Source organism: Oryctolagus cuniculus, chromosome 3 (assembly GCF_964237555.1).
Source record: "Oryctolagus cuniculus chromosome 3, mOryCun1.1, whole genome shotgun sequence".
In the NCBI taxonomy this organism is placed as follows: Eukaryota; Metazoa; Chordata; class Mammalia; order Lagomorpha; family Leporidae; genus Oryctolagus; species Oryctolagus cuniculus.
Genome location: NC_091434.1, coordinates 123,124,461 through 123,268,639, shown reverse-complemented (window position 1 = coordinate 123,268,639; position 144,179 = coordinate 123,124,461).

Below are 144,179 nucleotides of genomic sequence, written 5' to 3'. Positions count from 1 at the left end.
GAAGGCAATAGTCAGGAAGTCAATTTTGGTCTCCCACATTGGTGGCTAGGGGACTAGTACTTGAGTCATCTCTGCTTTCCAAGGTATGTTATCATGGAGCCAGATCAGAAGCAGAGAAGCTGGGACTTAAACAGTGCAACCCAGCAGATTAATCCCTGCACCATGACAGCCCAGTCATCAGTAGTTTTTAAGGAAGAGCAGAGAATAGGGTAAATCTAGATTCTGATGCAAAGCTGGCCTTGTACTCAGGGACTCTGGTCTGATAATCCTTCTGTTCTCAGGGATCCTAGCTCTGTGAACATGCCACAGTTTGCTGGAATAGTGTGCAATATGTGAACACCAGGGAGGGGAATGATTCCTGCTGCTTTACCTTGAACTCAAGTTCTCTGTTCAAGACACCACTGGGACCTGTGTGGCCTCTCACATCCTTAGACATCTTTGTCTGCAGCATGCAAGTTAGAAGGAATGCTTTAGATGAGTACTGAAAGGAAATAGTGCCATGTGTGCCAAATGCCTTGCCTCCTGTCTGGTTCCTATAAAATATGCTATGAAGGCCATAGGAGGAGCTCAGTTTTAAGGACCCTGAGAGGAAGCTGGGTGAGCAGGATTGCACCACAGGGGAGGCAAAATTGGAGAAAGTACCTAAGGAATGCAGCCAATTTTGAGTGCTTCTGAATAACCTAGTTGAAAAGAAAGCAGTAACTCAGGGATGTAGAGGCAGAAAAAAGTGTGGCTGTTAACAACCCAGTTATGACTCAGAAGTTCTGCTCCTCAGTGTTTCTGGCTGGCAGCTCCACATCCATCTCAGGCAGTGAAAGCTGAGTATGTGCTCCAGGGAAGAACACTGGCCCTGCTACTTCCATGATGAGCAGAGGAGAGAGGAGTGCCTCAGAGCCACATTCCAGGGGCAGGCCAGGGCTAGGGGCCAGGGGATAGTCATTCTTGGGAGTGGACGTGTAACAACAGCATCCAACACTAACTATGGAGAAAGCAAAGGGGAAGAGGCCAGGTCCAGGAGAGATGGGTCAGAGACGGAGGCTGCTGGTGAGAAAACCAGGGCTGGGCAAAGGTGTGTAGGGGGTGCTTTTATCCACCATTGGAGTTCATGATCCCAGATACAAGTGGGACTCCTATAAAAAGATTTCTGAATCAGATCCTCAGAGTCCAACATATCAGTGCCTGAGTCTAGAATGAAAGCCATTGGTGAAACAAAACTCATGATCAGGGACCCCCCCGGCTACTGGCATTGATAATTGGTGATTCCAGGGGTAAATGGGTGGCTCATGAGAATCTAGTGGCCCATGGCCTCTGGAAGCTGGGAAGCTCAAACCACGTGACCCGGACAGAAGCTCAGGGATCTCCTCCAGCGGACAGCAGGGTTTATAAGATAAGCTTGAAAAAATATCTTTAAATTGTATCTATGGGGATATCAGATCCTTAACAAGTCATTGTAATAGAATCTTAAGGCACAAATTTGTAGGTCTAACACCTTTGATTACTTGCTTCTTGTTGCCTGAATAGGCTAATATTTAGCTTCCTGAACCCACTTTTCATATTTTTAAGATGCATGTGAGAACAAACGTATCTCAGAGTTGTTGTAAGGATTAAATATGATGGGTATAACAAGAGGCAGAATGTTGGTCAACAGATAAGTGCTCAAAGCATTACAAATATTCAGTAGGTTTAGTATAAATATTAATATAATATCACTTGACAATACTCATCATTTTTTGTTGCTCACATTTTTCATTCATCTATGGATTTAGGAAAACTTTCTTAGAACAGTTATTTATTTTTCTCTTGGAGAGAAAAGGCACAAGAATTGAAAACTGTCATCTTACATCAGCTTCCATTTCATTTATACTAAAGACCCCTAGGGTGATTCAGCTTTGCCTCTCTCTTCCTTTCTCTTTCTCTCTCTCTCTCCACCTCCATCTACCGCTACCTCTCCTTCTATCTCTTTCATCTCTATCTCAATCTCTATCTCCATCTCTATCTCCATCCCCATCCCAGTCTCCATCTCTATCTCCATCTCCACCTCCATGTCTATTATCTCTATTCAGTGGTGAGAAATTTAAGAGCCAGGCAGAGGAGTCAGGAAACCTAGTTAAAGAAACCTAGATCAGGACCAGAAAATAAAACACCTTCCAAGCAAGTTTTTGTTAAACTAGAAAACTCTTGAAATCATTCTGCTGGAGAAAACTTTTTATGAATTTATTCCTTGTTCTTGTCCCCAGATCCGAGGCTTCCATCATATCCCCTCGCCATTTTATTGTAAAATTCTGACACCAAGATAGGGGATCATTTATGAGACTGCAGAAACATAGCACAAAATGGCTGGAAAAATTAATCGCTCATTTTGATTTAGTCTTCTCCTCTGCCCAGTAATGACTTTGGATGCCATCCTATTGACCTTCCCTGCTCTTGTTCCTATCAGAATCGATACAGTATGCAATGTCATAAATTTGCTTTGGCTGTCTTTCAGTTCATTACTGGCCTGACTGCTCGCACTGTGAAGTGGGTGATAATGAAGTTATGGGAGACACAGGCTTCTCTAATCAGCAATCATTGAGGTGGGGCCTAGCTTCTAACTGCACAACAAATACGTAGCCTCAGACCCAATGGGGTCCGGGGAGTTATTGATCAAGCAGCAGTGCTAGAAATTTAAAACTATTACCTGGAGCTGTAGAGGTAATGAGTATTAGCTGCCAGGTACCAGCTAATATTCAAATAATTTTCTTAGTAGATATCAGATACCAATAATTTGTGTGATTTGAATGCGTTTTCTCTTGAGAGTGGCCCCTATTTAGAGGAAACGTCTATTATACACAGAAAGTACCCCCACAGAGTTCATATATAAGTTGTAGGCAATAAGAAATCTGACCATCTACTTACTCTCCACCAACTTGAACAGTAGGGTATTTAAGCATCTTGATGCATCCCCAATTCAAATTCTGGCCTTCACCTTCAGACACAATCACACATTTTACTTCACTTTATTTATATTTTTAAGATCCCCCATCCACTGGTTTATTCCCCCAATAGCCAAGGCTGGGACAAGCTGAAACTGGGAGCCAGGAACTCCATCTTCCCACATGGGTGGAGGAACCTAAGCATTTCTGCTGCTTTCCCAGTCATATTAGCAGGGAAGCCAAGCAGCCAGGACTTGAACACGCAGTCCATTATGGGTTGCTGGCATCACAAACAGCAGCTTAATCCACTGGGCCATGCTGGACCCTAGGTTTGTGATAATAATATTTGATCACTCAAAAAAGTATCCATGAATAATATAACAAGGGCAGTTTCACTCACCTTTTTTATTTATTTAATTTTTTGACAGGCAGAGTTAGACAGTGAGAGAGAGAGAGACAGAGAGAGAGTTATAGACACTGAGAGAGAGAGAGACAGAGAGAAAGGTCTTCCTTCCGTTGGTTCACTCCCCTAATGGCCTCTAAGGCTGGCGCTGCGCCAAACCGAAGCCAGGAGCCGGGTGCTTTCTCCTGGTTTCCCATGCGGGTGCAGGGGCCCAAGCACTTGGGCCATTCTCCACTGCCCTCCCGGGCCACAGCAGAGAGCTGGACTGGAAGAGGAGCAACCAGGACTAGTACCCATTGCCCCAACCAGCACTAGAACCCGCGGTGCCGGCACCACAGGTGGAGGATTAGCCAAGTGAGCCACCACACTGGCCAACTCATTTTTTTAAAAGGTTTTATTTATTTATTTGAAATGTAGAGTTACATAAAGGCATAGGGTGGCTCACTCTTCAAATGGCTGCAATGACTGGAGCTAGGCCAATCCAAGCCAAGAGCCAGAAGCTTCTTCCAGATCTCCTATGTGGGTGCAGGGGCCCAAGAACTTATACCATCTCTACTGCTTTCCCAGGCCTTTGCGGGGAGCTGGATCGGAAGTAGAGCAGCCGGGACTCAAACCAGCACCTACATGGGATGCAAGCACTGCAGAGAGCGGCTTTACCCACTATGCCACAGCACCAGCCCTTTATATACCCCTTTCTATTTGGGGTTTTAAGATTATATAAGCAGAATCAATATTACTTGTCTTTTATGACTTCCTGCTTCAATTTGAAAGATTTTTTTTCTAATTCAGTAGAACTATGCAAGTGAATGAGGCTTACTCACGTTTAGTGTTCTTCCATATCTAAATAAACCTCAATTCATGTATTCTTTACTGTTGTCGTTTTCAAGTTTTGTTTTTATTTTAATTTAAAATCTGCCATAAACCCATTCTGCACACCTCTTAATTCACATACGCCAGGATGTGCATGAAGGCAACCAGGACAGGAATTTCTGAGTCTTGAGATATGTTGAGCTTTAGTACGTGATGTCAAGCTGGTTTATATTCACTCACAGTCTTGTGAACAGAGATGGGGTATTTCATTGCTACCTGATGTCTAAAATACTTGATATCTTTTGACATTTTAGAAATTTGATAAATTTGGCAGATGTGAAATTGCATTTTATTTTGATTTTAGTTGATTTTAACTGGAATTTTCTGAAAACCAGGGAGAAGAAACATCTCTTCATTCATTAAGGCCTTTTCTATTTCACCTGTGCAATATTTGAATGTTTCAATTCACCAATTTTTCTATGAAGTTGTTTATTTCTTATTGGTTTTTATAAAATTTCAAATAAAGTTTGGATTTTAATCACATCTCAGTTTTTTATATATATATATATGTATGCAAACACTTTTCCTAGTTTGTGATTTAGCTTTTCATTTTCGCTTTTCAGAGCATTTTATATGCACAAAAATAATTTTAATGCGCTTAAAAACTCATAACATTAAATTTATCATCTTAACTGTTTTTCAGAGTACAATTTAGAAATATTAAGAATATCCACTGAGTTATGGCACAGAGTGTTAAGCCACTACCTATTTTGGCCAGTATCCCAAATGAGTGCAGATTTAAACCCTGGCTGTCCCGCTTTTGATCTAGTTTCCTGCTAATGTGCCTGGGAAAGCAGTGGAAGACGGTCCAAGTGCTTATCCCCATGCCAACCACACAGGAGACCTGGATGGAGTTCTAGGCTCCTGGCTTTAGCCTGGCCTATTCCTGATCATTATGGCCATTTGGAAAGTGAATCTGCAGATGGAAGATTTCTCTCTCTCTCTTCCTCTGCCACTCTGCCTTTTAAATCAATAAGCATTTTATTAAAAAATAGAATATCCACATTGTTGTGCAACAGATCCCTAGAATTTTTTTTTTTTTTTGACAGGCAGAGTGGACAATGAGAGAGAGAGAGACAGAGAGAAAGGTCTTCCTTTGCCATTGATTCACCCTCCAATGGCCGCCGCGGCCAGCGCGCTGCGGCTGGCGCACCACGCTGATCCGATGGCAGGAGCCAGGTACTTATCCTGGTCTCCCGTGGGGTGCAGGGCCCAAGTACTTGGGCCATCCTCCACTGCACTCCCTGGCCACAGCAGAGAGCTGGCCTGGAAGAGGGGCAACCGGGACAGAATCCGGTGCCCTGACCGGGACTAGAACCTGGTGTGCCGGCACCGCAAGGCGGAGGATTAGCCTAGTGAGCTGTGGCACTGGCCCCTAGAATTCTTTAATCTTGCAAAATTGGATCATTATACCCATAAACACAAAGTTCACTCCCCAATACCACCAATCCTTGAAGTCATCTACTTCAGGTCTCAATAATTATTGGCTAATTAAGATATTTCATATGCATGGAATCAAACAAGGTTTATACTTTCAGAACCGGCTTATTTTACTTAGCATGATGTCCTTGAAGTTCATCCATGCTGTACTATGTGATAGCAGAATCATCTGGGAGTTTTTTTAAGTATTTGAAAAATTTCCTTTTTTTTTTTTTTTTGGACAGGCAGAGTGGATAGTGAGAGGGAGAGACAGAGAGAAAGGTCTTCCTTTTGCGGTTGGTTCACCCTCCAATGGCCGCCATGGCTGGCGTGCATCCATATGTTTTTTCATTACAGATACATCATTTTGTATGCCACTCACCAATATACAAGTGTTCCAACTCCTCCCTCCCACCCTAGCCAACATTTATTATTTTCTGTTATATAATAATAGCCATCCTGAAGTGTGTGTTGTGACAGCTCAGTCATTTTTATCTGGATTTCCCTAATGATTATTGATGTTGGAACCCTTTCCATATGCCTAATGGCCATTTGTGTATCCTTGGAGAAATGTATGTTTTAAGGCTTTTTCCTATTTTTAAATCAGGTCACTTGCTTTTCTTGTTGGTGATTTACAGAAATTTCTGGTACATTCTGAATATCAACCCTTGATCTAAACCAGATACTGATTTCCCATGATTTCCCTCACTTCATGGGATGATTTTTCATTCTTTCAATTGTTCTCTTCTTTTAAAAAAATGACTTAAGGTATACAAATTCAATGTATCTCAAATGCACAGATTTAGAAACATAATTATTCAGGCTGGTGCTGTGACTCAATAGGCTAATCCTCTGCCTGCGGCGCAGGCACACTGGGTTCTAGTTCTGGTCGGGGTGCCAGATTCTGTCCCATCGCTCCTCTTCCTGTCCAGCTCTCTGCTATGGCCCAGGAGTGCTTGGGCCCTGCACCCGCATGGTAGACCAGGAGAAGCACCAGGCTCCTGACTTCAGATCAGTGCAGCGCGCCGGCCACAGTGGCCATTGGGGGGTGAACCAAGGGAAAAAGGAAGACCTTTCTCTCTGTCTCTCTCTCTCACTGTCCACTCTGCCTGTCAAAAAAAAAAAAAAAGACACATAATTATTCTTCTCACACTACCCTCCCTCCTGCATACAATCCTATCCTTCTTCCTCCTCCCTCTCCTAGTTCCATTTTTAATTTTTAGAAACATCTATTTTCAGTTTACTTTATACTCATAGATTAACCCTACACTAGAGTTTGAGAAAAAGTATGAAGGGAAAAGGGGCTTTTTTATTTATTTACAAGGGCGGTAAATAATAAGTGAATCTCAAAATGTTAGCTTGACTCCTATACATGACATTTTAGATATTCTATTAATTCACACAGATCAGGGAAAACATTTGTCTTGCTAGACTGGCTAATTTCACTAAGTATAATGGTTTCCAGTTGCATTCATTTTGTTGCAAAAGACAAGATTTCATTTTTTTTAGACACTGAGTAGCATTCTATATTATATATAGGCCATAATTTCTTTACCCAGTATGACACTATGTTAATTATCATTCCTTGGTAATGGATTTTGAAAGCAGAAGACTGTGAGGCCTCCAGATTTGTTCTTTTTCCAGTTTATTTCGGCTATACACTCTGTGTTTCTGTGTGGGAGCAAAATGTGGAAATCTTTACTTAACATACACTAAATTGATCTTCTGTATATAAAGATAATTGAAAATTAATCGTGATGTGAAGGGGAAGGGGAGAGGGAGTGGGAGAGGGGAGCGTTGTGGGTGGGAGGGAAGTTACGGGGGGGAGGAAGCTATTGTAATCCAGAAACTGTACTTTGGAAATTTATGCTCATTAAATAAAAAAATAATAAAAAAAGAGTCCATATAAATTTTAGGCTCATTTTTTTACAAGTACTTATGCAAAAAGTTTTGTTTGAATTTTGATCAATCATATTGAATCTATAGATCCCTTTGGCTAGTAAGGAGATTTTGACAATATTAAGTCTATAAATCCATGAGTAAGAGATACATTTCAATTTACTTGGATCTCTTCGAATTTCTTTTAGTGGTGTTTTATAGTAGTTGGTGTACAATGTTTCTCTTCCTTGGCTAACTTTATTCTTACATATTCTCCCTTTTGATGATAAAGTCAGTGGGATGGTTTACTTAATTTGTTTTTCAGATTGTTCACTATTTATATATAGAAATGCAAATGACATTTTGAGTATTGCTTTTGTATTGTGCAAGTTTGCTTAATTTGTTTACTAGTTCATTCTTTATAGAGTTCTGGAGTTTATACAAATACATCATGTCATCTGAAAACAGGGAAAGATGCTTCTTTTACAATTTCAGTGGTTTTTTTGTGTGTCTTTCTTTCACAATTACTCTGGCTAGAAATTCTGACACTATGTTGAATAGTATTACACTCTTCTTGATCTTACAAGAAAAACTTTCAGTCCCTTCCTAATGAGTATGATGTAGCTATGTGCTTTTCAAATAGCTTTTAATATGTTGAGGTACTTTCCTTCTATTCCTAGTTTGTTGAGTGTTTTTTTATCATGAAAGTATATTGAATGTTGTCAAATATTTCTTACAAGTTGATTTAGAAGATAATGTTATATTGTGTTCTTTTTTCCTCATTTTGTATTTCATTGATTTTACTGTTTGTGTGTTGAAATATTCTTGTATTCCAGGGATAAAGCCCACTTGTTCCTGGCACATACTCCATGTAATGTGTTATTGAATCCAATTGGAAGTATTTTGTTTAGGATTTTGTTTGGCAGCAATTATCATCAGAGATATTGCCTGCAGTGTTTTTTCCTTGTTATATTTTTCCTAGTTTTAATATTTGATGGGTTCTCTCACTTTCAATTCCTTAACATTTGAAGGACAACTGGTGCTGATACTTCTTAAATATTTGTAAAGTTCTGCAGTGAAGTCACCTTATCTTGAGTACTTTTTAATAGAAATGATTTTTTAAAAATTACTGCTGTTTTAGTCTTTTAATTAGTGATCAGTTTGTTCTGGGACCGGTGCTGTGGCATAGCAGGTAAACCTGCTGCCTGCAGTGCCTGCATCCCACATGGGAGCTGTTTCAAGACCTGGTTGCTCCTCTTCCAATCCAGCTCTCTACTGTGGCCTGGGAAAGCAGCAGGAGATGGTCCCAGTCCTTGGACCTCTGCACCCACATGGGAGACCTGGAAGAAGCTCCTGGCTCCTGGATTGGTACAGCTCCAGCTGTTGTGGCCATAGGCAGTGAAACACTGAATGGAAGACTTCTTTCTTTCTCTCTCTCTCTCTCTCTCTCTCTCTGCCTCTGCCTCTGCCTCTCTGTAACTCTGCCTTTCAAATAAATAAATAAATAAATATTTAAAAAGAAATAAAAGTTTGTTCAAATATTTTATTTCTTCTTGATTGAGTTATGGTAGGTTATACGCTTCTATCTATCTATTCTTTAGGTTAATCAGTTTTTTTGATATGTATTTGCTCATTGTAATCTTTTGTAAGATTCTATTTTTATGAAATCACTTGTAGTGTCTTCATATTCATTTATAATCTTAGCTATTTGAGTCATCTAGTTAAGCGTTTATCAGTTTTGTTGATCTCAAAAATTGAATTTTTAGTGTGGTTGATTCTTTGTTAAGATTAATTTTTTACTTTTTTTTTTTTCACTTTGAGAGTCAGAGTTACATACAGAGAGAGGGAGAGACAGAGAGAGAGGTCTTCCATCTGCTGATTCACCCCCCAAATGGCAGCAACAGCCAGAGCTCAACTGATTCGAAGCCAGGAACCAGGAACTTCTTCTGATTCTCTCAGGTGGGTGCAGGGACCCAAACACTTGGGCCATCTTCTACTGCTTTCCTAGGCCATAGCAGAGAGCTATGCAGCAGCAGAGCAGCCAGCACTTAACTGGCACCCATTTGGAATGCCAGCATCTTAGGCGGATGTTTAACCCACTATGCTACACCACCAGCTCTGCTGTGGTTGATTTTTTTAAAAGATTTATTTTATTTATTTGAAAGAAAGAGTTACAGAGAGAGGAAGAGACAGAGAGAGAGGTCTCCCATCCACTGGTTCACTTCCCAAATGACCGCAATGGCCAGAGCTGTGCCGATCCGAAGCTAGGAACCAGGAGCTTCTTCTGGGTCTCCCACGCAGGTTCCTGGGCCCAAGGACTTTAGCCTTCTTGTACTGCTATCCCAAGCCATAGCAGAGAACTGGATTGGAAGAGGAGCAGCTACGACTAGAACCAGTGCCTATATGGGATGCCTGTGCTTCAGGCCAGGGCTTTAACCTGCTGCACCACAGCTCCAGCCCCTGCGGTTGATTTTTAAAATTACTTTTTCTATTCTGTTTTATTCATCTCTGCTTTTATGTTTATTATTTCTTTACATCTACTGACTGAATTTATTTTGTTATTCCTTCTCTAATTTCTTAAGATATAATATTTGGTTGTGTTTAAAAATATTTTTGTTTTCTTCAAAAATTCATTTATTTTCTTTATGTGGCATGGAGGCATAGAGAAAGACAAAGAGAGAGAGAAAAAAAATAGAGATCATCATTCCACTGGTTCACTCTCCAAATGCCCACAACAACCAAGGCTAGATCAGGCCAAAGCCAAGAATCAGAAACTCCATCTGTGTCTTCATGTATGTAGCCCAATTATTTGAGTCATTACCTGCTATTTCCCAGGATATACATTAGCAAGGAACTATCCAAAGCAGAGGCAGGATCCAAAAACTCCAGAAAGTGACTTGGGTGTCCCAAGCAGTGTCTCAATCACTGTGCTACATCAAAGTTATCATTGAGATAGGATTATGTGTTAAAGCAATCATACAATTAAGATTAAGTGTTTGATACTAATAATAGATATAATTTAAAAGCATGAAAGCTCAAACATGGGAAGCAGTTCATACAGCAGACTCATGAAAGACAATCACCTAAAGTAACACTGACCTCAGAATCAGCCCTTAATTCATTCTGGTCTGGCTGAAAGACCACAAGAGCATTTCAGGCATGGAAAGCCAAAACACTGTGGCAAAAAGTGTCCTACAAGAAGGACCTCCGTGAGTGAGACCACAGTGGAAAGAAATGGTCATCAAAGAATGATGTACTTTTCTCTGAAGGTAGGAGAGATCTTCCACTTTGCTTATGGTTTTGTCTAAATGCTGAATGAGTTTGTGGATCCAAAAGTCTTCCATAGCCTAGGCAGTTCACATCAAGAACTGATGATCACTGATGTCAAACAAAATAGTGTTAATTATTAAATTAACAACAGAAGTCACTGTGCATTATCTTCCCATGCAGGATCTCTGTCCTTAAAGAGTTGTATTATGAGTTAATAGTAAAAATGTATTCTAAAGATACACTTCATTTTAGTATATTAAGTAGAGTATATTCTTATGTCTTGTAAGTTTTAGTAAGCCTAAGTGTCCAACTCCATTACTTATTTTCTTAGGTGTTTCTTCAATTAATAATAAAACTTGTTTTCATAGAAAAAAGTATATTACCCCAGAAAGTAAAATAAAATTAAGAACAGAAGTAGGAGGAAGGGTGGGAGTGAAGGAGGGAGAGAGGATAGGATGGCAAGTATCGTATGTTCTTAAAACCGTATGTATGAGATTCTTAAAATTTGTTCCATTTATATAAATTTAAAAATTTAATAATAAAATTTGGTGTGCTAAAATACCCACCTACTCCCTTTAAAAAAATCTATATAACTTTTTTCTCTCATTTTATATTTTTTGAGTTAGATGTAGGCTTTTCTTTTTCTAAGATTTATTTATTTGAAAGTCAGAGTTGACACAGAGAGAGAAGGAGAGGCAGAGAAAGAGAAAGAGAGAGGTCTTCCACCTACTGGTTCACTCCCTAATTGGCCGCAATCATTGGAGCTGTGCCAATCCGAAGCCAGGAGCCAGGAGCTTCCTCCAGGTCTTCCAATGCGGCTGCAGGGGCCCAAGGACTTGGGCCATCTTCTATTGCTTTCCCAGGCCATAGCAGAGAGCTGGATCAGAAGTGGAACAGCCAGGTCTCAAACCGGTGCCCATATGGGATGCCAGTACTATAGGTGGCAGCTTTACCTGCTATGCCAAAGCACCGGTCCCTCATTTTATATTTTTATTAATATAAGGAGAACAGATTTCATATATTTCATGGGTACAGTTCTAAGAAGATAACCATAATTCCCCCCATCTCAATTCTCCATCTTCCATCATTCTTTTCTTTTTCTTCTTTAATTTTTGAAAAAGACATAATTTCAATCCACTCAATAATCATAGGCTTAACTCACCACTATCCATAATATTCAACAATTAAGAGTAGAAAGATCACAGTTCCACAGGAGTATAAAAGAGTTAAAGGCAATAATCATATCATAAGATATCATAAGATGTTATTTTCATTCCTATACATTTTTTTATTCTATATTAACTACTACATATCAGAAAAAACATGATATTTGTCTTGAGGGGGATGACTTATTTCACTAAGCATGATGGTTTCCAGTTGCATCCAGTTTGTTGCAAAAGTCAGAATTTCATTCTTTTTATGGTTGAGTAGTATTCTGTAGTATCATTCCACATTTTCTTTACCCAGTTATCATCTGATGGATATCTGGATTAATTCTGTATCTTTACAGCAGACTCACAGAATGGCAGATGTCCTAAACAGCACTCTGGCCTCAGAGTCAGCCCTTAAGGCATTCGGATCTGGCTAAAAAGCCCATAAGAGTATTTCAGGCATGGAAAGTCAGACACTCTGGCAAAAAAAATAATGACCTAAATGAAAAACCTCTGTGAGTGAGATTCCAGTGAAAATAACAAGCCATCAAAGAAGGAGGTACCTTTCTCTGAAGGGAGGAGAGAACTTCCACTTTGACGATGGCCTTGTCTAAATAAGATCAGAGTTGGTGAACTCAAGAGGCTTCCATAGCCTTGGCAACTCATGACAAGAGCCTTGGGTGATTACTGATGTCATAAATAAGAGGGTTGATTGTTAAATCTACAACAGGAGTCACTGTGCAGACGCAAGAAGAAGGCAGACCCAAGTATACATATTGTGCAATTCCCCTAACATGAGGTAAATTTATGGAAGCAGAAAGTGGGTTAGAGGTTTCCAGGTGCTATAAGAAGGGAGTCAGTGAGAAGTTATTCCTTAATGGAGAAAGGATTTCTGTTTGGGGTGACACACAAGTTTTAGAAACTGCAAGTGGTATTGGTTGTTTGATATTGCAAGTGTAGTTAATGCTATTGAGTTGTACACTTTAAAATGAAACTAAAATAGTGTATATATGCTATGTTTTTTGTGACAAACAGATATAATCACAAATACACACACCCTCAACACTACTAACTGTAAGAAGACTTTAAAAATTTGTGTGTAGGACTGGTGTTGTGGCACAGGAGGTTAAGTCACCATCTGCAATGCTGGCATCACATATAAGCACCTGTTCAAGTCCTGGATGCTCTGCTTCCAATCCAGGTCCCTGCTAAAGCACCTGTGAAAGCAGCTGGAGGTGCTCCAAGTATTTGGACCCCTGCACCCATGCGGGAGACCTGACTGAGTTCCTGGTTTCTGCCTGGCCCAGCCCTGGCCAATGGAGCCATTTGGGGAGTGAATCAATAGATGAAAGATTTGTTGCTTTCTTTCTCTATCACTCACTCTGCCTTCAAATAAATAAATCTTTTTTAAAAAAAGCTTGTAACATGAATGGAATTAAACCCAGGCATATTATTTTCATGATATGCGTATTTCATGAACTTTTTGAAGGCTTCAAAATTATTTCGCACCAAAATAAATTTATCTTTTACCTGCTACATCACAATGCCAGTCCCCAGGGGAAAGGGTCATTACTGTGGTGGTGGACAAATTAATCTACACAGGTGAAAAAATTATATAGAAATTACGACATACATAAAGGAATATAAATAAAAACTCAGGAAATATGAATAAGCTATATGGATTGTGTTAGGATCAGTATCTTGCTTCTGACAATTTAGTTTTGCAAAACATTACTATTGGAGAAATCTGGGCCAAATGTACAAAAAATCTTTTTATTCTTGCATACCTATAATTATTGGAAAATAAAATCAGTAAATAAATAATAAAATGTCATTTTTGAAAAAATATTTCTTTGAAAGTCTAATACAGAGAAAGAGGGAGAGATAAGAGACAAAGAAAGAGCTGTTCCATTTGCTAGTTCATTCTCAGTATGGTTGCAATGGTGAGAACTGAGCCAGGCCAGAGCCAGGAGCCTGGATCCTCCAAGGGGCCGACAGAGACCCAAGCATCTGGGCCATGATCTGCTGCCTTCTCAGGCACATTAGCAGGGAGCTGGATCAGGCAAGGAGCAGCCAGGTATCACACTGGCAGTTATAAGGGATGCTGGTATTGAAGGTAGTGTTCTAACCTGCTGCACCACAATGCTGGCCCCACATCTGTCTTCCTAAGATACAACTGAGGAAACAGTAAAGAAAAGAATAGAATTATAGACTATTCTCAATGCAAAAGATGGCCAAAGATTTTTATCCATCGTATATAAAGCTCTTTTTTACAATTCAATAACCAGGAGATATCTACTCTATTCAAAAATCATGGGCCGGCGCCGTGGCTCAATAGGCTAATCCTCCACCTTGCGGCGCCGGCACACCGGGTTCTAGTCCCGGTTGGGGCGCCGGATTCTGTCCCGGTTGCCCCTCTTCCAGGCCAGCTCTCTGCTATGGCCAGGGAGTGCAGTGGAGGATGGCCCAGGTGCTTGGGCCCTGCACCCCATGGGAGACCAGGAAAAGCACCTGGCTCTTGGCTCCTGCCAGGATCAGCGCGGTGCGCCGGCTGCAGCGGCGGCCATTGGAGGGTGAACCAACGGCAAAGGAAGACCTTTCTCTCTGTCTCTCTCTCTCTCACTGTCCACTCTGCCTGTCAAAAAAAAAAAAAAAAATCATCAAAAAATCTTGAATGGATATGTGAATTTCAAATATCCACAAGAAAATTTTATCAATAGGCTTAGTCATCAAGAAATGCAAATGAAAACCACAACAGAACACCACTGTCTCAATGGCTACCACAAAATGATAGCCAATAGCAAACACTGGCAATGCTACAGTGACTGGAACAATCATGCATCCCCAGTGGCCGGTAAAATTGTACAACCACTTGGGGACCCTAACATTTCTGCAGATTCTGTAATGCTAAATATACAGTTACCTTACTTACTGATTACAGCCTCACAAGACAGATGACATGTGTGCCCAGGCAAAAACTTGTACTTTAAAGTTTTTAACAACTTGATTTTTAGTAGACAATAATGAAACAGTGTGATTACCCATTAGCCAATGAATATTTCACTGATTATGATATATCTGTGTAGTAGAAGACTACCTAGCAATAATAAGGAATGAGCTACCTGAAACACACAGGGCAGGTTAATCTCACAGACACGTGCTGGGTGAAAGAAGCCTGATAGAAAGGAGTGAGTTCATTTATGTGAATCCCTAAAAAAGGCTAAGTGTAAATGGCAATGAGAGAATAGAGTTCCAAGGCTACTTGAAGCTAGAAGAAGTGAAATGGGCTGGAAGGAACACAAAGGGAATTTTTAGGTGCAATGAAGATGGTTTATATCTGGATTATGATGCTGGTTACATGAATGTCTCCAAATATGTTGAACTAAATTCTTATAATATATGCATTATATTTGATATAAATGATGCCTTCATACAGCCAGCCCTCCACATCTTTATGATCCGCACTTGAAGATTCAACCAGGTATAGATGAAAACTACTCCTACAGTCAAGCTTGTAATCATGGGCAAATGTTTCTGTTCCTTTCATTAGTCCCTAAACAACACAGCGTGCTAACAACTGACAGAGTAGTTGCATTGCATGAAGTATTATAAATGGCCTAGAGATGTTCTAAATATCCAGTAGGACACACTTAGGTTATAAGCAAATGTTAAGTTTCTATAAAGGATCCCAGCATTCCCAAATTTTGGGATTTCTGTGAGTCCTAGAACTAATGTCCCATGAATACTGAAGGACAAGGATAATTTCAATGAATATAAAGGTAAAAATTTCAGAATAAGAATAAAATGTGTCATTCACCATATTAACAGAGAGGGAGAAGGAAAAGTAAAACTTGGTCATTTCAATACAGGGCAGACAGAAGAGGAAAAGCAGTAATTATAAGAATACAGCCTGAATACTAACTGATACCATTAAAAAAGAGAGAACCATCCAACATGGGAAGCAGGATACACAGCAGACTCATAGAATGGCAGATGTCCTAAACAGAACTCTGGCCTCAGAATCAGCACTTAAGGCATTTGGATCTGGCTCAAGAGCCCATGAGAGTATTTCAGGCATAGAAAGCCAAGGCACTCTAGAAAAAAAAAATCTGAATGAAAGATCTCTATGAGTGAGATCCCAGTGGAAAGAACGGGCCATCAAAGAAGGAGGTACCTTTCTCTGAAGGGAGGAGAGAACTTCCACTTTGACTATGACCTTGTCTAAATAAGATCAGAGTTGGCGAACTCAAGAGGCTTCCATAGCCTTGGCAGCTCATGACAAGAGCCTAACGCGATTACTGAAGCCATAAACAAGAGTGTCAATTGTTAAATCAACAATGGGAGTCACTGTGCACCTACTCCCCATGTAGGATCTCTGTCCTTAATGTGTTGTCCAATGTGAATTAATGCTATAACTAGTACTCAGAGAGTACTTTACACTTTGTGTTTCTGTGTGGGTGCAAACTGTTGAAATATTTACTTAATATATACTAAATTGATCTTCTGTCTATAAAGATAATTGAAAATGAATCTGATGTGAATGGGATGGGCAAGGGAGTGGGAGATGGGAGGGTTGCAAGTGGGAGGGAGGTTATGAGGGGAAAAAGCTGCTATAATCCAAAAGTTGTACTTTGGAAATGTATATTTATTAAATAAAAGTTCAAAAAAATTCTGTATCTTATCTACAGGCTTTATTTTTACTTTCTACTAATTTTGAAAGGGGAGGGAGGGAGGGAGGGAGATAGAGAGGGAGAGAGAGAGAGATATCTTCCATTCACTGGTTCTCTCGCCAAATGTCCCCAACAGTAAGATTGGGTCAACCCAAAGCCAGGAGCCCAATATTCAAGCTCACTCTCCTGCTTGGGCAACAGAGATTCAAGTACTTGAGCAATCACTTGCTGCTGCTGCCAAGGGTTACCATAACTATGAAGCTGGATAAAGAAGCAGAGAAGCCAGGACTTGAACCAGACACCTCAATATGGGATGCTGATGTCTCAAGCAGGGATTTAACCATGGTGCCTATCACCTCTTCTATTGTTTTCCTTAATGTAAGCATTTCCCATTAACTTTTATAGAAGACCATTAATTACATGGATTTCAAGTGTTTTGCACCAAAATAAACTTGTCTTTTGATCTTCTGTAATGCATCTAATTATTTAATGATAAGGGATTTATAAATATACTCTGAGATAAGGAATATTTTATATTTTGCCAGTTTGATAACAGATTATCAAATAATTTGTTACATACTCCATCATTACCTGTTGTCAGAAATGCTACTCTGTAATACACTGATGGATCAGTTTCCAGTATCTTCATTCTGTTCTGTTGGTCTATTTGTTCTTCCATCAGACAAGTCTACACTCCTGAATTATATTCTTTCTGGATAAGGTTTCATATCTGGCTGAACCAACTCATTGACCTACTTCTTCAGGGATATTCTCAATATTTTTGTCCCTTTTCTTACCCTAATAAATTTTATAATTAGTTTATCAAGTTCAAAGGGAAACTATGTTTATATTTTGATTGCGATTTTCTTGAATCTGAATCAGTGATTCTTCATGTACAAGGGTTCTTTAAAAAGTTTGTGAAAAAAAAATGGAATTAAAAGATGAGGGTATTTTGTGACAAAATATTTTCAAATTCATGAGCATGGGCAATCTTGGAAAAGTTCACAGAAAATGTGTTTTATTAAAAATTATTAATGGAGTTCAAATTTTTTGCTTAAATTTATCTTTTCACTCCATTTTCCACCATTTTTGTGAGGATAGGATCCTTCATATTTATACTTCTTTTCATATCTTCCAGTATTGTATTCTTTTTGCACAGAGATTCTGTGTAACATGTGCCAAATTTATTTAAGCAATGTACCATTCTGTTAGTTTTATCATAAATAGTACATGTATTAGTTTCTTAGAGACACTGTAGCAAGGTGCTTAAAGTGATGAAACTTTATTTTCTCATAGATGGGAAGCTAAAAGCAAAACCTGAAGCTAGCATGAGGGCCATGCTTCCTCTATAATTCTGGGTAGAATCTTTTCTTGTGTATTCTATGGTGGTGATTATGGATCCTCCACACCTTCTGACTTCAGCTGCATTCCATGATGAGGACTGCACTTGTCATAATGTGACATCCTCCCTCTGTGTCTGTCTCGATCTCTTCTTCTTATCAGAACAACCATTCGTATTACATTAAAGCCAATCTTAAAAACTTCTTTTTAACTTGATTACGTCTGCAAAAGCTTTGTTTCCAAGTAAGGTCATGTTCATAGGCACCAGAGCTTATGAGTTCAGCATATTCTGAGGGAAATAGATCAACTGGCAGGAGTACTGATGTCTTGTAATTACACTATTTCTAATAGTTGTAGTGGTTTCTTTTTATGGCATTTAGAAGTACAAGTGACTTCTGCATATTGATTTCAGATTTAGTAAAACTGTTAAATTACTTTATAAATTATAATAATTTATTGCACATTCTTTAGGATTTTCTACATAGAAAATCTTATCACATACACGTGAAAAAAATTGCTTTTCCTTGATTTGCTGTGCTGGGAATTTTATTTTGAAACAGGAATCAAAATGATTTTATTGGAAACGTTGACTTTACTACAGATCATTAAGTAAATGTACCAAACATTTCAACATTAAGTATATTACTTGCTATAAGCTTTTGTTTGTTTAGATTTATTTATTAGTATGTACTTAAGAGAGGTTTTTTCCTCCTATTCCTCATTTATTAAAAGGATTATTGTTGGAAAGCCTTGAGTAGCTATTATTTTTTCTGCAGCTGTTGAAATGAACAGTTATCTTCTTCAATCAGTTATTATGGTAAATTATTATAATCATTTTTCTGCTGATAGTACTTGTTTTTCTAGATTGATATAGCCTGTCCCACCTATCTCCTAACAGTCTGAATAATCTTTTTGTTTATGTATTCCAGAGTGAATTGGTTTTAATTTTCTTCCTGGCTTGGTAATCAACATAATGCAATCTTCATAAAGTAATTTCTAAGTATTTTCTCTTTTCCGGTATCCTAGAGGAATTAATGAATGATTGACATCATTTTTTCTTAAATGTTTCATAGAATTTATTAGTAGATCCATCTAGACCTAGAATTTGTGTGTCTGTGCTTTAAATCTACAAATTCAATTTCTAAATTGTTTTTACAACAGATTTTGTGTGAGTTTCGTGTTACTCCTGGTAAGTTCTATTTCTTCAGGCTTATTACATAAACTTTACAGATTTATTACAACATCCTTTCATGCTCTTTGTAATATCTAGTCTATACTAATGCCACTTGTCTTATTCTTCATATTGGCTCTTTGTTCCCTAATCTTGTTTTTTTCATTGTTCAGTCTTCCAATCGATTCATATATTTTGCTAGACTTTCCAAAGGACCAACTTTGGGCTTGGTACATCGTGTCCTCATAACTTTTCCCATGTTAATTTCATTCTCAACTTTAATATTTGCTTCCTTCTATCTTGCTAGAATCTATTTGTCTTAGTTTTAATTTTCAACTTTTCTTTTATAATGAAAGTTATTAATTCCTTGTAAGCAGAGCTTCTCCCTGTTGTTACAAGCTTTGATCTTCTGAGCTTTCATTTTCATTTAGTTCAGGATAGTTTCTAATTATCTTTTTGACCCATGAGTTTTTTGAAGTTTACTTTTAAAGTTCCAAATATATAGATTATCATTTATCTGTTTTCCCTTTAATCATGTATTTCTAACTTAATTGCATGTGAGTCCTATGATACAAATCTTTGACACATATTAAGAATTCAGTAAGGGAGAATCTTCAAAATTGATCAATATGTGTTTATAAAGAATTTAGTACATTTTGAGGGCCAGTGTTGTGGCGTAGTAGGTTAAGCTTCTGTTTGCAGCGCCAGCATCCAATATAGGCACCGGTTCTAGTCCCAGCTGCTCCACTTCTAATCCAGCTCACTGCTAATGGCCTGGGAAAGCAGTGCTTAGACTCGTACATTCAGATGGAAGACTAGGGGGATGCTCTTGGTTACTGGTTTAGGATTGTCCCAGCTCAGGCCATTGTGGCCATTTGGGGAGTGAACTAGCGGATGGAAGACCTCTCTCTCTGTCTCTCCCTCTTTCTGTCTGCAACTCTGCCTCTCAAATAAATGGATTGTTAAAAAATGAAGTACATTTCCAGTTATTTTGGGTAACATATTGTATATGTTTGGTCAACATTATTTTCACACTCACAACCTCAAAATTGTTCCACTTCTATTTCAATTTTCCTTTGGTTTACTTGAAGAATAACTTACTGAAGGATATGTGTTGATAACTGAATATGTGGGGTGGGTGTTAGACATATCTGTTACAATACTGCTTGGGATATCTGCAGCCCATATCAGAGCACCTGAGTTCTAGTCCTGGCTCTGCTCCCCATTCCATCTTCCTGCTAATGTGCATCCTGGAAAACTATAGGTAATTGTTCAAGTGGTTGGGTCCCTTTCAAATACCTGAGAGATTTGGACTGATTTCCCAGCTCCTGGATATTTGGAAAGTGAATCAGCAGGTAGGAGATCTCTGTCTCTTTCTCATCCTCTAAAATAATGTTACATGTATTTAACTTTATTTATTATATATTTATATTTTTACTTTATATTACTTTATTGATTATAAGTATGCATATACATATAAAACAATATTAAAAACATTTTTAAAAGATTTATGTATTTAGACCATCAGAGAGATAGAGGGATCTTCCATCCAGTAGTCCACTCCCCTAATGGCCAAAATAGCCAGGGTTTGGGCAGCCCAAAACCAGGAGCCAGGAATTCCATCTGGGGCTTTTTGGTGATCCTGTGAGACTGCCTGCCTAACCCATGCAGTTAGTCTGACTGCTGGCAGATGGTGGGAGCCCCAGGCACATTTCCCCTCACCCCCACCTTCTGCCAATCAGGTTAACTGCTCCCAGGTGTGGCCCAGGCACACCTGGAAAGCTACTAGCCTATGTGGCCTACAAGCTGATTGGAGAAGCATAGCTGTGCCAATATTAGCTCTATCCTACAGAATTAGTGTTGCCCTGAATTAGATATGCCTCCTCTGCCTGACCTTTATTTTTTAATTTTTTAGAAAACTTTTATTTAATAAATATAAATTTTGAAAGTACTTTTGGATTATAGTGGTTTTCCCCCCATAACCACCCTCCCACCCTCAAACCATCCCATCTCTTACTCCCTCTCCCATCCCATTCTTCATTAAGATTCATTTTTAATTATCTTTATATAAGATGTACTTGGTCATTAATAAAGTGGACATGTTCACTGAAACTTGTCTTGTCAAAGAATGCCATCGCCACACCCATGCTGACAGTGTGCAGGCCTCGTGGGATGAGCCTGAAGGGTCTCCCACAAGAATGGCAGGAGCCCAAGCACTTGGCCCATCCTGCACTGCCTTTCTTTCTTTTTTTTTTTTTAAGATTTATTTTATTTACTTGAAAGAGTTACAGAGAGAGGTAGAGATAGAGAGAGAGGTCTTCCATCCACTGGTTCATTCCCCAACTGGCCGCAACTGCCGGAGCTGCGCTGAACCAAAGCCAGGAGCCAGGAGCCAGGAGCTTCCTCTGGGTCTCCCACACAGGTGCAGAGTCCTTGGGCCATCTTCCACTGCTTTCCCAGGTCATAGCAGAGAGCTGGATCAGAAAAGGAGCAGCCGGGACTAGAACCAGCGCCCATATGGGATGCCGGTGCTTCAGGGCAGGGCGTTAACCTGCTGCGCCACAGCACTGGCCCCCATCCTGCACTGTCTTTCAAGATGTGTTATCAGGGAGCTGAATGGGAAGTAGAGCAGCTGGGAGTCAAACTGGTGCCTCAGTATGGGATACCCGCATTACAAGCCACGGTTGAGCCCACTGTACAAAAAATGCTGGCTCCAACAGGTGAATTTTTGAATTTTTTCAGTTCAACCAATTTATACTTTTTATATCTCAAGTCTCAGTTTCAGAAATATGAAGGTTAGATTTATTAGATCTTCCTGCTAAATTGAATATATATGTCACTATTGAGTTATTCTCTTTAATGTCATTGATTTTTTTTTCCAAGTCTATCTTACCTAGCTACATCAATTTTCTTCTGGTTTATTTTTCCAGATATGTTTTCCTGTCTTTTAACTCTTTCTATCATGTTTTTGTCTTGTCTCAAAAACAACATATATCTTGTTCTGTTTTATTTTTACTCATCCTGGAATCTGTATTTTTTAATTGAAAGTTTAACTTTTTGTTCTCTAAATGGAGAATGTGGGCCTCAGTAATGCCAGTTAGAGTCCTTCCTAGAACAAATGTATGAGTGTCCCTTTCTACTGGAGCCTTTAAATGGGAAGATAAAGATCCAAGTCACTCTTGGCCATACTCGGTGGTCCAGGAGAAAACCTCGCAAGAGAGCACAGCTGAAAAAATCAACCAGAGATGTGAGAAGCAAAGAGATGCTTCCTGGAGGTGATGTGAGCTTGATCCTAAGCCACACAGTTCTGCTCCAGGCACTCCTTCCTTTTATCCTTCCCACTCCTAGAACCTGTAATTTCCTCTGTCACTTGACTGGTAGGCTTGGTCATTCACCTTCATGTCTCTCAGAGTGTGCTCGCCAGACCAGCAGAACCAGCATCAGGTGAGGACTTTTTGGAAATCCAATCCCAGGTCTAACTACAGACGCGAAATATCTGTGTGAGGCCATAGATTCTGCATTTTGCTGTGTCCTTTGAGGGTTCTTTTGCGTGATAAAGTTTCAGAACAACTCCAGTAGATCACGAACTATACCAGAACAGACTTTGTGCCTCTCATTCAGAACCATACACTCACTACCTAGACATTTCTAAGGAATAGACACAGGTAACCAAAAGGAATTGTTTAGGCCAGCAAATCTCTTGAGTGGGAAATGAAGTCAAGAGTCAGGAAGGGGCCGGCGCCGTGGCGCAACAGGCTAATCCAACACCTAGTGGCGCCGGCACACAGGGTTCTAGTCCTGGTTGGGGCGCCGGCTCTCTGCTGTGGCCCGGGAGTTCAGTGGAGGATGGCCCAAGTGCTTGGGCCCTGCACCCCATGGGAGACCAGGAGAAGCACCTGGCTCCTGCCTTCAGATCAGCGCGGTGCGTCTGCCGCAGCGCACCAGCCGTGGCAGCCATTGGAGGGTGAACCAATGGCAAAAGGAAGACCTTTCTCTCTCTCTCTCACTATCCACTCTGCCTGTCAAAAAAAGAGTCAGGAAGGCATTTGGTGACACTGATATGGGGAAGAAAAGTCCCCTGCTGAAACTTTGTATTTGGAGAGTGAGGGACAAAGCTTGATGAGTACAGGAACTCTGGACAAGTTAAGACTTTGGGACCATAGATATGGAATCCAAGCCATCCCCCTGCCCTTTGGAAATATGCTACATTTTTCTTCATTAAAATTTGGAGTGAAAACAATGGGATATTCCCTTCCTGCATACAAATCCACTTTATTGCCTATACTGGAATCATCTTTACTAATACTCTGGTTGAACTCATCCTCTGTCCTCCTACATACACACCCCTTATCAAATTCTCTTTCGCAGATACACAAGATCTACAGTTGGAGAGCTGAGTGAAGCATTGGGATCAAGCAGGAGCTGTGGCATGATGGACAGTGGTTGTCATTTTCCTGGATGTTGCAGTGCCTGGTTTAGAAAGAGTGATTTTGGAGTTCCACCCACAAAAGGAAGCTGGCAGATTACTTATGTGAGTCAAATAATCGTTGTTAGGGCAGAAGGGGATTTCATGGTATAAACACAGTGTCTCATTATCAGCTCTACCTAACTGTGTACATCCCCTTTGGAACGCTAGCATAATGAGCACAGAGATTTTATTTATATTACTCATTCCATGCTCATAGAATAGTCTGTGAACAAAGAAGTGCCCAATTGTATTGAATTAACAATGGAATAAAACACAAACATAACACAGAGGAAAACATGTTCTATATTATCTACTGGGCCTCCTCTTGTAACAAACCAATAGCAATATCTGAGTACAAATGTCCTTTGACTTATGATGGTGATAATTCCCAATTTACTCATCATAAGTAGAAAATATCAAAAGTAGAAAATGCATTTGATACACCTAACTTACTGAACATCTTAGTGACACAGCACACTGTGGTGTGTGGGTTCTTTTCCCTTGTGATTGTGGGGTTGCCTATGGCTGCCCAACATTGCAGGAGAGTACCATATGGCCTACTGCTAGTTTGGCAAAAAGAGCAGATCTCAAAATGTGGAGTATACTCTCCATTGAGGGCATCTTATTTGTACCAAAGTCAAAAAATCATATCTCAAATCATTGTGAATATGACAGTTTTAAATACAATTGAAGAAATTGGGAGTAAATTCAGTAAGAATGAGAAAAAAGAAAGTAAAAGAGCACCTTCCTGTAAGTGTGTAAATGTTTAACAATAAGTCAAATGATTACCACACTTTCCTTGACCTTATATATGAAATGGAGAGAAATCTATTGCTCCTGATTAAGAGCTGTTAGGCTGAACCAGGAAATATGATGATTCACAGAGAAGGAGACTTGAGCTGAATGTCGGAAACCTCTCACAAGCTGATAAGGGGAAGGCATAAAAAGGTTAACAGGCACCACTGGTGGTGTTAAGGGTATAGAAGGACTGAAGTAGGGAGAGGGTTCCCTCTATGCCAATGACTATGGACATAAGGACAACTGGAGGTCAGGGTAGAGCAGCAAGTCTTTTACAGTTCTCCAGAGAAACTGAATCAATTGAATACAATAGATACATGATAGAGATAGATAAGATAGATGATAGATAATCAATAGATTAGATGATAGATGACAGAGATAGATGGTAGAAAGATAGATAGATGGAAAAGTGATAGAAAGGAGATGAAATTCCAATCAATTATGAAGGTGCATAAGTCCTATCATATGCCATCTGCAACCAGGAAAACCACAAGTGTAGCCTTCAGGTCAAGACCAACAGCCTAAGAACTGGGAAAACCTCTAGTGTAATTCCCAGAGTCAAAAAGCTTGCAAAATAGGTGCCTCCCCAACCAAGGCCAGGAGAAGTTGGATGTTTCCATTCAAGAAAAGAGAATTTGTACTTCCTCCAGCTTTTGGTTCTATTTGGGCCCTCATAGGATTGTGTGATACCCATCCACATTGGCGAGGGCAGATCTTCACTTAGTTGACTGATTTAGATGCTACTCTCTTCCAGAAGTACTCTCACAGACACACTCAGAAATGTTCAGTCATTCAAGCATCCCTTGACCCAGTAAAATTTACATATAACATTGATTATTATCACCATAACAGGAACTGTATCCTCAAACTGGCTTATGCATCATATGCTTATAAGAAATTCATGGTTGTGTGGCTTTCCCCTCCATTTCTTATGGATGTGCATTTCTCTCTGTGGACACAGGTCCATGAATTCTTGTTTTTTAAAGATTTTTTATTTATTCATTTGAGCGGTACAGTTACAGAGAGAAGGAGAGACAGAGAGAAAGGTCTTCCATCTGCTGGTTTACTACCCAACTGGCAGTAACAGCCAGAGCTGGGCTGATACGAAGACAGAAGCCAGGAGCTTTCTCTGAGTCTCCCATGTGGGTGCAGGAGCCCAAGAACTTGGGCCATCCTCCACTGTTTTCCCAGGGCATCAGTAAAGAGATTAGAAGAGGAACAGCCAGGGCATGAACTCAGGGCCCATTTGGGATGCCAGTGCTGCAGATGGAAGGTTTGCCTACTAAGCCACAGTGCAGGCCCTCCATTCATTCTTTTTTTTTTTTTTTTCCAAAGAAACCTTTTATTTAAGGAATACAAACTTCATGCATTTCACAAGTACAACTTTAGGGATATAGTGATGCTTCCTGCCACACCTACCCTCTCACCCACTCTCTGACCCCTCCTCTTCCTCACTCTCCTATCCCCCATGCATTCTTGATGGTATTTGGGCCCATTCATTCATTGGAATTGAAAACACTGATGTAGTTTCTCCCATAGAGTTCAGAGTATACTTGGAGAAACAATAGCCAAAATCGCACAGCTAAATGAAATTGCAACTGATGAGAAGGTACATAGAACTGAGAGACATAAATTAGAGTGAGTGGAACTATGCACCTAACCTGGAAGTCCAGAGATTTTCTTGAAATAGTCAGTCTAATCAAGTAGGAGTTAGCTAGGATATGATGGGCTGAGGGTAGGCTTGAAGGGAGAAGAGAGTGATTTTTCAGAAAGAATAAACAACAAATATGATTATCCTATGGCACATTAACATCAGGGACCTGAGGGAGGGCCAGGGTGGCTGGCATGAAGCCTCAAAAGTGATGTATGTAGGGGCCAAGGCTGCAGCACAGCAGGTTAAAGTCCCAGACTGCAGTACCAGCATCCCGTATGGGTACTGGTTCAAGTCCCAGCTGTTCCACTTCTTTTTTTTTTTTTTTGACAGGCAGAGTGGACAGCGAGAGAGAGAGAGACAGAGAGAAAGGTCTTCCTTTGCCGTTGGCTCACCCTCCAATGGCCACCGCTCCCTGTTAATGGCGTAGGAAAGCAGTATAAGATGGCTAAAGTCCTTGGATCTCTGCATCCACCTGGGAGACACAGGAGAAGTTCCTGGATCCTGGCTTCAGATTGGCTCAACTCCAGCCATTGCAGCCATTTGAGGAGTGAACCAGCAGATAGAAGACCTCTTCTCTCTCTCTCTCTCTCTCTCTCTCTCCCTGCCCCCCCATAGATGTCTCTCAAATAAATAAAATAAATCTTAAAAAAAAAAAAAAAAACCAAACCGGTTGTATGCAGTAGTCCAGAGGCTGGAGAGATGGGTGAAGACTGTGTCTTTCAAACAGGGTTGATGTGGCCATATTTGCATTTTGAGATAGTTCACTTTGGCTGCATCTCAGAAAATGGATTGGGGCAAAGCTAGAATTAGCACAGTAGATTCAAAAGGCTTCAATTCCATCAACCTATATGTAAGGGGAGTGGTTTGGTCACTCACCAGAGGTGGTGGCAGAGGGATGGAAAAGACAGATCTGAGATAACTTAGAAAGCAGGCGTAAAATCTTTGAGAGGAGACCCTATACCCCAGCTCTAGTTTCCGGAACTCCTAACCAGGGTATTGGGCTCTCATCCAGATTTTTAAAAAGTAGTAACTATTTTCCCATTTGTTAACCTGTCCAACACCCTTAATGGTATCATGTTCATTTTAAAAAGATTTCTCAGTTTAAGTGACTTGCAAAGACACAAAATGTTAGTGAGAAATATAACCGAGTTTAAACTTAGTTCTGCCTTAATCAAAAGTCACAACTATTTCAAAATAATCCCTACACTGTGTCTTGTGCAATGGCCTTTTAATTGGAATTTCTGCCTCAAGTTCTACCTTTCACCTCAGTAATTCTCTAATAGCACACCTCACACCAACAGGAAAACATTGCCTGGAAATGTATAAGAAGTGCAAATTTCCCATATTCATTCCAGTCTTACTAAATCAGAAGTGGTAGCATTGAGCCCAGACAACTGTGTTTTAATAAGACCTCCAGGTGAATCTGATGCATATTGAATGTTGAGAGTCCGTGATGTATCTCTCTTCCCACACACCTTGTAGAAGAAATACTTTGAAGCTTGCTCAGCCAAGTCATACATAGTCAATGAACTCAGAAACAGATCCCCTCCCTACATGTCCTCCAACCCTCTCATGGATAATAATAGTCAAGAAAGCCAGCCACTTAATTCTCTTTGTCACCATTGGGCTTTCCTAGTTTGCAGGGCAGTGTCTGGAACATGGAAGGTACTCAAAGTTGGATGGCTGGATAAATACAATGCATGACTCTTTTGATCATTATTTTCCTTCACCTCTCCTGTGCAGTCTTCCAATTTATGTTCAGTTGAGTGTATTTTCTTACAATTTTTATAAATCAGTAGTGCCAAATGGTGGGTAAACACCATGGTTCCTATTGCTCACTACCCACCTTCTCCTCACATTCTCCCCTTAGGGGGAAAGCGTCACTTCGGTGAAAGTGAACTATTCCCAGTGCGTGTTTTAAAATCTCATCATTTCTCCCAGCAAAATGTCAAGAGCTATTTGGCTGGGAACCCATACCTTGGTAGGTAATAAAATAAGCATGTATTTGAAAATCATGTCTTAGGACTAAAGGACTCAGAGGAATTTTAAGTAAATGATTGATCTAAATGGGTGATTGTATTAATTGTTGTATCTAGGACTTAGCTGTTACTACACCCTCGCGAGTCCAGGGAAATGGCTCTTTCCCAAGGAGCTTGTGGCTATCAGGATGCCGTTGAGACAGGATGGAATGGCCTCCTCCAGGCTAAGTGAGAAACACTGTCTCAGCCAGGCTGCACTCTGGCCGTGAAACATATGGGCAGGGAAGAGATGAATAACAGGAGCTGGAGGGGCAATAAACATATGACATTATCACTAGGAAAATCCATTTAGATGTTTAAATTAAACACTGTATTGTCCAGCTGTTCAAATGTACCTATTGATCTTTCAGTTTTAATAAAATTCCCCTCATCTAGATTACATCTTTAACCTTGCATCATTTTAAGAAATTCTTCCTCCCAGAACTTTCTCTCATTTTCTCCTCAGACATTATATTTTAATCCTTATTTCTTTTACAACCCCCTTCCTTTCTCTCTTTCCTCCTTCTTTCTTCTCTCTTCACAATCCTAAAACTTGCAGTATGACTCAGGGAATCTTGGGTATCTACTACATTATGTGGGTACAAAGAGAAAAGAACATAGTGTTCATTGCCTAAGAAAGATTGGCTTATTCCCAATGATTGCCCTTGACACTGGGTGGCAGGGTCTGCAGCACAGGAGTTAAAAGATTAATGCTGGCCGGCGCCGCGGCTCACTAGGCTAATCCTCCGCCTAGCGGCACCGGCACACCGGGTTCTAGTCCCGGTCGGGGCGCCGGATTCTGTCCCGGTTGCCCCTCTTCCAGGCCAGCCCTCTGCTGTGGCCAGGGAGTGCAGTGGAGGATGGCCCAGGTGCTTGGGCCCTGCACCCCATGGGAGACCAGGAAAAGCACCTGGCTCCTGGCTCCTGCCATCGGATCAGCGCGGTGCGCCGGCCGCAGCGCGCCGGCCGCGGCGGCCATTGGAGGGTGAACCAACGGCAAAAAGAAGACCTTTCTCTCTGTCTCTCTCACTGTCCACTCTGCCTGTCAAAAAAAAAAAAAAAAAAAAAAAAAAAAAAAAAAAAGATTAATGCTGCCATCAGTTGAAATTTACTACAATCTATGATTTTAGCGAGTTTTTCCTCTTCCTCATGTACAGAGTAAAGATAATATTTTGTGTTTTTAAATATCTACTCGATCATATGATATAAGTAGTATAAAGAATAAATTAGTTAATATAAAGATTCTATAAATATAATTTAAGTTCTAAAGGTTCGGGGCATATATTGAATTCTTTGAAAAAGTTAGTTGTCATTTAAGAGCCATAACAGGGGCTGGCTCTGTTACGTTAAGCCTCCACCTCAAGTGCCAGCACCCCATATGTGCTCCAGTTGGAGTCCCGGCTGTTCCATTTTTGATCCAGCTCCCTGATAATGGCCTGGGAAAGCAACAGAGGACAGTCCAAGTACTTGGGCCCCTGCACCCACATGGAAGACCTAAAAGAAGTTCCTGGCTCCTGGCTTCAGATCGGTCCAGCTCTGGCCATTGCAGCCATTTGGGGAGTAAACCAGTAGATGGAAGACCTCTCTCTGTGTCTCTACCTTTCTGTCTATAGCTGTCCCTTTCAAATAAATAAATAAGTCTTTAAGAAAAAAGAACCATAAGAAAAGAAGTTCTATTAGAAATAAGTGTGCGTGCAAATGTGTGAGTGTGTTTGAGTATGTGACATGTGTGCTTGTATATGTATGTCAGTGTACCTGAATGTATGTGTGAGTGTGTGAGTGCATGGGTATGTGAGAGAATGAGATACTTTGGTTCTAGAAGGGGCTCCGCTGGGTGAGTCTCCTATAGGGTCTTTTATGTATTTCCATCACTGGAGCTATAGTCCTCTGAATGCTTATTCACTCACGATTCAGATACCTGAGTCAGAATAACTGGAATGACTGGGGACTGGTAAAGAACCTCTCTCCTCATGAAATCTCTCTGCATAGCTAGTTTGAGCTTTCTCATATCTTACATAGGCCTCAGTATTTGTACTACTTACACAGTGTTTCTTCTCCCAGAGTGAACATTTCAAGGGAGACAGAAGCTACCAATCCTCCAATGTTTTTAATGTTTATTTATTTTCATCTTCTTGACAGCAAGACACACACACACACACACACACACACAGAGAGAGAGAGAGAGAGAGAGAGAGAGAGAGAGAGATTCTAATCAGTGGTTCATTCCCCACATGCCCTCAACGCCCAGGGCCAAGCCAGGCAGAAACCTGGAACCTGGAACTCCATCTAGATTGCTTATGTGGGAGGCAGAAGCCCAGGCACTTGAGCTATCATCTGCTGCCTTCCAGGATGCTTAACAGGAAGCTGGATTGGAAGCAGAGAAAATGTAGTTCAAACCCAGACGTTCCAATTTGGGATGTGGGAGTGCCAAGCAGAGGCTTAACCCACTGCACCATCTGCCAATCTCCTTAAAGGCTGGGCTTGACACTTACAGTCACCGTTTCCATTTAAGCCATTGTTCAAAGCAATGGAAAATCAGACCAGCTTCAGGGAACTGGAAGAATCACACCCATTTATCGAGTGGGAGTTGCACTTTCAAGAAGGGACAGAATTGATGATGGCCACTGTGGAGACAAGCTCTCAGCATAGTGACTTAATATTCTCATTCTACACAGAGAGAAACTTGCCCATAATCCAGCCATCAGGTGGAAGAATGGAAATGCCAACCTAAATTTGACTTCCTAAGTTATGCACCATCATCAATATGTTCCTTCCTAAAATATGACAGAGTGACAGTCTTGGGTTGAGATCAGAACCTAACACTGCATCTAATTTGCTGTCTGATGTTGGATAAATCCAATCCCACCTCTGGTATTCGATTGCCCAATTGCTGGCATTTGAAGAGGGAACTAGTGGATGAGAACTCTTTCTCTCTATCTATCTGCCTCTCAAATATTAATATTTAAATTGTAGTCACCTAACTGTAAGTTCCATGCTCATTATAATATTCAAATCTCAAATTTTCCAAGGTAGTGTTTATGTAATACAATGTGCATTTCTGTAAAAACTAAATGAAATTCTCTGCTTATATACTTCTAAGTATTTAGATTTTAGTGCATTTTCAAATCAGAAAATGCTGTTTTATAATCTAGCTATCTTAATGTTTTTCTCTGATATTATAATAACTAACATTCACATGTAGAACCTAATACCATTTATATTTTCAACGATTTCTATATTTACTTCTACATTTCCTTTCTTTTTTGTGATTTCCTTTAGAGATAAGGAATCAGCACATAGGCTAATCAATGATTCTCCTCTTGTACATTCTTTAGTGGAGGAGAATGGTTTAGATCAATGCTCTCAACAAGACAACACCTTTCAACCTCCCAAGAAATTCTCAAAAATATCAATTCCAGACCTCTCTCCTCCACAGCCTAGGAAATAAGAAGCAAATAAGAATATATGAAGAAGAGCAACAGGCATTTTATGTTTTGAAAACTGCTTACAATATTCTTTTTTTTCTTTTTTTGACAGGCAGAGTGGACAGTGAGAGAGAGAGACAGAGAGAAAGGTCTTCCTTTTCCGTTGGTTCACTCCACAGTGGTCACTGCGGCCAGCGCGCTGTGCCAATCCAAAGGCAGGAGCCAGGTACTTATCCTGGTCTCCCATGGGGTGCAGGGCCCAAGCACTTGGGCCATCCTCCACTGCCTTCCCAGGCCACAGCAGAGAGCTAGACTGGAAGAGGAACAACTGGGACAGAACCAGCGCCCCAACCAGGACTAGAACCCAGGGTGCCGGCGCCGCAGGCGGAGGATTAGCCAAGTGAGCTGTGGCGCCGGCCCGAAAACTTCTTACAATATTCTAAGGTGTAGCCAGGATTGGAAACCATGGATTTGGATGTAGCTTCCTCATGTAACACTAGTGGCTACACAGCCTCTAATGAGACCAGAATTCTTTCAACCACTCACTCATTCATTTCTTTTTTTTTTTTTTCCTAAATCAAACATTAACTCAGTACCTACCATGTGCCAAGCATTTTGCTAAGCACTGGGAACTAAGCCACCAAAAACAAAACAAAACAAAACAAAACAAAACAAAAAAACAAAAAACAAAGAAAAGAAGTCTTTTGTCTTTTACTGTGAGAGATGGAGTTTACAGTGGAGAGTGAGCCAGGATAGAGACCTGCGGAAAAGCAATTCAACTTCCATATGTGATACATACTGAACCACAATATAGTGAATTAACAGGTCCCAAGAGCCACACTATAGAGTTTAAGATTGTTCTTGAGCATGTTGTACTTGAAATTGCCCAGTAGGAAGCACAGGGATGATTTAGAAATGTCAAGAGCAGGAGTGTGTTTCAGGAGGAGGTTGAAAATATTCAGAGGATGGAGCACTCTGTTTCCTTGAGGCACTGCATGTTCTAAGATCCTATCAATCAAATTCCTTGAGATCCTGATGTCTTAAGATCATAGCATGCAAATGGAAAGTGAAATATCAGTTTATTGCTGGTGGTAATTTAGAACCCCATGTGCCAGAAAATTCCAGAAATGAGATAGTTCTCTATATGAATTCAAAGTTTGTTAAAGTGTTTATAAAAAAATAAAAAATGAGTCAGTGGCATCAATGTTAAGTGATGTGTATATCTCAAGCTTTACACAGTTTATCTTTCTCAATAATCGGGTAAGGAAAATATTCTCATCTCTATTCTTCAGGTGAGAAAAACAAGGCTTAAGGAGAATAAAGTATTCAAACAAGGCTGTATCTGTCAGGAGTGATAAAGCTGGAAATCAGAATCACAATAACAACCCACAAAGGTTGAAAGTGGAAGTGTCTGTAATTTTCTACATTCAGTCTTTACAATGATGACATACAGCTCAGAAGAAGGCTCAATAAAATGCATATAAAATAAAAAATGCTTATATCCAATGATGTCTTGCAGTGATGATACAAATACTGTGTATATTTACTATGAGTATTATAGTAAATATGAAAATAAAATGCATCATATTATTTGACTGTTGTTTGGTTTACACACAATAGGTGGTAGCCATTGCTGTTTTTAAAATCAAGATAATGTGAATATAGTGTATATTTCTTTAATTAAAAAGCTAGGAGGGGTCTGTGTTTTGGCATAGTAAGTCAAGCCATTGCCTTTGAAGCTGGCATTTCACATAAGCACTGGTTTCATTCCCCCTGCTTCACTTCCTATCCAACTGCCTGTTAATGTGACTGGGAAAGTGGCAGAAGATGGTCCAGGTATTTGGGTCCCTGCTAGCTATGTGGGAGATCCGTTTGGAATTCCTGGCTGTTGAAGTTGTACAGTCACCTGGGGACTGAACCAACAGATGAAAGAGGTCGCTCTTGCTCTCTCTCTCTCTCACCCTCCCCTTATAACTCTGCTTTTTAAATACATAAAATAAGCCCTATTTAAAAGTAGGATATATGATTTTGGATGTTTTTACTATAAAAAAAAGTTAAATCTTGAAAAAATAAATACATTTGCCCTGACTGGGTGTTACACAATGCACACATGCAATGAAACATCACACAGTACCCCATAAATATGTACATTTTACATGTCTGTCAAATATTTTTAATCTAAACATATATTAGTTCATTGTTGCCATAACTAACTCTTTAAGAAACTCGGGTTCACGTTTTGTAGAAATGTTTAGGCTATATTGTGCTTTTTAAAAAGTCATCTTGCATTAAATTTGCACTGACTACATAACGTAGACTATTCCTCTTTTAAAGCAAAAGAAACAAAATGTCCTCTGCTTAAGTAACTTTCGAAACTCACAGTTATCAGGTAAAATCCATGGAATTGCAAACAGCATCTGGACCAGCTCACTGCAGCTGTGGTTCAGTTTTGATCAAACCAACCTCCTTACCAGAAACAAATGTGGAAGCCACTGAACACCATCACACTTGCTCACGCTTAAGCACATCTGCTTCAAGTCTTCAAGGAGTTACCACAAAATATATTACTTAAGTCGTCAAAACCTCAGAAAGAAGAGAATCGCATTGATGTGAACCTGATGTTCTATATGTGGCCTTTCCCCTTGAGAGGTGGCTGGTTATCAAACTGCATTTGGCAAAGGTTTTTCAAAAGGAGCCCAAGAATGGGTGAAACTCTTCATAATCACATGAAAAACCTGCAAAGTCAGGGTTCCCAAGAAAGCTGACTCCTACGGAAGAGGAGGAACTGGCAAATGAGCTCAATACTCTACCTGGGGACATTTAAAACAGTTCTTAGCACAGCTTGATGAGAGGTTAAAAACAAGGAGAAAGAAGCTTCAAAGTATACCCAGGTAACATTGTGTGCCATGAAAATACAGTCACTGTTTGTCCACTAGAAAATAGCAGGAGGGACACACATATTGATGGAAGGAAGAAGGGGACAGAGAGGAAGGAAGACAGGGACAGAGAAATAGATGAGAAACTAAGCAGAGCTCAGGGAGCCTCAGAGTACTACTGTGCACTCAAAGAAATACTGTTCCAAGGCTGGCGCCACGGCTCACTAGGCTAATCCTCCACCTGCGGCGCTGGCACACCGGGTTCTAGTCCCGGTCAGGGTGTCCGATTCTGTCCTGGTTGCTCCTTTTCCAGTCCAGCTCTCTGCTGTGGCCCGGGGGTACAGTGGAGGATGGCCCAGGTCCTTGGGCCCTGCACCCGCATGGGAGACCAGGAGAAGCACCTGGCTCTTGGCTTCGGATCAGCGTGGTGTGCCGGCCGCAGCGGCCATTGTGGGGTGAACCAACGGAAAAAGGAAGACCTTTCTCTCTCTCTCTCTCTCTCTCTCTCTCTCTCACTGTCCACTCTGCCTGTCAAAAAAATAAAAATTTAAAAGTTTAAAAAATTTTAAAAAAATGAAATACTGTTCCAAAGAAGGAGATGAGACCTTATGTACATAGCCAGAGGAGTTCACACTAAGGGAAGGTGCAAGCCATAAATAGAATGTGATTAAGAGATAGGAATCCAGAGCAAGTATTTGACCTGGAAGTTGAGACACTTGTATCCCATGTTGGAGTGCCTGGGTACAATACTTGGCTCCAGTTGCTGACACCTACCTCTTGCTAATGTGGATCCTGGGAGGAAGCGATGGCTGAGGGCTTGAGTAAACAGATCCTCATTCTCCATGTAAGGGGCCTGAATTCAATTCCTGACTCCCAATATTGGTTCTAGTCAGGTCCCAGCTGTTGTAGTCATTTGGGAGAGTGGATTGGCAGATGAGAGTGCTCTCTCTTCTCTCTCTATTACTCCTATCTCTGCCTCTCAAAGAAAGCAATATAATTTTAAGAAGAGATAAAGCCCAGTCTATATACAGTTGTAGCCCAAGTAGTAATTTTGAGATTTTCCCTTCTCTAATAGCCTAACAAACCTTAAATTAAATCAACTATGTAAATAATGTCAGGAGTTGATGTTGTGGTATAGCCGGTAAAGCCACTGCCTGCAATGCTGGTTCAAGTCCTGGCTGCTCCACCTCCAATCCAGCTCTCTGCTGTGGTCTGGGAAAGCAGTAGAAGATGGTCTGAGTCCTTGGGAACCTGTACCCACATGGGAAGACCTGAAGGAAGCTCCAGGCTCCCGGCTCTGGATTGACGCAGCCACCAATTGGGGAATGAACCAGCAGATGGAAGATATCTCTCTCTCTCTCTCTCTCTCTCTCTCTCTCTGCCTCTTCCTCTCTCTCTCTAACTCTGACTTTCAAATACATAAAATACACATTTTAAAAAAGGAATGTCAGCCAGCATCTGTAAAACTGTCTATATTCAGCATCTGGGATTCAATTATAAATCATTACCATTGCTAGCCTGAAATAATGCTAAGAGGGATAAAAGAAAGAAGAAAGAGAATATAGAAATAAACTTATGAATAACTCAGATACTAAATTTACCATAAATGGACTCTAAAATTGCTGTGATGTATACTGTTCAAAAAAGTAGAGGGCAAGATCTGAAATTTTGCCAGAAAGGGAGAATCAATTTTAAAAAATAAAAAAGCAAAACAAAACCAGGAAATAGCAATTATAGAACTCACAGCTTCTGCTTCAGACTAAAATGGAGTGAAATGAATAAAATTTGACCTCATATTGGAAAAAAAGTTTAAAATAGACAAGCTATCTAAGGAAAGATGATTTCAAGACATCAGAGACCAAGAACGAAAGACAGTGATTGCCATAAGCTAAAAATAAATAGGGAAGCTCTACAATTCCTTCCTTGAAAGAAATTATAGGCTACAACTCAGGGAAAAAATAAACTTAGGAGGAGCCTGTAACACACCTGAGTTGAACAGATTCCTGGGAGAGCCTGGGGAGACTAAGGAGACCAGAGTTTTCAGGATAGAGTGACATAAAAGATCAAGTTACATAGAGGGAGAATTGTTAACAGGTGTCTAGATACCTGCAGATGATGCCCTCACTTTGAGTATTCAACAGAGTACTGACCAATGCATCGTATGAGAAAACTGCCCAAGAAGTGTTGTAGGAAGGAGCTATGTGAAAGGGGACGGGAGACGAGTCCTTGGAGCTTACGCAGTGCTAGGCACAATGCCCTTTCCATGGGAACAAACTTGAAAATCTAGTGAGTCAGGGGACATGGGGTTTGAAGCAGTTTCACTGTGTACCAGAGTCAGTGACACTTCAATCACTGCTCACAGTGCCATACCAATCTCCAGCACTTGCACAAGCCAGGTAAGACAGAACATTCTCACACATTTCAGGAAGCAGGTTTATTGCTCACAGGTAGGCAGCAAGTGACAACCGAAGTCCAGCATTCAAGACCAGCCAATGCCCCCGAGTCACAGGAAAGCTGCCCAGGAGAGATGGAGTCATCTGAAAGGCTATGTACCCTGGATTTTATATTCTAGGTGCAGCATGCCACACTGGACTAAAATGTAGACCAGTCTGTTCTAATAGGGACAGGAAAAGAGCACAAGCGCTTATCTCAGGATGATGCATTTCCAGCACTTTCTATGGTTACACCTGCTAACTACAAACAAAAAAGAGAGAGAGAACAGGGTTGGTTCAAGGCACCTGAATAACTCTCCTGCATTAAGTAAAATGCTCAGAAGGATCTCAGAGTTGAGAGGGAGAATTTACCCTAAACTAAAGCCAACAAACAACTTATATATCCAACAAGACATAAAGAAATAAACAAGCCATGCTACATCCATATAATGAAATACTGTTCAACACCAAAAAACAATAAAATATTCATCATGAAACAACAAATTAATAAATAAAAGAATATGGTCAAACAAGTATGTATATCAGAAACAAAAAGTCAACAAATCAATGGCTCTTGGCTTTGGCCTGGCCCAGACTGTTTTGGGCATTTGGGGAGTAAACCAGTCTCTCTCTCTCTCTCTCTCTCTCTCTCTCTCTCTCTCTCTCTCAAAGAATAAATAAATGCTTAAAAATTCTTAAAAAATAAAAGATGGACAATGGGGCTAGCTTTTGGCTTGGAGGTTAAGATGCCCTCATTTCTCATTGGAGAGCCTGGGTTCAATATCAAGCTCCAGCTCCTGACTTCAGATTCCTGCTAATGCAGATCCTAGGAGATAGCAGGTGATGGGTAAAGTAACTGAGTTTCTGCTACCCAAATGGGAACCCTGGATTGAAACCTGTGGAGCTCCTGGTGTTGGCCTGACCCAGTTCTGGCCTTGTAGGCATTTGAAATGTGAACCAGCAGATGGGGGTGCTATCTTTCCCTCTCTCTATCTCTTCATCTAGCTCTCACTCTAGCTCTAGATTTAGTTCTGTCTCTGTCTCTATCATCTCTCTCTTTCTGCTAATTTTTTAAAAAACAAAAATATGAAATATGGGGGGCTGGAGCTGTGGCACAGCGGGTTAAACCAGCACCTGAAGAACGGGCATCCCATACAGGCACCAGAGTCCCTTTTGCTCCATTTATGATTCACTCTCTGCTAATGTACCTGGGAAAGCAGCAGATGATGGCCCAAGTGATTTGTGCCCTTGCACCCATGTGAGAGACCTGAATGAATCTCCTGGCTCCTGGTTTCAGCCTGGCCCAGCTCCAGCTGTTGCACCTATATAGGGAGTGAACCAGCAGGTGGAAGATATTCCCTCCTCTCTTTTTTGCCTCTGCCTCTGCCTCTCCTTCTTACTATGTAATTCTGCCTTTCAAATTAATAACTCTTTAAAAATTAAAATAAAATTTTTTCAACTTTTATTTAATAAATATAAATTTCCAAAGTACAACCTTTAGATTATAGCGGCTTTTCCCCCCATAACCTCCTTCCCACCCGCAACCATCCCATCTCCCACTCCCTCGCCCATCCCATTCTTCATCAAGATTCATTTTCAATTATCTTTATATACAGAAGATCAACTTAGCATATACTAAGTAGAGATTTCAACAGGTTTCACCCACACAGACATACAAAGTATGGAGTACTGTTTGAGTAGTAGTTTTATCATTAAGTCACAGAGTACAACACATTAAGGACAGAGATCCTACATGGGGAGTAGGTGCACAGTGACTCCCATTGTTGATTTAACAATTGACACTCCTGTTTATGGTGTCAATTATCACCTGAGGCTCTTGTCATGAGCTGTCAAAGCTATGGAAGCCTCTTGAGTTCACCAACTCCGATCTTATTTAGACAAGGCCATAGTCAAAGTGAAAGTTCTCTCCTCCCTTCAGAGAAAGGTACCTCCTTCTTTGATGGCCCGTTCTTTCCGCTGGGATCTCACTCACAGAGATCTTTCATTAAGGTCATAAAAATTAAAATAAAATTTTAACAACGTATTTGAATTGACATTTCTCTAAACAAGATATACAAAAGGCCATTAAGCATGTGAAAAGATGCTTAACATCACTAGTTACTAGGTAAATGTAAATAAAAACCATGATGAGACACCACTTCACATCCTCTAGGATGGCTATTACCAAAACACACACACACACACACACAACATAAAATATTTCTTTGCAGGGATGTGGAGAAATTGGAGTCATTGAACCTTGTTGATGGTGGGAATGACAAATGGTTCTGCAACTATGGAAACAATATAATGTTCCTAAAAACATGACAACATAACTACCATACGATCCAGCAATTCTGCTTCTGAATATCCACCTCAAGGAGTTGTAAGCAAAGAGTTGAAGAGATAATTGTATTCCAGTGTTCAAAGATACAAGATTCATGATAGTCCAAAGGTAGCGACAACTCAAATGTCCATTGACAGAATTGATAGACAAGCATGTGATCAACACATACAATGGGGTGTCATTTAGCCTTTAAAAAGAAGGGAATCTGACACCTGATATAACACAGTTGATACCTAAAGATGTTACCCTAAATTAAATAAGCCAAATATGGAAGGACGAAAACACAAATATATAAGTTCCTTAAAATGCACAAATTTATACAAACGGAAGGTAAAATAGTTATTGTCAGGGGTGTGGAGAGGAGAGAATGGGGAATTAGAGTTAATGAGTTCAGAGTGTTTAGGATGATGACAATGTTCTGGAGATGGATAGTGATGGTGACTGTACAACAACGTGAGTGCACTTAATGCCACAGAACTGTACAATTAAAATGGCAGAAAGGTAAATATTATTCTTTACTTATTTCATAATGGTGAAAAGAAAAAAAGAATATACTATAAAGTTCCATTTCTATAAAATTCTAGATATTGCAAACAAAAACAGATCAGGGCTTGATGATGTAGCAAATAGGGATACAAGAGAGTGAGCACAAGGAAAAATAGGAGGTGAAGGTGCATGTGTTTATTTTCTTGATTTTTGGCAATGGTACTCTAGGTCTGTACATATGTCAACACTTATCAAATGTTACACCTTAAACATATGAACTTATTATATGTTAATTATCTCTCAACAGAGCTTTACAAATTTCTAAAAGCAAAATATGAAATAAAAATTTAAAAATGCAATTTTATAATTAAAATCCATGAGAGCTAACATTAAAACACAATAGATTGGTTTAACTTCAGATTACAGATGGCTGAAGACACTTTTAGTTAACAGATGTCAGAAGAAAATGATAAAACTGAAACATTAACAATTTAAAAGCATAAATTTTTCTACAGAGAATAAGTCTTTAGAACATGACAAATTTTATCATATGAATAATTACTCATGTATAACTGGAGTTTCTAAAGAATGATGAAGAAGAGATGAAGTTCAGAAAATATAATAGCAAGAATTCTTTATAATTAAAATAAAATCAACCAATTCAAAACTCAAAAAAATACAACATCTAAGCTGAATATATTTAAAGAAAATAAAATGTAGTCACACCAGAGCAACACTGATGGAAACTACAACAAGTAAAAGATATTAAAACAACCCTAAACAAAAAGATATATTGCACTCAATGGAGCAATAATAACACTAAAATATGACTTCCCAATAGAAATGATGGAAGCCAGAAAACAGGGAATACAATTGTGAAAGTTCTAAAAGAAAATAAAAATAAAAATAACAGCAGAATATAACAAGAGTAAAGATATATGTATGTATATGATGGATATATAAAAATTAGTAATAGGTGTGTACTATCAGGTATTAATATGTATGTATATGATCAAAACTAATGTAAAACAGCACACACACACTGCAGCAGAATTTACATTATTCCTGGAGTGTTCACCAAAATGCATCATAGGTGAAACTGTAAGTAATTCCCAAGAAAATTTCAAAATATTGAAGTCCCATAGTGTATCCTTTCTAATAACAGTAGAATTAAGCTAAGAATTGAATGTTTAAAATAGAGAATTCCCAATCGTTCGAAATTAAGCAATACATATAAATCACTGAGTTTGAGGATATAGTCTCAAAACACATAACATGGGGAGGATTTGTACTTAAAATACATGAAGGATGAATGCAGATTTCAGAAAACAGAACACTCAATAAAAATGAGCAAAATACTGCACAAATCAGGATATGTAAGTATCTAGTAAACATAAAATGTTTTACCTTCATTGCCCTTCAGGGAAACATAAATTAAGCAAAGATGTGTAGAACAGAAATAAAATATCCATAAAGTTGTATTGGTGAGTAAGTACTATATGTTGTGCATTGCAGTTGGAGTGGAAATTACTAAAACTACTTTGAAAAACTGGCATTACATACTGAGCCTGATAATATACATACTCTTTGATCCTGCAGTTCCATCTCAACATATATATCCAATCTTTTGCCCAAGAAAAGAATACAATACAATATTCATCAGCAGCACCAATTGCAAGCACCAAAATCCAGAGAAAACCTACATTTCAATAAACTGGGGGTTTTATAAATAAATTATGGTAAATTTATCAGAAACAATATATTTTGCTACACTTAGAAGACATGAATAAATCTCCAAAACATAACAGTAAGTAAAAATACATCATAAAATATTTATACTATATGATCTGATTCATGAGCAGGCCACAATAAAACTAATCAGTATTGATGGAAGACAGTGTAGTGATGACCTTTGGGGAGGGGGCTCAAGTTAGGCTTCTGAGGATCTGGCAATATTTTATTTGTGATTCATAACATGGTTCCATGTGTGTTGTCATTTTCTGTGAATGCACTAAGCACACTTTTCTGTACATATGCTATACATCATTAAAATGTTTACTTAAAAAATAATCTTCTGGCCGGCGCCGCGGCTCACTTGGCTAATCCTCCGCCTGCGGTGCAGGCACACCGGGTTCTAGTCCCGGTCGGGCACCGGATTCTGTCCCGGTTGCCCCTCTTCCAGGCCAGCTCTCTGCTATGGCCCGGGAAGGCAGTGGAGGATGGCCCAAGTGCTTGGGCCCTGCACCCGCATGGGAGACCAGGAGAAGCACCTGGTTCCTGGCTTCGGATTAGCGCAATGCGCAGGCCACAGCGCGCCAGCCATGGTGGCCATTGGTTGGTGAACCAATGGCAAAAGGAAGACCTTTCTCTCTGTCTCTCTCTCTCACTATCCACTCTGCCTGTCAAAAATAAAAAAATAAATAAATAAAATAATCTTTTGATTCTATATCTAATTGAATTTCCTTTACCTGTGTTGCCTCAAATCCCATATGTAGACATGTCCTAAATTCAGAAATGATGTCCATCATTAACAAATGCTAATTAATAAACAACTTTCTACTAATGTTTTATTTAAGATCATTGGTGGAGACGACATTGTGGCATAGCAGTTAAAGCTGCCGCCTGCAGTGCCAACATCCCATATGAGCTCTGGTTCGGGTACTGGCTGCTCCACTTCTGATCCAGCTCTCTGCTATGGCCTGGGAAAGCAGCAGAAGATGGCCCAAGTCCTTGCGCCCCTGAACCTGCATGGGAGACCCAGAGGAAGCTGCTGGCTTCTGGCTTTGGATCGACACCGCTCCAGCCATTGTGGCTATCTGGGGAGTGAACCAGCAGATGGAAGACTCTCTCTCTCTCTCTCTCTTTCTGCCTCTCTGTAATTCTTCCTTTCAAATAAAATAAATAAATCCTACTAAAAAAGATCATTGACAACAATGAATTCCACATACGATGCAGTGGATTCATTGGAAACCCCACCCACATGGGTTAACACTGTAGTTGGAAAAATCACAACAAAGGTGAAGATACATATGCCAAAAGCACTTAGTGACAAAAGAATTGGCAATTACTTTTATGGGGTATAGTAAGAGAATACTTTACCAAGAAGCAAATATGTTTCATGAGGTAAAATGTGTAGCATAAGAATAATTTTTCATGGAGAGGACACTTGGTCTAGTGGATGAGATGCCCGCAACCCATATCAGAGTACTTGGATGTGATAATGGGCTCTAGTTTCTAACTCCATCTTCCTGCTAATGTGGACCCTGAGAGGCAGTTCAAGTAATTGGGTTCCTGTCATTTGTGTGTTACAGCTGGATGGAGTTCCCAGATCCTGGTTTCAACTTTAATGCAGTCTCAACCATTGTAGGCATTTGGGGAGTAAACCAGCAAATTGGGCTTCTCTGTGTATATGTCTTTCTCTCTCTCTCTCTCTCACTCTCTCACAGTGGGTGTGTGAGTGTGTGTGTGTGCATGCCTGTCTCTCCTTCTCTCTTTCTGTCTTTATGTCTCTGAAATAAACAAAAAATTAATATTTATTTCTTAAATTAACTACCAATGACACATGCAAAATAATTGCAAATTTTTGTAAGACTTTTATATATACCATGAAATAATTTACTAGCTAAACACTAGATCATTTCTTATTTTCTAAAGGCCTCTTCAAAACACTAATGGTACAAGTTCAGAAACTAATAACACAGGAGGGAGCCAAGATGGCGGAATAGTGAGGGCGCGCATCGATAGTCCGGGAAAATTTAGTTTAATAAAAGGGGAGTTACGGTAGCCTCAGAAAAAAGAACCAGGAAAATATTGCAGAGGAAACTCTTCTGGATTGAGTGGCCATGAATCGGAGGACCTACTGGGAGAACAAGGTCACCCACCGCGTGGAAGCCGAGCCGCAGGACCGAGCCGCAGAAGCCAAGCCGCGGGACCGAGCCGCGCAAGCCCGCAGGGTCTGCGCGCCAGTGCTTGAAGGGGAGTGCGTGCCACACAGACAACAGCAGGGAGACTTGGGACGTCCAGGGCTCCGAGTCTACACATCGGCGCTGGAAGGGGAGCGGACCTGCATGGAGAGCGTGGGAGCCCACAGTTCGGGACACCAGCGGCAGACTCAACACACCAGCGCTGGAACGCGAGGTGAGCTGAACCTCAATAGCCCGAGACACCGGCAGGCAAGCGGAGAGAGGAGACTAGAGGGAACAACCCCCGGGGAGGGGGGGGGGACTTCACCAGGCTAACTGGAAGAGAGAGAGGGAAAAAAAAAAAAGGTGACTGGTACGGACACGGGTTTCTCTCTCTCCGCTCACCTCTCAAGGGTGAGCAAGACAAAGAGCAGGCGCCATCTTGGACATACGTCATAAGCAGAGCGACCTCAGGTCTGCACCGGCCCTGAGCCTAGCAGAAAAACCTGACTCTGGGCGGGGCGAATTAACAGGAGATTAGGACCTAGTAAATTTGTGGTGCTACTGAACTGAAACTGTGAAAAAAGAGACGGTGGGGGAGAGAACTCATGGAATTCACGTGAGCACTCTCCAGAGACGCTACAATTCCATAACTTTGGCAACCCAGTGGGAGACTGAAGGAAAATTTGAGCCCACTCTGAGGGCCGAACAGATTCCCTGTGTGGTCCTTGGGAAAGAGCTTCCGATCTCTGGCTCCTGTGGGTATATCATTTGCCTGCTAACTACCTCCAACTTCGTTCAGCTGTGCAGAATAACTTCCCTTTTGAATCAAAAAAAAAAAAAAAGAAAGAGAGAGAGAGAGAGAGAGAGAGGTTTACCACGCCTAACCTGGGAGTGTCACCTTTGGCACACCAAACAGAGCTCTCAGGCCACACCCATCTCAAGCCCTAAGGCTCCATCAAAAACAGATAGTCCACTTAATCTAGAGTCATAGTATAACAAGAAAAAGCACCACAGTGAAGAAACCAAATATCTCCAATATGACAAATAACAAACGCAAAAACCAAGGTAATAAAAACAAGGAAGTCACCATGAAGCCCTCAAATGAAAAAGACACCCCAATTCAAGATTATGAGGATGATGACATAGAAGAAATGCAAGAAGCAGATCTCAAAAATTGATAAGAACATTAAGAAGTTCTCAAAAACAAATTCTTGAACTACAGAAATCCTTAATGGACAAGATAGAAAATCTCTCTCGTGAAAATGAAATATTAAGGAGGAATCAAAATGAAACAAAACAACTAGTACAACAGGAAACTGGGATAGTGACTGAAGTGAAGAATTCAATAGATCAAATGAAAAACACAATAGAGAGCCTTACAAACAGAATGGGTGAAGCAGAAGAGAGAATATCGGACTTAGAAGACAGAGAACAGGAAAGGATACAGTCAGACCTAAGAAGAGGAAATTAGAAATCTAAAACATATTGTCGGGAATCTTCAGGATACTATTAAAAAAACCAACATTCGGGTTCTAGGAGTTCCTGAAGGCATGGAGAGGGAGAAAGGATTAGAAGGCCTTTTCAGTGAGATATTAGCAGAAAATTTCCCAGGTTTGGAGAAGGACAGAGAAATCCTAGTACAGGAAGCTCACAGAACCCCTAATAAACACGACCAAAAGAGATCCTCACCACGACATGATGTAATTAAACTCTCCACAGTGAAACATAAAGAAAAGATCCTAAAATGTGCAAGAGAGAAACGTCAGATTACTCTCAGAGGATCTCCAATCAGACTCACAGCTGACTTCTCATCAGAAACTCTACAAGCTAGGAGGGAATGGTGAGATATAGCCCAGGTACTAAGAGAGAACAACTGCCAGCCCAGCATACTATATCCTGCAAAGCTATCATTTGTGAATGAAGGTGAAATAAAGACTTTTCATAGCAAACAGAAATTGAAAGAATTTGTTGCCACTCGTCCAGCCCTGCAAAAGATGCTTAAAGATGTGTTACACACAGAAACAAAGAAACACGGTCATCAATATGAAAGAAGGTAAAGGAAGGAAACCAAGGAAGGAAACCTCACAGCAAAAGATCACAGGGAATTCAAAGCATATATTAGAACTTATCTTTGGCAAATGGCAGGGCAAAGTTACCACTTTTCATTAGTCACATTGAACGTGAATGGCCTGAACTGTCCAGTTAAAAGACACCGATTGGCTGATTGGGTTAAGGAACAAAACCCATCTATTTGCTGCTTACAAGAAACACATCTTTCCAACAAAGATCCATACAGACTGAAAGTGAAAGGCTGGAAAAAGATATACCATGCCAACACAAATGAAAAAGGAGCAGGCGTAGCCATCTTAATATCAGACAACATAAACTTTACCACAAAAACTGTTAAGAGAGACAAAGAGGGACACTATATAATGATTATGGGATCAATTCAACAGGAAGATGTAACAATTATCAATGTATATGCACCCAACTACAGGGCACCGGTTTATCTAAAAGATTTGTTAACGGACTTAAAGGGAGACTTAGACCCCAATACAATAGTACTGGGGGACTTCAATACTCCACTCTCAGAAATAGACAGATCAATAGGACAGAAGATCAACAAGGATACAGTAGATTTAAACGACACTATAGCCCAAATGGATCTAACAGATATATACAGAACTTTCAATCCTACAGCTAAAGATTTTACATTCTTCTCAGCAGTACATGGAACCTTCTCTAGGATTGACAACATACTAGGCCATAAAGCAAGTCTCAGCAAATTCAAAAGAATTAGAATCATACCATGCAGCTTCTCAGACCATAAAGGAATGAAGTTGGAAATTAGCAACTCAGGAATCCCTAGAGCATACGCAAACACATGGAGATTGAACAATATGCTCCTGAATGAACAATGGGTCATAGAAGAAATCAAAAGAGAAATCAAAAACTTTCTGGAAGTAAATGAGGATAACAGCACAATATACCAAAACTTATGGGACACAGCAAAAGCAGTGTTAAGAGGAAAGTTTATATCAATAGGTGCCTACATCAAGAAATTGGAAAGGCACCAAATAGATGAGCTTTCAATTCACCTCAAGGATCTAGAAAAGCTACAGCAAGCCAGACCCAAATCTAGTAGGAGAAGAGAAATAATTAAAATCAGAGAAGAAATCAACAGGATTGAATCAAGAAAAACATTACAAAAAATCAGCCAAACGAGGAGCTGGTTTTTTGAAAAAATAAACAAAATTGACACCCCATTGGCCCAACTAACTAAAAAAAGAAGAGAAAAGACCCAAATCAATAAAATCAGAGATGAAAAAGGAAACGTAACAACAGACACCACAGAAATAAAAAGAATCATCAGAAATTACTACAAGGACTTGTATGCCAGCAAACAGGGAAACCTATCAGAAATGGATAGATTCCTGGACACATGCAACCTACCTAAATTGAACCAGGAAGACATCGAAAACCTAAACAGACCCATAACTGAGACAGAAATTGAAACAGTAATAAAGGCCCTCCCAACAAAGAAAAGCCCAGGACCAGATGGATTCACTGCTGAATTCTAACAGACATTTAAAGAAGAACTAACTCCAATTCTTCTCAAACTATTCAGAACAATCGAAGAAGAGGGAATCCTCCCAAATTCTTTCTATGAAGCCAGCATCACCTTAATTCCTAAGCCGGAAAAAGATGCAGCACTGAAAGAGAATTACAGACCAATATCCCTGATGAACATAGATGCAAAAATCCTCAATAAAATTCTCGCCAATAGAATGCAACAACACATCCACCCAGACCAAGTGGGATTTATCCCTGGTATGCAGGGATGGTTTAATGTGCACAAGACAATCAATGTGATACACCACATTAACAGACTGCAGAAGAAAAACCATATGATTATCTCAATAGATGCCAAGAAACCATGTGATAAAATACAATACCCGTTCATGATGAAAACTCTAAGCAAACTGGGTTTGGAAGGAACATTCCTCAATACAATCAAAGCAATCTATGAAAAACCCACAGCCAACATCCTATTGAATGGGGAAAAGTTGGAAGCATTTCCACTGAGATCTGGTACCAGACAGGGATGTCCACTCTCACCACTGCTATTCAATATAGTTCTGGAGGTTCTAGCCAGAGCTATTAGGCAAGAAAAAGAAATTAAAGGGATACAAATTGGGAAGGAAGAACTCAAACTATCCCTCTTTGCAGATGACATGATTCTGTATTTAGGGGACCCAAAGAACTCTACTAAGAGACTATTGGAACTCATAGAAGATTTTGGCAAAATAGCAGGGTATAAAATCAATGCACAAAAACCAACAGCCTTTGTATACAGAGACAATGCCATGGCTGAGAAAGAACTTCTAAGATCAATCCCATTCACAATAGCTACAAAAACAATCAAATACCTTGGAATAAACTTAACCAAGGACGTTAAAGATCTCTACGATGAAAATTACAAAACCTTAAAGAAAGAAATAGAAGAGGATACCAAGAAATGGAAAAATCTTCCATGCTCATGGATTGGAAGAATCAATATCATCAAAATGTCCATTCTCCCAAAAGCAATTTATAAATTCAATGCAATACCAATCAAGATACCGAAGACCTTCTTCTCAGATCTGGAAAAAATGGTGCTGAAATTTATATGGAGGCACAAGAGACCTCGAATAGCTAAAGCAATCTTGTAAAACAAAAACAAAGCCGGAGGCATCACAATACCAGATTTCAGGACATACTACAGGGCAGTTGTAATCAAAACAGCATGGTACTGGTACAGAAACAGATGGATAGACCAATGGAACAGAATTGAAACACCAGAAATCAACCCAAACATCTACAGCCAACTTATATTTGATCAAGGATCTAAAACTAATTCCTGGAGCAAGGACAGTCTATTCAATAAATGGTGCTGGGAAAATTGGATTTCCACGTGCAGAATCATGAAGCAAGACCACTACCTTACACCTTACACAAAAATCCACTCAACATGGATTAAAGACCTAAATCTACGACCTGACACCATCAAGTTACTAGAGAACATTGGAGAAACCCTTCAAGATATTGGCACAGGCAAAGAATTTCTGGAAACGACCCAGGAGGCACAGGCAGTCAAAGCCAAAATTAACATTTGGGATTGCATCAAATTGAGAAGTTTCTGTACTGCAAAAGAAACAGTCAGGAGAGTGAAGAGACAACCGACAGAATGGGAAAAAATATTTGCAAACTATGCAACAGATAAAGGGTTAATAACCAGAATCTACAAAGAGATCAAGAAACTCCACAAAAACAAAACCAACAACCCAATTAAGAGATGGGACAAGGACCTCAATAGACATTTTTCAAAACAGGAAATCCAAATGGCCAACAGGCACATGAAAAAATGTTCAAGGTCATTAGCAATCAGGGAAATGCAAATCAAAACCACAATGAGGTTTCACCTCACCCCGGTTAGAATGGCTCACATTCAGAAATCTACCAACAACAGATGCTGGTGAGGATGTGGGGAAAAAGGGACACTAACCCACTGTTGGTGGGAATGCAAACTGGTCAAGCCACTATGGAAGTCAGTCTGGAGTTTCCTCAGAAAGCTGAATATAACCCTACCGTTCGACCCAGCCATCCCACTCCTTGGAATTTACCCAAAGGAATTTAAATTGGCAAACAAAAAAGCGGTCTGCAGCCTAATGTTTATTGCAGCTCAATTCACAATAGCTAAGACCTGGAACCAACCTAAATGCCCATCAACGGTAGACTGGATAAAGAAATTATGGGATATGTACTCTTTAGAATACTATACCGCAGTAAGAAACAACGAAATCCAGTCATTTGCAACAAAATGGAGGAATCTGGAACACATCATGCTGAGTGAAATAAGCCAGTCCCAAAGGGACAAATGTCATATGTTCTCCCTGATCGGTGACAACTGACTGAACACCAAAAAGGAAACCTCCTGAAGTGAAATGGACACTATGGGAAACGGTGACTTGATCAGCATAGCCCTGACTGTTAATGAACAACTTAATACATTATCCCTCTTAGTAGATTTTTGTCTGTTCTACTTAATATGACTGGTTTAATTCTGTAATTAATACACAGTTATTCTTAAGTGTTAAAAACTAACTGAAATGTGATCCCTGTTAAACATAAGAGTGGGGATAAGAGAGGGAAGAGATGTATAATTTGGGACATGCTCAAGCTGACTTGCCCCAAATGGTAGCGTTAAAAACATACCAGGGGATTCCAATTCAATCCCATCAAGGTGGCATGTACCAATGCCATCTCACTAGTCCAAGTGATCAATTTCAGTTCACAATTGATCATAATGAAAGGACTAAGAGTCAAAGGGAGCACATAAACAAGTCTAGTACCTGCTAACACTAACCGATAGAATAAATAAAGGGGAGAGTGATCCAACATGGGAAGTGAGATACTCAGCAGACTCATAGAATGGCAGATGTCCTAAATAGCACTCTGGCCTCAGAATCAGCCCTAAAGGCATTCGGATCTGGCTGAAAAGCCCATGAGAGTATTTCAGGCATGGAAAGCCAAGACACTCTGGCAAAAGATCTCTGCGAGTGAGATCCCAGTGGAAAGAACAGGTCTTCAAAGAAGGAGGTACCTTTCTCTGAAGGGAGGAGAGAACCTCCACTTTGACTATGACCTTGTCTAAACAAGATAAGAATCGGAGAACTCAGAGGGCTTCCATAGCCTTGGAAACTCATGACTGGAGCATAGGGAGACTACTGATGCCATAGACAGGAGTGTCAATTGGTAAAGTCAACAACAGGAGTCACTGTGCACTTACTCCTCATGTAGGATCTCTGTCCTTAATGTGCTGTGTATTGAGATTTAATGCTATAACGAGTACTCAAACAATATATTTCACTTTGTGTTTCTATGGGGGTGCAAACAGTTGAAATCTTTACTTAATGTATACTAAACTGATCCTCTGTAAAAAAAAAAAAAAAAAAAAAAGAAAGAAAAAGAAATTATCAACTCCCAACTTGACTCTCACTGGGATTAAACATGACAATAGGTCTGATCTGATTTCATCATCATTTAAAAAAAATCATCTATTATTTTTCACTTTATGTTTCTGTGTGGGAGCAAACTGTTGAAATCCTTACTTAATGTATACTAAGCTGATCTTCTGTATATTAAGATAATCGAAAATGAATCTTGATGTGAATGGAAGGGGAGAGGGAGTGGGAAAGGGGAGGGTAGTGGGTGGGAGGGACGGTATGTGGGGGAAGCCATTGTAATCCATAAATCGTACTTTGGAAATTTATGTTCATTAAATAAAAGTTAAAAAAAGAAAGAAACTAATAACACATAATGATGGATGATTACAATTATCAATATATTATTCTTATTATTAAGATACATGGAAATCATCCTTTAAGTCAAAAAGCAAGCCTATAATTGCAATGGTAATTTCAAGTTAATTGATTTCATACAAACTTTTTATTAGTATGTGTTTTGAAGTTGTGCTATTATGTGGAATTGGAGCATATCAAAATCTTGGGTAACAGAAATGTACATTTATGAAATTCCTGCCAAGCTAGGAACAGCAATACCAAGCATATAATTTTAACTACATATATATGTATATATGTATGTGTGTGTGTATAAAACATATGTAGCACACAATAATAAAAAAGAAACTTGATGTGAGATGAAGCTCCAGTCTTATACATAATATAGAAAGATCAGAAGTGGGAAATCTTTTATAGGAACCTTGAAAGACAAAATAATGTCTTCTGAGGCCTTTGCAAAATTGGTTGCCCCAGGGAAGGCCATGATGCCAGAACGTTGTGATCATTAAAGGGTAAAAGACGTGCATAGGTGGACACCCACTTTATGCCATATTTTTACTTTAGTAACTCTTTTTAGCAATCCTGTGTCATCATAGCCAAAAGGCTTCAGAATCCTGAATCAACAATTTGTATCCAAATCAGCATACTCACTATTTGCAATTATAGTGTTAAAATAAGCATTCAGTATAGCCTACTTCTCCAGAAACTAATAAGCCTAAATGTATTTGTGTGTGTTTATTCAATACCAAAATTTACCAAAAAAGTGGAAAAAAAAACCCTCCTAACCATCCTGAACAAAATGTTGACATAAAAATTAATGAAGCACCATTTCTCAAAGGAGTTTATTAATTTAAAGGGCTATGTGATTACGTAAATGGCATGAATGATCTTAATCTTTCTCCATAATTAGTAACACAACATTTCAGAACAGGATAGAATTTGATAAATTGTTTCATGAAATGCCAACTCTTTGCAAGCTAGAGACTAACGCCCTGTTGGGTATTTACCCGTCCCTGACTTTCCAGGTTCTCAATAGCAGAGACAAGCCCAAAACTCTCAGTCCCAGATTACATGTATCTGTTTTCTGTCCATCAAATCCAACTTGCAAAATTGATATGTATTGTGAAGTTCATAGCAGAAGCTTTGTAAATATTTACAACCAAATGTAGCTCAGATCAGAAGCTTGCTCTTGAGTGAGCAACTTGGGCTTCTTTCCTTGCCTCTCCTTGCCTTGCTCCCACACTCTGCAAAGTCAACATCTCTGCGGGCTGTGTATGGAAAACCTTACACAGAACAATGGCTTTAAATAAGACAAACAGGAGTACCTAGCACTGAGCATTTCAGAACTCATTAAATGCTGTTTCAGTAATTAAAACCATTAAGAGTGGCAAATAAATTTTCCCATTCTCCATGCAATCCATGGTGATATGGAGTAATTAGTACTTTATTTCAGTTAGGAATTGGTATGGTATCAATTAATCCACTTGCCAGATAATTTGTTCAAACATACTGAAGGATTTTTTCTTATATTCTGTAATTACTTTTGTTTAATAATTTTTATAACACAGTGTAATTAAATGATAGCCAAGCTATTGCAAATCATATTTAGTGAGCACAGTGATTAGTCATCACTCTTTTTTGCCCAATGCAATAATACACTATGGATGCTGTGTGTCTGACAGCCTAGTAAATGTGTTTGCTTCTGTCCTTTTCGTCTTTCCTTAGTTTTCAGAATTTTTTACATAGTTTCCCTTAAAAAGGGACAGCAAGTGTGGCACTCCTCTTCTTCACTAACAATCTCATGTACACCAACAAATTGCATTCCATATCCAAAAACTGCACTGGAGATGCAGTGGTTTAATAAGACCAACAGAACTCTTGATACCATGGTTAGATTTAGAAGACTTGGACTGATCACCAATCACGATTTAATCATTAGAAGCATACAAAATATTGTGAAGGAGAAATACAGGGTACTACCAGACAAAATAGTTGATATACTTTTTCGGTATACAAAACATATCTGAAATGCAAGATACACCTAAAAATGGAAAAATGTTTTTTCTCCAAACATTGTGCACATAGAAGATACAAAAAAGTATTGAATGAATTAACTCCACACACTAATCATTGTTCTCCCAGAGCCCTTAAACCCCATAATTTTCTCAGATGTTCTCCAAAACTGATGAATTTGATCATTGTTTAAGATCTACTCAAATGTATCATTCTTTGTTGAAGTATGAGGTCCTTGTTTTTCCAATCTGTGCCTCACTTTTATCATGTACTCTGCTTGGAAGTAGATAGGTCAGCTTTCTCAGAGCCATCTAATGTAACCACTATTTCTTCCTTGGTAATGAAAGCTTTCTGTAACCTGTTCACATCTGTATACCAGGACCAACTCCCAGCTGAGTATCTATGGCCCTTGTAGTGCTGTGGCAATATAGATCAGCTTTGGCCAGATGTGTTTCCACATGACCTGGGGATCATTTAATAATGTAATGTGTGGTTCAGTGGGTGGAAGGTAAATTCTGACATGATGCACTTCTAATGAACTCCCAAGTGGTGCCACTGTTGCTGGTCTGAGAACCACATTTTGAGTAGCAAAGGTGCAGAGAACCAAGTGATTAACCTAAATGACAGAAATCTAGGATATTTATTAGTGTCATAGTGTATACCAAATCAAAGTCAAGGCTAGAGACATCTGCAACTCAATTAAAAGCTTCTATGTGTGGGTCAGTCTTTCAGACATTCTCCAGACTCTTCCATTTTGCAGTTTCATCTCATCCTCCAATACTAGGTCTTATTTCTAATTCCATAGTAGTGCTTGTTGCTAAAGAAGTAATGAGAGCTTTACCTACACAGAAGGTTGACCTGTGCCCAGGTGCCACCACTTAGGTTCTATTACATTATTTTCAATAGCCTGTGGCTGCAGCGTTCACCATATTTTTCATCTATGTTAGGGAACTTTCATTTGGCATCTTGTGCCAGAGGAAAGATAGCACTACTCCCTAAAACCACTGTCAAAGAATGTGTGGGGCACTAACAGGCTACACAAGTTGCAAACTACCTGGGAGAAAAAGAGAGAGAGAGGGAGAGAGAGAGAAGGGTTAAAAGTTTCATGGAAAGGGGAGTTCAGTTAACATCAGATAGCTTTCTTCTAAAGCTAAATAAATGCACAATGTTGGAGGCTTATAACTGTGTCTAATTTTGAGAACAAAGGGTTAAATGTTGACCCACAAGCTATGACACCAAATCTCAGCAATTGAATTCCCTATTAACTTCCCAGTTCTGAATGTTCACTCAACAAAATCTGTACCTGGCCCTTATTTCCTCCATTCACATCCAGCATTTTGTCTCTTTATACTTCAAATTCTGTGAAGAACACGAGACACGAAGCTCCACTTCTACCAGCACAGGTCCAAAATGTGACCTTCCCTTGTGACAGACCCAGTGGACTCTGTCATACTTCTGAGATGTTTTTCTGCCCATTTATCTTTTGATCTTTCCATGCTCATGTCCTCTGTCACTTAGAATTCATAAAACAGTGCTTAGAATGGCTGACACTGCCATGATAAACAGCACTCACTGCCTTATGTTGCTTCCAATTTAACTAAGATGCCAACTCACCTCTCCTTTTTCCTGGAAGACAGAAAAACTGTCTTTTTCCCCTTAGCTCAAATGCTTGGATATTATTGTTCAATCTCTGTATTTGCTGATCAGTGATAACTAGAATTTTTCATTCTCCTTCTAAGTGTTATGAAGAACAGAGATAATGGAAGAAAAAGCCATTTGAAATGTTGAAAATCTTGATTCAGTTAAGAATGGTTTTGGAAGACATCATTTTTAAGTATAAAAAACACAATATAACATGTTTACAGAATATTTAAAATGGTAATGTTTTGCTTTTGGAAAAAGTCCCTACAAATTTTTTATTCAAGAAAAATGTATATTTTTATTATACTTTGCAGTATTCTAGTCCCAATATTTTAGAAGCAGCTTCACATAAGAGCTTTTAGCTTTATAAGATCCTTCCATAAGCATAGTTTCTTTTATTTTACAGAAAATAGTTGGGGGAGAAAGTGACATTATTGCTCCAGCCTTTGAAAGCCCTACTTCATAGAAAAGCCAAGGTCTTCCTTGCACTGTGCAATTCCAGCGTAATAACAAGATTATATCACTGTTTACAGTCTTGTCCTTGCTTCATAAATCCTGGGGGTTATCCCATCAGGAATATTCATTTTGTCTCAGACCTGAAGTAACCATTAAGAAGTATCAGTAAACAACCCTCAGCTTTTAGTGTCTGACCCTATTTCATCTAGTTTAAGATTTTAAGGAATAAAAATTGCAATGAAAGAGGTATTTACAGTGGAAATGAGGCAGATACAGCAATAAATTTCTTATTTCTTAATAGATAATCATTAAAATATTTAACTAACCAGAATGATTTTTTGTTAAGAAAAATACATGCTTAATTATAAAAGAGATGGCATCATTTGATGAAGGAAAAATGGCTCTACAAGTAGAAACAGATTTTCAGACTGTTGTCTGAGACCAGCTGGGGTTGATGGGACTTAAAAGGAGATTTCCACAGAATGGAGTGTGGTCCAGGGTAAAAGTGGCTCTGGGTCATCAGAGAACAAGAAGACCCACAGTGGATAAAAGCAGCAGCAGAGGAGACCTGGAGTTAGGTCTGGCCTCACCCCCCATAACTATGTGGACCAATAAGGAAAAGCCATCCTCTTTCTCAGAGAGTTGCTGACTGTCCATGCTGTTTTCTCTCTGGCAATTACCAATTCCTACTTACATGGAGAGAGGATATCATTCTATATTACCAAAAAAAGAATTTAATTCCCTTTGCAAATATTTCAAGAGGAAACAGAGGGAAGCATAACAAGGTTGTGTGTGGGGAAGAGTTGAGGCAACATTTACAGAGTACCTAACATGTGCTGCAGCCCGAATTAAGGTGGTGTTATATGTGTTTTAATGACTAAATAATTGCATTCCTTACGGTTTAAGATCCTTGTTGCTTAGGAGTTAACTTAAGTGCTCCAAATGAGATAGTAAATATTAAGACCAGTCTCAGCCACACACATTGATGTTCAGATCATATCACACAGTGATGCCTTCTCTCTGTCTCTCTCTCTCACTGTCCATTCTGCCTGTCAAAAAATAAAATAAATAAATAAATAAATAAATAAATAAAAAGAAAAGCCTGAAAGGGCCTTGAGTACCTCACTTGGGCTGAACTTGGGGCTCTGTGTTAAGTATGAAGAGAATGTTAAATCAGAGTTATCAACTGCCACACAGTATTAAGGTTATGCACCGACATGCACATAGAGCCCTTTGAGAAAAGTTGAATAAATATTGATCCCACACAATTAGGATTATCTGTGCCATTATGAGCTGACCACTAAGCTAAGAGATTAGAGACCTCAGTGAACACACACAACAAAGAGCAAGACTTTACAGAATTAGTTCACAAAAGACACTAAAGAAGCAAAGAACAAAAACTACAAATAGCAGCAACAAGAATTCCTGAGTGAGCCAGAGAATTTGATTTTTAAAAATTTTAAAGTTGTCAAATTATGTTATTTAAAATGTTACATAAACTTCTAGTTAAAATATAAGTATGTTACTTATAAGATAGTCAAACAAATTGAAAACACTTGCTCATGCCCAGCAAAAGCTAAAACTCAATAGAAATCATCCCTGAAGAAGCAGATACTGGGCATAATAAAGCCTTGAAATTTGCTATCATACGCATGCTTAAGAAACTACAAAAATCCACATCTGCAAAACTGAAGGAAAGCATGAAATCTATATCTCACAAATTAGAAAATAGCAATCAATCAACAGGAACAAATTATTTACAAAATCAGACAGAAATTGGCATGGGCAAGTCGCATGACTGAACTGGAATCTTGACTAGAGGAATTTGACATCAAACTTAAGCAGGAAGAAGAAACTAAACTCAAAGATCAATTTAGATTATTTAGTCTAAAAAACAGAAAGAGAAAAGAATGATGAAAGATGAACACAGCCTTGGAGACCAGTGACACAACATTAAGCAAAACAATATATCTATAATGAGAGTTACAAAACAAGAAAAAAGAAAACAGCAGAAGAAATAATGACAAAAAGCTTCCAATTTGATGAAAATATTAATCTCCAACTGCAAGCTCCATAAGCTACATGTGGAGTTCCACAGAAATGCCATATAGACATCCTCATTAAAGGTTGAACTACAAAAGCAGAATCATCTTGACTACAGCACGAGAAAAGTGACTCATCAATTATAAGGGATCTTCGAAAAGTTTAACAAAGGACTTCTGAGAAGCCATAAACACCAGCTGACAGTAGCATAACATTTCTAAAATACTTAAAGAAAAACTTTGTCAGTGAGGAATTTTATAGCCTGCTAAAACATCCTTCAAAAATAAAGTAGAAAGATGGGCTTTTGGTGTAGAACCTAAGATGTCACTTGGGATGCCTGCATCCTGTGTCAGAGTGCCTGGGTTCAAATCCAGGCTCTATTTTTGATGCCAGCTTCCTGACAATGCACACCTTAAGAAAACGCTGGTGATTGCTGGAGCAGTTGGGTTATTGCCACCCGGTGTGGGAGACCCAGATAGAGTTCTTAGCTTCTGGTTTTGGCCTGCCCCAGCCATGGCTATTGCCAACATTTGGGAGTAAACCTGCAGATGGAAGTCTCTCTCTCTCTCTCTCTCTCTCTCTCTCTCTCTCTCCATATATGTATATGTGTGTGTGTGTGTGTGTGTATATATATATATATATACACATATATGTGTGTATGAGCACCTTTGAAATGAAACTAACTAAATAAAAATTAATATATCCCCATATATATATATATAACAACTGAATCTGTTGCAAATAAATTTGACTGAAAGAAATACTAAAAGGAGTCCTTCAAACCAAAATGAAAGAACACTGGACTGTAACTCAAAGATACCTGAGTAATTAAAAAGAGCATACAAAGAAAGAAGGAAAGAAGGAAAAGAAAAGGAAGGGAAGGGGAGGGAAGGGAAGGGAAGGGGAGGGGAGGGGAGGGGAAGGAGGGGAGGGGGAGGGGAAGGGAGGGAAGGGTAGAAAGAAATAGAGAGAGAGAGAGAAAAGTGAATATATTTATGGTGAATATATTATTAATCAAAAAATTTCCCCAAAGAAAAAAACAAGATCAAAAGTTTTAACTGGTAAATTCTATCCAATATTCAAATAATTACTACCAGTATTATACTATCCATTGGAAAATATAAATGAAAACATTCCAACTCATTTTATACATCGATATTACCCTCATACCAAAACTAGACAAGGATGGCATGAGAAAATTACAAACTAATTTACCTTATAAGCATACATTCTAAAATTCTTTAAAACAACTACTTAATATCTAACAACATACTGAAAGGATTATATATTTTGACCAAGTGAGATTTATCTCAGGAATGCAAGGTCGGTTCAATGTGCAAAATGAAACCAATATAATACACTATATTATTAGAATATTAGATTAAAAACTGCATGATTACCCACACAGAAAGAAATTTAACAAAATCAATATATTTCTAGATTAAATAATAACTCAACAAGCTAGGAATTGAAGAAAAATTCCTCAACTTGTAAAAGACACTTATGAAAAACCTATAGCTAAGAACATGCCCAAAGTGAGAGACTAAATGATTTACCCTGAACATGAGGAACAAGATCAGCCTTCCCACTGCTATTCAGTTGGAAATTCAATCCAGGGCGACTTGCCATCCCCCTCAAAAATAAAAAAAGGAAAAAAAATAAAAGAAATAAAAGTTATCCAAAATCAAATAAAAAATAAAAACTATGGGGCTGAAGCTGTGGTGCAGTAGGTCAATCCTATATCTGGAGCGCTGGCAACCCATATGGGCATCAGTTCTAGTCCCAGCTGCTCCTCTTCCAATCTAGCTCTCTGTTATGGCCTGAGAAAGCATAGAAGATGGCCCAAATGTGCTGACCCCTTCACTGGCATGAGAAACCTGGAAGAAGCTCCTGGTTCTTTAACTTCAGATCAGCACAGCTCTGGCCATTTCAGCCATATGGGGAGTAAGCCAGTAGATTGAAGACCTTTCTCTCTATCTCTCCCTCTCACTGTCTGTAACTCTACCTCTCAAGCGAATAAATAAAATCTTTTTTAAAAAATGAAAACTATGTCTATTTTCACATGATGTGATCCTTGTTTTGATTTTCTATGACTGTTGCTGTAACAACATGATACAAGCAGAGTGCCTTCAAAAACATAATTTTATTGTCTTCAGTAAAAATAGTTCTAGAGACTAGAAGTCAAAACCAACATATGGGCCAGTGCCACAGCTCACTAGGCTAATCCTCCACCTGCAGCGCCGGCACCCCAGGTTCTGGTCCCGGTTGGGGCGCCAGATTCTGTCCCGGTTGCTCCTCTTCCAGTCCAGCTCTCTGCTGTGGCCCAGGAGTACAGTGGAGGATGGTTCAAGTGCTTGGGCCCTGCACCCTCATGGGAGACCAGGGTGAGGCACCTGGCTCCTGGCTTCAGATCAGTGCAGCGCACTGGCAGCACACCAGCCATAGCGGCCATTTGGGGGGTGAACCAACGGAAGGAAGACCTTTCTCTGTCTCTCTATCTCACTGTCTAACTCTGCATGTCAAATAATAAATAAATAAATAAACCAACATATGTGTGGGGAGCAACTGAGACTAGACTAAGTTACTGGAATTAAGACTTATTCTATGCATCTGCTCTCCCACAATATGGCGCTGGGGAGGAGTAAACTTCTACGCAGCTGCCTCTCGCCAATTTGACTGATAAGCTGCAGGAGCTGATCCTGCTCCTGATTGGAGGAGAGCAGCATGCTCGGCATGTGGGTAGCAGAGTTGGGATTGGTGGAAGAGGACTATAAAGGAGGAGAGAGACAACATGCAGCAGGAACATCCGGATAACATCTGAGCAGCCCCTGAGAGAGCCGGCCGGAGGTGTGCCGCTCCTCCGCGGAAGCCGGGAAAGTGGCGGGGGGTGCCGCCCCTCCACAGAGGTGGAGGGGTCGGCAGCCAACCAGGGAAGGACCAGCAGCTAACCCGGGAAGAGCCGAGCAGACGAAAGAACAGTGCAGGGTCCAGTGTCGTTCCTCCGCGAATGGGGGAGCGACACATATGAGCAAGATTGTTTCTCTCTTAAGGTTGTAAAGAAACTATCCATCCCAGCCCTCTCTCCTTGGCTTACAAGTGGTCATCTCCCTCTGACTCTTCATACAACCTTTCCTCAGTATGTGTCCCTGGGTCTAAATTCCTTATTGTAAAGAAATTGGTCATATTGGATTAGCGTTCACCCTAATTTTAACTTCATCATCCCTGAAAAATTTCTGCCCCTAAATAAAGTCACATTCTGATGTACTGAGATGACAATCCATAAATTGAGGATAGGAGAGTAAGGCAAAATTTACAAGGGCAGGAGTAGGACATAGTTTATGTGCTATCCCATAGCACACACATTATTTTAGTCTATTTTACATTACTAGAACAAAAGATCTGAGGCTGGGTATTATTTAAAGAAAAGAGGTCTATTTGGCTACCAGTCTTTGAAGGCTGAAAGTCCAAGACTGTGCAGACCCATTTGTTTGGCCTCTAATGGGAGCCTTGTGGTGGATGGCATGATAGAAGGGCGTGCATGCAAGGAGTAAAAATCACATGGAAAGACAGGAAGCCAGAGAGTGGATAGAGGCCAGTCTTAAAGCTCATTTTATAACCACCCTCTTGGATGTACTCAGTGGGATTCCCTGAGAGCTATGTCAATCTTTTCCCTCAGCTACGTAAGTACACTGCATTAAGCTCAACCTTTGAAAGGTTCCAATACCTCTGAACATCACCACACTGAGGTCTAGGTTTCCAACACATGAACTCTTAGGGAACAAACCTAAATCATATCCAAACCTTAGCAGGTATATGGAAAATCCTAATAAGTAGATTCTTAAAATTTTCTGTAAAAAAATCAGTTTAGGAGAATTATAAGATGTTGTATCAATATACAAAAAATTTGCTGTAAAACTACTATAAGAAACAATACCAACACAAACCAAAAATGAAATTAATAAAATAATTCATTAAAATAATATTCTTATTTTTATAGTTATAAGAAATAAATTTGCAAAAAAAAGATTTTGCAAAAATTTTTGTACTTTTGCTTTCTGTGCTTTTGATGCCATGTCTAAGAAGTTATTTTTCTACCAAAAATAGTGCAAAATTTTATTGAAATAAATTAAAGACCATGATAAATGGAAAAGATTCCCATGAACCTGCACTGGAAGATTTCATATTGTTACACGGCAGTATTTCCCAAGTTAACCTACAGAGTCCGTGCAATCTCTATTTAAAAATATAAGCAGATTTTTAACAGAAATTGACAGTCTAATGTTAAAATTGACATGGAATTCAAAGAATGGAGAAAATCAAGAATAGAAAAATAATATTAGAGGACTCATAGATTGCAAAATTATCGCAAACTGTAGTAATTAAGATAGACTGGTACAGGCATAAGAACACAAATAGAACTCAGTGGATTAGAATTGAGAGTTTTTAAAACAAACTTGCATTTATGGTCACAATTTTCTACAATGATCCCAAGACAATTCAATGCAGAAAGTATACTCTTTTCAACAAATGTTATTAGGAATATTGGATATTGACTTGTAAAAGAGTGATGCTGGCATCCTATCTCACATCCTCCACACAAATACTCTCAAAATGGCTCAAAAATCTACATGTCAGAACTTAAATGTAAGATTTGAAATTGTAAAATGCTTATAAGAAAACATAACTATAAATTTTCATGATTTTGATAGAAAATAATTTCTTAGATAAGGCACCAAAAGCACAAACAAAAGAAAGATAATTCAAAATATGGAAATTCAAAACATTTTTTTTTTCAAAGATAATGTCAAGAAAGTGAAAGATAACTAAGAAGAGGAAAGAAAAGTCTGTATCTGATAAGGGACTTCTATTCAGAATAAAAAAATAACTCTTAGAAGTCAATGACAGGTCAATTTAAAAATGGGCAAAGGGTGTAAATAATCACTTCCCCAAAGAAGATGTACAGATGTCTAAAAACCACTTAAAATGCTCAATGCCTGGGCACTAAAGAAATGAAAATCAAAATCAAATGACATATTGAGTTTGACTGATTCATACCTAATTAATTAGACTGATAGAAAATAACATATGGTAGTGAGTTAAGATGAAATTGGAAATATATCCATGGAAATACATATCCACAGAAACATAAAATAGTGCAGCCACCTTGGAAAAGAATATGGCAATTCCTCAAAATTTAAACCAGCTATTGTATGACACAGCAATTTTGCCCCCTAGGGGTATGTGTATGTCTGTGTGTATGTGTCCAAGACAAACAAAAAATTGTACATTAATTTGTATAACATTATTAATCATAATAACTAAAAACTGGATACAACTCAAACACCTATCAAATGATAGATGAGTGAATAATGTGACATCCATTCAGTGGGGTATGACTCAGTGGAATATGAAGTACTTGTACATGCTACAACATTAATGAACCTGAAAATTATTATACTAAGTGAAAGATGTAAGCCAGAGAAAACTGCATATTATATGATTCCACTATATAGAATGTTCAGAATAACCGAATTAGATTAGTAGTTGCCAGGAGTTGAAGGGAAGTAGAAATAGGGAGGGAATATGAAAGATTATAATACTTCATTTTAGGGATGTAAAAACGTTCTGAAATTGAGTTATGATTGCTACACAACTTTAAATATACTAAAAGAAAACCTTGAATTTTGTATTTTAAATGGGTAAAGTCATGGAATGTGTATTATATCTCAATTGCATTGATGAAGAACAAAACAAAGAGGGAAGGAGGGAGGATTTCCAATCTGTATCCAAATCTGGCATCCAATTGGTAGCTGTATATGGAACACTAGAAGAATAATGCTTGGAAATCTGTTTATATCGTGTCATATCATCATTCACTGCCCAGCTTGTTGAAAAGTGGATGGTAAATTCATTCCAGCAGTTTTCTCCCTTTTATCTGGTTCCAGAAGTGTTTCCTGTTCTGGACTAGTGGCTTCTGCCTTAAGATGGTCTTTTCTGAGATCTTTCAACTACTTATCAACCCCTCAGCTTTCTAGGACAATGGCTGAATACGGAGGTGTTTAAAAGTAGGGTGATTATGGGGCCAGCGCTGTGACTCAATAGGCTAATCCTCCGCCTGTGGCGCCGTCATCCTGGGTTCTAGTCCCAGTTGGGGTGCCGGATTCTGTCCCGGTCACTCCTCTTCCTGTCCAGCTCTCTGCTGTGGCCAGGGAAGGCAGTGGAGGATGTCCCAAGTCCCTGGGCCCTGCACCCACATGGGAGACCAGGAGAAGCACCTGGCTCCTGGCTTCGGATCAGCGCAGTGCACCAGCTGCAGTAGGCTGGCCGCGGTGGCCATTGTAGGGTGAACCAATGGCAAAAGGAAGACCTTTCTCTCTGTCTTTCTCTCTCACTGTCCACTCTTCCTGTCAAAAAATTTAAAAATAAATAAATAAATAAATAAATAAAGTAGGGTGATTATGAATAGGATGAAAGGAAGCAAGTGATTAAGAGCAATTCAGAGCCAGGCAAACATGCTCACTCTTGCTATTACTATTCAGCAGAGTTCTGGAAGTTTTAATCAAAGCTATTAAGCAAGAAAAAGAATTAAAAGAGATACAAATGGGAATGGAGGAGGTCAAATTATCTCCGTTCACTGATGACATGATCCTATATATGGGGGAACCAAAAGACTTCACTTAGATATTATTGCAGTTCATAAGAGAATTTGACAATGTTGCAAGATGTAAAATCAACACAAAAAATCAACTGTATACACAAACAATGCAATAGCTGACAAAACAATTATAAGATCAATAAGATAAATTATAATAAGATAAATTATAAGATCAATAAGATAAATTTAAATTTGGGATAAATTTAAACAAGGATGTGAACTATTTCTACAATGAAAATTACAAAACATTAAGGAAACAAATAGAAATTTTTTTAAAAAAAATGAAAAATCTTCCTTGTTCATGGATTGGAAGAATTAATATCATCAAAGTGTCCTTACAACCCAAAGCAATTTATAGATTCAATGCAATTCCAAAGTACAAAGAATGTTTTTCTCAGATCTAGAAAAAAATGAGCTTTAAATTAATATAGAAACACAAGAGACCCCTAATAGCTAAATCAATCTTAAACATTAAAAGTAAAGTTGGAACAATCACAACACCAGGTTTCAAGAAATATTACATGATAGTCATAATCAAAGCAGACTGTTGCCAGCACAAAAACAGATTTATGGATCACCAGGACAGATTATAAAGCCCAGAAATTAATCTGTGCATCTGCAGCCAACTAATCTTTGACTAAAGAGATAAAAAGGCAGTCTCTCTAACAAATGAGGTTGGGAAAATTGGATCTCCATGTGCAGAAATATGAAACAAGATCCCTATGTTATACACTATATAAAAATCAATTCATAGTAGTTCAAGGATCTGAACTTAAAACATGAACCCATCAGCTTACTAGAAGAAAACATGGAGGAAACTCTGCAAGACATTGGCATATGCAAAGCCTTCTTGGAAAAGACCCCAGAAGCATAGACAATTAAAGCAAAAATAGACAAATGAGATTACACCAAGCTAAGAAGCTTCTGCACAGCACATTTTGTCTTCAACAAAATGAAGAAACAACTGACAGAATAGGAGAAAATATTTGCAAACTATGCATCTGATTGAGGATTAATATCTAGAATATGTAAGTTCAAGAAACTCAACAACAAAATAAGCAATCCAGTTAGGATATGGGATATGGATATGCACAGGCATTTTTCAAAGGATAAAATACAAAGATGCTCGGGATCACTAACCATCAGGGAACAGCAAATAAAACCACAATGAGTTTTCACCTCACTGAATTTATAATGGTTATCATCCAAAAGTCAAAAAATAATAAATGCTGGTGAGGATGTGGGAAAAAATGTTCCCTAATTCATTGTAGGTGGGAACATAAAGTAGTACAACCATTATGGATGAAGTAGGTAGAGTCCTCAGAAATCTGACTATAGACCTAACATATGATCCTGTCATCCCACTGCTAGGAATTTACCCAAAGGATATGAAATCAGCATATGAAAGAGCTATCTGTAACCCCACATTTGTAGTAGCTCAATTCATAATAACTAAGATACGGAATCAATCCAGATGCCCCTTAACTGACAGCTGGATAAAGAGTGCTATGCATATATAAGGGAATACTACTCAGTGAAAAAAGAAAAAAGAATGAAATCCTAACTTCTGCAACAAAATGTATTTAATTGGAGACTATTGTGCTTAGTGAAATAAACCAATCTGCAAATGGCAAATATCAAATGTTTTCTCTGATTTGTGGTAACTAATATATAGAGTACAAAAGAAAATGTGATGTGTTTCATTGAAATCTACATCTTGAGATTTGATTATTTTTGTATTCCTTGCCATCACTCCTGAGAAACATTGTTCTTTTTTTAAAACATAATTTATTTATTTGAAAGACAGAGTTACAGAGATGCAGAGAGACAGAGAGAGAGGTTTTCCATTTGCTGGTTCACTCCCCTGATGGCCGCAATGGCCGGAGCTGTGCTGATCTGAAGGCAGGATTCTGGAGCTTCTTCCAGTTCTCCCATGTGGGTCCAGGGACCTAAGGACTTGGGCCATCTTCTACTGCTTTCTCAGGCCATAGCAGAGAGCTTAATCGAAAGTGGGGCAGGTGAGACTTGAACCAGCACCCATAAAGGAAGCCAGCACTGCAGGCGATAGCTTGACCGGCTATGCCACAGTGTTGGCCCTGAAACACTATTCTTTATACTTGTTGATTTCGTTATTTAGTGGAGGGTTAAGCTTGTGATTATAAAGTAAATTGAAAGTAGGTTATCCCAAAAATTAAAAGAAAAATAAGAAAGGGAGAAAAGAGGATGGTAAACTATATGTAGGAAATACATGAAATCTGTTCTATTTATATAAATAAATAAGTTTATTTTTTTAGAAAACTATGTATTCCTAGAGATTATGGTTTGAGAGTCACAGTGCTGCTCTTCTCTCGGACTTGTGTGGGCTACTTGGCCTTCTGCAGTTTCAGATTTTTGTCCAGAAAATTTGACTAGAAAGGGTACTGTGACTGTTGAGTTGTAAAAATGGGATCATGGAAGGGACAGAGTATGTAGCACATCATCTCTCACACAGTAAAGACTCAATAAAGGTTATTACTTTTGATGTCCTGAAATGTTATGTTACAATCATCACAGACCACACTTGCCCATTCAGCCATGACAGAAACCACTTGAAATCTTTGTTATCATCAGCATTAATTGATTATAACAATGTTCAAGTAAAGTCCAAAAGAAGTATGATTTTACTACTACTATAAAAGCTAATTATGAATCAGTCTTATATGCTAATGGCAAAGGTCACATTCTTAGACATGTCCTGCTAAGCATAAAATAACACATTTAATTTAGCATTGATTTAAAATAGATGAGAAGTGCTTTGAAATGATTTCTAAATTATGCTTCTATAAATAAAAGAAAACTAATTTATTTGTTTCCAGTGATCCACTCACAAAATTATCTCTGGTATTGAAGTACAGGAAACTATCTCTCTTTTCCACTTGCCACCCTCTGCTGTAATAATCTTGGCTCCTAGAGCATGCCCCAGGTGTTCTGGAAGGCACAGGGCCATGGAAATTGCACAAGCCCATGGGCTGGTGTTGTCACACAATGGGTTAAGTCATTGCTAGCAATGCCAGCATCCCCTACCAGCATGCCCATTTGTGTTGCAATTGTTCTGCTTCTGATACAGCTCCTTGCTAATCCAGACCCCAGAGTTTGGCCGCACCTTTCAGAAATTCACTCTTTCCAGGCCAGGTTTTTATTGTCGTTTTGTTTAGTCGTTGTTGCTGCTGGTGGTTTGTTTTATCTTGTTCTTTACAAACCACACAAGCCATCTAAATTTAAACCCTACTGTTGCAGATTCATATCCCTCATGATCCCATAGGTCTCCAATGATGTCCAGCACATGTCTGTTTCCAAACCAGGCTTCAAGTCATGTTTGTCTTGGTGTCACATGTTGATGAGGACTCTGTTTGTAGTATTAAAGGTGTGCACCTTCTGAGGTGGATGACCTGGGAATATAACAGTCCATGAGCTGTTCTAAACTTCTTGGTCCCTAAAATGGACAGACAATTGGCCTGCATCTTACCCAGTCCAGAAGTAAATACCAAATGGGGCAATGAGTCTGAGAGTTTCAGGGCTCATAAAGAGCTGTATCAATGTCTGCAGTAGGTGCTCTTGGCTTCCCATTTGCATCCAGAGGCTTGGTCTAGAATGTGAATTTCATTATTGCCATCAGCCATGGCTACATTCTTCCTATTTAATGCAAACTTCAGCCTCTTGCAGCTCCACATCACAATTTGCCACACTGGAACATATATTCTGTCATTGGTCCAGGACCTGGAGTCATCCATTTGTTCTTCATACACTTTTTGTTCTTCTTGTTTTTTTGAGTGTGTAGTAAGGTTTGTTTAGTTTCCTTTTTTTTTCATTTTAACATTACCTGAGCATAAGATTATTTTTTAAAAAGGATTATTTATTTGAAATGCAAAGTGATATAAATAGAGGGAGAGAAAGAGGGGGAAAAGAGGAGAAACACACACACACACAGAGAGAGAGAGAGAGAGAGAGAGAGAGAATGAAAGATCTTCCATCCACTGAGCCATATTTCACTGCTTTCCCAGGCTCATTAGCAGGGATCCGGATAGGAAGCAGAGCAGCCAGAACCCTAACCAGTGCTGTCATATGGGATGCCGGTGCCCTAAGTGGTGGCTTTAACACACTGAGCTACAGTGCTGGACCCTGAGCATCAGATTCTGCTGCCAGCACTGTAGATGATGCACTGCTGAGTGATGGGTACAACAAGATAGCTAAACACAAGGTGCTTTGGGGAAGAGAAGATGTTCTGCTATTCTGTCCTGTACTGTCCTGTACCCTATAACCATGCAAGACATCAAGGAACACACATTCTTACAACATGATTACAGCTAGATGGCCAACTCTAATAGAATGCGTGAAAGCAATTTGCCATGAGAAAAATCTCGGAAAATTAGGACCAGAGTCAGATGTTCTCAGTACAGAAAAAGAAACAAGACCAGGGCTGTGCCAAAGCTAAAAAGGCTATTTCACATTTAACTGCTCTCTATGCATAACCTCACAGAGGCTTTTTAATGCCAGGTCCCATTTTTCAGTTTTAAGCCAAGGAGCATATAAATAGCCCTTGGCATCATCGATGAAACATAGGGGGAATCGTAGTGTGGATGTTCATCCCACAACAGCAGCAAATGGCCAGAAATTCAAGGAGCGCTCTGTCCAGGCTGTAGGGGTAATTGAGTAAATGGAGATGGATGGGGATTCTCGCTTGCTAAAGGAAAGCCCAGGAAATTATAATGCTCCTCTGAAACTCTGGATGCTGTAATATAGCCTGACCACAGACTTTTCCAACAGGTGGTTGTTTATCTCAGGTCATGAGTACTCCTTGTAGACAGAGACTGTGATTTAATTCTGCAGCCCCAGCCCTTATCTTTTTATCCAGTTCACAGCAAGACTTTGTCATTGCTTATTGTGTTTCTTGAATGAATTCATGTGCTATTGATAATATGAAGCAATTGCTTTTCAAACTGGGAGCGGGGGTCTGTGTTTTCTATGACACTTCTAACTGAAAATAGACTAGTGTAATCTAAACCAGTAATCTAAAAGAATAGAATGCAGTACTCAGGAAAATTTAATGACCACCTTGTGATGCAATGATGACACAGGATATGAGGGTATGCAGTAGTTCTTAAGATCAGCCTTCTACTAAGCTAAAGTTGATGCACATCACCAGAGCCAACTGAAATTAAGATTTGGACAGGATTGCAAATTCTGATTATATATCCATTCATACTATATCCTAAACATTTACTACAGTGCCTAACATAATAAGCTTTGAATCAAAATTTGATAATGAATTATTAATGAAACTAAATTTTAGTAGTTGGTGCATATTTATCTAATGGCTTTGTAATGTGTCATCATGGCTAAGGTGCACTACATTTACCAAAATTCACTGTCTTGCATGTTGGACCAGTTAAGGCAGACCACAAAGGGAGTTTCTTTTCAGACGTGGAGGACAGAGGGGAAGGAGTGACCAGTGGGAAGCTCACACCTATTGTGACTGATTCACTGACTCATCTTGGTGTAAGGCTGCAGCAAAGCCTGCACCTGCTCTTCTGCCTCTGGAGAGGAGGCTTTCTGATTCCTGGGCCCCCTGTGTGTTTGCTCAGCTCCAGGAGGAAAAACTCAGATTCCTCAAGGATACTCATGCCATCAAGGTCAGCCACCACAAGAGAATGTGGGTTTTGGTCCATAATTTGGGGATTTCAGCTCATGCTCTGTGTCCCTACCTACTTTTGATATCTCTCACTTTGCATTTTTATTTCCATTTTCTGCCTTTGTGTCAAGTAGGACAGACTTTTAAGCTATAATATCAGAAGCAAAGATCACAGTCTTGCAAAGAATGCCCAAGTACTCCCACAATTATGTAAGCCCATTCTCAGCAATAAATCCTCTTATATCTCCTAATGGTTCTGTTTCTCTGGTTGAATTGATACAGAGGTTGATGCATTACCCTGCACTTATCACTGTTTTGCTCTTGCCACAGTTCTGCTGATAGCAAATGCAGTAATAAGTAAGCAATGAGTAGTTTTATGGTCCTGATTCCATAAATAATTGCATTAAGGCAGATTTTAATAACACTGTAATCTTAACCTTATCTTCAACTAGACTAAACAATGTTACGGAGTTCTTAGTTGATGCGTGCAGTACCTGTGCAGTCAGTTTGAATGCTGGGCACACACCATGCTGCACAAGCACAATAGGACAGACAGACTGCTATTTGGCAGAGGAGCCTATAATTTTCAGCTGCCTGAAGCACGGCCTGTTCCTCGACCTTGCTTGTAACCAGTATTTATCCCCTGTTTAACTGATTCATGGTCATGTGGTTAGGGACCATTTTGAGTGGCAGATTTCTAGTTCTGAAGAGTCTAAAAATGTGACTCAAGCCATGATATTTTACAGTCGCCAGAGTCAAGAGGCACAGAACTCAATGTTATCTCATCTCAAAATACCAGCCTCTGAATTCATTTTCTAGCCACTGTCCTGGAAGCTTTAAGGAGGCCCTGTAGTGATTATGCAATAAATTATGACAGAAATGGTTGAAGAGGGCTAGAGGCTGAGTCCACCACAAATAGGGTCCAGTTTTGCCAACATACAAGCTATCTCAACTCCTGGTTGAAAACCCTTGGGTTTTTCTACAAAAAAGGAATATAGGTAGGGGCCGGTGCTGTGGTTCAGTAGGTAAAGCCTTGACCTGCGGCACTGCCATCCCATATGGGCAGCAGTTTTAGACCCTGCTGCTCGTCTTCCCATCCAAATCTTTGTAATAACCTGAGAAATCAGTGGCAGATGGCCCAAGTCCTTGAGCCCCTGAACCCATGTGGGAGACCCAGAAGAAGCTCCTGGCTCCTGGCCTCAGATCGGCACAGCTTTGCCTATTGCCACCATTGGGGGAATGAACCAGCGGATGGAAGACCTCTCTTTCTGTCTCTACCTCTCACTGTCTGTAACTCTACCTGTTAAATAAAGAAATAAATCTCTTTTTTTTTAAAAAAAAAAAAAGAGGAATATAAAAACCTGTCATATATGGATAGGAAATAATCATTAAATTCTAAAATTGGAACTCAGCATTTGTTACAATCAGAATTCAAGAATTGTTTGCTGGTAGAGTTTTGGTTAATGACAGGAAATAATTATTCTCTGCTAGGTAGCAATACTGTCATTAGTACAATTTAACAAAATGTAGGAAAGGAGATCTCTGAGTATTATTGAATTTGACATATAAAAAGTAGATTCAATATACAACAGAACCTGAGGCAGTATCTTCCCACTACTAAAGTCAACACTGACTGTTGTTTTTGTAAAATATGACATTAAAGCAATGTTTCTAATTTGCATCATATGGGTGTCATGATTTGTATGTAATTCTCACATTTGTTTTGATCTCATAATTATCCAAGAACTGTAAGTAAGCTATAAGCAATATTTAAATCTCCATCTATTTTTGCATGTTTAAGCAACACAATTTTAAAAGTGATTTCTATCAACAAAAAAGTGTCAATGAGAAGTTTATTTAATTTTATTTTTGGAATAATAGTTCTCAACACTAAAGAGACATTAAAATTACTTAGAGGAACATTTCTAGTGATTAGGATTTGGTCTAAGGTGAATAACTTTTTAAAATTGTTATTTTAGTTGTATGTATTTAGAGGTACAGTGTGAGGATTTGATAAATGTAGTCAGTGTGTGATGATAACATCAGTTTATTAACATTTCCATCTCAAACTTCAAAAAATTTAATTAGCACTTTAAAATTGCATATATTTTGGGGCTAGAGTTGTGGCGCAACTTGTTAAGCTGCTACCTGCAACACGGGCATCCCATATGAGCACCAGTTCAAGTCCCAGCTGTCCCAATCCAGCTCCTTGCTAATGAACCTGGGAAAGCAGTGAAAGATGGTCCAAGTGCTTGGGCCCCTTTCACCCGCATGGGAAATCCAGAAGAAGCTCCTGGCTTTGGCCTGGCCTGACCCTAGCCCATCCCTGGCAACCACTTGGGGAGTGAACCACTGGATGGAAGATATGTCTCTCTATCTCTCCCTCTCTTTTTCTAACTCTGCCTTTAAAAATAAATAAATGAATCTTAAAAACAAATAAATAAATCAATTGCATGATATATTAGGAAATATTTTGAACTAAATGATATTGACAAGATAGTACATCAGAATTTATGAAAACCAGCCATAGCCATGTTCAGAGAAAATTTTAAAGGTTTGAATACTTATTTCAGAAAGGAAGAAAGGATTGAAGTTTGTAATCTATATTTACATCCAAAGAAATTTAAAAAAATGAAAAGCAATTCAAATCCAAGGTGAGAGGAAGAAAATAATAAAAATAAAATTTGAAATCAGTAAAATGGGAAAAAAATTAAGAGTGGATAATTCAGTATTTCTAAAATATTATTAATACTGAAAACACTGCTGGAGAGTGAGCAAGATGGCAGAATAGGAAGGGAGCACACTGATAGTCCAGGAAGAGACAGTTTAAAAAAAATGGAGATACTGCAGGTTCAAGGAAGAGTTGGGAAAGAAACAGCAGAGGAAACTCTTCTGGAACTAGTGATTTACAGTAGATCTGCATGGAGGGCATGGGAGCCCATGGCTCAGGACACCAGCGGCAGAATCAACACACCAGCGCTGGAATGCGAGGTGAGCCAGACCTCAATAGCCCGAGACACCTGTGGGAAAGTGGAAGGAGGAGACTAGAGGGAATGAGGCTTGAAGCCCCGTGGGGGAAAGTTCACCAGGCTAACTAGAAGAGAGAGGGAAAAAAAAGTGACCGGTATGGACACGAGTTTCTCTCTCCGCTCACCTCTCAAAGGCAAGCAAGACAATGAGCAGGCGCCATTTTGGACATATGCAAAAGCAGCGCGACCTCAGGGCTCCACCCGCCCTCAGCCAAGTAGAAAAACCTGACTCTGGGTCGGTGGGGTGGGGAATGAAATAATAGGAGATTAGGACCTAGTGAATGTGTGGTGCAAATGAACTGAGACTGTGAAAAAAAAGACAGTGGGTGAGAGAACTCATGGAATTCACGTGAGTACTCTCCAGAGACGCTACAATTTGGTAAGCTTGGCAACCCAGACTGCAGGAGAATTTGAGCCCACACTGAGGGCAGGACAGATTCCCTGTGTGGTCCTTGGGAAAGAGCTTCCAATCTCTGGCTCCTGTGGGTATATCATTCGCCTGCTAACTACCTTCAATTCCACTCAGCTGTGCAGAATTACTTCCCTTCTGAATCAAAAAAAAAAAAAAAAGAGAGAGAGAGAGAGAGAGAGAGATTTACCTGGCAGTGTCACCTTTGGCACACTCTTAACCCTGAGCAACCAAACAGAGCTCTCAGGCCACACCCATCTCAAGCCTCTAAGGCTCCATCAAAAGCAGACAGTCCACTTAACACAGTCATAGTATAACAAGAAAAAAACACCACAGCAAGGGAAGAAGAATCCAAAGAATATCTCCACAATGCCAAGCAACAAACGCAGAAACCGAGGAAACAAGAACAAGGAAGACATTATGATACCCCCAAATGAACAAGACACCCCAAGCCAAGATTATGAAGATGATGAGATGGAAGAAATGCAAGATACGATTTCAAAAAATTTATGATAAGAACATTTAGAAGTTTTCAAAAGCAAATCCTTGAACTACAGAAATCCTTATTGGACAGGATAGAAAATCTCCTTCGAGAAAATGAAATCTTAAGGAGGAATCAAAATGAAATGCAGAAACTAGTAGAACAGGAAAGTGTGATAGTGAAGAGAAATCAAAATGAAATGAAGAGCTCAATAGATAAAATGACAAACACATTAGAAAGCCTTAAAAACAGAATGGGTGAAGCAGAAGAGAGAATGTCTGATGCAGAAGACAGAGCACAGGAAACTATACAGTCAAACCAAAGAAAAGAAGAGGAAATTAGAAATCTAAAAAATATTGTTGGGAATCTACAGGTTACTGTTAAAAACCCCAACATTCGGGTTCTAGGAGTTCCTGAAGGCATGGAGAGGGAGAAAGGATTAGAAGGCCTTTTTAGTGAGAAACTTGCAGAGAACTTCCCGGGTTTGGAGAAGGACAGAGACATCCTAGTACAGGAAGCTCATAGAACCCCCAGTAAACATGAACAAAAGAGATCCTCAACACGACACGTTGTAATCAAACTCACCACTGTGAAACATAAAGAAAAGATTCTAAAATGTGCAAGAGAGAAATGTCAGATTACTCTCAGATGATCTCCAATCAGACTCACAGCAGACTTCTCATCAGAAATCCTACAGGCTAGAAGGGAATTGCGAGACATAGCCCAGGAACTAAGAGAGAAAAACTGCCAGCCCAGAATATTATATCCTGCAAAGCTCTCATTTGTGAATGAAGGTGAAATAAAGACCTTTCATAGTAAACAGAAATTAAAAGAATTTGTCGCCACTCATCCAGCCCTGCAAAAGATGCTTAAAGATGTGTGAAACACAGAAACACAGAAACATTCTCCCAAAAGCAATTTATACATTCAATGCGATACCAATCAAAATACCAAAGACATTTTTCACAGATCTGGAAAAAATGATGCTGAAATTCATATTGAGACACAGGAGACCTCGAATAGCTAAAGCAATCTTGTATAACAAAAACAAAGCTGGAGGCATCACAATACCAGATTTCAGGACATACTACAGGGCAGTTGTTATCAAAACAGCATGGTACTGGTACAAAAACAGATGGATAGACCAATGGAACAGAATTGAAACACCAGAAATCAATCCAAACATCTACAGCCAACTTATATTTGATCAAGGATCCAAAACCAATCCCTGGAGTAAGCACAGTCTATTCAATGAATTGTGCTGGGAAAATTGAATTTCCACATGCAGAAGCATGGAGCAAGACCCCTACCTTTCACCTTACACAAAAATCCACTCAACATGGATTAAAGACCTAAATCTACGTCCTGACACCATTAAGTTATTAGAGAACATTGGAGAAACCCTGCAAGATATAGGTACCAGCAACTTCTTAGAGAAGACCCTGGAAGCACAGGCATTCAAAGCCAAAATTAACATTTGGGATTGCATCAAATTGAGAAGTTTCTGTACTGCAAAAGAAACAGTCAGGAAAGTGAAGAGGCTACCAACAGATTGGGAAAAAATAATTGCAAACTATGCAACAGATAAAGGGTTAATAACCAGAATCTACAAAGAGATCAAGAAACTCCACCACAATAAAACAAACAACCCACTTAAGAGATGGGCCAAGGACCTCAATAGACATTTTTCAAAACAGGAAATCCAAATGGCCAACAGACACATGAAAAAATGTTCAAGATCACTAGCAATCAGGAAAATGCAAATCAAAATCACAATGAGGTTTCACCTCACCCCAGTTAGAATGGCTCACATTCAGAAATCTACAAACAACAGATGCTGGCGAGGATGTGGGAAAAAGGGACACTAACCCACTACTGGTGGGAATACAAACTGGTAAAGCCATTATGGAAGTCAGTCTGGAGATTCCTCAGAAACCTGAATATAACCCTACCATGCAACCCAGCCATACCACTCCTTGGAATTTACCCAAAGGAAATAAAATTGGCAAACAAAAAAGCTTTCTGCACATTAATGCTTATTGCATCTCAATTCATAATAGCTAAGACCTGGAACCAACCCAAATGCCCATCAACAGTAGACTGGATAAAGAAATTATGGGACATGTACTCTATAGAATACTATACAGCAGTCAAAAACAATGAAATCCAGTCATTTGCAACAAAATGGAGGAAACTGGAAAACATCATGCTGAGTGAATTAAGTGAGTCCCAAAGGGACAAATATCATATGTTCTCCCTGATTGGTGACAACTAACCAAGCACCAAAAAGAAAACTTATTGAAGTGAAATGGACACTATGAGAAACAGTGACTTGACCAGCCCTTGTCCTGTCTACTGATGTACAATTTAATACTTTATCCCTTTTAGTATTTTTTTGTTCTATTAATACTATTGGTTGAACTCTGTAATTAATATACAATTATTCTTAGGTGTTTAAATTTAACTGAAAAGTGATCCCTATTAAATATAAGAGTGGGGATAAGAGAGGGAAGAGATGTGCAATTTGGGACATGCTCAATTGGACTTGCCCCAAATGGTGGAGTTTGAAACGTGCCAGGGGATTCCATTACAATCCCATCAAGGTGGCATGTACCAATGCCATCTCACTAGTCCAAGTGAACAATTTCAGTTCACAATTGATCACACTGATAGGTCTAAGAGTCAAAGGGATCATATAAACAAGACTAGTGTCCGCTAATACTAACTGATAGAATAAAAAAGGGAGAGAACGATCCAACTTGGGAAGTGGGATACACAGCAGACTCATAGAATGGCAGATGTCCTAAACAGCACTCTGGCCTCAGAATCAGCCCTTAAGGCATTTGGATCTGGCTGAAGAGCCCATGAGAGTATTTTAGGCATGGAAAGCCAAGACACTCTGGGAAAAAAAAATAACTAAATGAAAGATCTCTGCAAGTGAGATCCCAGTAGAAAGAACAGGGCCATCAAAGAAGGAGGTACCTTTCTCTGAAGGGAGGAGAGAACTTCCACTTTGACTAAGACCCTGTCTGAATAAGATCGAAGTCAGCGAACTCAAAAGGCTTCCATAGGCTTGGCAACTCATGACTAGAGCCTAGGGAGATTACTGACGCCATAAACAAGAGTGTCAAATTGTTAAGTCAACAACAGGAGTCACTGTGCACTTACTCCTCATGTGGGATCTCTGTCCTTAGTGTGTTGTCCAATGTGAATTAAAGCTACAACTAATACTAAAACAGTATTTTACACTTTATGTTCTGTGTGGGTGCAAACTATTGAAATATTTACTTAATATATACTAAATCGATCTTCTGTATATAAAGAGAATTGAAAATGAATCTTGATGTGAATGGAATGGGAGAGGGAGTGGGAGATGTGAGGGTGCGAGTGGGAGGGATGTTATGGGGGGAAGCCATTGTAATCCATAAACTGTACTTTGGAAATTTATATTTACTAGATAAAAGTTTAAAAAAAGAAAAATAAAAAAATACTGAAATCTCTCAATCAATATAACAAAGTTTTGGTTAAAAAGACAAAAGTATATTTCTGTCAGAAATAAAATAGATAGTATCTCTACATATCCTCAGATTAAAATATCAATAATTAATGATCATGATTAACTTTTTGCAACTAAATTTGACAACTCAGATGAATAACGTATTACTCAAGAAACACAAATCACCAGATTGAATCTAAGTGAAACAGAAAATCTAAACAGCCTTACATTTTGGCATAGAAGTGAACTCATAAAAAAGATTCCTTTCCACAAAGAAACTGCAAAGCAATTGACCACTGCTATTCAACCTATGAGTGAAATAATACAAAAGCTAATTAAACTCTACACATTAATTTGTCCTAAATGGATTTTGAGCCAGCATAGCCTTGATACCAAATACCAAGTAAATCAGAAAGAAGATTATACACCAATACCCCTCTGGAACACAAATAATCAAAACAAAAATTATTTGCTAAATATAAGCAAATTCAGAAATATATGAAAATAATAATGCATAATATAACAACATAGAGCTTAGCCTGGAAAATCAAGATTAATTTAACATTCAAAATTGTATCTGAGAGAGAAAGAGAACAAGATGGCACTAGAGTAAGATGCTCCAGCAATTGTCTCCACAAAGGTACAAATATTTGGGAAGCTACTCATGCACCAAATCTCACAAGAGCTCAGGAAGCCAGGTAAGATAACACAGTCCTTGGTTTCTGTGTAATAATTAGAAAAAACGTATTAGGGAAAACAGGAAGGATAGAGTAGCCCGTGTCACTCCTCCTCCTCTAGCTCCAGTACTGTGTGTGGAAAGACATGCAGTGTCACTCCCCGTCTTCGTGGAGGAACGACACAGGACCCTGCGTTGTTCTTTTGTCTGCTCGGCCCTCCCCGGGTTTTCTGCTGGTTCTTCCCGGGTTGGCTACTGTCCCTTCCCAGGTTGGGTGCTGGTCCTTCCCGGGTTGGCTACCATCCCTTCCACCTCCGTGGAAGGGCGGTTCCCCCTGCCACATTCCCCACTTCCGCGGGGGAGCAGCACACCGCCGGCCGGCTCTCTCGGGGGCTGCACAGGTGTTCCCCTTAGATGTTCCTGGTGCATGCCGTCTCTCTCCTCCTTTATAGTCCTCCTCCGCCAATCCCAACTCTGCTACCCACACGCCGAGTACGCTGCTCTCCTCCAATCAGGAGCAGGTCCTACAGTTTCTTGGTTGAACTGGAGGCAGCTGTGTAGAAGCTGTTTCTCCCTTCTCAGCGCCATATTGTGGGAGAGCAGATGCATAGAATAAGTCTTAATTCCAGTAACTTAGTCTAGTCTGGGTTGCTCCCCACAGATCCCCCTTTCTTTTTATTTTTTGGCGTTGATACGCGCCTGTCTTCGGTGCCCCGCGGCACACACTCTGCTCTGCTTGCTAGAGTTGCCCACAGGTGCTTACAAGTCCTATCAATCAGGCAAACCGAATCCGGGTCCTCTCTTCACCATGTTGTGAGGAGGTTTTTAGGCACTGATGCGTGCCTGTGTTCGGTGCCCTGCAGCGCATGCTCTGCTCTGCCTGCAGGTGCTTACAAGCCCTATCAGGCAAACCGAATCCAAGCCCTCTCATTGCCGTCTTGTGGGGAGACTTATTGGTGTTGATTCGTGCCTATCTTCGGTGACCTGCAGCTCATACTCTGGTCGAGCTGCCTGCTGGTGCTTACCGCCTTACTAATCAGGCAGACCGAATCCAAGCTCTCTCATTGCCATGTTGTGGGGAGGCCTTTCTATTTCTCTATTTCTCTATCTCCGGGCATTCCTATTTCTCCCATTTTACTTCTATCTTCCAGCATTCCTATTTCTCTCATTTTACTTCTAAACTTCTGTTTCTCTTATCCCTGCGGCTTCCCGGCGCCCGCCCCGAGGCTGCTTCTCGGCACCTTGCCCCGCGGCAGCTTCACGGCTCTGCGCGGCTTCCCGGCGCCTCGCCCCGCCGGCGGGCTCCCGGCTCTGCGCGGCTCAGCTTCGCACGCACACTCTGCGGTCTCCACGCCCCTTCGCGTCCGCACCACGGCCTCGCGCCAGCCCCGCGTTCCCTATCTATTCACGCCCCGTGCTCTCTCTGCACGCAGCGGCTTCCGCGAGTCACACAGCGTAGCTTACGTCTCCGCCACTAGCATTCAATCCAAGTTCCCCGGACTAACCTGGCGAATTCCAACCTGGCGGCCCACGTCTCTGCCTCTGGTTCCAGATCTTCGCCTCTTGCTCCCCGGGCTGACTTGAAGAATTCCAAGATGGCTTACGTCTCCACCTCGGCCTGCACTCGCGGCTTCATCCTCCCTAACATTTTTCTCTACCCGGTATGTTTCCCTAAGTTTTCTTCCAACAATATTCCTCCCTCATTTCTCCTGGCCTCTCCCCACAGTCCGTATCCAAGTCTAAGTTTCTTATAGGTTTCACTTTCACTTTCAACCTGCAGTCCGTATCTGAGTCTAAGTTTCTTCTTGCTTTCACTTTAAATCCTAACTTCTTTCCCACAGTCCGTATCCGAGTCTATGCCTAGGCTTTCGATAGCTTCTTCTGGCACCTTTTCCGTCCGGCTTTCCCCTAGGCTCTTCTAGTCTCTCTCTCCGGTATTTTCCTGCTTCTTCCCTCCTAGGTTTCCTATCCGAGTCACGGCACCATTATGTCGCTCCCCCTCTTCATGGAGGAACGACACTAAACCCTGCCTAGGCTTCATATCCGAGTCACGGCACCATTATGTCACTCCCCGTCTTCATGGAGGAACGACACAGGACCCTGCGTTGTTCTTTTGTCTGCTCGGCCCTCCCCAGGTTTTCTGCTGGTTCTTCCCGGGTTGGCTACTGTCCCTTCCCAGGTTGGGTGCTGGTCCTTCCCGGGTTGGCTACCATCCCTTCCACCTCCGTGGAAGGGCGGTTCCCCCTGCCACATTCCCCACTTCCGCGGGGGAGCGGCACACCGCCGGCCGGCTCTCTCGGGGGCTGCACAGGTGTTCCCCTTAGATGTTCCTGGTGCATGCCGTCTCTCTCCTCCTTTATAGTCCTCCTCCGCCAATCCCAACTCTGCTACCCACACGCCGAGTACGCTGCTCTCCTCCAATCAGGAGCAGGTCCTACAGTTTCTTGGTTGAACTGGAGGCAGCTGTGTAGAAGCTGTTTCTCCCTTCTCAGCGCCATATTGTGGGAGAGCAGATGCATAGAATAAGTCTTAATTCCAGTAACTTAGTCTAGTCTGGGTTGCTCCCCACAATGCAGTACCTCTGCCTGGGGGTGTAGAGAGGGGATTAATTCCAGACATGAGACTGGAAGCCCAGTCTCAAGTCCACCACAATCAAAACCAGTGCCATATTGGGTCCCAACACCCCTGCTCCCAGACTGAGCCTTTGGAACCTCCTTAAACAGGTAGACACTTTCCTCACTACTCTTCTTCCAACTGCAACAGACAGTATAACCAAGAATCCTGCCACTGCAGACTAGGATGGAAAAGCAAGCTTCTGACTTTGCATTTGAACTCAGGGCCATGCCCACTACCATGAGTCTCACTGCTTGATGAAGTGCCTTGGCCTCTGCCTCCAGACCAGTGCTTGCAGGCAGGGCCTCTCCATCTGCCCTGCCTGGTGCTCCAATGGGAAAGATTTGTTTCAGTGTTGATCACCATCAGCCTCAAGAGGGCCTGTTCTGCACGCCTGAGATTTTTTAAGATCTGGTGTCTCTGAGACCCTAGTGTGGTTCAGCTTTCTGTTCCCTGGGTATGAAAAAGCTACTCATTAACACAACAAGTTTGTCTTGTTCATGACTGGGGAGATTCACTATCCAAAACTGGGTAAGACACACTGGTCCCACCTTAGGTGAAGGCTTTTCTGTTGGAAGAGTCCTGGGGGAGCATAAAGCATCGCACAGCAAGAGGGAGCACATGCCCATCTATGTTTATCTTTACAAGTCACCAGGATGACATTGTGAGGGCTCCACTCCAGCAACCTAACTCACTCCAATGAATTCCAAAGTCCCACCTCTAAATAGCATAACTAGACTAGGTTTTCATACTTTTAGTACCATTAACATAAGTCTATAGGGACCACACCATTAACATGTGAGCCTTTGGAGGGCATCAAAACAAATATCCAAACCACAACATTAACACAAGTAGATTAACATTTTTCTAAAATTTACTTATTTATGTGAAAAGCAGAGAGACAGGAAGAGGGAGATAGATTTACCATACACTGGGTCATTCCCCAAATGCCCACAATGGCTGGGGTTAAGTCAGGTGAATCCAGGAGCCTGGAACTCAGTCTGGGTCTCCCAAACGAGTACCAGGGGCCCAAGTACATGAGCCAGCACCTGCTTCCCCTGGTGCATATTAGCAGGAAGCTGGAATTGAGAGTGGAGCTGGGATTTTTAACTCAGGCATTCTATTGAGGGGTGTAGACATCCCAAGCCATCTTAAATGCAGCACCAAATACTCATTCTGCAAAATAGTTTTTAAATCAAAAGAAATAAAGATACAAGGAAGGCCATTCTAGAAGAATAAAGCATTCTAGATGATCCAACTCCCTAGGCACCTGTCATCCATGTGGGAGACCCAAAAGGAGCTCCTGGCTCCTGGCTGAAGCCTGGTAGAGCTCTGGTGGTTGAGGCCATTTGGAGAGTAAACCTGTAGATGGAAGAAATCTTTATCTGTATCTCTCTTCTTCCTGTAACTCTGATTTTCAAATAAATAGATCTTAGAAGAAGACAAAGATGAAGGAGAAGAAGGAGGAGGCGGAAGAGGAAAATGATCAATTTTGGAGAAGGAAATAACAAATTGACAAATATATGGACCCAATACCAAAGCACCTAAATATATCAGGCAGATAATAGGGAGAGATAGACCCCAATGTGATAATAATGGGGGGTCTTTAATACTCTGGTTTCAGAAATGAACTATTCAGATAGAAATTCAACAAAGAACAAGAGGAGTTCCACTGCATACTAGGTCCACTGGATCTGACACCTGCAGAACTTTCCCTCCAACAGATGCAGAATACACCTTCTCCTCAACAGCACATGAAACATCCTCCAGGATGGGTCAGAAACAAGTATCAGCAAATTAAAAAATGCACAGAAATCATGTCAAAAAGACTTTCTGACCACAATGTAACAGAACTGGAAATCAACATGAAAAAACTTTGAATATTATATAAATACATGGAAATTGACCAACTTATTCTTAAACGACCAATGGATCAAAGAAGAAATTAAGATTGAAATTTGATGGTATCTCAAAAGAAAGTGAAAACAACTTACAGAAATGTAAAGCTGAACTAAGATGAAAGCAATCAATATCTATATCAAAAATTAGATGGTCATTGTTAGATAATTTATTTGATGTCTTTCCACTCTTAATGTAGGCAATAATTTCTATAGACTTTCCTGTTAGTATTTTCTTTAACTGTTTTCCATAAATTTTGATATGTTGTGTTTTCATTTTGGGTAGTTTATTTTTAAAATTCTCTTTTGATTATTTAATAACCTATGATCATTCAGAAATAGTTTGGGTTGTCTCCAAGTATTCATATAATTTCTAGAGTTGTTAATTTTGGCTTTATCCCTCTGTAGACAGAAAAGATATATGATGTGATTTCAATATTTTGATTTGTGACCTAGCAAATGGTCTATCCCAGACAATGTTCTATGAACTTATGTCTCTCTTCAGATCTACCAACATTTGTTTTATAACACTGGGTATTCTGGCTTCAATTATAAACAACTTAAAGTGGTCATATATTCATGTTGAATTGATCTTTTAATCATTATGTGGTAAACTTTTTTGTCTCTTTTTACAACTTTCACCTTAGAGTCTCTTTTCTCCAGTACATCTACTACTGTTGACTTTCTATTTCCATTTCCATGGAATGTCTTTTTCCATTCTTTCACTTCCAGTCTGTATGTCTTTACTGATGATGTGCCTTTCCTGTGGGTGATATTGTCAGGTCATGTATTTTTATTGATTCAATCTGTCTAAATCTTTTAATTTGGGAATTTAGTACATTTACATTCAAGGTTATTATTGATAAGCAATGACTTTGCTCTACCATTTTTACCTAAAAATCTCCTTTGCTTGTTCTGAATTCTTTGTGTTGTTTTTGGTAGGTTTCATACACTCACACATTTTTCTGATAAATGTTACTTTTCTTATGCTATATTGGTATATCCTTAAGAATAATTTGTCTCTGTAATTAATACACAATTATTCTTAAGTGTTGAAACTTAACTGAAAAGTGATCGCTGTTAAATATAAGAGTGGGAATAAGAGAGGGAAGGGATGTGCAATTTGGGACATGCTCTATGGGGAGCAACTCTGGACTAGACTAAGTTACTGGAATTAAGACTTATTCTATGCATCTGCTCTCCCACAATATGGCGCTGAGAAGGGAGAAACAGCTTCTACACAGCTGCCTCCAGTTCAACCAATAAACAGCAGGACCTGCTCCTGATTGGAGGAGAGCAGCGTACTCGGCGTGTGGGTAGCAGAGTTGGGATTGGTGGAAGAGGACTATAAAGGAGGAGAGAGACAACATGCACCAGGAACATCTATGAGGAACACCTGTGCAGCCCCCGAGAGAGCCAGCTGGCGGTGTGCTGCTCCCCGGCAGAAGTGGGGAAAGTGGCAGGGGGAACCGCCCTTCCACGGAGGTGGAAGGGACGGTAGCCAACCCGGGAAGAACCAGCAGCAAACCCGGGGAGGGCCGAGCAGACGAAAGAACAGCGCAGGGTCCTGTGTCGTTCCTCCAGGAAGACGGGGAGCGACATAATGGTGCCGTGACTCGGATGTGAAGCCTAGGCAGGGTTTAGTGTCGTTCCTCCGTGAAGAGGGGGAGCGACAATGCTTAGTCGGACTTGCCCCAAATGGTGGAGTTTGAAATGTGCCAGGGGATTCCAATACAATCCCATCAAGGTGGCATGTACCAATGCCATCTCACTAGTCCAAGTGATCAGTTTCTGTTCATAATTGATCATAATGATAGGACTAAGAGTCAAAGGGATCACACAAACAAGACTAGTGTCTGCTAATACTAACTGATAGAATAAAAAAGGGAGACAACGATCCAACTTGGGAAGCGGGATACACAGCAGACTCATAGAATGGCAGATGTCCTAAACAGCACTCTGGCCTCAGAATCAGCCCTTAAGGCATTTGGATCTGGCTGAAAAGCCCATGAGAGTATTTTAGGCATGGAAAGCCAAGACACTCTGGAAAAAAAAAAAAAAAAAAACCTAAATGAAAGATCTCTGCAAGTGAGATCCCAGTAGAAAGAACAGGGCCATCAAAGAAGGAGGTACCTTTCTCTGAAGGGAGGAGAGAACTTCCACTTTGACTAAGACCCTGTCTGAATAAGATCGAAGTCAGCGAACTCAAAAGGCTTCCATAGGCTTGGCAACTCATGACTAGAGCCTAGGGAGATTACTGACGCCATAAACAAGAGTGTCAAATTGTTAAGTCAACAACAGGAGTCACTGTGCACTTACTCCTCATGTGGGATCTCTGTCCTTAGTGTGTTGTCCAATGTGAATTAAAGCTACAACTAGTACTCAAACAGTATTTTACACTTTATGTTCTGTGTGGGTGCAAACTATTGAAATATTTACTTAATATATACTAAATCGATCTTCTGTATATAAAGATAATTGAAAATGAATTTTGATGTGAATGGAATGGGAGAGGGAGTAGGAGAGGGGAGGGTTGAAGGTGGGAGAGAAGTTATGGGTGGGGGGAAGCCATTGTAATCCTTAAGCTGTACTTTGGAAATTTATATTCATTAAATAAAAGTTAAAAAAAGAATAATTTGTCAGACTCATTGGGTGGTGGTAAATTCTGTCCGGTTTTTTATTATTGTGGGAAGTTCTTATTTTTACTTCATTTATTAAAGAGAGTTTCTCTAGATAAAGTTTTCCACGTCGGCAGGTTTTGTTTATTTATTTTTCAAAATTATGACTGTATATCTCCATTTTTTTCCTGGCCTGATAAGTATATCTCTGTCAATAAAACTGCTGTCATTGTAAAGAGAGCTTCTTTAAAAGTGACCTGGCGTTTTTCTTTTGGAAATTTTAGAATTCCTTCTTTATGTTGTACTTTTGAAAATTTGACTATAATGTGTCACACTGAGGTAATTTTCTGATCTATTTGGTTCCCTTTGAACTTCCTATATTTGGATGTCCATATCATTCTCCAAAATGGGGAAATTTTCAGCTATTTTTTCATTGAGTAGGTATTCTAACCCATTCACTTTTACATTTGTTTGAGGATGTTAAAAAGTGAAATGTTAGGCCAAACAAAGCCAAATTAGTAGAAGGAAAGAAATCATAAAAATTGGAGAAAAAATAAAGAAAATAGAGATAAAAACTACAAAAGTCTCATTAAATAAAGCTGGGATATTTTGAAAAATAAAATGATAAATCATTATCTAGAAAAAGAAAAAAGATAGAGGACTCAAATCAATAAAATAATAGATACAATCTGTTATTACAATTGATATAAAGAATGATTAGGAACTATTATGAATGATAATTTTTCCAAGGAGTTGGGAAAGCTAAGAGATGTGGATTTTTTTGGAAACACGCAACTCACCAAAACTGAATCATATAGAGAGATAATTTGAACAGACCAATAATCAATGATGAGATTGAATCAGTAAAAAAGTCTTTCAATAAAGAAAAGCCCAGAGCCAGATGATTTTACAGCTGAACTCTACCAACCTTTTAAGGGACAAATAAAACCAATTATTACACTATTCCAAACAATTAAAAAGGAGTGAATCCTTCAGAACTCATTTTATGAGGCCCACCTTACAAAGCTAAGCAAAGATAACACAAAAAGAGAAACATAGACCAATATTCCTGATGAAATAGATGCAAAAATTCTCAACAAAATACTAGTAAATCAAATCCTAAAGTACATCAAAAAAATTACTCTCCCTAACCAAATAGGATTTATTCCAAGGATTCAAGAATGGTTAAGCATGTGCAAATCAGTGAGTGTAACAAATCACATTGACAGAATGAGATAAAAATCATATGACTATTGTAATAGATACAGAAAAAGAATTTGATAAATTGTAGCATCCATTCATCACAAAAACCATGAACAAGTTTTGTATAGAAGAAACATAGCTTGGGGCCCGCACTGTGGCACAGTGGGCTAGAGCCCTGCCCTGAAGTGGCAGCATCCTATATGTGCGCCTGTTCTAGTCCTGGCTGCTCCTCTTCCAATCCAGCTCTCTGCTGTGACCTGGAATAGCAGTGAAGGATGGCCCAAGTGCTTGAGTCCCTGCGACCTCATGGAAGAGCTGGAAGAAGCTCCTGGCTCCTGGCTTCCCATCAGCACAGCTCCTGCCATTGTGGCCATCTGGGGAGTGAACCAGCAAATGGAAGACCTCTGTCTCTGTCTCTACCTCTCTCTGTAACTCAGTCTTTTCAATAAATAAAATAAATCTAAAAAAAAAGAAGAAGAAGAAACATACCTCAACACAATAAAACTGTATATTTCAAGTCAATAGCCAACATCATCTGGAATGGAGAAAATCTGGAATCATTTCCACCAAATTTGGAACCAGACAAGGAAGTCTACTCTCATCATTATTATTCAATAAAGTTCTGGAAGTTTTAGCCAGAGACATTAGATAAAAAGGGAAATAAAAGGCATCAGATAGGAAAGTAGAAAGTCAAATTTTCCCTATCTGCAGGTGACATGAGACTATATACATGAAAGTTAAAAGACTCTACTAAAAGACTACTTATTAGAATGGATAACTGAATTCAGCAAAGTTGCAGGATACAAAATCAACATGCGAAAATCAGTAGCATTTTATACAATGATCTTGCAGATAATGAAGTTCTATTTCCTTTTTTGACAGGCAGAGTTACACAGTGAGAGAGAGAGAGAGAGACAGGTCCTCCTTCTGTTGGCTCACCCCCCAAATGGCCGCTATGGCCAGTGCACTGCGCCGATCCAAAGCCAGGAGCCAGGTGCTTCTCCTGGTCTCCCATGGGGTGCAGGGCCCAAGCACTTGGGCCATCCTCCACTGCCCTCCCAGGCCACAGCAGAGAGCTGGACTGGAAGAGGAGCAACAGGGACAGAACCGGCGCCCCAACCGGGACTAGAACCCAGGGTGCTGGCGCCACAGGTGGAGGATTAGCCTAGTGAGTCGTGGCACCAGCCAATAATGAAGTTCTAAGAGTAATCCCATTCACAATAACTACAAAAATATTTTCAATAAATTTACACAAGGATGTAAAAGACATCTACAATGAAAATTATAAAACAGTAATGAAAGAAATTGAAGAAGGCAGACACACACAAAGAAAAGATTTCCCATTTTCATGAATTAGGATAATTAATAAAAAATAATGTTCATACTTCCCAAGGTAGTTTAGAGATTCAGTACAATCATCCTCAAAATATCAATAACAATAATCACAGAATTTGAAAAATATCCTAAATTCAGATGGAAACACAACTAGGCAAATCCATCTTCAAGAATAAAATAATCAAAAACTCTTGAGCAATAAAACAAGGCCAGAGGCATAACAATACCAGATTTCCAGACATACTACAAGGCTATTGTAACCATAGCAGCATGTACTGGCATATAAACAGACACATCCATCAGTGGATCAGAACAGAAACCCAGAAATATACGCACACATCTACAACCAACTTTATTTTCACAAAGGTGCTAAAAACTCCCCCTGGAGAAAGTACAGGCTCTTCAGTAAATAATGTTGCAAAAACTGGATTTCCACATACAGAGAGTAAAACAAGACCTCTACCTTACACCCAACATAAAAATCAACCCAATATGTATCAGAGAGCTTAACACAGGAAATGAAATTATGAAATTGCAAAAGGAAAACAGAGGAGACACTCCAAGACATTGGCATAAGAAATGCTTTTTTGGATAAGACTCTAAAAGTACAAAGAAAAACTAGTTTATCAAACTATGAAGCTTCTGCACAGCAACAGAGTGAAGAGAGAGTTGAGAGAAAATATTTGTGAGCCAGGCATCTAGCAAGGGATTGAAATCCATAATATGTAAGGAGATTAAGAAGCTTGACAACAACAAAATAAACAATTCAGTTAACAAGTGGCAAAAGATCCGAATAGACATTCCTCAAAAAAATAAAATAAAATAACAATGGCCAAAAAACACAGGAAAAGGTATTCAGTGTCACTAGCCATCAGGAAACTGCAAATAAACATTAAAAGGATTATCATCTCATTCCAGTTAGAATGGTTATTATCAAAAAGATAAAAAAATAACAGATGTTGGCAAGGTTATGGGAAAAAAGACAACTCTAATGTAGTGTCGGTGGGAATGCAAATTAGCACAGCCATTATGGAAAGCAAATCCAAGCTGTGTTCCGGCTATCGCACTCTGAGAATATAGCCGAATGAGTGGAGTCAGCATGTGGAAGAGGTGCCTGGGCTCTCGTGTTTTGTGCATCACAATCATAATATCAAAGCTGTGGACTCAACCTAGAGGCACATCAGTTTATAATAAAGAAAGTGTGGTATATGTGCACAACTGAGTACTCTTCACCCATAAAAAGGAATGAAATCCTGATGTTTTCAACAAAGTGAATTGAATTATAGAGTTATTATAAGTGCAATAATCCAGAAACTGGAAGACAAATTACACGTTTTTTCTCATGTATGGAATACACACACACACACCTGTGAGTGTGTGTGTGTGCCATATTACTTGGGCGCATATTTATCAATGTTATCTTCACTATATTTTATACCATACATAGTAATAAATCCTTTTTCATTTTTGATCTATGCCATGAATTACATATTATATAATATTAATATAATCAGTGCTACTATCAAAAAGTAGTATATATGTGTATATGTATATAATGTTTACTTATGAAGTGAATGTTTAAAATATTAAAAACTGTTTATTCTATATGTACTTATAAAATGAAAAGATGTGTATTTATAAAATAAAAAGATAAAGGATGGACATTATAGTACATTGCATAAGCTGCTACTTGGGATATCCACATCCCATATCAGAGTGCTGGCCAAGTTCTGGCTACTCTGCTTTCAATCCAGTGGATTGCTGGCGAATTCTGGAAGGTAGCAGATGATGGCTCACATGCTGTATCTGGTCAGCCACATGAAAGATCCAGATGGAGTTCTGGTCTCCTGTCTTTGGCCTGGCCCAGCCCTGGCTGTTATAAGCATTTGGGGAGTGAACCAGTAGATAAAAGATTCTCTCTCTCTCTCTCTCTCTTCTCTCTTTCACTCTCCCGTTTAATTAGATAAATGTTTTAAAGATAAATTAATATATATTTATTCATAACTGACATATAATAACAGTATATTTTATGGGGTACCATGTGATATTTCAATGCATGCATACAACATGTAATGATCAGATTAATCAGCATATCTATCACCTCATTTATTATTTATTTATTTGTGTTTGGAGCATTCAGAATCCTACTAGCTATTATGAGACACACAGTTAACTGTTTTCAATCAGTTAGTTCACTATGCTACCGAATCAGAAGTTACTCTTCTCATCTAACTGCATAAATTTTAAATAACTATTTTTTAAAAGAGTAGACAAAAAAATTAGAAATATCTCAAACATATTGCTATACCCCAAAACAGTAGAAAATCAATAACAAATCAAATGAAAAATTAGCAGGAAAGGAATAATAAAACTCAGAATAGAAATAAATGAGAAACTAAAATAGTTAATGAAATGAAGAGCCAGATATTTTATTAACAAAATTGACAAACACTTAGCTAGATTAAGAAAAAAGAGTCATATAATATCAGAAATTTGATACATTATGATTGACACTGCAGATAAAGACTATAATTGGAGATTATAATGAGTATTCATAGGTCAAAAAATTGAAGACCATAAAGAAATGGAGAAATCTGTAGACACATACAGCATGGCATGAAGAAACATGTACTTAAATAAACCAATAAGGAATAAAAATATTAAATTAATAATAAAAAAGTCTTCCATCAAAGAACAGTCTAGGACTACACAATTTCACTTCTGAGTTCTACCAAACATTTAAGGAATGAATACAAATTATGCAAGTTACACCAAAAAACAGAATACTAAGGAATTTTTCCAAACTGATTCTTTGAGGCTATATTACTACATTAACCATATCAGACAAGAAGATACCATGAAAACAAAGTTGCTGGCCAAAATCCCTAATGCAAATTGATTAAAAATTCTTGGTAAAATGCTAACAAATTTGGGGTGGCGCTGTGGCGCAGCGGGCTAGATCCCTGGCCTGAAGCACTGGCACCCTATATGGGTGCCAGTTCTAGTCCCAGATACTCCTCTTCTGATCCACCTCTCTGCAATGGGCTGGAATAGTAGTAGAAGATGGCCCAAGTCTCTGGGCCCCTGCACCCGTATGGGAGACCCAGAAGAAGCTCCTGGCTCCTGGCTTCGGATCAGCACAGCTCCGGCCATTGCGGCCATCTGAGGAATGAACCAGTGATGGAAGACCTCTCTCTCTGTCTCTACCTCTCTTACTTTGTCTTTCAAATAAATAAATAAAAATAAAATAAATTTAAAATACCAACAAATCAATCAAATAGCACATTAAAATATTATTCACCACGAATAAGTATGTTTCATCCCAAGGATGCAAGGATGATTCAATATATGCAGATCATTAAACACAAAATATCACATCAAAAGAATGAAAGACAGAATTCCTATGATTATCTAAATAGATGCAGACAAGGCATTTGTTCAAATCCAACATCTCTTAAGGCAAAGATTCTGAAGAAATTAGAGAAGGAACGTACCTCAATGTAATAAAGGCCATATAAATCAAGCCAACAGCTAACAAAATAGGGAAAAATTGAATGCTTTATTTCTAAGAACTGAAAGAAAATAATGATGCTCACTTCACAACTTGTAATCACATAGTGTCAGATGTCCTGTCTAGAGCAACTAGGCCAGAGAAATGAGTAAAGGACATTCAAATTGGAAAGGAGGAAATCAAACTGCCACTGTTTATTGATGGCATGAGCTTATATTTAGAAAAATGCAGATTCCACCATAAATTTACTATGATTTTTTAAAACTCAGTAAAGTTGCAAATGCAAAGTCAATGTATGAAATTCAGTCACAGTGATGTACACCAATAGTAAACTATCTGAAAAGGAGGTCAATAAAGCAATCCCATTTCTGATACCTACTAAGAATAAAAGAAAAATTAAAATGCTGAAAAGCCCATGAGAGTATTACAGGCATGGAAAGCCAAAACACTCTGGAAAAAAAAAAAAAAAAAAAAAAAACAACCCTACATGAAAGATCTCCGCGAGTGAGATCCCAGTGAAAAGAACAGGTCTTCAAAGAAGGAGGTACCTTTCTCTGAAGGGAGGAGAGAACTTCCACTTTGACCATGGCCTTGTCTAAATATGATCAGAGTCGGTGAACTCAGGGGGCTTCCATAGCCTTGGCAGCTCATGACAAGAGCCTAGGGTGATTACTGATGCCATAAACAAGAGTGTCAATTTGTTAAGTCAACAACAGGAGTCACTGTGCACTTACTCCTCATGTAGGATCTCTGTCCTACATGTGCTGTACATTGTGATTTAATGCTATAACTAGTACTCAAACAGTATTTTTCACTTTGTGTTTCTATGTGGGTGCAAACTGTTGAAATCTTTACTTAATGTATGCTAAACTGATCTTCTGTATATAAAGAGAATTGAAAATGAATCTTGATGTGAATGGAAGGGGGGAGGGAGAGGGAAAGGGAGGGTTGCGGGTGGGAGGGAAGTTATGGGGGGGAAGCCATTGTAATCCATAAGCTGTACTTTGTAAATTTATATTCATTAAATAAAAGTTAAAAAAAGAATAAATAAATAAATAAATAAAATAGAATATGAAAGTAAAAAAAGAAACAAAATAAATTAAAATAAAATACATAGGAACAAATTCAACTGAAGAGGTACAAGGCATCTAAAACTAAAACAAGAAATTGAAGAAAGAAATTGAAGAGGACACAAATAAATGAAAAACCATCTTGTGTTCATGGATGGGAAAAGTCAATATAATTAAAACACCCATACTACTTAGAGTGATTTACTGAGGCAATGCAATTCCTATCAAAATATCAAGGAAATTTTTCACAGAACTAGATAAAATACTACTAAAATTTGTATGGAACTACAATAGATTCTGAATAGCCAAACTAATCTTAAGTACCAAGAACAGAACAGGAGACATCTCATCAATTAACTTTATATTACAAAACCACAGTAACTAGAACAGCATGGTATTAGAATAAAAACAGACACAGACATACAGACCAATGGAACAGAATGAAAAATCTACAAGCAAATCCCAACAACCTGATCTTTGACAGATGTGCTAGGAACACACATGGGGAAAAGGGCAGTCTTTTCAATAAAGAGTGCTGGTAAAACAAGAGGTATCCACATGCAGAAGTGTGAAATGAAGCCTATCTCTCATCGTGAATGAAGATCAATAACTATTAGATTAAAGCCCCAAATGTAAGACCTGAAACTTTGAGAATACTAGGATATATATATATAGGGGAAATGTTTGAGCATATCATAATAGCAAGGATTTTTTGCATCGATTCCCAAAAACATGGGACAAAAGCAGAAATAAACAAATAGGGTTTTATCAAACTAAAGTGCTTCCATGCAACAATGGAAATGATCAACAGAGTGAAGACTCAACCTACTGAGTGGAAAGAATATCCACAAGCTGTAAATCTGAATAAATTAATAACTAGAATAAAGAACTAAAACCATTCAATAGCAAATTATAATCCAATTTCAAAATAGATAATTGATCTAAACAAACATTTCTCCAAAATACATGTGAGTGGCTAACAGATGCATGAAAAATTCTTTAGCACAAATCATTAGGGAATTGCAAGGCAAAATCACAACTAGATATCACAGCATTCCAGTTAGGTTGACTATTATAAAAAAGACAAAAAGGTAACAAGTGTCAGCAAGGATGTGGAGAAAAGAACAACTCTGCGCATGGTTGGTAGGAATGAAAAAAAAACTTAAAATATGGGTCAGTACTGTGGCCACCTACAAAGCAGGCACTCCATATGGGCACCATTTCGAGTCCTGGCTGCTCCATTTTTGATCCAACTTCCTTCCCATGAATCTGGGAAAGCAATGGAAGATGGCCCAAATGCTCAGGCCCCTGCAACCATGTTGGAGACCAACATGAAGCCCCTGGCTCCCAGCTTTGGTCTGGCCCAGCCCTTGCCATTGTGGGCATTTGAGGATGAACCAGTGGATGGCAAATATCCTCTCCCTCTCCCTCTCCCTCTCCCTCTCCCTCTCCCTCTGCCTCTCCCTCTCCCTCTCCCTCTCCCTCTCCCTCTCCCTCTGCCTCTCCCTCTCCCTCTGCCTCTGCCTCTATGTATCTCTCTCTCTCTCTCTCTCTCTCCCTCTCCCCTCCCATTCATCAAGTCAATTTTTAAAATTATCCATGATAGGGAATTCTCTCAAAATAGTCAATGAAATCTACAAAAACCCTACAACTAGTATTATACTTAAGGGTTAAATTTTCCACATTTTACCAAAATAGAAGCAAGGATATATTTTCTCAACACTTCTAATCAATATTGGAATGTATAGCCTAAAATATTCAGTAAGATAAAAATGTTTGAGAAGTGGGTATTAAAGAGAAAGAAGTAAAACTGTCATTATTCATAGATGGTATGAGCTTGTATGTGGAAAACTTTATGGAATCTAAAAACAAAATAAGCTTCTAAAAATAATAACTAAATTTCTTCAGAATGGAGAATACAATATTTCTCTACAATAGCATGAAACAACTGGAAATTTCAATAGAATACCCTTATTTTAAAATAGTACCAAAATAAGCTCACTTTTCCACTTAACACTCATTAGGATGGTTCCTTTGAAGTAAGAAAAAAAGGGGAGAAGGGCCAGGAGAGGAAGGATGAGGAAGAGGAAATGGAGAAGAGTTAATGAAGATGCAAAGAAAGCAGAATATTTGTACAATGTGATCAAATGAGAAATGGAGCAGTTATTATGGAAATCAGTACAATTGTTCCTCAAAAAATTGAAAATAGAGTTATCATATGATTCAGCCATTCAACTTTTGTTTATATAATCAAAAGAACATACACAATGTCTCTATGTATTTGGACTTTCATTTTCATAAGAGTATTATTTCCAATAGCCTAGAAACTGAAGTGGTATATCAATAAATGAATTGATAAACAAAATATGGCATGTGCATACATTGAGCTACTAGCTCAATATGTCACATGTAATAACATGGATACACCTTAAGGGCGTTATGCTAAGTAAGTAAACCAGTCACAAAAGAACAAATACTACATGATCCTATTTATATGAGATCCTAGAATAGTCAAATTCACGGAATCACAAAGAAAAATGGTGGTTTCTAGGGGCTGGGGAAGAGGGTAGTGGGCATGGTATTGCTTCCTGGGTACTGAATTTCAGTTTTGCAAGATGAAAACAGTTCTGGAGATGGGGAGTGGTGTCGATTGCACAACAGTGGGAACTTACTTGATGCTATTGAACTGCACACTTAGAAATGGTTAAGATGGCAAACTGTTATCTGTATTTTACCACAATTAATTATAATAATAAAGCTTATATATTTAATAAATTTAATAAAAGGTTGCAAAACCCCAATTTCTAACTCTATAATACAACTTGAGATAAAAAGGATTCAACTAAAATAAGAAATAGTCCATATTTATACCCTAGAAAATCCATTGTTTTGAAATATAAATTTTCCTTAAGTTGATCTCAATGAGGGATTAGCAAATCATGGCTCAGAAACCAAATTCAGCCTGCTGCTTATTTTTATACAACCCACAAGCTAATAGTATCTCTTAAAATTTTAAATTGTTAAAAATGTAAAAAAGAATATGATTCATAAAAATCTAAAATGTGTAATGCCATGTCCTTTAGAAAAAAAGAAAGCCAACCTTGATCTATACTTGGAGTTATTCAAGTCCCAAGCAAAATGTACCTGTATTAGTTATTAAATACAGCATGCAATTTATATGAAACTACTTGGGGAAACTGAGAAGTAGATTCTAAAACATGTATGGGAAGAAATAGCTAAAACTATGGTGAAAATATCACAGGCTCATGCCATGTCCTCCATAATTACTGCACAGCTGCAATAATGAAAGTAACACATAATAGGCTTAAGGAACAAATAGATCATTGAAATAGAATAGTCTGTTTCTGAACATAGATGTATTTGGATTTTCTTAAATTCCAAAAGTCCAACTGAGATTCTTATTTGAATTTTTGTTTGTCTTTTCAACAAATGATAGCAGAAGAACTAGATAAACTTTGGTAAAAATATCAGCATTTGCCTTTGCATCACACACATATATATATAGATTAATTCATGATGGATTATATACTAAAGTTATGAAGATTCTCTAAGAAAACAGGATAGGAGCAGGTTTTAGACTAATGGCTAAGACTCTGGTTAAAGATGCCTGTGTCCCACATCTGAGTGCCTGTATTGCTCCCAGCTCCTGACTCCAGATTCTTGCTAATTCAAACCCCAGGTGGCAGTGGGATGACCGGAGTAATCAAGTTCCTCCCACACAGGTGGGAAACCTAGATTGAATTCTCAGTTCCCAACTTTAATCTGGCCCAGGTGTGGTCATTTGGGGGTATCTCTAAGGAAACTAGCAGGTAACAGTTCTCTGCCTGTATGTTTCTCGTGTGTGTGTGTGTGTGTGTGTGCAAGAGTGTGCCTCTCAAATACATAAATTGAATAACAAAAAACAAGTAATCAGGTTAGTATCTTCGTGATCCTGAAGTAAGCAAGGATTGCCTAAAGAAACTCAAAATGTATTTACCATCAAATGAAAATACCTAATAAATTGACTTCAACAGGATAAAAGCTTGTGCCCATCAACATAGGTAAATAGGTAAATGAAAAATAAGTCACAGATTTGGAGAATTTATGAAATGTATTTAAGAGAAATCACATTACTAATCAATAATAAAAAGGCAAGCATTATAATTCAGATACTAACAAAAGATATGAACAAGTTTTTACCAAAAAAATTTAAGGAGGTGGTGGCCAGAATCTGACACAGCACTTAAGATGTTGTTTGACATTTGCAACCATATATGAGGGCTGAATTCAGGTACCAAATCTGCTTCTGATCCATCTTCCTGCTAATATGCACCCTGGGAGACAGCAGTAATGACTCAAGTCCGTGGGTCCCAGGTGTAGGAGGTGTAGGAGACCCAGGTTGAATGTTTGTGCTCCTAGTTTCAGCCTGTCCCAGTCTTGGCTATTGCAAATATTTGAGGAGTGAGCCATCGAACGAAAGATCTCACTGTTTCTATCTCTCTGTCTCTATCTATTTTCTTTTTTTTTTTAAATATATTTTTAAAAAGGAATACATAGAAATGGCCAGCAAACCACATGGAAACATGCTCAGCATCATCAGTGACCAGAGAAATGCAAATTGCACTGCAATTACATATCACTACAGAACCAGCAGAATGACTAGCTGAAAATACCTGGGGGCCGGCGCTATGGTGCAGTGGGTTAATCTTCCTCCTCCTGCGGCGCCAGTAGCCTATATGGGCTCCAGTTCTAGTCCCAGCTGCTCCTCTTCCAGTCCAGCTTTCTGCTGTGGCCCAGGAGGGCAGTGGAGGAATGCCTAGATGTTTGGGCCCCTGCACCTGCATGGGAGACCCAGAAGAAGCTCCTGGCTCCTGGCTTTAGATCGGCGCAGCTCCGGCCATTGTGGCCATCTTGGGAGAGAACCAACAGAAGGAAGACCTTTCTCTCCGTCTCTCCCTCTTGTTGGCTGTAACTCTACCTCTCAAATAAATAAATAAAATCTTTAAAAAAAATAAAATACCTACCAGGACACAATATTGATAAATACATGGGAAAATTAGAACTATCTTAAATTGCTATTGTAAAATGCCACAGCCATTTTAGGAAACATGCTGACAGTGTGGTATAGTTTTGGCCATCATAGAAATTGTACTCTATGATCCAGAATTTCTACCTATAGATTTTTATCAAAGAGAAATGAAAAAAAAGTTCACATATAAATTCCAGAAGAATGTGCACGTAAATTTTAAATAGAATAGTCCAAATTTGGCAACAGCCCAAATGTTCATCAACAGAAGAATGGATCAAATAACTTGTACTTATATAATAGAATAGTTATCAATGAAAGAAAGAACTCACAGGAGCATGAATTAGTCTAAAAAAAAAAGTATATTGAGAAACAGACTGTAGGCACACACCACACTGTGTGATTTTGTTTATAAAAAATACCGGGCAGGCAATCAAACTTGTGATTAAATGTACTAGGACACTGGCTCCTGAGAACATGAGGATTTATGGAGGAGGTATAGGGGAAACCCTACTGGTTGATGGGAATATTCTGTACTTTGATTGTGGCAGGCACATTCCCAAAACTCACTGAATTCTATCCTGTCTTCATTCCCCAAGCTCAAAATTTTGCTCCAGAATTGTGTTCTCTCTCAGGAAATTTCTTTCTCCTTTTCTCCGTGCTGTTTCCAGGTATCTTCTTCTGAGAAAGGTTTAGTCAAGTTCTACCAAACATCTTTGACTGATATCTTTCTTTTCTGCACCCCTGTCACTCTCAGAGGCTTCTGTGTCCTTCCTCTGTTGCCCCACGTGAGTTTTCTGTTCTGCACTGCTTTTCTGAGTTCCCATTCGTTCTCATACTCAGTGCCTCCTCACAGCATTGGACAAGGAAGATGCTGACAAAGCAAAGGTTGGTGTTATTCACACACCATTTTTGTGCATATACCATGCACAAATACTAAGGGTTTTTCTTACTGGAAGGGCTTAAAGGAGAAATGGGACCAAGGACCCCTTGAACCCACGCTACCTAGCTGTGTCCCAACACGTCCACTCTTGACACAGCTGCCCTGATTGCAGTGCAAGCAGAGGCAATGGCAAGCATTTTGTCCATTTAGCAAGTGAGCTGATGTGGAAAAATCTGGAAAATACAGTTTAGAAACAACAACCAACACTCCCCAGTGTCTGAAGCAGCGGTTTCCTAGTGGGCCAGCCTGATGGAGGTAACTCAGTTAGGTGTTGGCTTCAACAGCAAAAAGAAACATTTCCTTCTACCTACAAAAAAAAGAAATATGCTTGGGTTCCCTTTAGGAAAAGCTCTTTTCCCATATGACGGGTCAAGAAAAACCGCAGGATATATTAAGACTGTTTTTATGGAGCCCTGAAAGCCCTGGGTGAAGTTTTCTCCCTGGCTGCTTCTCTGCACTGGGTGAATAATGGCATGACATCTGAGAACAGCAGGAAGTCCTCACCGGATAGCTAAGGGTAAAGTGTCACCACACACGTCTCAGACCAAAGGTCCTTGTGATTCTCAGCCTGGACTGCACGATACAATCAGATCAATTGAATTAGAAGCTACATGACTAGAAACCACACATCAGCAATGTTTAAGGCCCTCCATGTGTTTTCAGCATGCAACCAGTTTAAGAAGTAAACTGAGAACAGTGATGGGATGTGGCCCAGAGGTCCCAGGCCTTTTGTACCTGTAATACCTAAAGATGTCTCTGAAACTATAGAGAACAAGTGATGTAAGTGTCAATCTAAAACCTGTGGCAGGACCATAGGGTACCCTGATATTTGGCCAAACGTTACTCTGAGTGTGTCTGTAAAGATGGTACTGCATAAGATTAACATTGAAATCAGGAAACCTCGTTAAGCACACTGTCCTCTCCAATGTAATTAGGCTCCGTCCAACCCCAGAAGGCCTGAACTGGATATAAAAGGATGACATCCTGAGAGTGACAGGGAATGCCTCCAGCCCAACTGCCCGCAGTTGGGACAACAATTTTTTGGGTCTTTCTTTGCACTTGAGTTGAAATATCAGCTCTTCTGGGGTCTCTAGCTTACAGGTTTTCAGACCAGAACTTACATCAGAATCTTACCTGGGTCTGCAGCTTGCCAACTGCTGGTTTTTTTCATTCTTCATAGTCACACGAGTCAGTTCCTCATAATTAAATCTGCCACCCACTCTCTGGAGATCCCTAAGTAACATCCTACAGCTATCTTAGTCTCATGCCTCAAAGATTCCATTTTATCTGGGAGGGTTTGCAACAGGACTTTTTTCATTTTTATTCTCAGGTCGTTATAATGAGATCAGGCTTTGCAGTTTTAATGCAACTGACTGATCTCAGGCAAGTTACTGAACATGTCTAAGTTAGTTACCACCTTGAAATATAAGCTATGGATAACAATATTACTCACTAAAATTTAAAGAAGAGTTGTGTTTCAAAACCATGCAGACATTTAGATCCCAATATCATAAATTAATGGTACTAAGAGTGTAGAAACAATATAATTATAGTGTCTATCAGATGAGTCTGCTAGGAGGTCCTTGGAGCATTGCAGGGGTGCTCATGGAAGGTAATTCTTCTGAGAGGATTAGTTACAAGGTTTGGATGTGCCCCAGCTTCCCTCTATGTATGCTCCCTGAATCACCATAATCCTTCCATTACAAATTCTATGCCAATCCCTGCCATCAACAATGACCAAAGCAATGGGACTGACCAATCTGAGATTGTGAACCAATCTCCAGGACCCTGAAACAACATAAACTTGTGTCCTTCATGAGTGATTTGTCTTGTATCTTTCACTGTAGTAATATACAATTTGATGAGATCATTTGTGAAATTGGAATGGTATCTGGACTCTTCATGGCACATAGATAATATGGGATAATATCCATTTCCACACAATGGTGTGCACTCAGCAAAACTTTTTTTTTCATATTAAATGCTCAATACTTATTCTGACTATAACTATAAAAACATTTGAAATTCAACAATTAATTCATTCCTATCAGAATATAGTTTGAGATCTATCTGATAACACTTCAGAAAGTTCATAGAAAAATGAAATTAAAAGATGTCTATTTTGCGGCAGAAATACTGTCCTCTGTGCATATATTTTTCATAATATGCATTTTTGAAGATCCCTGATATATATGCCTCATATTTGTAATTCTTTTAATTAGCCTTATAAAAATATATACCTAACTTTGATCTTTCTCTCCATAAGGGAAGAGTTGACACAATACCAACAACCACCTGGCACTGAACCACCAATAGGACTTGCTTAATTCACTTTTGCCTGCTCCTAACTTCAAGTTTATTATCTGCTTTATTCAGGCATTGAGCATTAAAAGTTTTTCCAGTCCCAGCACAACTCTTTTGAAAGAAACAGGTGATGACAACCAACAGTTGCAAACCAACTCCGAGATGACATTTACCCAAACACCACTTGTTGGATATGCTTGGTCTGAATGTTAAGCCTGCGTTAAAATTCATGCTGTTAGACTATCATCTGGGATTCCTTAAACAATGCATTTGACCTTAAAGCACACCAATGTCTATTAGTTGTAGGATCTCCCTTGTTGCATTTAAAGCATTTGAAAATGAGCTTCTGGGTCCTGGCATGTTTATAACCATAAATCAATGAATATTTAAGAGAGATTTTTCTATTAATGATTATTTTAAGTTATTTAAATATAATTTTACGTTAAAAGATTGCATGAATCTAAAACCTCAGTAACAGCAAATTACACAAGCAGTCTAAGCAGCAAGCATGATGCAGTTATAATTATCTGAATATGTTAACATTTAGGGAACAGTCAGGCGCATTACTGGCCTTTAGAAAAATAGAATGCTTCATGTAGGCACTAATTAATCAATAAAATCCTAATTGCATTCTATTAAGTATTGGAAAGGACATTTCAACTTCTATATTCCATGTACAACCCTGACCCATTCCCAAGTAGCAATAAAAGCCAATTAGGGTGGTATTCAAATTATAATTAGGAATGCTGCCACCACCCTCTTTTACATTAATATTACAGCAATCAAAGAGAACACAACAAGGAGAGTCAGGCCAGTCCTCCTGCACAGATGGGTCACGTCTTTGTTTTGTTGAGAAATTCAATATTGCACAAAGTGACTTTTAAAGAGCATGGGCTTCAGGATTGGAAAGCTAGAGTTAACAACCATCCTTTACTCCCTGTATCTATGTCTGACAAATTTCTCCATCTGTTAAGCAGGGATAACTACACATTTTCCAGGACAGGGTTGAAGATTAGAACTAATGCTGATGAGATATGTAGCAAAGGTCTGAACATGTCAGAGTTGAGTGTCCAGAAAGTAGCAGGTGTATTTCAGAATACTGAGGGCTACCTCCATGGAATCTTAGGATAGAGCCTTGGCTCAGCAAGCCACGTCTGCAATGGTCAGTTCAAGGACCCTTTTAACTAGGTCCCCAGATATTATCTTTTGATTGCTTCTTGGAAATCTTCATTGCTTCATAATTTATTCCTTGTTGGCTACCCCACTTTCATTATTAGAACAAGAAGAAATTGACTTCCTGTTCACTCCCATTGCATCTAATTTTATCATCAGCAGTAACGTAGATTACATTGAAATCTTGTACAGGGGAATTCTTCAGGAAATGCAAGCAAATATTTGACAGCACAGTCTTCATAACTAATTTGCCTGGGTTCAAATCCAGACATATAATTGAGTCACTGTTAACCTCTTTGTGTTTGTGTGTCATTTCCCCTAATTGTGGATAATTGTTGTTTCTGATATTTCCAATATTATGGAATTCTATTTCATCTCATTTTCATTTCTAGACTAAATATTTCTAGCTCTTCCAAGCATTCCTTTTAGGATATGAAGCCCTTTTCAAAGCGAATTTTGCTTGGGTACCAGTTTAAACACCAAAACCCTCATTAAATTGACGATTTTGACACCCAATTTTGTGAGATATGTATCTGTATAACACAACACCCTTTTTGCAGCATGCCAGTGGGGAAGGTAATGTAAGACTTGCCCATTGTCACCCAGCCTGTATGTGGAGGACCAGGAATTTCAAACAAGTTGCAGGTGACAGAGCCCTGGCACTTAAAAGCGTTTTGCGAGAGATTCTCAAGTATCAGACCCTGGCAGGCAAAGAAAGGAAGCGAGTAGGGATAGGACCGGGTTTGCAGGAGGCTGTGACCCTTCTTTAGAACTTGCCACTGAGAAGAAAAACAGTGCAAACCACATTTAATGGGCATTGCAAAGTCTCTAAGTATTCTAGCATCCAAAATGTTGAACATTGAGGATCAGTAGTTAGAGAATTGTGCTGATTCCTCCTGAGAATGGCAGAGCCTAAGTGTAGATCTGAGATTGTGATACAAGCAGTCAGGTGAACACATCAGTCTTGACCGCACAAACCCAAGAGTTTAAGAGCAGATTAGCCACCTGCCAAGATACATGTAGTTTATCAGGGATAATTCAGAAGCAACGCCTTTATTAGTATCATTTATAGGATGACTTTAAAAGTCAAAGTTTTGGATACAACTGAAAATCTGATAGACTATAAGTAGGGTGGCACCATGTCTTGTAACCTTCAAATTATATTATGCAAATAGTCATGTCTTTATAATGCTATCATTATTACTTATAAATCCACTCTTGGTTATCAGAGCTGTGCAAATGGGAATGCCCAATTGCTGCCACTTGAATAAAGACTTGTTCCCAAACCACAGTCAGCAAGGGAAGGAAATGCTAAGACCAAGTCTCAAAATACTGTAAACTGTTTGTTTGGTAGATACAAGTGGTTGTCCTGAACTTTTTCCTGAGTATTCCAAAGTAAATTCATAACTTAAATAATGCCCAAGCCCAAACCTTATTACTCTAAACCCAAACCATTGCTCTTGTTGCAATGGTTTGCTTGATTTGAATTGAGGGAAAGTCCTAACACCAAAATTAGTTTATTAGAATATCCGGAAATGTTCACATTATAAATTAAAGTCTCAATCATTTTGGTTTTATAGGTTTTGTAAATTTCAAAAGAATTCTAATCTAAAAGGCTATCATATGATTGTATTTTTCTATTTGGATGAAAATTTCAGGAATATCTGAAGTAGGCAAACTTATAAACACAAAAGATTGGAGATTGCCAGTGTGAGGCAGTGGGGAGGGGAATGGAAGGTGACTACTTGGTGTACACAGATCTTTCTTTTGGGGTGATGAACACGATCTGGAATTTGACAGAGATGCTAATTGCACAACACTGTGAGTGTACTAAATATCACTAATGGTTAAGCTTTATGTAGTACATATTTCACCGCAACAGAAAGTCTCAAATAGGAATAGTTCATCCCCAACTGGAGACAAAAACACACCTTGTTCTAATCCTGGATCACCTACTTACTAACTATATGACCTTGGACAACTGTCTTGATCCTCTGAGAGTCATATAAAAATAAACTTGTGGTGGGATTTGCTAATGCAGGCCAAACACCTTGCATAGCATTTGATGTATAGTAGGTGCTTAGCAATAGTAATAGCCACGCAGTCATGGGCTCTCTAGGGTGAGATAATAGGTAAAAGGACAGCAATTTACAGGGTAGCTTTATTGTAAGGAAGTTTGCCAAAATTGTGCAGCAGTGATTCCCAGAAGCCTGGTTCTGGTATAGTTATATTGGTCCACCAAGTCTTTGGTCTTTTATTTCTCCCTGAACTGGAATTAATGCAAAGAAAATTTTGACATTTAAATAAAATAAAACCAATAAGGGAAAACATTATCTCCCCAAATTATTGTACTTCTGGGTCTGATCTCAATACCTCTGCTTCAAAAAGATTAAACTATGAGACAAAAAAAATCAAATTTACACAGTCAAAATACCAAGGGTTAACTAAAAGAGAAAACTATGCATCCTAGAATATTTGGATTCCACAAACACTTCTTCACTAATTGTTGCCTGTTGGAATTCCGGTCCTCAAGCTTCACTCTCCTCTGATTTCTGCCTGCGTTGTGACTCTTCCCAATGCCTTACAATCATGGTTACTGTAGTTGTTTTCAACATTTTGTCCAGGTTTTATTACTACACTATGAATAAGACTCACACAAGAAATATATCACGCCATCACCAAAATCTGTAATCAGGATCCTCTTTTACTAAAAGGCTAGAAAATGAAACCATAAGTTTTTTAGGATTTGAGTTCCTGACTAATATATATGTCTCTATCTCATAAATCTATCCACAAACCAAAGAAAAGATGTGAAATACAGCTGGTGAAGATATAGCTGATATAGTTACACCTACTAAGACACTCAGCATTTACTATGTCTTGTGCATTGTCCTGTGTCATACAATCTGCAAGATGGGTACTAGTGTCATCATCTCATGAACAGATGGGGAAACTGAGGCAATTTGAGTTGAGTGACTTCTCTGAGACTTTCCCCACAGGAGATGCTAAGCCAGGATTACAAGAGGGGTGGCCTGCCTCCAGAGCCATTGTTATTAGCCAGCATGCCACAAAACCTTCATCCACATCTGTACATAAGCCTAATATTTGCTTGAGGGATTCTTAATTCAGATGTTTATAAAGACAGCAAAAGTATTTATTGCCACCTATTAAAGCACAACCTATAAAAAAAATAGCTTTACATAACACGATACAGTAACTCACACAGAGCAATTTCCAATAAACCATAAATGCTTCTATTTTCAGTCTCTGAGTAGACAAATTCCTACTGTTCTTTAACAAAGGAATTTATGAAAATCTTTGTTTCAGACAATGGCATATTGTTAGGTGTTTAAGGTATCTTCCACAGCTTTTTCTTCTTTAGGGTTCTGGAATCCTCTATCATGGAAAAAAACACATAAAGATTGGAAACCAGGGGAGAAAAGAAGGTACTACTTTAATAATATTGGAGGGGCTGGCATTGTGGCATAGTGAGTTAAGCCAACACCTGCAATGCTGGCATTCCATATGGGTGCTAGTTCGTGTCCTAGCTGTTCCACTTCTGATAGGGCACTACGCTAATGGCCTGAGAAAGGCAGCAGAGGATTACCCAGGTGCTTGGGCCCCTGTTCCCACATGGGAGACCTGGAGGAGTCTCCTGACTCCTGGCTTCTGCCTGGCCCAACCCTATCTGTTGTGGCCATCTGGGGAGTGAACCAGTAGATAGAGGATCTGTCTCTCCCTCTCACTCTTTCTCTGTCTGTGTGTAATTTTCAAATAAATACATATTTTTTTAAAAATAATATTGGAAAAAATCACATAACATCACATAACCTTCCCCAGTGTAGGCTGTTCCAGTTAGGATGCCATTGAGTTCAAATTGCAGAATGTACAACAACTGACTTTAATGGTTGTTTTGTATAAATCATCCAGAGGTCACCAGGCTGTCCTTGGTTTGGTGTAAGGCCCACAGGCAACCTCACCTGCCCTGTGATGATTTCCCAGGTGTTGGCTTTCACTCTCAGATGTCACCCTTCATGTACTGACAAGATGGCTGCCTCCAAATGAGGCAGCATACCCTAACAAAATTGTGCCCAAAGAATAAAACCTCTAAGGAGCAGGAGAAGGCTTTCTCCAAGAATTTGTGTGTTTTTAACAGTGGTCTCCCGTATCCACAAGGAATACTTTTCAACATTCCCAAAGGATGCTGAAAAGCACTGATAGTACTGCGTCTTATATGTACTGGACTATTTCCTACACATGCATACCTATCATAAAGTTTAATTCAGAAATTAGGCATATGAAGAAATTAACAACTAATAATAATAAGTAGAACAATTATAGCAATAATTAAAGTTATGTGACTGTTCCCTCACTCTTTATCTCTCTCTCCCCCCTCCCCCTCCTCAAATATCTTACTATGTTGTACTCACCCTTCAAATGATGTGAGATAATACAATGTGCATGTGAAATGGGGACGTGAGATAAATGACATAGGCATGGTGATCTCAGGGTACAGCTTCTTGGTTGAGTCATGAACTTGCACCTTTTTGCTTGAAGGACGTACTTTGCAGTTTCTCTTTGGCATATCTGAGTCACCACAATAATTACTTTTGTGCTTTGGAGCCACTCTTGAAGAAAACAAGAGTTATTTGAACTCAAGTATTACATTTCGTATCAGTCAACCCAATAAACGAGATGGTTACTCAACTGACTAATGGATGGATGACTACAGAGCATGGACACACTGGACAAATTGTGTTTCATGACCCCTCATGAGATGGAGTGGAACAACATGTATTTTCATCACTCTACACAGAATAATGCACAATTCAAAACTCACCAATTGTTTATTTCTGAAGAGTTTCATTTAACATGTTCAGACCTCAGCTGCCCACAAGTAACAAAAATTGTGGAAATCAAATCTGCAGATAAGGGTTACTACTCTATTTATTAGTAAAACAGTTTCCAGAATCCTTATAACATGAAACCTTGAGCAGAACTGGATCCCAGAGCTACCCCTAACTTCAAGGAAGCTTAGGAGGAGAATAAACGACATTATTGGCATTTGAAATAAGAGAAGGGTTCTGCTATTGAGAAGTGTGAGGAAAATTACTTTTAGTAGTCTAATAATCTGTGTTAGCCATCATAGATCTTTCTACTTCTCGCACAAATATAAATCCAGAGGCAAGAATGTCCATAAACACGATAGGCAGACTTTGAGCACAAAAGCAATGGGCCACATTACTGCTCATAGAGACCTAGTGGGCTTGGCTCACCTCCCACTTCCTGGCAGAACAGAGACACATCAGGAGGGCTTCGTCTTATCAATCCGGAGATCCCTCCCAGATCTTCTCTTCCAGAAGTGACTGAAAACACCAAAGCAGCCTTTGTACCAAAGCACCAGATGGGAAAGGGAAATCGCAAAGCCTGATTGCTATTGCACTGACAGTAAACCATCGTACCCCTCAAGGAGATCCAGAAAAGGATCCGGATTCTGATCAGTCAGAATGACACAGCTTTTCTCAAGGGACTTTTCTCAAGGGCTGAGAGATAATCTGGAATGCTGGTGGAAGAAAGACAATCTGGGAGACCCACCAAGAATAGTGCTTTGGGCTGGGATCAAATCACTTTTTTTTTTTTTTAAACTTTTATTTAATGAATATAAATTTCCAAAGTACAGCTTATGGATTACAATGGCTTGCCCCCCATAACGTCCCTCCCACCCGCAACCCTCCCCTTTCCCACTCCCTTTCCCCTTCCATTCACATCAAGATTCACTTTTTAATTGATTGTTTTTGAGTGTTGATATCTACTGATTCTCCCCCTGGCACCTTTGTCTTGTCTCACCTCATTAAGTTAGGAAAAAGACATCCATGAAACTCTGAAATTGATTGATTGCTTGTATTTGTGTGTGTGTCCCTGGAACTATCTTCTAGTGCCTGTCTGACTGTTTAGTTCTCACTCTAGTGTGCGTCTTGAGTGTTTTTATTGAGTCTGCAGCAACGGCGGACATTTGAGGTAGGGAGAACTATTCTATAGTCTTGGAAAAAATATTTCTCATTGACATCTGAGCACAAAATAATCCGTATTCTTCTTGAGTAGATCCATTGCACATTTTCTGTGGTACCACTAAGCATATCCCACCAATCCCCTCCCCCCAAAAACTAAAAATGGAGGCAGTATCAATTGATCATTGCCAGCCACTCTGTATTTAACTGATGCCACAAAGTTGGCAATGAATTGTAACTGCTATTCCAAAATCATAGTCTAAGGAGTCACATGCAGGTAATTAAGTGTGATGTGGCATGGATTCAAGATTTGAACAAAGTCAGGCTGGGGTTCAGGATTGATAGACCTCGCCTGACAGTTCAGAGTGGCCCTCAGATTTCTGTGTCCCAGCTCCATGGTGGTGACTGCTCATCTTCCCAGTCCCTTATGTGTGGTATAAAAGACAGACAATTGCTTAAAGTCAAGTTGTATGTCTCTGATGTAAATTTCCCCCAGAGGCTAGCATTGTGGTACACAGGGCTAGGCCACTGTCGCAAAACCAGTATCCCAAATCATACGCTGGTCCTGGTTCTGGCTTTTCTGCTTCCAATTCCACATCCTGCTAATATGCCTGGGAAAACAATGGGAGGTCGTCTAAGCGCTTGGGCCCCTGCCACCTCCATGGAAAACCCAAGTGCAGTTCCTGGCTCCTGGCTTCAGCCTTGTCCAGAAATGGCTGCTGCAGTCATTTAAGGAGTGAATCAGCGGGTCGAAGATCCCTCTCTGTCTCTCCCTCTGTCTCTCTCTCTCTCTGTCACTTTGCCTTTCAAATAAATAAATAAATCTTTTAAAAAAGTTTAAAGAGTTTTTAAATGTCATTATTCCAGGAAAATACAGCTGGTAAGGGCAGCTGATTCTGAGTCCCAGCAATGAACAACAATATTTGACTCTTTTCAGGGTTTGTCTACATGTTCGCTTTTTATGTAGGTGGTAAAAAATGAAAGAATGAAGAATTTAAGGGCTTTCTCTCCAAGTGGACAAGGTGAAAGGCCACTGGGTACCTATATGAGGCTCTGCCTCAAAGTCTATGCAAATAATGTGGTTTTAAAAAAAATCTTCTGGGGTAAGTTCTTGACCCAGCAGTTGGGATGTTGGTTAAGATGATCACGTCAGGGACCAACTTTGTGGCACAGTGGGTTGAGCCACTTCTTGCAACACCAGAATCCCATGTAAGAGTACTGATCCGAGTCCTGGTTGCTCTGCTTTGCATTCGGCAGGCTGCTGAGGCACCAGGGAAGGCAGCAAAGGATGATCAACATTTTGGGTCCCTACCACCCATGTGGGAGATCCAGATGGAATTCCTGGCTCCTGGCTTTGGCCTGGCATAGATCTGGATGGTGTAGTCATTTGGAGAGGAAACCAGCAGACGGAAGATATCACTCCCTTTCTGTCGCTCCCTCTGTCTGTGTCACTCTGCCTTTCATATAAATATATCTTTTATTTTTTTTTTTTAAAGATGCCAATGTCAGAGAATCTACATCAGAGTGCCTGGGTTCACTTCTCAGCTCTGGCTCCTGATTGTAGCTCTGATTCCATGTTCCTCTTAATGCAAACCCTGGAGGCAGAAGTGATGATTCCTACTACTCACTCAGAAGACTTGACTTCAGCCTGACCCAATCCAGGTCATTGCAGGAAACCAACACAGGAGAGCATGCTTGCTCTCTCTCTCTCGCTCTCTCCCCCTCCCTCCGTCCCTCCCTCCCTATCTCTCTCTGCTTATGTATTAATTAATTAATTTTAAATTATTTAAAAATAGATTCTTTCAAGATCACTCGGAGCTTCTTCCTCCACGATGACTGCCCATCCTTTCGTTGTGCCTCTGCACTGTATTTGGGCTGCAGAGATGAGCAGCATTTTAATGCAATCTTCCAGACTCCATGGGATCCTAAATGTGGCCTGAGTCTGCTGGGCAATCCTGTAGCTGTTCTAGAGGCCTGTACAGGCTGTCATCATTGGACTAGAAATGAGGAAATTTACCTACATTTGATTAAAAGGCTGGTAAAAGGGAGACTTATTTGGAAGAACACATGGGGAAAGTTCTTTAAGAAAAAGAACAGAAAAGAAATTGGACTGCACCTGGTGGCTTACGCTAGGGTGGAATTGATTTCAGGGAAGTGGTTATATTTGTCACCCTGCTCCATGTTCTCAAATAAGACTAAGTAGAAGAATCATGCAGTTTAAATTTGGAACACTATCACCTGTAATATGTTCATTTAAAGCCTATAAACAGTATTTTCCATGTTAATTTTTTAAAAGATCTATGTATTTGAAGTAGGCAGAAATAGGAAAGACAGGGAGTGGGAGAGATCTTCCAATCTCTGGTTCATTCCCCAAATGGCCCCAATGGCCAGGGTTGGGCCAGGCCAAACTAAGAGCTTCATCTAGATCTCCCATGTGGTAACAGGGGCCCAAGTACTTGGCCATCTTCTGCTACATTCCCAGGTGCTTTATCAGGGAACTGGACCAGAAGTTGAGCAGCTGAGACTCAGCCTAGCATTCCAATGTGAGATGCTTAATCTGCTGCACTGAAATGCCTGCCCTATGGTAAATTTCATAATACTAAGAGCAAAGCTAAATGATAATAATTGTTAATTCTACAGTTGTCAGTTTTAGGAGAAAGATACAAAATGCCAAGCATCATTGATGTCAACATCACAAATGAAGCCATAATGCCTGATCATTCCTACCTCAAAATAAAAATAACTGGCATTTAGGTAAAATTTTGCAGTATTTATTTTTTAATTTTATTTCACAGACTAACTACATCAAAATAATCAAGGTGCTTATTGAAAACTCAGATAATTGAGCAACTCCTACAGAATCTCTGAAAGTGCTATTCTGAAATATGCATACATGTAAAGTTTTATTATTTTTATTTTTTATTTATTCGAGAGAGTGACAGAAGCTGAGATCTCCCATTGGCTGGTTCACTCTCCCCACAACACCCAGCGTTGGGCCAGACCAAAGTCAGGAGCCTGGAACTCTATCTGAATTTCCTACATGGGTGGCAGGGACCCCTAAACCCTCACCACTGCTCCCCAGAGTGTGATTATCTGGAAGCTGGATTGAAAAAGCTGAGCTGGGACTTGAACTTTGGAACTAGGTTTTGGGATGTGAACATCCCAAGTGGTGACTTAACTTGTTGTTGGAGTTTATATTTTATAAGGTTCTAGGTGTATATTAATTTCCTATTGCTGTTGTAACAAGTTACTGCAAAATAGTGGCTGAAAATAACTTGCATTTATTCTCTTGCTCTTCTGAAAATCAGTTTCACTGGATTAACATCAGCATATCAGAGCTGCCTGGATGCTCTGAGAGGTAATCTGCTTCCTTGGACATTTGCCCTTTATAAAAGATTTATTTATCTATTTGTAATGTGTGGGGGGGATATCTCCCATCCCAAATGGCTGTGATGGTCAGGGCTAGTGCCGGTATAAGCCCTGAGCCTGGAGCTCCATCTGGATCTCCCTCATGAGTGGTAAGGATCCAAGCCCTTGGGCCATGTTCTGCTGCCTACCCACGTGCATTAGCAGGAGCTAATGCATCTGGGAAGGGAACCACTGCTGCAGTGTGGGATTCAGTGTGGCATTGCAGATGGTGACTTAAATCACTGCACACAGCACTGCCCTTGTGTCCTCGCCTTTTCAACCTCCCGGGAGCCTCCTGTATGCTCTGCTCCAATGCAAACTTCTGCTCTTGCTGTCATATCTCTGACTTCTCTGATTCCTCTTAAAAGGACATCTGTGATTTCATAGTGCCCCTGATTAATCCAGAATACTCTTTATCCAGAGTTCCTCATTTCAATCACACATGCGAAGTCCCTTTTCCATAAGGTAACTTTTACAGGTTCCATCAACATCTTTTTTGGAAGCACACAACCACAACCGATGTGTGACTGTTACCCAAGCATTGCCATAGAGTATAGGGGGTATCCTGTAGTAACAGGGTGCTTAAATAGTTGCTCGTGGACATTTTATTTATTTATTTATTTATTTTGACAGGCAGAGTTAGACAGTGGGAGAGAGACAGACAGACAGAAAGGTCTTCCTTCCGTTGGTTCACCCCTCAAATGGCCGTTATGGCCAGCACGCTGCGCCGATCCGAAGCCAGGAGCCAGGTCTTCCTCCTGGTCTCCCATGAGGGTGCAGGGCCCAAGCACTTGGGCCATCCTCCACTGCCTTCCCAGGCCACAGCAGAGAGCTGGACTGGAAGAGGAGCAACCAGGACAGAATCCGGCGCCCCAACGGGGACTAGAACCCCGGGTGCCGGCGCCACAGGTAGAGGATAAGCTTAGTGAGCCACGGCGCCAGCCACGAGTGAGTCTTACTCTAGCATTGTCATGTTCAAAACTCCCATAGGGACTAAGCATCTAGGTGACAAGCAAGGCATACAAGACACTCTAAGAGCTGATGTAATTGAATCAACTGTCATTAGCTCATTATCCGCATTCAAATGTACAAGGGAGTTCAGTTACAAAGTAAAGGTGAGATGACCTTTACAGATAGCTTTGCTGGATGTTATAGAAAAAGCTCACAGGGAAGGAGGTGCTGGTTCTGTCCCACCTTGAGCTAAGTGAGAAGGTCTTGTTCAGAGAACGGGAAATGCAACTAAGAATAAAAAGCATAACCTCAACTTCTTATTCGTAAATAACAAGTGTTAAGGTGAATTTCAAAACAGGCTAGAGAATAGAGAAAAATTTCAGAGCATCTGCTACTCTCTTACCTGAACTTGGTTTTCTTCTCTGCTTCCAAAGGTTTGGTTCTGTAAGGTGACCCTTCAGACATGTGACACTGGTTATTTCCCCGGCACTAAGAAGGTTGTCTCACTACAATCCTCAGGAAAAACTGACTTCTTAGGTCCTCCTGTTTCCTATGGCCTTGGCTCATTTCATTTCTGATGAGAAGATGACTGTAAGTCCTGTGTTTCTATATGTGATGAGTCCTTCATTTCTGTCACCTTTAAATCATTCTCATTATCTTTGATTTACATAGCTTAAACTGATGTATCTGAAGCATTCCCTTCTCTCTCTCTCTCTCTCTCCCTCTCTCTAATTCCCTTTTGAATATTTATGTTTATTCCACTTGGGTTTCATGGTTTGTGGGTGGTTAAATGTATATATTTTATTATTTAAAACTATAACTATTACATTTTCAAGTATTTCTTCTCCCCTCTTCTTTTCTCCTTTGGGGCTCTCATTATATTTATGTTGAACTCTTTGATATTGTCCTGTAACTCTTTGCTTTTCTTTTTTCTTTTCTTTTTCTTTACTTCTTTTCTTACTTGTTCTCTTCCTTCATTCCTACTCTCCTTCCTTTTTTCTTTTTATTTCTCCCTTTTGTCCCATTCTGGTAAAATTTATTTAACCTGTATTCAAGATTATTTTTTCCTCAGCTGTCAATGTCGCTGATGAATCTGTTGAAAGAATGCTTTATCTCTGTTAATGCTTTTATTTTTATTTTTTCACTTTTTTTTTTCTTTTTGACAGGCAGATTTAGACGTGAGAGAGAGACAGAGAGAAAGGTCTTCCTTCTGTTGGTTCATCCCCCCAAATGGCTGTTAAGGCCAGCATGCTGCACCGATCAGAAGTACTTCCTCCTGGTCTCTGATGCGGGTACAGGGTCCCAAACACTTGGTCCATCCTCCATTGCCTTCCCGGGCCACAGCAGAGAGCTAGACTAGAAGAGGAACAACCAGGACTAGAACCCAGTGCCCATATGGGATCCCGGTGCCGCAGGCAGAGGATTAACCAAGTGAGCCATGGCGCTGGCCCCATTTTTTCATTTCTAGGATTTCCTTTGGATCCCAAAAGCTTTTACCTCTCAATTCATATTCTCTTATCAGTCCATGGTTTCTAACTGACTAATCAGGCTTATTTTGAATTCCTTCGTGGTAGGTCACTTATGAGTGTTAAATGCTTTTTGTCTTGACACTACATTGTTTTGAGTTTTTTTTAAGATTTATTTATTTGTTTGAAAGTGAAATTTACAGAAAGAGGGAGAGGCACAGAGAAGGGGGAGAGAGAGAGAGATCTTTCATCTGCTGACCCACTCCCCAGATGGCCACAACAACCGGGGCTGGAGCAGGCCAAAGCCAGGAGCCAGGAGCCTCTTCCAGGTCTTCCACATAATAGGAGCCCAAGCACTTGGGCCATCCTCCGTTGCTTTCCCAGGCCATTAGCAGGGTGCTGGATTAGAAATGGAGCATCTGGGACAGGAACCAGCACCCATATGGGATGCGGTCATTTCAGGCAGCAGCTTTACCCATTATGCCACAGTGCCAGCCCCAACACTACACTTTTTTTTTTGCCTTGAGTTGTGTTGGTCTCATAATTTCTGATTGATACCTGACTGTCATGTGGAGACCAGAGGAGCCTGAGATAAATAATATTTGGGCCTTGAATTGCCTTTTTTTCTACCAGGCTGCTAACGTGGAGAGTTTTCTCCATCCCGGTAGAAGTTGATCTAGCTTTGGGATCTGTTCAATTCATCACCAACTTCAAATTTCCTTGGAAGGAATTCCTTTGTGCCTGGGGTGAAGCTGGACTGTGGGTTCATCTTCCTAATCTTTTTTCCTGACTTCATGTACACCAGTTTCACAGAGAGCTATTACTGCTCCTTCCTACATTTGTTCAATCATTGACTTTTTTTTAAGATTTATTTATTGATTGATTGATTGATTTGAAAGGCAAAATTACAGAGAGGCAGAGGCAGAGACAGAGAGAGAGAGAGAGGGGTCTTCCATTCACTGGTTTACTCCCCAGATGGCCACAACAGCCAGAGCTGGGCTGATCCGAAGCCAGGAGCCAGGAGTTTCTTCCAGGTCTCCTATGCGAGTGCAGGGGCCTAAGGACTTGGGCCATATTTTACTGCTTTCCCGGGCCATAGAAGAGAGCTGGATCAGACATGGAGCAGCCAGGACTCAAACAAGCACCCATATGGGTTGCCAGCACTGAAGGTGGCAGCTTTACCCCCTATGCCACAGCGCTGGCCCCCATTATGACTTTCTTTGCTTATAAATTGCGTAAGTTCATCATATGGAGACTTCCCCCAGCTGCTGGAAGTCACTCTTAAGTCCTTACTCCATGAGCCCCTTCACCCTGGCAACAACTCTCCTCCCTGACTAAAAAGACCTTTGTCCTTCTGAAGGGATCATGCACTCAGGTTAGGTTTACTCAGATAGTCTCCTTCTCTTGTTTTAGTTTTTCAGTAACTTTACAAACATGAGCAAAATCCCTTTTTCATGTGCCATTTTTTTTAATATTTATTGATTAATTTATAAGTCAGAATTACAGAAGGGGAGAAACAAGATAGAGAGAGAGACAGAGACAGAGACAGAGAGAGACATCTTCCATCCACTGGTTCACTCCCTAAATGGCTGTAATGACTGGGCTGGGCCAAGCAGAAGCCAAGAGCCAGGAGCTTCTTCCAGGTCTCCCATGTGGGAGCAGGGTCCCAAGTATTTGTGTCATCTTCCACTGCTTTTACAGGCACATTAACAGGGAGCTGAATCAGAAGTGGAGCAGCTAGGACTCAAACCAGTGCCCATATGGGATACCAGCGCTCCAGAGGACAACTTAACCCACTGCCTTACAGTCATGTAATATTATATAGCCATGGTATGAATACAAGAATGTCTTAATCACGATAACCTGTTTAGAATTCTGCCTGCCACATTATACCCTGTGGTCACTGAGATTCCTCTCTCTCCAATAAGAAAAATACATGTATAAACTCACAAGCTTCCTCAGATCTCATCGCATTACAGTATAAACTACAAAATCTCATCTAAACCTCTTCAGTTCAAAAGTCCTAAATCTCATAATCTAACATATCTAAAAGATTCTACTAAGTGTTACTCACTGAGCACCACTTTTATCACCTGTAGACCTGCAAAGTTAAGAATATAAATCCTCAGGCAAAAAGTATCATCCATGCATACTTCTAACATACAATGGTGGGACAGAGAAAGGACAGCGATCATTGTCATTTCAGTCCAAGGTGCGAAAATGCAAGGTAAATAGAAGTTAACAGTCTGAAGCAATTTTGAAATCCAGTCAGTCCTATTCATGGGTAGATCCTTGATTAGATTTCAATCCTGGAATAATCCCTTGAAGTTCTCAGCTCTGCACCCTGTGCTTTTGGGTTTTCCCTTCTGGGTTATCCTTTCTTTTCCTACTTTTTTTTTTTTTGGCTATTTGCTACTAAGTAGCAACAAAACAACCAGCCTTTTTCCAACCATTGTACACAACCTTATCCTATAGATTTGCTTCGCCAGTAATAGAGTGACAAGCAATGACAGAGGATAAGGAAGGAAGACCATGGCCGAGGTCTCTATCATCTCCGGGACTGAGTAGACCCTTTAGTTGCGGCTGTACTTGTGCAGTGAGTTATGCCTCTTGTGGGTTGACCTCTTTTACCCTCAGTTTCCTCATCTCTAATGTGAAGACATCATAATCTCATAGCATTGTTAAATATATTCCATGAACTAATGTTTCATTAGTTTTAAGAACACAAACAAGTAAAGTGCTTATTACAGGGCCTGGAATATGATCAGTGTTGAATTCATGGCAACTGCATCATTGGTCTTCCCCTTTTCCTCTCTTTCTATTATCATGATTTTTCAAACAATAGTTCCCCATTTTGCTTGCTTATTATAATTGCCTTGGAGCCCCTAAAAGTACTGATGTTTGAATCCTATGACAAGGACAAGAGTTTTGGATTTCATGTGTCTAGGATCTGGTCTAGGCTTTAGTAGGTTTTAATTCCCCCAGCTCAGCCTTATTTTTGCCAAAAGTTAATATTCACTGTGAGATTTTGTAAACTGCCTCTGCCTGAACCTTCTCAATGGTTCTGCCTGGCAGCTCAGCCCCCAGAAGTTGACGCACAGGCAGAGCAAGGCTGACTCTGAAAGTGGACTCTGAGGAGGTCCACAGTCCGTTCCCTAGAAAAGCCCCTTATCTTCACAAAATATCCTGAATGCTGTAAACATTTTTTGTGATACATTATAGGACCCTGTTAAGGTAGGCAGTGGTTCTGTTGTGTTCTGATGGGTGAGCATGTCCTCATATTGCTTCAGGAGTGCTGTCCTGCACATATTGCTAACAGACAGTGGTAGAGCTCAAGAATGTAGAACCTAAACTAACTGAACTGATGGTTGCAGGGGAGTTACAGGCAGAAGTGTGGGGAGCAGAGAGAGTAGATTGAGAGATGAGCATGACTTTGTGAAAAGCAGACAGACGGAGGAAGGAAGGAACAGTAAGGAGAAGGCAGAAGTAGAAAAGATCCAAAGGCAAAGCAGTAGCTTCACACTGTGGTCACCAACTGCTGTCCCTCAGTCCCCAGGACCTCCAAGAATACCAAACACCATGGACGTTGAAGTTCCTTCAATAACAATGTGCAGTATTTGCATATAGCCTATGCACATCCGCTCACACACTTTAAACCATGTCTGGAGTATTTATAATATGTACTACAATGTAAGTGCTCTGAATAGTTGTTAGACTGCATTGTTTAGGGAATGATGACAAATGAAAAATCTGTATCCCCACTGTTGGCCCAAGAATGCCATGAATGAATGAGACATGAGGTGCACAGTGTTGGAAAGACATGTGCTGGGAAGACTGAGGACCTATGAAATGGTGGGAGACCCCAGCAGGGTGCACCTCAAGTGCCATCATTCTGGTGGGTTTGTTATAGTGCTCAATGTGCAGAAATTTCAAATTTCAGCTTTTGGAACTTGATGGAATTTTTCCCCAAATATTTTAGATCCACAATGGTTGGATCCACAGATGTGAAATCAATGAACAATGAGGGCCAACTGTCTCCTGTATATAGTGCATTTCTTACAGGAGTTCATTTTCTCAAGACTTCCAGAGCAGGAGGTCAGCATCTCCCCTCTTATTAGGGGATACATGAATCCCAGGAAGCGAACGGATTTCCAATAACACCAATTAATTATGGTCTTAATCACTTAACAGGGTTTAATTAAATGCTTTAGTTACTCAGTCAAACTGCAGGCAATTTCTGAGCATTTGTTAAATGCAAGGCACCCTGCTAAGGTTCTAAGGCATCAAAACGCAGGCAGACTTCAAGATTTGTACCTGAAGGAAGCAACTGCTCCTGCTTCCTACTGGTGACTGTGAATTAAGCTAATTGGAGTCAGTGGTGGAGAAACAGCCTTGGAGTCAGGGAACCCTCCTTAGCTATGACTCAACAATCCCCAGGCTGCGTAGCTTGGAAGGTGGCCTCCTATCTCTGATCAGTGGTCCTTTGGTCTTCACAGTGTATATGTCAGATTAGATATTTCCCAGGGCAGACATGACCAGAAACTATGGCACTAAGGCAATAACAGGAAGAGACAACATTGGCATCCTTGGGGAAAGTTCCCAAGAGGATTCGGAAGATCCCAGCTGGCCAATGACGATTTCTCCCTCCTGGGGTGTCAGACTAGAATTCTAGACAGAACCATTGCTGGACAAGAAGGTACACAACTAAGGGCACTGACCTTCCTCTGAAGCATCATAGAACATATAACAAAAGAAAGCCTCCTGCAAATTCCTTTGTTTATTTGTCCAAATGCAATTTTAAAAATGTGATGAGGTTTTGGATTTTGGAGTTAGGTAGGATTTACAACTGAATTTCCCTGGACATCCTGCACTGAAACAAGATAATACAAAGGAACTCTCTGCCCTTGGCTTCTTGAGGAAGCTCCTCCAGGGTCTTCGCTATGAGTTTCAGGCTGGTATTTGTCCCTGTCCTCATCAGGCAAATTTTGCAGTGATTCGTGAATGCTTGACATCGCCTCAGTAGGAGGAGACCAGGGCAGCACTAGTAGATTCTAGATTCTCTCTGATGCAATGCCTTTGGTGTAACTGATTCATGATATGCAACACACAAATGAGTAGGACTGTTGTCTTAGAATGGAGAGATCTTCCCACTGTGGACTGGACTCATAGCCAATAACAACAGGGTCTACTCATTTGATAGCAGCAGGGCCAAAGAAGAGCCTATACAACTCACATATGGTTTTGCGTATATGCCTCTGTAGCCTCGATCACTCCCTTCTGAGGACACCACCCACTTCCCCTATCCAAAACTGTAGGCCCAGCTTTAGAATAGTGGCATTCAGGTAGCTGACCAGGAATGCTTTGCCAAAGTTTGTTATCCCTGCAGATAAAATCACCCATATTCTTCTTTTAGAAATGAAAACATTCAATGCCGAGTACAAAGCTGCTGTAAGCAAAGCAGTGTAGTACCGGCATATGTACAGGCGTATAGACCAGCAGAATGGCACGGAGAGCCCAGAAATAAATCCTCATGCAATGGTTAAAGGATTTTCATCAAAGATGCCAAGATCACTCAATGGGGAAAGGAGAGTCTTTTCAATGAAAGGTATTAGGGAAACTGGGTATCCACTCGCCAAAAAGAATGGAGCTGGAATCTTACTTTATATCTCCTACAAAAAGTAATTTAAAATGGATCAAAGACATAACATAAGAAATAAAACTATGAAACTGGAGGAAGAAAACATAAGAGAAAAGATTTATGACTTTGGACTTGAAATTACTTCTTGGACATTACATCAAAAACCACAACAAAAGAAAGAACTAACTCAGAGATTGTGAAGATTAAAAAGTTTGTGAATCAAAAGACAATAGCATTAGAATTAAATGACAGCCCATAGAATGGGAGAAAATATTTGCCAATCAGGTATCTGAAAATGCCTCAATATCCAGAATATAGAAAGAACTTCTGAGATTCAACAATAAAAAAGACAATTAGATTTTTATTTTTTATTTTTATTTTATTTATTTGAGAGGCAAAGACAAACAAAGAGAGGCAGAGAAACAACTCCCACCTGCAGATTCACTCTCCAAATGCCCACAGTGGTCCAAGATAGGTTGAGACTGAAGCCAAGATCAGGGAGCTTAATCCAAATTTACCACTTAAGTGGCAGGAATTCTGTTACTTAAACCATCATTGCTACCTCCCGTGGTCTGCAGCAGCAGGAAGCTGGAGTCAAGAGCCAGAGATGTGAATGGAACCCAGTTACTCCAATATGGGGCCCTTAACCAGCAACTTAATGATTAGGCCAAATACCCACCCCCAACCAACCAGAATTTAAAATAAAATTTTACAAAAAAATTTTTAAAATAAATTAACTGGACTCTAATATTCAACTTTTTACTTCCATATTTTATATTGAACAAAGTTTACATTTCAAGAACACTTTTCCTCCTCTAGCTTCTGCCATTTCTCTTATCTCAACAAAGAATCAATAATTATTTGTGTACTTTATGCCTGAGATTTAAAGTTTCTACTTAGAAGTGAAAACACCTGTTTTCAATCCTCTTGTTAAGAACTCCACTCAAGGGGAACAGCTCTGTGGTTTAGTGAGTAAAGCCTCCACTTGCAGTGCCGGCATCCCATACATGCACCCGTTAGAGCCCCAGCAGCTTCACTTTCAATCAAGCTCTGTTATGGCCTGGGAAAGCAGTGGAAGATGGTCCAAGTCTTGGGCCCCTGCACCCACATGGGAAGACCCAGAAGAAGCTCTTGGCTCCTGACTTAGGATCAGCCCAGCTCCAGCCGTTGCAGCCATTTGGGGAGTGAACCAGCAGAGGGAGCCCCCCTCTCTCTCTCTCTCTCTCTGTGACTCTGCCTTTCAAATACATAAATAAATCTTATTTGGGTCATCTTCCACTGCTTTCCTAGGCCATAAAAGAGAGCTGGAATAGAAGTGGAGCAACCGGGACTCGAACCGGCGCCCATAGGGGATGCTAGCACTGCAGGCAGCGGCTTTACCAGCTATGCCACAGTGCTAGCCCCAATAAATAAATCTTTTAAAGAAAAAAGAACTGCACTTATTTTTTAATTAAAAAAATCCACAACTTGACCCCAATGACACATCATCTGCAGATGTATCCTCAGAGTCTGACTCATGTGTATTGAGCCAGTTCCACTTATTTTTCTTTTTCAGTGACAGTAGGGATTCCCATCAACAATGTGCATATTTTCCCTTTTCTCCACATATTCACCAGCATTTGTTTTCTTTTGATAATAACCACTCTCACTGGAGAGGATCTCATTGGAGTTTTGATTTGCATTCCCTTAATGGTGAGTGACACTGAGCATTTATTCTTGTGTTTCTCTGCCAACTGGATGTTCCTCTTGAGAAATGTCTATTCAGACCTTATCCCATTTCTTAACTGGGTCTTCTGCTTTTTGGGTATTGAGTTCCTTATATATTCTGATTATGAGCTCCTTTGTTAGATGAATAGTTTCTAAATATGTCTCTCTTTCTAGGAGTTGTTGATTATTTTTTTTACTATGCAGAAGCATCTTAGATTTGCTTTTGTTGCCTATGTTTTGAAGGTCTTACAGTAATGTATTAAATATTGTATAACAAACCAGAAGTGGGAGTACAGCAGGTTAAGCCCCTGCTTGCAACACCAGCATCCAATATCAAGTACCAAATGCTTGGCTTCCAATCCCGCTCTCCTTATTAATATACCAGGAAAGCAGTGAAAAATAATCCAAATACTTGGACCCTGTCACCCACACGGGAGCCCCTGATGGAGTTCCTAGCTCCTGCCTTTAGTATGGCCCTGCTCCTATAGTTGCAGCAATTTGGGCATTGAGCCAGCAGAAGGAAACTCTCTCCCTTTCCGCCACCATTTGTCATTCTACTTTTCAAATAAATAAAATAAACCTTCAAAACAAAAAGAACTGGAAGAGAGGAGCTGGTATGCTCCAGACACACACAAAAAAATAAGGAAATGGAGAGGTTAGTAGTTTGGATCATTTTACTCGTTACCATGCACAAGTATTACATATTAATCAAAAATGTGAACTACAAAGCACAGGCAACTTCCCCTATTATTAGCATCTCATATCAGTATAATGTACTTGTCACAGTTAATGAATTGCACCCAGATTCTCCTATTGTTTTAATCCAAACTCCCACTTAGACATACTGATATTCAATCCTAACAGCAAGGGAAGCTGGGTGTGGGGTATATGGGGACTCTTTGTAGTACTCTAAAATTTTTGTTTGTAAATTTGAAAGTATTCTGACATTGAAAGTTTAAAAAAGCTTTTAAATATAAATTTTTTTAAGATTTATATGTTTATCTGAAAGGCAGAGTTACAGAGAGAAAGAGAGAGAGAGGTCTTCCATTCACTGGTTCACTCCCCAAAGCTGCAATAGCCAGGGTTGGGCCAAGCAAAGCCAGGAGACACGAGTGCTTCCAGACCCAGCATGAGCAACTGCTGTCAGAGGCCAGCAGGGTCTGGGCCCTGCTCACTCTGGCAGGAAGATAAGTCTGTGGGTCCGTCTCATGAAAACATGGCATTTCTTTTTTTTTTTTTTTTTTTTTTTTTTTTTTTTTTTGACAGGCAGAGTGGACAGCAAGAAAGACAGAGAGAAAGGTCTTCCTTTTCTGTTGGTTTACCCCACAATGGCCACTGCAGCTGGCGCACCATGCTGATCCGAAGCCAGGAGCCAGGTGCTTCCTCCTGGTCTCCCATGCGGGTGCAGGGTTCAAGGACCTGGGCCATCCTCCACTGCACTCCCGGGCCATAGCAGAGAGCTGGACTGGAAGAGGAGCAACCGGGACAGAATCCGGCTCCCTGACTGGGACTAGAACCCGGTGTGCTGGCGCCGCAGGCAGAGGATTAGCCTTTTGAGCCGCTGCATGGGCGAAAACATGGCATTTCTTCTTAAAGCACTTCTTTTCCCTTTATTATTTTTTCTTATCTGAATGAGCATGTATATCCACCATAAAAAGGCAGAAAGAATGAACCAAATATGTCTCTTAAAATCTAATGCAGGTGTCAACATCGTGGTATAATGGATTGAGCTGCCACTTGCAACCTGCTACCATCCCATGTCAGAGCGTCAGTTAGAGTCCTGGATACTCCGCTTCCAGCTCCCTGCTAATAGGCCTGGGAAAGCAACAGAATATGGCCCAGGAGCTTGGACCCCCGGATGGAGTTCCTGGATCCTAGCTTTAACATTGCCCAACTCAGACCATTGTTGTCAATTGGACACTTGGGGAGTGAATCAGCTGATGGCAGATTCTCTCTCTCTCTTTCTCTGTCTCTTCTAATTAACAAATCTTTAAAATCTTGCAGTGATAAGCACTACTGTATCAGTCAACATTCCATCACTACAATGGAATACCTGATGTAGTCTAACGTTGTAGAGGAAAGAGATTTATTTTGGCTCTCAGTTCTGGAGTTTCAAAGCCGAAGATTGGGCGAGTGCTGTGGGTTTGACTTCAGGTGATGCTGCTCTTGCTGACAGTGCCAACATATTGGAGAAAGTCACATGGGACAGGGTGTGCACTTGTCCATGTCTGTCTCCTTGTACAGCCACCAGGACCCAGTTATGTGGCTCCACCATAAAGACCAACCCTATCCAGTGACCTCTCTGAAGTCCACCTCTGAAGCCCATAAGTGAATTGTTTACATTCTCTTAGGACCACTGACATAAGACTTGGGGGATTAAACTCTGAGTTACAAGGAACAAATATTCAAACAATAGCAACTGATAATATTTTCCTGTTTCTCATAGGAATATAGCTGCCATGAGTTGTTATGTGTGTGGCCAACACTGTTTGAAACTTTAAAAAGATTATTTTAAAGATTTATTTATTTAACAGCAGAGCAACAGAGAGGGAGAGACAGAGATCCACAAATTGCCACAATGCCAGCTTCAGCTTCAGGCTGAAGCCCAGAGCCAGATATTCCACCTGGTCTCCCCACATGAGGGGCAGGGGCCCAAGCACTTGAGCCATTTCTGCTGCCTTCCCAGGTGCATTAATAAGGAACTGGGTGGGAAGGAAGTGGAGCAGCTAGGACTCAAAATGGCCTTCACATGGGATGCTGGGGTAGCAAACAGCATCTTAACCCACTGAACCGCAGTGCTAGGACTCTGTTCTGAAACTTTATCTCTATCCTCACCAATAATGTGTTTACCCAATAGGAATGTTGAGATTTAGAAAAGGGAATTAGCTTGACCCAAGTCATGCAGCTAACAAAGCAGCACTAGTGGGATTTGACATTAGGTCTGAAAGAACCCTCATTTCTGGCCATTATTCTATTTCTACTTTTTTTTATTTTAAAAGACTTATTTATTTGAAAGGAAAAAAGAGAGATATGGAGAGAGAGAGATGTTTCATCTATTGCCCACCCTCCAAATGGCAGTGACAATTGGGTTGGGCCAGGCCTAAAGCCAGGAGCCTTGAACACAATCTAGGTTGAGCCATCCCCTGCTGCTTCCCAGGATGCAGATTAGCAGGAAGCTGGATCAGAAGTGGAGTAGCCAGGATTTGAACCAGGCACTCTGTCTTTGGATATGAGCATCCCAAGCAATGTCCTAATCAAATGCTAGTGTCTGTCTCCTTAAAATGTATATACATGCATTTTTCTCATAGTTGTGTTCTAACTGTACGCAAATATTTTATTCTCCTTTCTTGACTTTACATCACGAATACAGTCTTCCATACCATGGAATGATTCCTTCCAAGCATGATTTTTGGTGACTGCATAATGTGATAGAGGAACACTCACTGTATCCTTGAGTTTTATTTTTTTTCTTTAGGATTTTCTCCTCCTGTTTGAGTTTTAATCTGGTTCTCTGTCAGTTAAGGGGAAGCCAACCTTCATAGTATTTCTTGAACTTGAGAGACTATTTCGTGGATGTTATAAGGGTTATAACAAGTCAACTTAGGAAGTGGCTAGCAGCCTGAGCCTGACACACAGCCAGTGATATCTGGTGCTTACAGGAAGCCCTAGCAGTTGGGCACACATACCCAGTATTGGAGGTTGCAGTGATAGAAGTGGCGATGACTCAAGTACTTAGGTCCCTGCCACCTAAATTGGAGCCCTCGATGGAGTTCCATGTTCCTGACTGCAGTCCCAGCTGTTGAGCACATTTGTAGAATGAACTAGCAAATGGGAACTCTTAAGTGTCTGTCCATCTCTCTCACTTTCAGTCTCACTGCCTAATAAATAAATGAATCTATTTAAAAAGCGCATGGTCTTACCAAGGAGGCAGGTATCAATGCCAGTGCACTTGCTAAAGTGATAAGTATAAATACACAACCGATCAAAAAGATAGGGTAAGTGTCGATGAGATTTCACAAATAAGACCAGTGTAAGCAAACAATGAAGGATAGAATTAAAAGGGAGAGAATGATCCTGCGGGGGAAGCAGGACACACAGCAGACTCATAGAATGGCAAATGCCCGAAACAGCACTCCTGCCTCAGAATCAACCCTTGGGACATTCGGATCTGGCTAAAAGGTCCATGAGAGTCTCACAGGCATGGGAAGCCATGACACAGTGGCAAAAACCAATCTAAACGAAAGATCCTGGTGAACAAGACCCCAGCAGAAGGAACAGGCCATCAAGGAGAGAGGCGCCTTTCTCCTCCACTGTGATATGGCCTTGACTAAACAAGTTCAGAGTGAACTCAAGGGGTTTCCATAGCCTAGACAGCTCATAGCAAGAGTCTCGGGTGATTGCTGACGTCATAAATAAGAGTGCCAATTGTTAAATCAACAACGGGAGTCACTAGGTACATGCTCCCCACGTAGGATCTCTGTCCTTAATGTGTTCTACTATGAAACTTAAAAACACTGCTAGTCGAACAATGCCCTATACCTTGTGCGGTTGTGTGAGTGCAGCCTGTTGAAATCCTTGCTTAGTGTATACTGAGTTGATCTTCTGTATATGAAGGTGATTGAAAATGAAACTCGATAAAGGGCAGGATGGGAGAGGGAGTGGGTGAGGGGAGGGCGGCGGGAGGGAGGGAGGTTGGGGGGGAAGCCAAAACAATACAAAAGTTGCACTTTGTAAATTCATTTATTAAATAAAAAAAGAACTTATGGGGGGAAAAGCCATTGTAATTCATAAGCTGTACTTTGGAAATTTATATTTATTAAATAAAAGTTTAAAAAAAGTGCATGGAAAATGGAATTGAAAGATGTTTTATTTTGGTGCAAAAAAACTTGAAATCTATGCATATTAAAAGTCTTCAAAAACTTCATGGTAATGCAGATTAAAGAAAAATTATATGAATTTGAAAATATTTTGGTACAAAAATACACTTTTTCTAATTTTATTTTAATTTGTTTGAAAGGCAGAGACAGAATGAGATCTTCCATCTGCTGGTTCACACACCAAATATCTGCAACAGCTGGGAATGGATAAGGCCAGTGCTAGGAGCATTGATCCCTCTTATTCTTTGTTAAGATGTATTGTAGGAGGCCGGTGCCATGGCTCAATAGGCTAATCCTCTGCCTGCGGCACCGGCACCCTGGGTTCTAGTCCCCGTTGGGGCACCGGATTCTGTCCCGGTTGCTCCTCTTCCAGTCCAGCTCTCTGCTACGGCCCAGGAGTGCAGTGGAGGATGGCCCAAGTCCTTGGGCCCTGCACCTGCATGGGAGACCAGGAGGAAGCACCTGGCTTTGGATCAGTACAGCATGCCGGCTGTAGTGACCATTTGGGGGGTGAACCAACGGAAGGAAGACCTTTCTGTCTCACTAACTCTGCCTGTCAAAAAAAAAAAAGATATATTGTAAAATCAGAATCAAAATGGAGTGTGGCTAAAAAGCTGATTGCAGATTTTACTTCTGTACATATTAGCTTTGCTTGCTAAAGGCTAGGATGTATTTTGTGAAACTATGTGGGTCCAAATTCCCAGGAAGTAGGTTGACCGAAAAGTGTCCTTCACTGTTATCTTACTACCATATCTTGGATCTGTTATTGGGTTTGTTATTGTTAACTGTTTTCTTACAACCATATTTTGTTTTTTGTTTTTTGTTTTTTATTGTTCACTGCAGGTTCGAAATCGTGAGCCCTAGTGGACAGAATCCTATAAAAAGTTGTGTAACCTGCTGTTGGTGGCCACACTCTGGTAAGGAGTGTCAGTCCGTCCTGATCAGTGGCCAGTCCCGATCAGTTACCTTGCCTCTCATTTGCTTCTCATTTTCGATAAAACTCATGTGTGACTGTCACTGGTTTCTGTATACTGTTTTAGCTGACAAGTGGATGCAACAGTATTTGAAAGGCAACATGATAAAGGGAGATGGAGGGAGAGAGAGAGAATTCTATCCTCTGATTCATTTTCCAAATGGCAGAACTGGGTCAGGCTGAAACCAGGAGCCAAGAACTCCATCTGAATCTCCCATATGGATGGGGGTGGGTTGCAGTACTTGGCTCCTGTTCTGCTATCTTCCCAGGCACATTAGCAGGGAGCTAGATTGAAAGTGGAGCAGCTGAGACTTAAACCAGAGCTCTAATGGGATGGCAGTGTCATAGGCTGTGACTTAAACCACTATGTCACAATTCTGGCCCCAAAATAATTTTCTTAAAAAAAAAAAAAAATCCATGGCCTGTTGTAAGAATCTCTGCCTGAGTTAGAAGGGGGAGGAGACTATTGGTCAATTAACTCTTACTACCAGGTATCCAATCCAGTAAGAGAAAAGCATTTGAAGCAGAGGCTAACGCAGAAGCACAGGAGTCTCCAGCAATCCAGTCCTGTTGAGATGCAGCCAGGGGTTAGGCTGCAATAGGGGCAATGAAACACAGAGGATGCCTCCTGGCAGAAGCCAGATGACAAAGAGCTTCTTGAATGGCACCACGGAAGTTAAGATTGTACACACTGAAGAACAAACAAGCCAGTGATCGACTTGTATATCAATCAATCAAGTGTATATGAGATGACTGTGACAACAGTGGAGAGAAGAATTTCAAGAGGAAGGACTCAGCTGAGAGAGGAGTACTTGAGCTGAGAGCAATGAGCTAGTTGAGTCAAAGGCAACACATGTGAATCAAACGTAGGCAACAGAATCCACAGCCTTGGTTCCTGGCCACCTATGGGCAGGGAAGTTGCACCATTGAGATGTCTGCCACATGCCCAGTTTAATCAACTCACAAGGAAATGTGTCAAGCTGGAGTGGTCTCCTGGAGGGAAGCAGTCTGGTCAGTTCAACAGTTAGGCAGAAATGCCACATCTCTTTGCTTATTCTATTTGAAGCAGGCAGGCATACAGGTTAGAATCCATTAGGTTTGTGAGCTGGAAGACCATGCCTTCGCCACACCCCTGTGTGACCTCACGCCCTACTTGATACCTTCACCAGCCCCTGTGTGACCTTGAAATCGAAGACCCCCTAAAATTTACACTGAAATGTGGCCCCTTAAAATTCCCTAGAAATGCTATCTGGGGTGCCACATGTGCTGCCGGAATTTGGGGTGCCTTATAATTTCACCACGGGCTTATTACTAAATCCCTGATATTAAGCCCGAGAGGGTTCTTGCCTAATATTTAGAGAAGAATTCTAAATACCGGCACAGGTAAACAAGGCAGCATGGTACATTTAAAGCTTTTATTTAGTGAGAAAGATGCATAGAAGAGTGAGAGCTTTATCTGAGAGGGGTAGATCTGGGTTCATACCAAGCACCAGGAACCAGCCACGTGGGAGAGCATCTAGGCCTGTATCTGGGCCAGGAAGCCTAGAGCACACGGCCTGAAGGCCATGCACCCTGGAGGCGTGGGGCTACAGCCAGCCCCCTCCTGGCAAGAGGCCAGGGAAGAAGAGCGGGCCCAGACACTCTGTGTTCTGGCTTTTAACCTACTTCCAAAGGGGAGTGCTTAATTAACCTAATTGGCTGGTGGACACCCAGGTGTGGCCAGGTAGGGGATGAGGACACACAGGAGTGTGGCAAAGGCGTGGTCTTCCAGCTCACAAACCTAATCGATTTTAACCTATATGCCTGCCCACTTCATTCCCCCCTCAGAGACTCCATCTCTTAATCCTAAGGGAAGTTGATGGACGTCAAATCATCTCTTCTGTAACTGCTTCCTGCTTATGAGGGGCGTAGTGCAGGCCCTGCCTATCCAGGGTCTGGAGGTCTCTGCCTATCCTAACAAGTTTGAGTTCTGAAACATGTAAGTTGTTAATTAGTATAAGCAAAACTAGAGCAAAACCAATTGTAGGTGGAGTGCCCCTTTAGATGAAAACATATCTTACAGATTCCCAGATAGTGGGTAATAGGCTACCCTTATTTAGCTTATAAACCCATTTAGTTTGAGTATAAAGAATAGAAATCATTAGGTAGCTTTATCCTCAATAACAGTTCCCAGAGATAATCAAGGAAGGTGGGTACAGCATGTTGCCTTAAGGAGACAAAGGCAAAAGTTTTACTTATCTTTTTGCTTTGAAGTACTTAAGGTTTCTGATTGGCTTATAGGAACAGTCAGGCCTGTCTTTCCTATTCACCTGCAAAGACTTAAGAGGTGGAAGTTTAATCCAAATTTCACAGAGGTAGTGCTCAATAGCACCTGGTAAGGTCCATTTTATTTAAGCTAAAACTGATTTGAAAATGGATCTTATGAATGGCTTGCTCAGGAATTTTTTTTTTTTTTAATTTTTTGACAGGCAGAGTTAGACAGTGAGAGAGAAAGAGAAAGGTCTTCCTTTTTCCATTGGTTCACCTCCCAAGTGGCCGCCACAGCCAGGGCATTGCAGCCGGCATGCTGCACCAATCTGAAGCCAGAAACCAGGTGCTTCCTCCTGGTCTCCCATGCAGGTGCAGGGTTCAAGGGCCTGGGCCATCCTCCACTGCACTGCCACAGCAGAGAGCTGGACTGGAAGAGGAGAAACCAGGACAGAATCTAGCACCCCGACCGGGACTAGAACCTGGGGTGCCGGTGCCTCAGGCGGAGGATTAGCCAAGTGAGCCGCAGCGCCGGCCCAGGAATTTCTAATGCTGGAGTTTTTGTTAGAAACTCCTTGATTCCTTGGAACACCTTTGCAGCTCCCCTGTCCAGCACAGTGTCTGTTTCAGAGGCTTTTAAGCAAACACAAGGCTTAGAATCCAAATCCTGGCTACACCTGAGTGCCCACCAGCCAATCAAGTTAATTAACCACTCCCCTTTGGAAGTGGGTTAAAAGCCTGGGACAAGGTGTGTTCGGGCTTCTCTTCCTTTCCCTGGCCATTTGCCAGGAGGAAGCTGGCTGTAGCCCTGCACCTCCAGGGTGCGTGGCCTAGATGCTCCTCCACGTGGCTGGTTCCTGGTGCTTGGTATGAACCCAGATCTACCCCTCTCAGATAAAGCTCTCACTCTTCTATGCATCTTTCTCACTAAATAAAGGCCTAAAATGTACCATGCTGCCTCGTTTATCTGTGCCAGTATTTATAATTCTTCTCTAAATATTAAAGAACCCTCTTGGGCTTATTAATATTGGGGATTTATTAATAAGCATATGGTGATATATGGCACCCCAAATTCCTGTAACTTATGTGGCACCCCAAACTCGACTTCTGGGGAACTTTAAGGGGTCACATTTTCATATATATTTTAGGGGGTCAATTCCAATATTATATTGCACTCACCTGGGTACAACAAGCCGTGCCACTCTACCCCAGTCACCTTGTCAATTCCTCCACTGTGAGTCTCTGGGAGAAGATTATTCAGTTTAGTTTCTGATTATTTGGGCAAGTTAAATCCCCCCTACTATCCCTTCCCCCACCCCTGCCCTGACACTCCCCCAGGAAAGTTTCAGTCTCCTGACATTGAATTACCATTACGTAAGGGCATCCACAGCAAAATAAGCCCTGCCTCCAGTCTCCCAATGCTCCGAGCACTCCTGGGGAACACAGAATGGCCAGCTCCTGCCCTTGGATTCCTCCAAAGCCAAACACATGCCTATCCCAAAGATATCAGATCTATTTTTGTAAATGACTTTCTATTTTATTCAAAAGTCAGAGTGACAGAGAGGAGAGAGAATCTCCCATGCACCAATTCACTCCTCAAAGGCCCACAATAACCAGGGCTGGACTAGGTCAAACCCAGAAGGCAGAAACTCTTTCCCAGTCTCTCACATGGGTGGCAGGGGCCCAAGTACTCAGGCCATCTCCCTCTGCTTTCCCATGCTGAATCAAAAGTGGAGGTGAAATCGGACAAGACCCCCTAAAATTTACACTGAAATGTGGCCCCTTACAGTTCCCTAGAAATGCTATCTGGGGTGCCACATGTGCTGCCGGAATTTGGGGTGCCTTACAATTTCACCACGGGCTTATTACTAAATCCTCAATATTAATAAGCCCGAGAGGGTTCTTGCCTAATATTTAGAGAAGAATTCTAAATACCGGCACAGATAAACGAGGCAGCACGGTACATTTAAAGCTTTTATTTAGTGAGAAAGATGCATAGGAGAGTGAGAGTTTTATTTGAGACAGAGAAGTGAATAGGGGTTCATACCAAGCACCAGGAACCAGCCACGTGGAAGAGCTTCTAGGCCAGGAAGCCTAGAGCACATGGCCCGAAGGCCATGCACCCTGGAGGCGCGGGGCTACCGCAAGCACCCTTCCTAGCAAGAGGCCAGGGAAAAAGAGCAGCCCGGGCTATACTGTGTCCCGGCTTTTAACCTACTTCCAAAGGGGAGTGGTTAATTAACCTGATTGGCTGGTGGTCACCCAGGTGTGGCCAGGTAGGGGCATGAGGCCACGCAGGGGCGTGGCAAAGGCGTGGTCTTCCAGTTCACAAATCTGATCAATTTTAACCTGTATGCCTGCCTACTTCATTCCCCCCTCAGAGGCTCCAGACCTTAATCTTAAGGGGATGTTGATGGGCATCGAGTCTCCATCTTCTGTAGCTACTTCCTGCTGATTAGGGGCGCAGACCCTGCCTGTTCTTGGCCTGGAAGTCTCTGCCTATCTCATCTAATGAGTTCACTTCATGAGCTGGATCTCTTTCAATCACTGCCATCCTCAGTTTCTCCTGCATGGTCATCATTATTCTCAGAAGCTGCTGGGTTCTGCTGGGTTATTTTAGGTATAAATGAAAGTCCACTGTCACTCTGGAGTGACCATGGGAGTCCAAAGCGTGGCACAATGTCTTTCAACAAGGCTTTAAGCACCTCGTGTGCTTTCTCCATTCAGGTCGAAAAGGCCTCTATCCATCTGTACAAGTAACAATAAAGACTGGAAAGTACCTATAATTGCTTGTTGGGGGCATATTGGTAAAATCAACCTGCCAATCTTCAGCTGTTTATGTTCCCCTCCTCTGCACAGTAGTCAACAGGGGAGGTGGCCTTACCTGGTGAGGGTTATTCTGTAAACATAGAGGCCAAGAGTGAGTCATTTCCTTTATGACCATATTTGGTCCCTTTCCTCCAAAAGCTCGGGAGGCAAGTTGTACTAAGGCATCTCTTCCCAAGTGGGTAGAGCTGTGTAATTTTCCATTAAGTGGCCATTGGTAGCATAATTCTATGATTTAACATCCACTATCCACTTGCGTTTTTCGTATAGCCTCGCTGTTGAGCCCATTCATTTTCAGGCTCTGTATAGTGAGATTCCTTAGCTACTTCCACAGATTGACGTATAAGGGCCATTTCCGAACTTTCCTGTGTAGCTGCTCTATCTGCTAATGCATTTCCCTGGTTAACATAATTATCTCCCTTCTGATATCCCTTGCAATGGATGACAGCCACTTCTAAAGGCTCCAGTACTGCCTGAAGTAGAGCCAGTATCTCTTTTCCATATTTAACAGGGGTCAGTAAGCCCCGCCTCTTTCCAGATTGCTGTGTGTGCATGTAACACAAGGAAAGCATATCTGGAATCTGTATATATATTAACTCGCTAACCTTTTCCCAGTTGTAAAGCCCTAGTCAATGCAATGAGCTCCGACTTTTGGGCTAAAGTATTGTGTGGTAGTGCTTGGGCTTCTATCGTCTGCATTTCTAACTCCTTCCTTCAGATAGCTGCTGCCATCAGTAAACCATTCAGCATCTGGATTTTCCAGGGGCTCATCTCAGAGGTCTGGCCTACTAGAGTACACCTGCCTAATTCAGAGGAACCAGGACTTGAACCAGCACTCTCAGATGGGATGCAGGCATCCCAGCATCCCTGGCCCTGGTTTAACCCACTGCACCACAACACCTGTCCCTAATATCTCAGCTGTTTTCCAAGGATACTGCTATCACCCTCATTTTTGGCTGTTCAATAGTCCCTTTTCTCTTTCAGCTCACCTCTTTCCCCTGGGCCAGAGATCTTGCTAAAACTAAATAACTCAATTGCCTCCGTAATCCAGATTTGGAGTAATAATAGATCTCTGTTTCAATGGAGCAGACCCTTTCTCCTCAAGGCCGCTCCACACTTCACAGGTAACTCCCTGCCCCTGCAGTGACATTCTTCCAGGTGACAAAGTAAAAGTATCCTCACACACCATTGTTACGTAGAATTTGCCTGTCAGGGATCAATTCTTTCCTTTCAGCTGCAACTTGTAGGAGACCAAGAATGAACAAAAGAGAAACACTGAGAAAAAGGAGCGACCCTGTTCAGCTTTGTCTCGCCTGCATTCCTATTCACAGAGACAGGTTGCTGGATGCTGTTGTGACAAGGCATCCTTGAGGCTGGGAAGCTTGACGATGTAATGTATGCTGCTGCCGCACACAGGTGGTCCTGTCCTCTTGGAGCTGGAATGAGATGAACCTGCCTGTGAATTTGTGATCTAACTCAAGCTAATCCCTCATTTGCACCCTGGACAACAGTTTTGTTCTTGCACATGGACAAACCTAAAATGTTTTGACCATTTGGCATTCTGGAGATGAGATTTTCATTAATTGCAATTTCCTCTCTGATTCAGTGGAAAAAGCATCAAAGTCCCCAGTGAAAGCCTCTCCTTCTCTCTCTGTTTAATAATAGAAATGATTAGTATTTCTTGAGTCTTTACAACCACTACTGGATCCACGTGAAGAGTCGTACAGACAATTATTCTCCCAGTCCCTGTAAGCAGTGCCAGGTGGGTGTCATTGCCTAGTTATGGATGTGTTCCACATCTCTACAATGTCTGCAGACCACTTGCCCTCAACCTGCTTGGACCTACTGGCCGCTGTCCTAATTTCCTAAGGCTCTCTTACCCTGTCTTTTTGTCTGTACCTCAGTTCCTTAGCCTCGGGGCACCCTGACCTAAGGTTCTCTTCTCAGCTTATCCCAGCCCACTCCACCTGATACAGTCCTAATACCAGGGGCATTATGGTTATGAGAATTTATCCATTAGCCAAGCCACTGCTGACTTATAATCATAATAGAATTTGAATTTAATTCTTTCATCCAAACTCATCAAATTGTATACATTAAATATGGGTAGCTTTTCATAGGCTAATCATAACTCAATAAAATGGTTTTGAGAGTTAAATTTAATACAATCTACATCACCATTAATGAATCCTAATTTAATTAAATTTAAATTAGATTATGTTTATTGATATATTGTAAAGATACTTATATTTTTAATTTAATTATAATGAATTTTAAGATAAAGGTAAAAAATACTCAAAATTCATCATTTATTGATGATTTCACTACATCTGGCTATTTCCTATGCTATTAAAATTATATCTACATAGTAGAAAGACCACAGAATCGGGTCCTAAACTGCCTGTCTTTCCAAGTCTGTGTTCAGTGATGGCACATTAATAGTTTAAAATCAACCAATAATAGTTTAAAATTAAACCATCAGCTTAAAATCTCATTTACACTTGAAAAATAAGCAAATCCTATAGGCTTGGCTAATTGTTTTGTTGATTGTGCCGGCCAGGAGTAACTAAACTAGGCCAAGTGGATCAAATCTAATCTACAACCTGAGATTGAGTTTTACCTTTTCAAAAGGTTAAAAGCAAAAATTAAAAAAGAGTGTGCTGCACAAATCTCAAAGGGACCACAAAGCTAAAGTGTGTACTATCTGGCCCTTTATGATGAAGAGTTTGCTCACTCTGGTCTCCAACAAGTCTTTTTTTTTTTTTTTTTTTGACAGGCAGAGTTAGACAGTGAGAGAGAGAGAGAGACGAGAGAAAGGTCTTCCTTTTTCCGTTAGTTCACCCCCAAAGTGGCCGCTACAGCCGATGCACTGCGCCTATTTGAAGCCAGGAGCCAGGTGCTTCCTCCTGGTGCAGGGCCCAAGCACTTGGGCCATCTTCCATTGCACTCCCGGGCCACAGCAGAGAGCTGGACTGGAAGAGGAGCAACAGGGACAGAATCCGACACCCCGACCGGGACTAGAACCCAGGGTGCCGGCGCCGCAGGCAGAGGATTAGCCTAGTGAGCTGTGGCACCGGCCTCCAACAAGTCTTAACGTGCTGTTAAGACTTAACAGTGTTGACCTCACTGTTGGCCAAATCCAGCCTCTTGTTGTAATGAAGATTAACTGGAAAAAAAACAAGTCCTTTCACTAACATGTGGATCACTGCTTTCATACTACAGTAGCAGATCAGACCTGAACAGCTTCTACAGAGAATGGCCCACAAGACCTAAAATACGTACTGTCTGTTACACTACAATGAAAATGCACTGAGCCCTAAAGGAAGTCTACTTCCTAGACTAAAGGAAGTAATGGAGAAAACTTAATAATGAGCTTCCAAATATATCGTATCTGTATTTGTTCCATGGCAATCAATACAACAATTTAGAAAATATACTTTTGGTATTTAGAATGCATTACCTAAGTCCACAAAGAATTATCTCAGGTCACTGACAAATGAGTGAAGTTCCAATACTCAAATGTCTTTATTATTTCATGCCTGTCTTACTTGTTAATATGAAGAAAAATATCAACTAAAACCATATGAGAACTACATGTGTTCATCAAATGCAACTATAGTTTGACTATAGATGGGAGTTTGGAAAAAATCAGCAAAGCATTCAGTGATAATCAGTTTACTATGTAAAATGTACAATAAAAACTACTTGTAAGTCTTTGTAACTTGTGTGCCACAGAGGCCAGTGCTGTGGTTTAGTAGGTAAAACCACTGCCTGCAGTACTGCCAATCCATATTGGCACCAGTTCTAGTCCCAGCTGCTCCACTTCTGATACAGCCCTCTACTATGGCCTAGGAAAGCAGTGGAAGATGGGCTCTGAGAGGGTGGCCTGCAAAAGGAATTGAGCAGCTTATTTAGGAAGGTGCTTAGCAAGCCTGGGAGGATGCAAATACCCCAAGTAGACCCAGCAACAAAGCCACAGGGGAGAAATGACTTTTCTAATGAGACTTCTTATTCCAAGATCAATGTAGCAATTATACAGTCATAGCAATAATGTAAAAGAATTTGACATATCCTTTATCATGATGGTTACAAAACCATCACAACCAACAACCAGAATGTTGGCATTGATTCAGCCAAGACATGAAGCATCTCCCTCACTGCAAGCATCACTTACGCAGCCCTTTGTATTTTTAGCCAATTCCCTCCTCTCCCTTGACCCCTGGCTGCCACTAAACTTTTATCAGTCAAGGATACTATGTATAACAGTTATTCTCAAGTGTTGAAACTTAACTGAAAAGTGATCGCTGTTAAATATAAGAGTGGGAATAAGAGAGGGAAGAGATGTGCAATTCGGGACATGCTCAAGCTGACTTACCTCAAATGGTAGCGTTAGAGACATACCAGGGGATTCCAATTCAATCCCATCAAGGTGGCATGTACCAATGCCATCTCACTAGTCCCAGTGATCAATTTCTGTTCACAACTGATCATAATGATAGGACTAAGAACCAAAGGGAGCACATAAACAAGTCTAGTGTCTGCAAATACTAACTGATAGAATAAAAAAGGGAGAGAACGATCCAACATGGGAAGTGAGATACACAGCAGACCCATAGAATGGCAGATGTCCTAAACAGCACTCTGGCCTCAGAATCAGCCCTTAAGGCACGCGGATCTGGCTGAAAAGCCCATGAGAGTATTACAGGCATGGAAAGCCAAAACACTCTGGCAAAAAAAAAAAAAAAAAAAAAAAAAAAAAAAAAAAAAACCCTACATGAAAGATCGCCGCAAGTGAGATCCCAGTGAAAAGAACAGGTCATCAAAGAAGGAGGTACCTTTCTCTGAAGGGAGGAGAGAACTTCCACTTTGACTACGACCTTGTCTAAATATGATCAGAGTTGGTGAACTCAAAAGGCTTCCATAGGCTTGGCAACTCATGACAAGAGCCTAGGGTGATTACTGATGCCATAAACAAGAGTGTCAATTTGTTAAGTCAACAACAGGAGTCACTGTGCACTTACTCCTCATGTAGGATCTCTGTCCTTAATGTGCTGTACATTGTGATTTAATGCTATAACTAGTACTCAAACAGTATTTTTCACTTTGTGTTTCTATGTGGGTGCAAACTGTTGAAATTTTTACTTAATGTATGCTAAACTGATCTTCTGTATATAAAGAGAATTGAAAATGAATCGATGTGAATTGAAGGGGGGAGGGAGAGGGAAAGGGGAGGGTTTTGGGTGGGAGGGACGTTATGGGGGGAAGCCATTGTAATCCATAAGCTGTACTTTAGAAATTTATGTTCATTAAATAAAAGTTAAAAAAAAAGGATACTATGTATATGGATCATATAATATATTACCTTTTGGGGTTAGCTTTTATTACTCCATAAAATTTCCTGGAAATGTATCAAGATTCCTGCAAGTATCAACAGTTTGTTCTTTGTATTGCTGAGTAGTACACCACTGGCTTTTAAACCACCTACTCGCTGAAGGACACTTTAAAGATTTATTTTATTTATTTTGAAGTCAGAGTTACAGAAAGAAATGGAAAGATACACATACACAACACACACACACACACACACACACACACAGATCTATTCACTGATTCACTACCCAACAGTCAGATCTGGGCCAGGCTAAAGCCAGGAGCCAGGAGCTTCCTCCAGGTCTCCCACATGGGTAGCAGGGGGCCAAGCACTTGGGGCATCCTCTACTGCTTTCCTAGCCCATTACCAGGGTGTTGCAACAGAAGTGGAGCAGCCGGTACTCAACTTGTGTCCATATGAAATGCTGGCATTGCAGGCAGAGGATTTACCAGCCATGCCTCAACGTCGGCCTCCACATTTGGCTCTTTTCCTGGGGTAGCACTGAGTGGTCCTTTCCCCTCTCTCCCAATGCTGGGCAGCAGCAGCGAGCACAGTTTTCTGTCAGCCCCACAGTCATGAGGGGAACAACCAATTTGCTCCTGTGTGCTGTGCAGCTAAGCTGGGATGTTCACTGGGTTAGGGATACTAAATGCATTTTCAACTTACGATGTAATTATCTGTGCAAGACATCATCGTAAGTCAAGGAGCTTCTGTTTATTTTTATGAACATAAGTTTTCTTTTCTCTAGGATGTACAAGCAAAACTGTAATCACTAGGTTGTATGCAGTTTCTCAGCATCCTCACCAGTACTTACTATATCCAACATCTCCTATTTTAGCCATTCTGCTGGGTAGGTAATATGTCTTTATGGATTTAAAATTCCTTTCCCTGTTGATTAATGACATTTACCATCTTTTCCTGGGCTCACTTGACATCTATTTATCCTCTTTGATAAAATATCTCTTTATTTCATTTATCCTTTTTTAAAAAAAAATCTATTTATTTATTTGAAGGCAGAATTACAGAGAGAGAGAAGAAGAGAGAGAGAGGGAGAGAAAGAGAGAGAGATAGAGAGAGAAAGAGAGATATCTCCCATCTTCTGGTTTACTCCCAAGTGGTTGCAATGGCAAGGACTGGGCCATGTAGAAGCCAGGAGCCAAGATCTTCTTCCAGGTCTCCCACGTGGGTAGCAGGAGCTCAAACACTTGGGCCATCCTCCACTGCTTTTCCCAGGCCATTGGCAAGGAGCTGTATCAGAAGTGGAGCAGCCAGGACACCAACTGGCATTCTTGCTGGGATGCCGGTGCTATGGGCTGTGGCTTTACCCACTATTTCACACCACCCCTTCGTTTGTGCTTTCTAAACAAACTGGTTTATGTTTGCTGTTTTTTCTTGGTTTTAACTGCTGCGATTTGATTGATTTTATATTTTCAAGCTGTCTGTACTTTGTCAGAGTTAAGATTGACACTGTTTTCTGCTAGACTGTCACCTTTTCATCCTTTTCACAGGCTTTGTTTCAGAACAAAGGATTTTAATTCTAATGAGATTAAGTCTTTCAAGTTTTCCTTGCTCTCCGAATTTTTGTTGCCTTCCTAATTGGGGATCCTGAAAATGTCCTTCTATTCATTTTTGCAAAAAATACAGAGTTTTACATTTTGGAGAACTCATTTTGTGCTACTTTTTATATAAGGTGAGATTTTTCCACTATTTGCCCTTGAATTTTGGGTCTAAATTCATGGACAATAATGATCTGTGACTTTCTTTCCTGTGCTATTTTTGTCTAGTCTTGCTATCAGAATAAGGATGAGATGACCTGAGAATTATCACTTTTATTTTTTTTCTGGAAGAGATAGTGTAAAATTAGTGTTAATTCTTTAGATGTTTTATAGAAGTATGTAATTCTATTTGAAAAAATTGCATAACTCTACAATAAAACCACTGAACTGGAAAATTTTATTTTGAGACACTTTAAATTACAAACTCAATTCATTTAATGATTAACGTACTACCCAGGTTTTTTACTTCATCTTGTTCGATTTTTAGTACTTGATAGTTTTCAGGGAATTGGTCTACTTCTTCTATCCAAGCTGTCATATTTATGAATGTAATGATACTCACAGTATCCCCTGATTATCTCCTTCCTGGTGGCAGGATTTACAGGGATAGCTGCTCTATCTCCTAATTCATTCCTGATATTGGAGAGTTGTGTCTTCCCTCTTTTTGCTTTTGTCAGTCTTGTTAGAGCTTTATCAATTTTATTGATTTCTTATGAAGAACCAACTTGATATATGTATGGTGTTTTTAAGTATATCACTGTGTATCATTTTCTTATTGGTTGCTTGAGATATTACAATATATGCACATAATTTATCAGAGTCTACTAGTACTGATATTCAAGTGAAGTGGAGAACACATTATGGTGTGAACAGGATTTGGCTCCCAAAATCCATGCAGATATGTTAAAGCTCAATGAATTAGTGGCTGGAGTAGGGGTATAACAGATTAAGCCCTTGTCTGTGATGCTGGCATCCCATGTGGGTGCAGGTTCAATTCTCGGCTGCTCCATTTCTGATCCAAGTCCCTGCTAGTGCACCTGGGAAAGCAGGGGAAGATGGCCCGAGTGCTTGGCCTCTGCCACCTGTATGGGGGACCTGAAAGAAGCTCCTGGATCCTGGCTTCAGCCTGGCCCAGCCCCAGCCATTGTGGCCATTTGGGGAGTAAACCAGCAGATGGAAGATCTCTCTCTCTCCCTCTCTCCCTCTCTCCCTCTCTCCCTCTCTCCCTCCCTCCCTCTCTTCCCCTCCCTCTCTCACTCTCTCTCTGTAACATTTCCTCTCAAATAAATAGATAAATAAATCTTTCAAAAAGTAAAGATTAGGGGCTATAACTGTGGTATAGTAGGGTAAGCCTCCGTCTGAGGTACTGCATCCTATATGGGCACCGGTTCATGTCCTGAATGCTCTTCTTTTGATCCAGCTCTCTGCTATGGCCTGGGAAGGCAGTAGAGGATGGCCCAAGTGCTTGGGCCCCTGCACTAATGTGGGGGACCTGCAAGAAGCCCCTGGCTCTTGGCTTCAGGTCAACCCAGCCCCAGCCATTGCAGCCATTTGGTAAGTGAACCAGTGGATGGAAGATGTTTCTCTCTGTCTCTCCTCTTTGTCTGTAACTCCACCTCTCAAATAAATAAAATAAAATCTCAAAAAAATAAATAAATATTAATGGATTAATGTTAACAGATTAGGGGTGGATAGTCGATCTACTTGTTGTCCCCTAGGAGATGAGTCTCCTGGGATGCATTTAGGTCATTGGGGTCAGCCTGCAGAAGATAGTCTGTGTGAAAGTGCTGGTTATCTGGCCAGCGCCGCGGCTCACTAGGCTAATCCTCCACCTTGTGGCGCTGGCACACCGGGTTCTAGTCCCGGTCGGGGCGCCAGTTTCTGTCCCGGTTGCCCCTCTTCCAGGCCAGCTCTCTGCTGTAGCCCGGGAGTACAGTGGAGGATGGCCCAAGTGCTTGGGCCCTGCACCCCATGGGAGACTAGGAGAAGCACCTGGCTCCTGCCTTCAGATCAGCGCGCTGCGCGGGCTGCAGCGCGCCGGCCGCGGCGGCCATTGGAGGGTGAACCAACGGCAAAGGAAGACCTTTCTCTCTGTCTCTCTCTCTCACTGTCCACTCTGCCTATCAAGAAAAAAAAAAGTGCTGGTTATCTAAGCAGAACAAGCTCCCTGTGTCCCTCTCTGCTTCCTAGATCACCATGTGATCGTTCTTCTGCACAACTCTGCCAATGCCAGTCCTTACCACATGCCATTACTAATGCCCAATCTTGGACTATGTACGCCCAAACTGAGAGCCAAACTAAACCCCTTCCCTTCCAGGGTGATTGTCTTGGATATTTTAGTTAAAGTAATAAAAAGCTGATGAATAAACACTTACTCTAAGTCCCTTACCTTCTTCATTTTAAAAAAGTTTTATTTATTTGAGAGGTAGAGTTACAGACAGAGGGGGGAAGTGACAAGTGGAAAGATCATACATCCACTGGCTACTTCCCCAAATGGCCACAATGGCTGGAGCTGCGCCGATCTGAAGCCAGGAGCCAGGAGCTTCTTCTGGATCTCCCAGGTGGATGTAGGGGCCCAAGCACTTCGACCATCCTCCACTGCTTTCCTGAGCCAACAGCGGAGAGCTGGATCAGAGAGGAGCAGCCAAGACACGAACCGGTGCCCATATGGAATGCTGGCGCCACAGGTAGAGGCTTAGCCTACCTTACCACAGCACTGGTCCCTACCTTCTTCATTTGAAAAATAAGCTCTTTGGGGCCAGTATTGTAGTATAGAAAGTAAAGCCACAGCTTGTGACCCCAGCATCCTGTATAGGTGCTGGTTTGTGTCCCAGCTGCTCCGTATCTGATCCGGCTCCTTGCTAATGGCCTGGAAAAGTAGCGGAATATGGCCCAAGTTCTTGGGCCCCTGCACTCATGTGGGAGATGGGGAGAAGAATCCTGACTCCTGACTTCAGCCCGTCCAGCCCTGGCTGTTGCGGCCATTTGAGGAATGAGCCAGTAGATGGAAGACTTCTCTCTCTTTCTTTCTGTCTCTCTCTGTAACTCGACTTTTGAATAGATAAATAAATCTTTAAAAAAGCAATATGTTTGTCTTCAGTATATCCTCAAACATTGAGCATCACATATGATGATTGTATACGTTTTTCTTCAACCATCAAATATTTCATAAACTCATGATAAAGATGGTCTACTATATCAGTTCCATTTTCACCCATCTCAAGTTCTTTCCTTTTTAAAGTTACAAGCCTTCTTCCACTAATACTTTCTTTTTGTTAAGAGAATTTCCTTTAGCCATTATTTACAGATGAGTTTGCTAGCTGTGCATTCTCTTATATTTCCGTTCCATTTTTGAAGGATGGTCTTGCTAGATAGAGAATACAAGTTGATAGTTCTTTTTCTTCAATCCTCAAAACCCTTCCATTTCCCACTGACCTCTATTGTTTCAGGTAAGAAATCTACTGACACTCAAATTGGCTTTCTCCATTGAACATAATATATCATTCCTCTCTTGCTATCATCAAGATGTTTTTGGTTTGGCTTTTAGAATCCAGAAATAAATTATGGTGCCTATTGGCTTGAATTGTTTTTGAATTTGTCCTTTCTGGAATTGATTTGGCATCTTGAATGTACAGAGCTGTGTCTTCTGTTCATTATGAAATTTTGCACTACTATTTCTCCATGTAATTTTGATTCCCAGTTTTCTGTTCCTCTCTTTGGAGTTTAATGACACCAGCGTTGGATCATTTGTTATTCACCCACAGGTCCCTGAGGCTCTGTTTATTTTTTATCATCTAACATTGCTGTGCTGTTCAGATTGGGAAAAGTCTGCCAATCTTTCCAAGTTCATGGATTTTGTCCTCTGTCAGCTCTGCCCTACAGGCGAATTTGCCCACTAAGATTGCTGTTTTTGTTGTTGTTGTTATTTGTGGAGTGACAGTTATTAAACAATTATTTTTATTTATTTGAAGGGCAGGGATATCAAGACAAACACACAGACAGACACACAGTTAGGGATCTTCCATCTGCTGGTTCATTCCCCAAATGCCTAAAACACTTGGAACTGGATAAGGCTGAAGCCAACAGCCAGGAATTCAATCCTAGTCACCCACATGGATGTCAGGACCTAACCACTTGAGCCATCATCTTAAATGCAGGTTTACATTAGCAGGCAGCTAGAAATGGAAGTGGATCTGGGACTCAAAACTAGGCACCCCAATATGGGGTGTGACTGTCTCATATGGTATAAACTGCTCACCAAATACCTACTCCAAGGAGCTATGATTGCTGTTGGTTTATTTTTACAAGCTTTGTTTCTTCATTGAGATTTTCTAATTTTTTATTTCATTCAGAAGAACTCATAATTGCCTTTTGAAACAGTTTTATGATGGTTGTTTTAAAAATCTTTGCCAGATAATTACAGTATTTAATTCATGTTGGTATTTGCAGCTCCTGGTGGTTTTCCTGGCTCTCCTGAGTTCTTTTCCCTCGTAATGAAGGGCATTTTGAATATTATGAAACTCTGGGTACCGCAGAATCATTGCACTTATTTGTTTTGCAGGCTGTTCTCCTGTTGAGGTGCTACATCAAATCTGGGTGGCTGCATAGCTTCCATTTCCCAGGTGGCCCTGATGGCAGAGTGGGATGGCAGCAGTGAGGATGACCACCAGCCTTGTCTCATATCACCTCAACAAGTCTCACTGCTGCTGGCTGGGGACAGCAACTCCTCTCACCAATGGACCCAGCTGATACTGTCATGGGAGAACAAGCAGAGCACAGCTTGCCTTCGTTGTGTGAGGGATGGAGGATCCCTGCTCAGCCTCACCAGCACCACCTCTGCAGGGGAATAAGGCCATTGCCACCCACTTCCGCCAGACACTAGACAGAAGACAAGCTCCCTGCCCAGCCATGCTGACAACCCCGTAAGAGAGAACTGGGCAGGCCATCTGCTTCTCAGGGTGGGGGAACGTGGTACAGAAGATCATGTTCCTGATCAATCCCTTGGAATCTGCCAGGGAATAAGGGTAGAAGGATGTGATATATATCTCTATATACCTATATATATATATAGATACCTATATATATATACCTATATATATACATATATAGATATAGATATATAGAGAGATATATATAAGTGTTTGGAGTAAAGCAAATATTGCCAAAAATGTATTCTATCATGAGGCCATTTTTTCTTGTTCTTCATCTGAGGGAAACAGACCTTTCTTGAAGTTCCTTATTCCTTTTTTCTGTTTGTTGCTAGTTCTGTATCTGAGGCAACTTGAGCACATGTCTGGAACGTACAAGGGGCAATGAGAGACCCCACTGCATGCAGTGCTGTGCTGTTCCTCAGATCCTGGGGGCTCTGAGCAGCCCACCTTCATTCTGTATTTCAGAGCCTTTCTCTGCTGGGTTATTCTGTTATATTTACAGTTCTTTTTGTTTTAAAGGAAAATTTTTAGAGCAACGGGGCAACTCTCTTTTGACAAAAATAAAAGTCCATGACAAGTGATTTTTTGTAAAGTATTAAAACATGTGTATGTTTTGGCTCAGTTTCCCAGTGCTTGCAATGGTTGGGGCTGGGCCAGGCTGAAGCCAGAAATCAGGAACTCCATCCATGCCTCCCATGTCTCAGGAACCCAACTACTTGAGTCATCACCACTGCCTTCCAGGATGTGCATTAGCAAGAAGCTGGAAATGGGAGCAGTTCTGGGACTCAAACCTGGACACTCTGACATGGATGCAGGCATCTTACCTGGTGTCTTAACTGCCAATACCAAATACTTGGCCCTGAGCGAAGTGATGTTTGTAGATGCAGTGTTTTTACTCTCAGGTGACTAGGTCCCCTGTAGTGAGTGATTGTTCAGGGGCTTGCTCTTTTACTGAACACCCTATCAAAGATCATGACAGAAGCAAGGCTACCTTGGGACCACCCCATTAATGCAGCATAGCATGAAAGAGACACATTTTCTCCCATCTTTGCTGACAGACTCCATGAGGATCCACTCGTTTATGGTGACCCTGGTGAGAACAACACATGCTCAGGGGAGACTTGT